This window comes from Dipodomys merriami, unplaced genomic scaffold (genome assembly GCF_024711535.1).
Source record: "Dipodomys merriami isolate MVZ:Mamm:240054 unplaced genomic scaffold, mDipMer1.0.p SCAF_338, whole genome shotgun sequence".
Taxonomy (NCBI): Eukaryota; Metazoa; Chordata; class Mammalia; order Rodentia; family Heteromyidae; genus Dipodomys; species Dipodomys merriami.
The window spans coordinates 456262-600440 of record NW_027204915.1 but is presented as its reverse complement, the minus strand read 5'-3'; the positions used below and the strand labels follow the sequence as shown (position 1 = coordinate 600440).

The following is a 144179-nucleotide window of genomic DNA, read 5'->3' as shown; positions in this document are numbered from 1 at the left end:
GGCGAGGCATCTATGGCTGCTGAGGCTGTGGCATCTGAGGAGAAGGAGCAGAGGCTGCATGCAGCCCCCCCAAGTGCCAGCAGAGCACCGCCTCCTCCCAGTAAGGCTGCTTTTCAAACATGGTGCTGCCAGCTCTGATCCGCAGAGCTTCTTGCAGTCACTTGGCGGAGATGGTGCACCCCTGGCTTGCTTGTGGCCCTTATTTGGTCCCGGCCCCAGATCCTCAGACTCTGGGTGAGCACCTGATCACAGCCTACAGCTTCTTCCAGCAGCACACGTAAGTGGACGCCCTGCAGGCCAGCACCCCGCGATCCACCCCCTGCTACCTCCCCACACCACCTCTGACACACATACAACTGGCCTGTACCCCCAACCCCAGCTGTCAACAGTTCTGACTGGGTGATCACATTTCCCAGGTCTCTCAGCTTCTGCTAGTGCTTCCAGTCCATCTGGTCTCCTTGTACTCCCCAAGAATCTGCCAAGTCGCCCAGAAGTATGTAGGCTGGAAGCAGGGAGTCCATCCATGTATATAGCATTTAGGACCCCATCAAAGTCCCCAACAACCCCCCTCCACCCCAGGTCAGACACCTCTCTGGAGGCACCATGACCCCCTGCTTTGTTTTCTGTCCAGGCTCTGAGGAGCCACATGTCTGGGGACTCCTTCACCCAGCGTCCTGGCCTAGGGTTTTGGTGAATGGGGAGTCAAGGCTAGTTGTTCCCAAGGGGAAGGGTCTGTCCCTGGAGAAAGGGGGAGGCAGGGTGGTTCTGCATTATTAGAGCATTGTTCCCCTTGGGTGGTTGCCCCTGGTTCTGACAAGAGAACCCCCGTGCTTGAGCTGGTACATTGCCCAGATGAGAAACCAACAAATTCAGGAGAGGCACTGCTCTGAGTCTGTGTGTTTAGGTGTGTATGAGAGAGAGAGAGAGAGAGAGAGAGAGAGAGAGAGAGAGAGAGAGAGAGAGAGAGAGAGAGAGAGAGAGAGAGACAGAGACAGAGACAGAGACAGAGACAGAGACAGAGACAGAGACAGAGACAGAGACAGAGACAGAGAAAGAGAAAGAGAAAGAGAAAGAGAAAGAGAAAGAGAAAGAGAAAGAGAAAGAGAAAGAGAGAGAGAGATCAATTTCTCATTGTACAGTCACCATGTCTAAAAAGAACAAACGCATTTTGGGGTGGGGTCGGGTTGTGGGGTCTGAACTCTGGCCTGTGCGCTGTCCCTTAGCTCTTCAGCTCACTCAGCTCTTCAGCTCAAGGCTAGCACTCTACCACTTGAGCCACAGCACCACTTCCTGCTTTTTTCTTTTATCTTATGTGGTGCTGAGGAATCGAACCCAGGGCCTCATGCATGCAAAGCAAACGCTCTACCACTGAACTACCTTCCCACCCCGAGCAAAAGTATTTTATTTGTGTGTATTTGTTGTCCTTTTTTCATTAATGCCCAGTATGAGCTCAGCCACAATTCTTGTTTTCTCTTTCGTTTCATGGCTCCTTTAGAGAAGGTTTCAGTAGATGTTCCTTTCCACCACTTTCTTCCCCTTTCCTCCAGCCCACAGTAACTGGTGGGCCTATATGGGTCTCTCCTAGGAGGCCTGTGTGAACTGCAGACCAGAGTGGACACCTGCCCTTCTGTCTTCAGCCAGAAGGCTGATGAGGCTAATGTGACCACAGCCTCACTCTTCCAGACAGTCTGCTCTCATGTGTGTAGTTGGAGCTAATTCAAAGTTGGGAATGTGTCTGCCAAACATAATTAGGGAATGAGATAGGGGGAGTAGGGCAGGGGCTGTGAATCTAGGTCGGTCTGGGAAGTGATGAACGCTGTGACATGGCAGATGGTTCACCATGAACGAGGATGAGAGAGGAATCTTACCCAGGGCATTGACAGTGTCCGTCGACATCTGAACAGGAGGCTCCAGACCCCCAATGGTGGCATGGATTCACTCCCAGGGCAGTGCACTGGTTGGCAGTCCTCCCTCGAGTCCTGCAGACTCCAATCTGTGTCCCTCCTGGGCTGTTTCTAGCTGGGCAATGGTAGGCAAATGTGTTCACCCTGCTAGAGCCTGCTTGGGATCAGGACATGGCAGTTAGCTAGGGCTCTCTGAATGCCATTTTCTGTAACCTACTGTAGGCTTTCTGGAAGGAAAAGGGGACTACTGATTTTGGAACCCATTAAGTTTGATTGGGACAAGTGAAATGCCAGATTTCCCAGGGTTTTTTTTTTCCTTGATGCTGGCTATTTCTACTAATGCCTGGAATTCTGGGTCAAATTAGATGGACCATTTTAGACATTAAATTAGACATTCAAAGTGGCACAGGCAGAGTTCCCAAGCCAGATGGTCTCTTGTTATGAACGTGTGCTTTGACTGCCTTTCTCCAGAAGCTGCTGATTCTCCTCCAGCTCTCTCTAGGGTGACCACCACAGTCAAGGATGTCTTGGGGATCAGAGATTGTGACCTTTCCATCCACAGCCTGCCAGCTCTGAGCAGAGACAAATCCCAGGACCTGTACTGGACTCTGGGAGATTCAGAGACCCGGGATCCCTCAGGGATTCTTTCTCTGAAACATGAAACTTGGGAGCCGGATATGGTGGACCATCCTGTCTGGCCCCAGGGAGTGGAAAGGAGGCCCCTTGAGCCTGGTGCTCACCTAACAGCAACCTTGTTCACACCTGAGTGGGGAATTGAATGCCACATAGCTGGTCAGTGGATGGACAGAGATCTTTGAGAAGATAGACATCCCAGAGGCCCTGGAATTCAGTGAGGACATCATGGCTCATGTCTTTGGAACCAAAACATTTAAGTGCAGTGGCACCAGGAGGGTGGGAAGAGGGAGGAGGGAGAACTGTTGGAGAGCTACATCAGGCTTTGCCCTCACCTAGGATGCTTACCTGAATTGGGTGGGACTTTTCTGTAATATTGTCATAGACAGATGCTCATTTATTTATCCAACAAACCGTTACAGTGGGTGCCAGGTCCGGGGGTGAGGGTCGGGGTTATACACAATTAAAGGTACCAGTGCTGGTTCCACAGCACATGAAGAAATCTTGGTTTGAGCTGGATATCATTGCTACACTACTGTCATCCTAGCTACTTAGGAGGCTGAGAGGGGAGGATTGAGGTCCATACAGGAAAGCCTGTAAGACTCTTATCTCCAACTAACTACCAAAAAGAAAATGCCATAAGTGGATGAGTGGCTCAAGCCATAGACTGTTGGCGTTGAGTAAAAAGGCTCAGAGACAGCACCCAGGATCTGAGTTCAAGGCCTAAGAGTGACACATAGAGAGGAAAGAGAAAGAGAGGAGGAAAGAATGGAGGGAGAAAAGGAGGAAAGGAAGGAAGAAGGGATCATGCAGGCCTTGGTTTGGAGTCCCTGGATCAAGAGAGCCAACCATGCACAATCTCTGTGGGACAGTTTCAGAGCCTAAAGCCAGTATGAAGGACCAAGCCACTGTCCCCTCAGCAACTTCATGACATCCAGGATCTGTGTGGTCGCCGACTGCAGAGGGAAAGAGCCTCGGGTAGACACTATTGCTCAAGGTGGGTCACAGAGTTTCAATCTCCCCTGGCTCACCAAGTTTATTTTTTGGTCAGATAAGAAGAAAGTATCCAAGGGCTAGGGAGGTATAGGGTAAGGGAGTGTCCAGAGTGGGGTAGCAAGGGATAAGCAGGAAGATGAAGAGGGAGGACGATCCCAGATCAAGTGTGTCAGGCCATTGAAACCATGACCTCACCTGAAAACCTAGACCATCAGTGATAGAGCCTTCAACCCAGCCACATGGCTATTAAAAGTCCTGCCATTCTGGGTTCACTGTTGATGACCTCACTGTTGTCCACTGCAGGATGCCTGTGCAGTACATCCTTGGGGACTGGGACTTTTGCTGGCTCAATCTGAAGATGACACCCTCAGTGTTCATTCCTCAACCAGAGACAGAGGTAACCAGGGCACTGGCACAGGAAAGCCAGGGAATGAGGGCAGGAGTCAGACCAGTGTTGCTCTGAGACTTCCTCTATGGGACTCTAGGGTCCCGTGACTACCATTGTCAGAGGTAGAGGTGGGTCTCCTTGCTTTCTAAGGCTTTAGTCTAGATGGCAGATATGCAATTTAGAGAGGGCGGACTGAAGGTCGAGGCTGGTGGAAAAACCAGAGGCACTGGGCCTGAGCAGGGTTGTTTCTTTGAGGATACTCACAACCCAGGAACATTCCTGAGATGGATCAGCCCTTTTCTCCTTCCCGAAATAGAGGGACCTAGAGCCCTCCAGTCTGCATCCCTTGGCTGAGAAATTCATTCATTCCCATATCCTTTGGTTGCATAACTAGATCTCACCTGACTGCTCGGTGTCAAGGCAGGACAGTGAGAGATCTTCAGTCCTTGATGAGGTCACGGGATCCTCAGTATGAGATTGTACTTGAATGTCCTGACTTGGTGCATGGTCAGTCCCATCTAAGACTGCCATGATCTAGGACATAGAATCCAGAGAATCAGAGCAGAATGGGTCTATTCTGTACGTTTTGAGTATTATGTGTGAGCTTTGAGCTCCGGTGTGCTCACCTGCTTCCCTTTCTTGGGTGGGTTTATGCTAGAAAAAGCTTAAAACTAGGGCCTTGGCCCATCTGTTGTTTTATGCTCAAAGCTAGCACTCTACCATTTGAGTCACAGCTCCACTTGCAAGGTTTTTGGGTGTTTAATTGGAGATAAGAGTTCTCAATGATTTTGCTGCCAAGGGTGGCAACCAACTGCAGTCTTTAGATCTGTCTCCTGAGGGGATAGGGTGACAGGCATAGAAAAGCATCTTTGGGGGGCTGGGAAGATGGCTCAGTGGTAAAGCGCTTGCCTTCCATGCATGAGGCCCTGGGTTCGATTCCCCAGCACCACATAAGAAAAAAAGCCAGAAGTGGCGCTATACCTCAAGTGGTAGAGCACTAGCCTTGAGCTGAAGAGCTGAGGGACAGTGTCGAGGCCCAAAGTTAAGGCCCCACTACCAGACCCCCCCCCAAAAAAGAAAAGCATCTTTGGCCGGGTGCCAGTGGCTCATGGCTGTCATCTCATCCTAAGTACTCAGGAGCTGAGATCTTAGGATCAAGTTTCAAAGCCAGCTTGGGCAGGAAAGACCCTCAGACTCTTCTCTCCAATAAAGCACCAGAAAACTGGACATGGTGCTGAGGCTCAAGTAGTAGAGTGTTGGACTTGAGCTGAAGAGCTCAGGGATAGCACCCAGGCCCTGAGTTCAAGCCCCACAACCAACAAAATGAAAGAAAGTAAAACATCATTGCCTGCAAAGGACGGTGGTGGTGTATTTGTGTGTATGTGTGTGTGAGCGGGGGTTGGTAGACATTTAGTGCCCCACTCAGTCATAGTTTTAGATGGATTGTTCCACACTTTTAGTTCATGGCAGCTGATTCTTGACCACAGGTGAAGCTCTGGGTTGGATGTCTACCACCGGACCTCAGTCTCCTCATGGGACAGTTGTGAGGAAATAAGGGACTAATACAGAGGGATCTCTGGAGCAGGGCCAGGCACAGAGGGAGCAGCTGTCAGATATGGTTCTCAACAATTCTGTGAGCATATAACAGGAAGTTACCAGAAAGGGCTCAGATGGGGTCTGTTATTAATCATGAAACAGGCGTGGGATTATGAAACTAAGCTTGGCTGTCTTTCATCATTGCCCTGTCCCATGAGGAAGGGATCCTTCACTCTATTCATTTTTCCAGCTGGGGAAAATGAGTGATGGAAAAGCCAGGTGACCTACTCATGACTCCCAACTGTCAGGAAGCTCGGCCTGATTTCTATGCCATGCTACCTAGAACTGTGGGTGTAATTCAGTGCACTTCTTGGGGTGGGAAGTCCACTTGTCATTTGTGGGGCTTGAATTCTGGTCCTGGATGCTGTCCCTGAGCTCCTCAAATCAAGGTTAGGGCTCTACCACATGAGCAACAGCATCACCTCCCGTTTTCTGTTGGTTCTTTGAGTATAAGTCTCACAGACATTCCTCCTGAGCCAGCTATGAACCACGATCTTCACATCTCAGCCTCCTGTGTAGTTAGGATTATAGGTCTGAGCCACCCGCACATGGTTTAAGTATAATTCTGGTCCTCTCTCTCTTTCTCTCTCTCTCTGTCCCTCTCTCCCTCTCTCTTTCTCACTCTCAGGAATTGGTTGAATGAGTGCTGGAGGAGGTGGCCCAGCATCCCCATGTGCCTGGAACCCAAGGTAGCCCTCTCATTCTGGAGGTGGGCTGTGGGTCAGGAGCTGTTTTCCTCAGCCTTTTGAACCAGCTTCCTGAGGTAAGCCCCTCTGTGCTCTGGCTAGACCGTGATGGTTATTCATTTTCCATCCCATGAGTCTTGCCCCACATCTCTCTGCTACACTCTTGAATGAAAGTGGATGAGAAGCTGTCCCCTTGTCCCCCTGCCCATCACAATCCCGGGCTTCTGACCTATACCCCCACCTATCTGACAAGACCCTGGATATAAGACAATAAAAACACTCCTGTATACTACCCTTTGCTGGGGAGTGTTATTTTGGTTAGGGGGGCAGGGTTCAGAGGAAAGACCCCAGACCTGAAACATCCCAGGGGACATTTGTTCTTATGAGAAAGCCAAGTCATTGCTGTGGACTAGGACGAAGCCTCCATCAGACTGACCCAGAACAATGCTCAAAGATAGGTAGGTTTGTGAAGTATCAAACCCACTCATGTCTGCTTCCTACTCCCAACAAGGAGATGTAGTGTGAGTGGCCCGGCCCAGGGCCTAAGGGATTATAAATGGATGGTGGCAGTCAGGAGCTCATGGCTCCCACCCATCATCCTGGCTCTTTGGGAGGCTGAGGTCTGATGGTCGTGAATCAGAGCAGCCCGGGAAGGAAAGTCCATGAGATTCTTATCTCCCATAAACCACCTCCCTCCTCAAAACCACACACAAAAAAGCCAGATGTGGTGCTGTGGCTCAACTGGTAGAGCTCAGCTTTGAACAAAAAAGCTCAGGGATAACACCCAGGCCCTGAATCCAAGCCCTAGGACCAACACAATCATGAAATAAATGAATAGTGTACATCTTTTATCTGACTACCAAGAAAGATGTATTCAGTTTTCTCACTGGTACATGTAGACAAAGGTAAGGAGCTCCCTTTGATGGTCCCCCAACCCTCTCCTTCTCTCCTTTATCTGTCCAGGCTTAGGTTGCAGGACAGAATTCAGATCATCTCCCTGGATGTGACCTTAGGTACCCTCCCTCATCCACCTCCCTTGGGGTCAGAATCCTGGATGCACTCCCTGCTGGGAGGATGAGGTACCACAGAGATGAGGGTAGGTATGCCCAACACTCACACACATACACACACACAAACACACAAACACCCCTAAGCCAACTCAGACTAGCCTTTTCCAAAGCCACTTTATCTCCTTGGATTAACTGACCTAGGAGAGGAAATTGATCCCCTGGAACTGATTATTTTAACTTGGGCTTGTTAGTTGACAGGAGATAAACAGGAGCAAACAAAACCCAAAAAGCCTTTGGTGTCTGTCACCTGGGATTCAGGCTCATGCCTGTCATCCTGGGTACTCCAGAGGCTGAAAACTGAGGATCACAGTTTGAAGCCAGCCATAACCTGGAAAGCCCGTGAGACTCTACACTCCATGGAACCACCAAAAAGCTAGAAATGGAGCTGTGGCTCAAGTGGTAGAGCACCAGCCTTGAGCAATAAAACTCAGAGAGACAGCTCCCAGATCCTCAGTTCAAGCCCACACAAACAAATGGCCCTGTCTTGTTGCCCACAGATTGTTCAGGCCTTGAGGCCCCTCTCACTGAGTGTGATACAACACCTGTCCCTGGGTGGTGTATCAGGGCCTTCAGAAATCTGGTGGTGGAATCCAGGGCTTCCCCTTCGTGCATTCTCAACCCACACTGGCTGGAAGGCAGAGCCTGACAAGGCTGGCAGCCTGCACAGCTGAGAGGCTCCAGCTTTTCCAAGGTGATCAGAAAGGGCTTCTTGGAGACAACACTTGAAAAGGGGGTCTTGCTTAATTAGGAGGATCTGAAGGAAGCACAGAGAACAAAGGTGCTACAGATGATGGGCAACATAGCAGAGTGTGTTCATTTCCAGCCAGGGCTGCTGGTGAGAGACTTGGTATAGATGTGTGAGACTGCCACAAGACAGGCCTGAGGGGTCACAGAAGAACAGCTATCCAGGGTTGGGATTTAGTTTTAGAGGTTGAGGGCTGGCCTAGCACACAGGAAAGCTTGGGTTCCATTCCGAGGTCCTGCATACACAGAAAAAGCTGGAAGTTGCACCGTGGCTCAGGTGAAAGAGCACTCCCCTGCAGACACAGAAAGTCAGGGACAGTCCCGGGCCATGAGGTCCGGCCCCACGTCTGTCACCATAAAATAGTTCTCCCAGAGACCTTTGTGACAAGTGGATGGCTAGGCCCTGAAGCTCTTAGTAGATCCATCCGTGCTTTGTGTCTCCTCTGACAGAGAGGAGCTGGACAGTCCTTCTGCCCTGGGCACCCCTGGGTCCGGTTATCAGCAACCTCCCAACGTCTTCCACTGGGACATGGAGCAGCTGACCCAGAAGTCCTCAGGTATCGGTTGGGTGGGGCAGGGGGACATAGGGCAGGCCCCAGAACTCCTTGTGGGTCTGATCTGTCCTGGAAGACCAGACAATCTGGAGGAGGCAGATGGGAACTTAGAGGGGTTAGTGAGGTTGAGGGAGCCCTTTAATTGCCATAGCCACACCCAGATTCTAGCCTCCCTTTGCTGTCCCTGAAGGAGGTAGAGGGGTGTCTAGGTGGTAGTGTCTAGAGGAGGACTAGGTGGAAATTCTGAAGGACTAGACACCATAAGCCATGAGCCGGTGACTCACGCCTGTCATGCCACACCTGTCAACCTGACCGGTTGGGAGGCTGAGATCCAGAGGATTTCATTTCCCAGCCCAGGCAGGAAAGTCCCTCCAGATCCTCATCTCCAATCTCCAACCGGAAGTGGCACTGTGGCTCAAGTGGTAGAGCACTGACCTTGAGGAAAATTAGACATCAGGGACAGTACCCGAGCTCTGAGTTCAAGACCCTCAACCAAACAAAAACAAAAACAAAAAACAAGAAAGAAAGAAAGACACGCTTTTTTTGCTTGCAAGAGATGGTGAAATAGTACAGTAGTTGTGGTTGTGAGACCAGATGCTGGCCTCACAGTACAGACATTTCTAATAACTCACCAGGTTTACCCCAGTGTGAAGCCACAGCAGGGTGGGTGGTGCCTTACCAAGAACTCCAGAGGTCGTCGTTTGTGGCAGGCAGGGAGTGGGTGAATGGGAGCAGGGGTGGGATGGTAGTGTCAATTATATGCTCTCCATCCATGGAAGAATGGTTTTGGATGCTGGTGACCAAGTCTGAAGTGTAGGGTTACATTTTGTTTGAGTTGGGTTTTCCCTTGGTATAAGAAGGTGGCTGCAGAAGAGGCTACAATGCTTGATAAGAAATGTACTCCTTATTTTGCCCATGTAATTGTAACCCCTCTGTACAGTATTTTCACAATAAAAAAAGAAAGAAAGAAAAGTGTGGAAGAAAAAAAAAAAGAAGTTGGGTGTACCCGGGCACTGCCAGTGGCTCACAACTCTCATCCTAGCTACTCAGGAGGCTAAGATCTGAGGATCATGGTTCAAAGTCAGCTTGGGCAGGAAAGTCTGTGAGACTTCATCACCAATGAAACACCAGAAAATTGGATGTGGTGCTGTGGCTCCAGAAGTAGAGCTCACACGTTCATCTGAAGAGCAGAGGCCCTGCTGGCAGGCCCAAAATTCAAACCCCATAACCTACAACCAAACAAAAGGTAGCTGAATTTTCTGCATAACAGTGTGTTGTGAACCATTCTAGACATGTGAGAGGCTCTGAGTTTTGTCTACAGTTGGTCTGATGATGGTAGTGCCATCATCTCTGGGGTGGAATACTCAGGGTGCTCAGGGACTGCTAAGGCTTTGGGCTACCAGTGTGTGTGTCTTTGTGTTCGTGTGTCTTTTGTCTGTGTGTGTCTGTGTCTGTGTGTTTGGATGTAGAAGACCTGGGCCTAGAACTCAGGGTCTAGGTGAAGTTCCTATGCTTCTGTGCTCAAGATACTGCTCTAACATTTGGGCTGCAGCTCCATTTCTGGCTATTTGGTGGTTCATTGGAGATAAGAGCCTCACAGACATTTCTGTGCCGACTGGCTCCTGAGTAACTAGGATGACAGGTGTGAGACACCAGTACCATATTTTTGTGTGTGAATATGTGTGTGTGTGTGTGTATGTGTGTGTGTGTGTGTGTGTGTGTGTGTGTGTATTTCCCTCATCTTTCTCTGTCCCCTACCTGGGTGCCTGTCTTTCTGGCCTTGGATGGTGCCCCTCCTGCACCCAGACTTTGCCTTTAGCCTCCTATCAGGGTCTACAATGAGTCCTAAATTGACAGAGACCTGAGTTCAAGCTTTTCTTTGGGGCCCAAGTCCAGCTGTCCAAATCTTTGGCCGTCTCCAGGGGATTCTGTGTCAGCCGGTCCAGCTGCAATAAAGTCTTGCCTGTCTCTGGGTGGGGAACTCAGACATGGGATGTCCTGCCCTTTTCCTCAGCTAGACCTCTGGCTGCATGTCCCTCTCAGCAGGCTGGCAGTGGAGTGGGGGAAGGGGGTTGCCAGTGGCTCTGGCCAACTCCAGCTTGATAGTGGACTGACGGCCACCCAAGCAAGGAGGATTCCGGGCTACATTGGAGGTGAGGCCAAGGTGGCTTGGAAGTATCTGTTAGTGTCTAGGAAATGTTCACGTACTTTACCGCAGGCAAGTCAATCTTCCAGCCCCAGCTGGGCCTCTCCAATCCTTTTAGAGAATTATGGATGCCCAGAATAAAAGGCACAGAAATTAGATTCCAGGGCCAGGGAATTGGCGGAGGAGAGACTGGTATGGCCAATACCTCAATGTTCTGGGGCATTAGCCTTGATCTGGGTATGCCCTCATTTTGCACATCACTTCTTAACCCAGAGCTGGCCAGAAACAGGCCACTTGTGGTGCCACTGTGGAAGTGGCAGGAGTGGAAGTGAGATCTAGTATGATCAAAATCTGGATTTACGGCCTGGGGGGGGGGGTTAAAAGATGTCTTGTAAAAAACAACTCTTAGAGCTGGAACTCAGGGCCTAGGCACCGAGCTTCCTTTGCGCAAATCTAACACTCTACCACTTGAACCACAGCTCACATTTCATCTTTTTCAGTAATTTAGTGGAGGTAAGAGTCTCACGAACTTTCCTGCCTGGGCTGGCTTCAAGCTGCCATCTTAAGAGCTCAGCCTCTTGAGTAGCTAGGATTGCTGGCATGAGCCACTGGCACCTGCTAAGGATGTTAGTGTGTGTGTGTGTGTGTGTGTGTGTGTGTGTGTGTGTGTGTGTGTCTGTGTGTCTGTGTGTGTGTCTGTGTGTCTGTGTGTATGTGTGTGTGTGTGTTTACCAGGGCTTGAACTCAGAGCCTAGGTGGTATCCTTTAGCTTGTTTGCACAAGCCTCATGCTCTACCAGTTGTACTATAGTAGCTCTGCTTCCCACCTTTTTGGTGATTCATTATAGATAAGAGTATGCCCAGGCTAGCTTTGAATTTGATTGATCCTCATGTGTCAGCCTTGAGTAGCTAGGATTATAGGCATGAGCCACTGGCATCCAGCTGCAAGGATGTCTCTTCATACTGTCTTCTGTTCTAACAGCTGTCTACTTGCCCTGGCCTAGATCTCTGATCTCCACATCAGCTCCCAGCAGCCCTTGACTGTGTGGAGAACATAAAGCTCAAACCTGTCAAGCATCCTATTTCTATGTCCTCAGGGGAGGGTAAGTTTCCCTTGAAGCCTGGAGAAGTAGGGGTAGAGGGAGGAAGGTTAGCTGTAGATGGGAGCTAGGCTGGGAGAGAGGTACACTGTCTTAGCCAAGAAGAAATGTGTGGCCAGATGTTAATAGCTTATGCTCTCCTATTCTGAGCTCCTGAGGAGGCTGAGATCTAAGGATTGGCATTCAGAGGCAGCCCAGCTCATTTTTCTTTCTTTCTTTCTTTTCATTTCTTTTTTTTTTTAGTATCTGTAGGATCTATTTTTTGTGTGTGTGTGAAAATACTGTACAGAGGAGTTACAATTACATAGGCAAGATAATGAGTACATTCTTATCACCAGCTCATTTTTCTAAAGTGTGTGAGACTCTCCTTTCCCAATAACCTCCTGAAAGCTAGAAGAAAAGGTGTGGATCAAGTGGTAGATTTGCTAGCCTTGAATGAAAAAAGTGAGGGACAGAACCCGGATCCTAAGTTCAAGCCCTAGTAACAAGATGTGCCCATGCACACACACATGCACACACACACACACACACACACACACACACACACACATATACACACACACACACTCACACACACACACACACACTCACACAGGAAGGTGGTAATGATGAGTTGAGCTAAAACTGAGGGCAGCCCAGAGGCACAGTCATAATAAACTCTTGACATGTCAGTTATTTCTCCCCAACTCTTTCTTGGCCTGAGGGGTCTGGGCCATAGCAGTAAGTTCCATGGAACTTGCACATCCATCCATACCTAGGGTACAGGACCAAGGGAAGAACACGATGGATGCTCGTTTATACTCAGTGCATGATTGCAGACCTTCATCTGCCACTGAACATTGGTGAGGAAAGCAATGCTCTGAGCCCTGGGACTCCTGGGATAGCCACTGCTACAAGCAGCAGCCAGCCAGCTGTGGATTCCTGAGCCTACAAGTCTTTCATGAGCCCAACTCAACACCCACCCAAGGTGTGACTGACAAATTTTCCCCCATGCCATCTTGCAGCTCTTGCCCTTCCTGGCCCAGAAACCTGCCATGAAATATTGATTCACTGCTCAGATCCACACTGCACCCATGACAGATGCCATTCTGATGACCTGGCCAATGACATCCGTGCCCTAAGGCTAGATCCTTCTCTGCTACTTTGGCTCGGTCTGTAGGCAAAAGGCTCCCAAAGAGGATGCTTTCTAGACTTGTAGGACACCTAGATATTGGGACACACTTAGGGGCCCACTGGAAATTACTCTGCCTAAAGCCACAGAGTGAGGTTCAAGCAGGCCAGGTGTTGGTCATGGAGCTTGAACTCTGGGCCTGGGAACTGTCCCTTCAGCTCTTCAGCTTACCAATTGAGCCACAGTAACACTTCCAGTTTTCCTGTGGTTCATTGGAGATTAGAATCGCCCGGATTTTCCTGCAGGGGCTGGCTTTGAACCATGTTCCTCAGATCTCAGCCTCCTGAGGAGCTAGGAGGATAGGCATGAACCACCAGTACCCACTTATTTGGACTTTCACCCCAGTGGACTAAGAACTCCTGAAAACTTTTCTTTTTTTTTTTTATTTGCAAGTACTGGGGCTTGAACTTAGATTCTGGGCTCCAGTCTCTTTAATTTTTGCCTCAAGGCTGGCACTCTATCACTTGAGCCACAGCTCCATTTCTGGCTTTTGGTAGTTCATCAGCAAGAAGAGTCTCACTAACTTTCCTCCCCTGAGCTGGCTTTGACCCACGACTTCTGAGCTCAGTTTTTGAGTAGCTAGGATTTGCAGGGGTTGAGCCACCACTGGCATTGGGCTAGAAGCTTTTCTTAAGCAAGTGTTCTTCCCTGCATTTGCCCTGACTCCTCCATGCAAAGGAGGCCTGTAGGTCAGGAGCTGTGAAAAATAGACTTCCAGCCACAGGAAATGGCTGGGGTCCATGGTGAAAAGCCAAGCTAATCTTCCCTCTAGGCCCCAATCTGGGACCTCCACCATCTGCCCTCCGAGTGACTCAAGTACAAACCTTGGGCCTGCCTTGAATGTCTTGCTGGACTTGTCTGAAGCCACAGAACCTTCTTTCCACCCACACCACCTATTCTACACTACACCTCTGGAAACTTTATGCATGTTGTACCTTCTGCCTGAGGCTCTCTATCTTGTTCCACATCTTAGAACTCCTGTGGAATTTTGGCACTGGTTATATCACTTCCAGGAGCAAGTCTTTCCTTCCCTTCTCCCTCTTTTTTGTTTTTTAATATTGAGTTGCTAGAGATGGAACTTATGCAGGCTGACTGGCAAATGCTCTAGCTTGGTGTGTGTGTGTGTGTGTGTGTGTGTGTGTGTGTGTGTGTGTGTGTGTGTGTGTGTGTGTGTGTGTGTGTGTGTTTGCCAGTCCTGAGGTTTGAATTCATGGCCTGGATGCTATCCCTGAGGATTTGTGCTCAAGGCTAGCACTCTATTCCTTGAACCACAGCTCTACTTCTGACTTTTTGGGTGTTTGATTGGAGAAAAATGTCTCAGATAGACTTTCCCGCTTGCAATTGTGATCCTCAGATCTCAGCCTCCTGAATAGCTAAGATTACAGGGGTGAGCCACCAGCAACTGTCCTCTACCCTACATCTTACCTCTAACCTTGGCCCTCCTATGAGTACCAGAAGAATATGTCTCACCAGGCTCACTTTTTTGCCAGTCTTGGGGCTTGAACTCAGAGTCTGTGCATGTTCCTGAGTTTCTTTTGGTCAAGGCTAGCACTCTTTATCACTTAAGCCACAGTGCCACTTTTGGCTTTTTCTGTTTCTGTGATACTGAGGAATCGAACCCACGGCTTCGTGTGTGCTAGGTAAGCACTCTACCCCTAAGCCACATTCACAGCCCACGACTCACTTCTGACAGGAACTATGAGGGTGGGCTTTATTGGCTTACCCCGTTTGGAGCAGAAATCGCTGGCTATTTCATATCGTTGCCAGGATTTGGGACCAGCCTGTTACTCGGCAATGAGGAATGGTAAATGAGGGATAGCCATCAGGCCCAGAGGAGTAGGCTCACATATCCTACAGAGGGATAGAGAATATGGAGCCAGAATCTTTGACAACTCCTACAGCCTAGGAACTGTGGTCTCCCTGGAGACAGTGGCTGGCTGCTAGGTGTCCCGATGGGACATCTCAACCAGAACAAAAGGCACGTGTTGCACAGCCCAGGCAAAGCCCACGGGGCTTCAGTTATTAAATGGCAGAGAAGGATGCTTTTTTCAAGCTGCTGGCTCAGATTTAAGACTCTCTGAGGACTTGCCAAGTTGGGGGGATGGACATGGGCAATCTGCTGAATGCCCATCATCCATACATCATCCATCCATTCACAGAGACATGGAGTTATCGCCTCCTTTTTTTGCGAGGGGTGAGGCAGGTCCAGGGTTGTACTATGAGCCTAGGCCCTGTCCCTGAGCTCCTTTTGTTCAAGGATAGCACTCTGCCCTTGAGCCACAGCCCCACTCATGGTTTTTTTTCTTCTGTGATCTCTTACAAAGAAGAATGTTGTGGACTTTTCTGCCCATGATGAATTCAAATTGGCATTCTCTACATCTCAGCCTCAAGAGGAGTTAGGATTATAGGCAGGAACCACTGACACCTGGCTTTCTTTTCTTCTTGTTCTTTTCTTCCATCGTGACAATCTGAAATCTTCACGGTGTCATTCCAATGGTTTGCATTCAAAGTAATCTACCCAGGCCTGGAATTCGAAAGCTATGACTGTCACCCACAAATGGAGGGAGATCTTGATGAACTTATTCCTGTTCATGTGAATACTAACGGAATGTTATAAAAGTAATAATTAAATTTGCACTTAATTCATGATTCTATTTTAGAATGCCACACAAAAATTATTGGATTTATATCTTCCATTCTAGCACAATGGTATGATTAAGGATATTGACTAATTTTTAATTAATGCTTTTATAAGTATTCAAACATGATACTTCATTAAATGCAGTTATAATTTAGTAACTAATAATTGGTAATAACATATATAATTTAATAATATCCTCACATTCCCTCTTTGTATGTGTGTGTGTATATATATACATATATAGAGAGGTATATATGTGTATATATATATAATATCAATCTACACATGTATCTATTAGGCACTACTGTGGCTTGATCACAGGTCTTCAGAATTTCCTGGATGCTCAGTTTGCCGGAGGATGGTGTGCTAAGACTGTACCCCATTTATGGATAGGGCATTTTAGGCTGAGTTGAAATCCCAGCATGGCCAAAAATTTATTTGTGGAGTAAGAAGCCAATTTGACACATTATTTTTCCTTCTCTGTGAAAGTTCTTGGTCTCAATACAATGTATAATTCCATATGCAAATATGACGTATGTGATATGATGTAATAAAGGAAGTGTTATATGCGTAATAATACTAAATAAATAAGGGTAATAAATTTCATATGCAGTAGAACCCATATATGTAAATAGATCCCTTTTATATGAATATTATTTTTCCAGTGATGGGGCTTCAATTCAGGCCCTGGGAACTGGTCTGAATTTCTTTTTTCTTTTTTCTTTCTTATTTTTATTTTGCCAGTCATGGTGCCTGAACTCTAGGAGTGGACACTGTCCCTCAGCTCTTCAGTTCAAGGAGAGCACTCTACCACTTGACCTACAGTGCGACTTCCAGCTTTTTCTGCTTATGTGGTGCTGAGGAATTGAACCCAGGGCCTCATGAATGCAAGGCAAGCACTCTACCACTGAGCCACCTTCCCATCCCCATGAAATTCTTGTGTTTAAGGGTGGTTAGCTTTCCCCTTCACACACAGTGTCACAAAGTTACCTAGACCCTCACTTCAAATCCCAGGCCTGCTAGAAAAATGGTGCTAGAAAAATGGTAGGGTCGTATTGTTATTATTACTTTTTTTTGGCCTAGCACAGGGCTTGAATTCAGGTCTTCCCATCTCTGCCACAGCTGATCATTGGATCCTACTACCCTACTTCAAATTTCGGGGCTGGCAAAAAAATAAAAAAATAAAAAGGAGAAGGATAAAATTGAGAAGTTCAAGAAGGTAGTTTTACTTTTTTTTCCTTTTGTATTGTGACCACCTGGTTCTAAATGACAAGCCCCAGAATGTGTACATGACATTGCATTGCTAATGTTAGGTGGGCTATTAGGGAAGCCATAGCTGAAACAAGCAACTTAGGCCTGGAGGTCGAATCTTGGAACTGCCACTAATGAATGATGGGAGGTTCTAAGAAATGCATTCTGCTATACATCCGTACAAATGGAATGTTATAAAAGTAACATTTAAATTAGTAGTTAGTGTATGATTATATTATAAAAGTATACATAACAATTATTCTACATTGATTAATTTTCAATTAATACTTTATTATGTATACAATCATGATACTTAAAAAAGGAAGGAATAATTTAATTGCCAATAATTGGTAGTAATATCATATATGCAGTTTCAATATATAGAGACATCTCTTTTGTTTTATACATACTCATCTATCTATCTATCTATCTATCTATCTATCTATCTATCTATCTATCTATCTATCTATCTATCTATCTATCTATCTATCTCTATCTACCAATCTACACATTTATCTATTTATACACTTGTCAATCCTGGGGCTCAGTGATAGAGTGCTCACTGAGTATGTGCAAAGTCCTGGGTTCCATTCCTCACTACAACTTGCACAGAAAAATCCAGAAATCATGCTGTTGCTCAAACAGTCGAGTACTAGCTTTGAGCAGAAAATTTAGGGACCGTGTCTAGACACTTACTCAAGATGCAAAACTGGCACCAAAACAAAATGATAGAATGTACTGACTGCAAAGATATAAGGATAGGACTGCAAATACATCATCGTAGAGCAAGCTAGGAGTCTGGTGCTGAGAGCTGCCATCTAACATGACTTAGCAAGAGGTAAACTGCTGCAACCCAGCTACACAGAACCAGATACTTGTGGCTCTCTCAGCCCTGTCATCCAAGATACTGGGAGGCTGAGATCAGACACTGGTGGTTTTAAAATCCAGCCCTGACAGGAAGTCTGAAAAACTCTGAGCTGTGGCTCAAAGTGGTAGAGCTCTAGCCTTGAGCAAAATATTTTAGGATAGTACCCCCAAACTTCAGTGGAATCCCAGTGGCTGACTGCCCACCTCCCCCCAAAAAACCCAACCCTCTAAATCATTAGATGTGAACTTTGTGTAGTTTGGTGACACTGATGAAAGCACCCTAATTCTAATGATAACATGTGGGATACAGCTATGTCATGAGTCTTATATGAGGAATGGTGTACTGAGTGCATTCTTGTATCTGGTCCTTGTAAAAGCTCCACAGATTATTGTGCAGATGAGAACCTTGAGTTTCAGATATGTCCCCATGTCAGTGCCAAAATGATGTATGTACTGAACTCTAGTGAGTTTTCTCCTGCAGACAATTGTTTTGGTTTATTTTTCTCCGTCATGAACCTTGAACTCAGGGCCTAGCCACTGTCCCTTCCCTGTTGGGCTCATGGCTAGCACCCTACCAAGGGGACCCAAGGACATCCATACAAATGTGTTACAGTCTAGGCATCTGTGGCTGATATCTGTCATCCTGAATACTTTGACACATTTTTTTCCTTCTCTGTAAAAATCCTGGGTCTCAGTATGAAGTATAATCCATATGCAAATATATCCATGTGATAAGATGCAATAAATTAATAAATGTTATATATGTAATAATACTAAATAGAAAATAAATAATGAATAAATAAGGGTAATAAATGTCATATGAAGTAAGCCCATGAATGTAAAAAATCACATATATGAATATTAATTTTTCTAGTGCTGGTGCTTAAATTCAGGCCTGGATACTGGTCTGAAATTCTTGTCTTCAACAACAGTGAGCTTCCCCTCCCCCACAGTGTCTCAGAGTTTTCCAGACCCTGAGTTCAAATGCCAGGCCTGCCAGAAAAATGGAGCAAATTACAAGTCACGGCCTTAATTTATTTTGTCCAGGCCCTAGGCTTGAACTCAGCTTGGGGCAATTCTGCCTCAGGTTCGATCACCCTAGGCTGGGGTGCAGCCAATGGACCCACAGACCATTCTGGGATCCTAGGACCCGAGTTCAAATCTCGGGACTGATAAAAAAAAAAAGGAGAAGGGTAGGGAAGGTGGCTCAGTAGTAGAGTGCTTGCCTTACATGCATAAGGCCCTGGGCTCGATTCCTCAGCACCACATAAGCAGAAAAAAAGCTGGAAGTGGTGCTATGACTCAAGTGGTAGAACCCTAGTCTTGAGCTGAATAGTTAAGGAAGTGTCCAGACCCAGATTTCTGGCCCCAAAACCAACAAAAAAGAAAAAAAAAAGGAGAGGTGGGGGAAAAAAGAATAAGGCTAAAACTGGGAAGTTCCAGAAGGCAGTTTTACTTTGTTTTTTCCTTTGCATTATGACCATCCTGGGTCTAAATGAAAGGGCCGGGAAAGAGTATGTGACCTTACACTGCTGAAGTTTGGTGGCTTTCAGGCAAGCCATAGCCAAAACCAGCAACTTAGGCCCAGGGTTCAAATCCCGGGACCGCCACCTACAAATGGTGGGAGATCCTAAGAAACGCATTCTGACATACATCCATATGAATGGAATGTTGTAAAAGTAACAATTATATTAGTAGTTAGCATATGATTATATTTTAAAATTAGAAACAATAATCATAGTACCTTGACTAATTTTCAATTAATACTTTATTATATTTTCATCAATGAGAAATGAAGGAATAATTTAATTATGGATAATTGGTAGTAATATAATATATGTAATTTAGTAATATACAGATATCTTTCTTATTTTATACATACATATATATATGTGTATATATATAAGCTATCTATATATCTATTTCTACACTTGTCACTCCTGGGGCTCAGTGGTAGAGTGCTTGCCTAGTATGTATGAAGCTCTGGGTTCTTTTCCACACTATCACATGCACAGAATAGCCGGAAGTGGTGCTGTCACTCCAGCACCAAAGAAAAGTTAGAATGTTCTAACTTTATCTATACAAGGCCAGGACTTTAAATACTTCATGACAGAGCAAGCTGGGAATCTGAAGATGACGGCTGCCATCTATCCTGACAGCCAGATGTTAACAGCTGCAAACCAACACCATTGAACTAGATGCTGCTGGCTCACCCGTAGCTGCTCAGGGGATGAGATCTGACACTGGTGGGTTGAAAACTCAGCCCTGGCAGGAAATCTTTGAGATTCTGAGCTGTGCCTGAAAGTGGTAGAGTTCTAGCCTTGAGGAAAAGATCTTAGGACAGTACCCACAACCTATGAGTGCAACCCCTGAGTCTGATGACCCTTCCTCCTCCCACCCCCCGACTAACCATCCATCCAAACAATTAGATGTGAACTTATGTGGTTCGTGACATGTTTCTGAAGGAATGGTGATACTGATGAAAGCATCCTATTTCTAATGACAGCTTGTGGGATACAGCTATATGAAGATTTCTTCCTGGGGTGCTGGGTGCTGAGTCCTTCCTGGGGTGCTAGGTCCTTCACGGGGTGCTGTGTGCTGAGTCCTTCACGGGGTGTATTCTTTCATCTGATCCTTGTCAGAGCTCCACAAGTAAGATGATTGTGCAGATGAGAAACTTGAGGCACAGATATTTCCCAAGACAGGGTCAAATTTATCTATGTACTGAACTCTATTGAGTTGTCTCCTGCAAACAATTGTTTTGGATTAGTTTTCTCCATCATGAACCTTGAACTCGGAGCCTAGACTCTGATTTTCCTCTTATGCTCATGGCTAGCACTCTACCACGCAGAGCCAAGGACCCCCTCACAGCAAAGTGTCACGGGTTAGGTGTCTTTAGCTAAGGTCTATCATCCTGCCTGCTCAGGAAGCTGAGGATCTGTGTTCAAAACTATCCCACACACAAAAGGTCCAATGACACTATCATCTCCTATTTACCACTTAGAAACTTGAAGTGGAAGCTGGGTGCCGGTGACTCATGCCTGTTATCCTAGCTACTTACTCAGTAGGCTGAGATCTCAGGATCACAGTCAAAAGCCAGCCTGAGAAGGAGAATCCTTGAGATGGTTATCTCCAATGAACCACCAGAAAACCTGAATGGGCTCTGTAGCTCAAGTGGTACAGCTCTCCACTTGAGCTGAAGAGCTGACTGACAGCACCCAGGCCCGGACTTCAACTCCTCCAACTTACAAGAAAAGAAAGAAAGAAACCTGAAATACAGTGCTGAGAATGGGTTTTAGGGGTAGAGTACTTTGCATGTATGAAACCCTGGCTTGGAATCCTCAGTGGCACATCACTAGAAAAAAGCCTGTAGTGGCTCTGTGGCTCAAGTGGTAGAGTGCTATCCTTGTACAGGAGAAACTCAGGTACAGTGCTCAGGTCCTGAGTTCAAGCTCCAGGACTGGTATATGCACACAAATTACCATCTCCCCTCCCCCCACACACACAGATACCGGAAGTGAAACTGTGACATCAAAAGGTTAAGCACTGGGAAGTAGGTCCTGAGAGGAGACTTGATCTGGTACAGCTTCTTTCAAGGCTTTGCCTTTGTTATAGGGATTTTAGAAAAACAACTTTAAACAAGGTTAACTAGAACTTGGCTCCAACCAACCCTGTTCCTGGAATGGAAAGAATGCCTCTAAGTCCCCCTCCCCTTAACAACCTAACCCACCTTGATTGTTGAGTTAAAGATTGACCTCTAAAACAGATAGGTTGTAATCTGGCTCCAACTGCCTGACAACACGTGCTTGTGGTGGTAAACCCTGCCTTTCACACAGTAAACTCTGCCTATTGGCCGCCTGTGTGTGGTCTGGTATGACCATGCAATCCTTTTGTGTGGTATGATCCCATTGGTCACTTGTGCATGACCAGGCTCAACCTTATCGATTTTGCCTTTAAAAACCAAAGAATGGGGGCTGCTCAGGGTAGCAGTATCAGCTCCTGAGCCTGTGCTTTGGCCCTGGGCGGTCAGTGTAGGAACCTTCTCAATAAAGTTACTTCTTTGTTAACAACTTTGTTGCAGTGGGCTCTGTCACTCCAGACGACTAGGTGGGTTTGCCTGCCTGAGTAGGGGTGTTCCTACTACACATTGAGCTTCTGTTCTGAGCTCATGGTCAGTACTCAGGCCCTGTGTTCAACCAGGAAACCTAGCCAACAAAGGCCCAACTAGGAGAGGTCAAAGGTTTCCAAACCTGATGAGCTTCACCAGCCCTACATAACAGGGAACATTGTGATTTTGTACATGTGCTTAGATGTAGCAAGCTTCTGAAAACCTATGTAGGCATCGTTGCCAATAATGAATTATTGCATTAGGTTCAGCTCCCTAGTTGTTGTCTGCCAGAAGGAATCTTGAATTAATTGTAGCACTTTGTTTCAACACTGGAACATAGTCTAACAAAGACAGGATAAGTGCAGGGAACTTGGCCTGCCACAGGAGGTGGCACAAATGAAGGCTTCCTGTCAAAACAGAGCACTGGGGAGAGAGATATCTTGGGGTACAAAGAGGCCTTTTTCTCCTGGTCTTCAGAGCCTGCCCACACTCATCATCACTAGTTTGCCTGAATAAAGTTGTTTGTTACAGAGCTGTATAGGAGTGACACCTTTTGTCTGCCTGTTCCAACAATGAGGCAGATTTCCTCCAGCAGACTGGGGTGTGGAGAAACCCTCAGGCTACACTGGGAACAGGGAGGGGAGCCCTGGAACATGCACTGTCTTGAAAGCACCCTCTGTGCTATGAAATCATTCTATTCAAAGCAAATTTCCTAGCTAGGTGCCTTTCTTTATAGCGACTCTGGATGTTCACCGATAGAAATACATTCACACATACACAGACACATGGAGTTACTGGCTCTATTTTTTGTTGTTGTTGCAGGTCCTGAGGCTTGAAATGTTAGCTTAGACATTGTCCCTGAGCTCCTTTTGCTCAAGGAAGCACTTTATTGTTCCTTAAACCATGATACGTCATTAAATGAAGGCATAATTTAATACCTAATAATTATTAGTAATATATTACATGTAATTTAATGATATATAGACATCTCATATTCTATAAATATATTTATATGTTTAAATATACACTGGAATATACATATACATCACTCTCTCTTTCTCACTCTCTATACCTATATATATTTGCAGCAATTTACGCATCTATTATATATTGGTAACTCCTGGACGTTAAACTGAAGTCCTGGGAACTCACTGGCAGTGAATTTGTTTGAGGCTGCTGTGCTTACATTGGTCCCTTGATGAATTGGCATTTTAGGCCCTGAGTTCAAATCCCAGCAGTGCCAAAGACAATAGGTGGAGTAAGAAGCCAATGTTGACCTGTTCTGCTGTCTGTGAGAATATTTGTTTCCTAGGTACAATATGTAATACCTATGCAAATACATATATATGATGTACATTATAAATGTATATAAATATTATTTTGCCAGTCCTGGGGCTAGAATTCATGCCCTGGGAAATGCTCTTGGCTTTCTTTTATTCAAGGAGAGTGAGTTTCCAGTTTACCCACAGCAAACTATATTTACCCAGGCCTTGATTTCAAATCCCAGTTATGGCAGATAAAATGTCCCATCAAGCCAGGACCTTAAATTTGGGGAAGGGTGGGCACGGGGCTTGAACTCAGGTCGTCACCACTCTGCCTCAGCCTTGATTACCCTAGGCTGGGGTGCAGCTTTTACACCCACAGATGATCCAGGGATCCTATGAGCCAATTTCAACTCCCAGCACTGGCCAACAAACAAACCAAAATGGAAGGGGAAAAACCAGAAAGTTTTACACAACAGCTTTACCTTTGTTTCTTTTGCACAGTGACCATCCTGGATCTCACTGACTTGGCTTGAAAATTGTACATGATTTTTCATGGCTGAGGCTGGAGGGCTGTCAGTGAAGCCTGAGGTTAACCCAGACACCTGGGCCCTGAGTTCAATCCTGGGACTGCCACATACACATGGCTGAAGGTCCTAGGAAAGTGGTTCCTATCTCTAGGAACACTAATAGAATGTTTGAAATGTACTAATTGAATTACTAATTAACTAGTCTTTCTAATGTAAGATTGTATGCATTAAATATAGGTCATTGATTAATTTAATTAATATTTTATTAAGTCTTCTACCATGATTAATTAATGGAGGAAAAATTTTAGACCAAATAGTTAGTAGTAATAGAATAAATAAAAGTAAGATATAAACATCAATCTTTATATAGAATTATACACTAGAATCTACATAAATGTCTGTCTCTCTCTGTATATGTTTATAGATGCATATACATATGTAAATACACACACACTGCATTTTAAAAATCTATGTGTTTATATATTGGCCACAGCTAGGGCCAAATTTGCCCAACAACTTCATTTGCATAAGACTGGTGTGCTAACATTGACCCACTCCCCATTCATGAAGTGGGCTTTCTAGGCCCTGAGTTCAAATCACATAACTGCCAAACACTTAAGTAATCCTGGTGGAAGAAGCCAAATGTCCCATTTGTTTTCCTTATCAATGAAAGTCCTGGGTCTCAGGAATGATGTATAGTACATTGGCAAATCTATGTCCTATGTAATAAGATGTAAAAAAGGTTATGCGTGTAGTCATACTCAATAAAACACATAAGAAATAAACAAAACACAAAATAAAATGAATAACCACACTAACTGCAATATGCAGCAAACATGTGTATGTAAATATGAATCCTGTATTTAAAATGCATATGAATATTATTTTTGCAAGAGCGAGGACTTGAATTCAGGCTCTGGAAACAGGCCTGATTTTTTTTGTCTACCAGCACGGTGAGCTTCCCCTTCTCCCACAGTGCTGTAGATGTACCTAGGCCCTGAGTTCAAATCCCAGGACTGGCAGAAAAGGTGGCATGAATTCCAAGCCAAGCAGCCTCATAATTTTTTAAATATTTTAATGTGTTTATTTATTTATTTATTTTTATTTTGTCAAGCACAGAGCTTGAACTCAAGCCTTGGCAACTCTGCCTCAGCTTCGATCATTCCAGGCTGGGGTGTAGCCACTAGACCCACAGCCAAACCTAGGTTCCTGGGGCCCAATTGCTGATATGAATAATAAATAAATAAAACCACACAGAAACAAAGAAGAAAAACCGGCAAATTGCAGATGGGTTTTACATTTGTTTTCTTTGCAAGGTGACCTTCCTGGGTATGAATGACACGGCTGAAAAATGTTGGAAACCTGGCATTGCTGAAGGCTGGAGGGCTACCAGGGAAGCCATAGGCCAACATGGCAACATTGGCCCTGGGTTCAAAGCCTGGTCCCGACCCTTACAAATGGTGGGAGATCCTAATATTCTCGCTCCTATTCATAGGAATATTGATGGAAGGTTACGAATGTCAAGGTTGAATTAGTTGTTCCTGAATGATACTACTATAAAATTAGAGTGATTTTATGAGGCCGATGGATTTTCATGAATATTTTTGACACATTAAAAGAATACTATTAATTACATGGATGCAGTAGTTTCGGGACGGTGGTTGATTTAATTAATAATTCATTAAGGATGAAAACAATAATATAAATTACATGGAGGCATTAAAAATACCCAAATATTGGTAGGAATGTAGCCTATTTAACTGAATAATGTATAGACATCTCTGGCACTCTAGAAAGATCTATATTTATTTGTGTACTACCATCTGCATGTCAATCTGTTCTTATTTTGTCAACCCCTGTGGCTCGATCTCAGGTGCTGGGGAACTACTTGTCAGCTCAATATGCCCCAGGCTAGCGTACTGACACTCACCCATTCATGAATTGGGCCTTGTAGGTTGTGAGTTCAGATGCCAGCACTCACAAAAATTGACTCATGGAGTAAGAAGCCCATGATGACACAGGTTTTCCTTTGCTGTGAAAGTCCTGGATGTCAGGTGTGAAGTTTCATACATAAGCAAATCTATCCTATGTAATAAATGTAATAAATAGTTCATGTGTAAGAACAGTCAATAAAATAAATGGTAAATAAATGAATAACACAAAAAAATGAATAGCTACACTAAGCACAATATGGAGTCAATATATGGGGCTCGATCTCAGAGCCTGGGAACAACCTGGCAGCTGTGCTGGCAGCCACCCATAAATGAATTAAGCCTTCTAGGCCCTGAGTTTAGATCGAAGCACTGCCAAAATGTAATCGTGGAGTGGGAAGCCGAGGATAACACATGATTTTCTTTTCTTTGAAAGTGCTCAGTGTAAGGTCCGCTCCTGGATGGCGAGCAGACTCCACCCTCCTCGCAGCAAAGTCTCCACCCAGTACCTGCGTTACCTAGGCAACTGGGACACCTGGAAGAGGTCACATCTGTATCCGCTGAGGTCACATCTGAATTTGATGTGGCCACACCTTTCCCCACCCATACCCTACATAAGGCCTAGCCCCAGGCCCAGACGCTCCCTTTTTTTCTCTCTCTGTTCGTTTCTAGCTCTTGCTGCTCTTTTCTTGCTCTCTTGCTGTCTCTCTTTCCCAGCCACGTGGAGTGCCACCCTTGCCTGGTCCCAGCAGGTCTACTGAATAAACCTACCCCTTATCTGAATACCACGTGCGTGCTGGTGCTGTTCTAACTCGGCTACCTCTTTTTAAAAACCTAACACTCAGTGTCAGGTAGGATGTATAATTCAGATGCAAATCAATATGCTATGTAAATAGGATGTAACAAAGGTAAAAAAAAAGTCATAGGTGGAAGAATTGTCACTACAATAAATGATAAACAGATTGAATTAGTAATGAATCATTCTAGGATAAAATTAGATGCAGTAATTATAGGAGGTGGATTAAGTTTAATTAATATTTTATTAAGTATTAACAGAATAAAAATTGCATGGAGACATAAATACCTAATAATTGGTAGTAGCACATGATACATAATTTAAAAATATATAGACATCTGTCTCATTCTATAAAATATTTAATTATATGTATGGATGTATATACATATATGGTAAACAATAACAGGATATTGAGTATTAATTAATGTGGAGAGCTGCGGGAGGCGCGACCTTAAGGCGCGGCCGCCAAAATGGCGTGGCTGCGACCAAAGATGGCGCTGGCTCCCGCCTTCCGTCTTCCCGGTGACGAGTGCTCTCTGTAAAAAACAACTCTTTATATGTATATGACTTGGAACCTTGTTTGCTTCCGTGTTTGCGACCCTATCGGTATATGCCACGTGGCACTTCGGGATTGACCATCCAGGAGGCTTATAACCAGAGCGCGGTTGCGGGGGAGGGGTGAAGAAGCAGGCAGAGAAGCAGGAGAGAAGCTTGTAGCAAGGTCCTGAATAAACCGCATTGAGAAGAATCCCGGGTCGAGTCTTCCTTGCTGGTCGAGGTGGTCACAACAAATTAATGCTTAACTAAATGTTTACTGGGACACATCATTAAATGGAGATATAATTTAATACCTAGTAATTGGTAATAATATTATCTATAATGTAATAATATAGACATCTCTCTTTTGTGTATATATTATTTATATACAATCTATCTATTTATACCTCCTTTACTCCTAGGGCTCAGTGATTGAGTGCTCCCCTAGTAAGCACGAAGCCCTGGGTTCGATTCCTCAGTGCAACAAAAGCAGAAAACCTGAAAGTACTGCTGTGTTTCAATAAATTGAGGGCTAGCCTTGAGCACAAATGCTTAGGGACAGTGTCTAAGTCCTTACTCAAGCCCCAGCACTGCCACCAACAAAAGGTAGAATGTTCTAACTGCAATTATAGTAGGACAGGACTTCAAATACCACATCACAGAACAAGCTAGGAGTCTGGCACTGACAGTTGAAACCTAACCTGACTTAGGAAGATGTAAACAGCTGCAACCCAGCTCCACATCTTCACATCTCTGCCACAGCTGATCATTGGATCCTACCACCTTACTTCAAATTTCGGAGCTGGCAAAAAATAAATAAATAAATAAAAAGGAGAAGGATAAAACTGAGAAGTTCAAGAAGGTGGTTTTACTTTTTTTTTTTCCTTTGTATTGTGACCATCCTGGGTCTAAATGACAAGCCCCAGAATGTGTACATGACATTGCATTGCTAATGTTTGGTGGGCTTTTAGGGAAGCCAAAGCTGAAACCAGCAACTTAGGCCTGAAGGTCGAATTTTAGAACTGCCACCAATGAATGGTGGGAGGTGCTAAGAAATGAATTCTGATATACATCCGTACAAATGGAATGTTATCAAAGTAACATTTAAATTAGTAAATGTATGATTATATTCTAAAATTATACATAACAATTATTCTACATTGACTAATTTTCAATTAATACTTTATTATGTATTCAATCATGATACTTAAAAAAGGAAGGAATAATTTAATTGCCAAAAATTGGTAGCAATATCATATATGCAGTTTCATAATATATAGATATCTCTTTTGTTTTATACATATACATCTATCTGTCTATCTATCTATCTATCTATCTATCTATCTATCTATCTATCTATCTATCTATCTATCTATCTATCTCTATCTACCAATCTACACATTTATCTATTTATACACTTGTCATTCCTGGGGCTCAGTGATAGAATGCTCACCGAGTATGTCCAAAGCCCTGGGTTCCATTCCTCACTACCAGTTGCACAGAAAAATCCAGAAGTCATGATATTGCTCAAGCAGTCGTGTACTAGCTTTTAACATAAAACTTTAGGGACCGTGTCTAGACACTTACTCAAGATGCAGAACCGGCACCAAAACAAAACAATAGAATGTTCTGACTGCAAAGATATAAGGATAGAACTGCAAATACATCATCATAGAGCAAGCTAGGAGTCTGGTGCTGAGAGCTGCCATCTAACATGACTTAGCCAGAGGTAAATTGCTTGCAACCCAGCTATACAGAACCAGATGCTTCTGGCTCGCTCAGCCCTGTAATCCAAGATACTGGGAGGCTGAGATCAGACACTGTAGGTTTTAAAATCCAAATTTGATTGAAGTATGCAAAACTCTGAGCTGTGGCTCAAAGTGGTAAAGCTCTAGACTTGAGAAAAAGATCTTAGGACAGTACCCCTAAACTTTCAGTGGAATCCCCGTGGCTGACTTCACGCCCCCCCAAAAAAAACCCACCCCTCTAAATCATTAGATGTGAACTTTGTGTAGATTGGTGACACTGATGAAAGCACCGTAATTCTAATGACAGCATGTGGAATACAGCTATGTCATGAGTCTTATATGAGGAATGGTATATTGACTGCATTCTTGCATCTCGTCTTTGTAAAAGCTCCACAGATTATTGTGCAGATAAGAACATTGAGGCTCAGATATGTCCCCATGTCAGGGCCAAAATGATGTATGTACTGAACTCTAGTGAGTTGTCTCCTGCAGACAATTGTTTTGGTTTATTTTTCTCGGTCATGAACCTTGAACTCAGGGTCTAGGCACTGACCCTTCCCTGTTGGGCTCATGGTTAGCATCCTACCAAGGGGACCCAAGGACACCCTTACAAAAGTGTTACAGTCTAGGCATCTGTGGCTGATATCTGTCATCCTGCCTACTTTGACACATTTTTTTCCTTCTCTGTAAAAATCCAGGTTCTCAGCAGGAAGTATAATCCATATGCAAATATATCCATGTGATAAGATGCAATAAATTAAATAAATGTAATATATGTAATAATACTAAATAAAATAAATAATGAATAAATAAGGGTAATAAATGTCATATGGAGTAAGCCCATGTATGTAAAAAGATCGCATAAATAAATATTATTTTTTCCAGTGCTAGTGTTTAAATTCAGGCCTGGAAACTGGTCTGAAATTCTTGTCTTCAACAATAGTGAGCTTCCCCTCCCCCACAGTGTCACAGAGTTACCCAGACCCTGAGTTCAAATCCCAGGCCTGCCAGAAAAATGGAGCAAATTCCAAGTCATGGCCTCAATTTATTTTGTTCAGGCCCCGGGCTTGAACTCAGATTGTGGCAATTCTGCCTCAGCTTCTATCACCCTAGGCTGGGGTGCAGCCAATGGATCCACAGCCCATCCTGGGATCCTAGGACCCGAGTTCAAATCTCGGGACTGATAAAAAAAAGGGCGAAGGGCAGGGAATGTGGCTCAGTAGTAGAGTGCTTGCCTTGCATGAATAAGGCCCTGGGCTCAATTCCTCAGCACCACATAAGCAGAAAAATCTGTAAGTGGTGCTATGGCTCAAGTGGTAGAACACTAGTCTTGAGGAACAGTTTCCAGACCCATATTTCTGGCCTCACAACCAACAAAAAAGAAAAAAAAAGAGAGGGGGGGGAAGAATAAGGCTAAAACTGGGAAGTTCCAGAAGGCGGTTTTACTTTGTTTTTTCCTTTGCATTGTGACCATACTGGGTCTAAATGAAAGGGCCCGGAAAAAGTATGTGACCTTACACTGCTGAAGTTTGGTGGGCTATCAGGCAAGCCATAGCCAAAACCAGCAACGTAGGCCCAGGGTTCAAATCCCGGGACCGCCACCTACGAATGGAGGGAGATCCTAAGAAACGACTTCTGACATACATCCATATGAATGGAATGTTGTAAAAGTAACAATTACATTAGTAATTAGTGTATGATTATATTTTAAAATTGTAAATAATAATCATAGTACATTGACTATTTTTCAATTAATGCTTTTTATATTTTCAAGAATGAAAAATAAAGTAAGGAATAATTTAATTATGGATAATTGGTAGTAACATAGTATATGTAATTTAATAATATAGAGATATCTTTCTTATTTTATACATATATATATATATACATATATATATATATATATATATATACATACATATATATATATATATATATATATATAAGCTATCTATATATCTATTTTTACACTTGTCACTCCTGGGGCTCAGTAATAGAGTGCTTGCCTAGTATGTATAATGCCCTGGGTTTGTTTCCACACTATCACATGCACAGAAAAGCCGGAAGTGGTGCTGTCACTCAAGCACCAAAGAAAAGTTAGAATGTTCTAACTGCAAATATACAAGGCTAGGACTTTAAATACTTCATGACAGAGCAAGCCGGGAATCTGAAGATGAAGGATGCCATCTATCCTAACAGCCAGAGGTTAACAGCTGCAAACCAACTCCATCGAACCAGACACTGCTGGCTCATCTCTAGCTGCTCAGGGGATGAGATCTGACACTGGTGGGTTGAAAACTCAGCCCTGGCAGGAAGTCTGTGAGACTCTGAGCTGTGGCTCAAAGTGGTAGAGCTCAAGCCTTGAGGAAAAGATCTTAGGACAGTACCCACAACCTATTAGTGCAACCCCTGAGTCTGATGACCCTTCCCCCTCTTCCCCCCCCCCCCCGACTAACCACCTGTCTAAACTATTAGATGTGAACTGTAGGGAGCCGAGGCGAGACTCCGCCCACTCCCTTGCAGCTTTGAGGTAACCACCCCAGACGGTGCTTGGCAGGACGCCTGGGCTGTGCGCGTGCACGAGCCAGGTAGAGTCCCCAGCCAATCCCATGACACCTGGTGACGGTGAAAGGCAGGCGACCAACAATAGAAAGACCCGCGTTCCGATTCTCCTATATAAGCGGCTGTGTTTCGGGTGCACGCTCTCTCGCACCCAAGCTCTCCTACAACTAAAAGGCTCTCCAATAAAGCGTGATCTGAGAAGACTCCTGGTGTGGCGGTCGTTTTTTCTCGCTGGTCAATAGACGGTCGCTACAACTGGTGCAGAAACCCGGGAACGAACCTGGGACGCGACCCACGCGAGAGGCTGAACCGGAGCCAGAACTCAACACGCAGAGAGGGGACTTCGGGAAATATCCCTCGGTATGCTGTTCACTGTAGATTTAGATATTTATTGGTTGCTTGCATTGCTTCTTCCTTTGTGGCTTGTCTTTTTGATGGTGCGCACTTGCCTCGAGGAGGGAGGGTTTGATTTAATCCAGGAAGGATGCAAAGTACTAACGCGGCATCAGGATAGTCTATCAGAGTCAGCATACAGTAAGGGGGAGGAAAATAGGCCTAAAAGAAAAAGGGAAAAAAGACAAAAGTATCCTAAAGAATTAAAGCAAGAGGGGCTGCAGCCCTCACAAAAGGAGAAGGGTTTTAGGGAGGAGGGGGTCTCAAGGAGACCCCCGTGCCCTTCTTTAAAACCAAACCGGTTCTCAGCCCTACATGTGGAAGGGCGGGACCAAGAATATAGTAATCTTGTGAGTGACTCAGAGGAAGAAATGTTAGAGGAGGAGGGAGAGCAGCTTGATCCAGCTGATAGTGAAGAGTTAGAAGAGGCTGCGGCGGAGCACGAGGCAGACAGATATGGGGGGTGGCGCCCCCTAGGGGTGGGAGTACCGCAGCAGCCAGGAAGAGGAAACGGAGCTGGCCCTCACCCGTCGGCCCCCCCCCCCCCCCCCCGCCGTGCCCGCCAGCAGGGAAGAGTCACTTTATAAAAGGCAGCACCTGGTCGCCATTAGCGGCCGCTTTTCCAGTCTTTGAAAATCCAATTACTAATGACAGAATTCTTGAGCCGGTTTCCTACTCCCAGTTAAAAGATTTAGTTGAGGCAGTCAGGACTTATGGGGTGACGGCCAATTATACCACTGCCTTGCTTCAAAGGCTAACTATTAATGCTATGATTCTGTGGGAGCAAAAACTGTTCAATATTTTCCTGAATTAGTGGCTAAACAGGCAATTTTGATCTGAGAAAAAAAAATAAAATTAAAAAAATAAAAATAAAAAAAATTTAAAAAAGAGGCAATTTTGGGTATAAAGTATTGTTTGATGCACTTTGCAAAAATTCCAGATAAATTAATTATTCCATACACCCGTGAACAAGTTGAAATTTTAGCAGCCACAATGGATATGTGGGCAATTCTTGTTTGCTCATTTCCAAATGTAATTGATAATCATTATCCTAAGCATCCTCTGCTTGCCATAGTTAACAAAAATTTAGTGTATTTTCCTGTTGTCACTTCAAAGGAGCCCTTGGCTGATGCTCTAACCATTTTTACGGATGGATCAAAATCTGGACAAGGTGCCTTTTTTGTTCAAGGACACAAACAGCCGGTAGTCTTTAATTTTCGGCCAAATGCCCCACAGGCTGTTGAATGTTTAATTGTGCTTGAAGTTTTTAAAAGATTTGATCAACCTTTTAACTTATTTTCTGATTCATTATATGTTGTAAATGCCGTTGCTTCTCTTGAAGTTGCTGCTTCAGTTAAGCAGGCCAGTACAATTTCTAATGTTTTGTTACAGATTCAATCCCTTATCTTAAACAGAAAACATCCTTTTTATATTGGACATATTCGCGCCCACTCTATGTTGCCGGGCCCAATGGCAAAGTGTAATGATTTGGTGGACCAGGCAACTCGGGCTGTGGCTCTGGTCGCTGCTGATCCTGTAGAATTGGCAAAAGACTTTCATAGATTGTATCATGTACCTGCTAATACCCTTAGGAAAAGATATAATTTGTCCAGGCATGTGGCAAGAGATATTGTTAAAGCCTGTAAATCTTGTGTTACCTTTCTTCATCCTCCCCATGTGGGGGTAAACCCCAGGGGGTTGAGACCAAACGCCCTATGGCAAATGGATGTTACTCATCTGACGGAATTTGGTAAGTTGAAATATTTACATGTGTCTGTGGACACCTTTTCCGGTGTCATTCATGCCACACCTCTGGCAGGAGAAAAGGTGTCTCACGTCAGAATACACTGCTTAGAAGCTTGGGCAGCTTGGGGAAAGCCCCTTAGACTCAAGACGGATAATGGCCCTGCTTATACTTCCCATGGTTTTCGCGCCTTTTGCACACAAATGCAGGTTGCCCACACCACCGGATTGCCCTACAATCCTCAAGGACAAGGTATAGTGGAAAGAGCTAATAGAAACATAAAAGAAATGCTTCAAAAACAAAAAGGGGGAGTTGCTGAGTCCACGTCCCCCAGGGAAAGACTTTCTCTTGCGCTCTTTACCCTTAATTTTTTAATTCTAAATGACAACAATCAGTCTGCCGCAGATCGGCATATGACAAGAGACTCCATGGATACTAAAGACATGGTTATGTGGAAGGATGTTATTAATAATAAATGGTATGGACCGGATCCGGTAATAACGAGATCCAGGGGAGCTGTTTGTGTTTTTCCACAGAGTCAAGAAGTACCTCACTGGGTGCCAACGAGACTGACCAGGCCGGTGGAGACGGCAGCAGAACCCCCTCTTGAAGATGCAGCTGATCTTCCTGCTGTTAGCAACAGTGCTAATAGCAATCCCTGTGATAGCTAAACCAATGATGCTGTGGGCTGTTACAATTTACTGACTGGATTGCCTCTGCGGTGTCCTTTTCCAAAGAGCGGGTGGGAGTCGGAATGTTTTTAGCCTGCTGCTTGGGAGGATGCGTGGTCTGCCTATGGTTGGTCTGTCGCCTTCGAGCCCAAACCAGAAGGGACAAGGTTGTTATCTTGCAAGCATTAGCCGCTTTGGAAAGTGGATCCTCACCCCAGATTTGGCTGTCGGCCCTAAGAGGCAGTTAAGCCTTACCATTCTGCATAGCCTTAGCACCCCGAGGGATCAGGGGATCCCATTGCACCGGGACAGGTATGCAATTTGCAATTTGGGACAGGGTTGCAAGGCAAGTGCACTGCACTTGAGGAGATGGTTCTCATCTCCTCAAGAAGAGCATGCTGGGTTGCAAGTGGGTTGATGCCCAAGATCCCACCTCTGCAAAAAAGGCATCGGACGGGCCTGGTCATCACTGGGGAAGGCGCGCCCCTCAGGCGAAGGCCAGTGCAAGGTCCTAATGTTTTAGACAGAGGCCCAACCTCTACTCTTACCTGTTGCCATAAAACAAAGAAGGGGGAACTGTAGGGAGCCGAGGCGAGACTCCGCCCACTCCCTTGCAGCTTTGAGGTAACCACCCCAGACGGTGCTTGGCAGGACGCCTGGGCTGTGCGCATGCACGAGCCAGGTAGAGTCCCCAGCCAATCCCATGACACCTGGTGACGGTGAAAGGCAGGCGACCAACAATAGAAAGACCCGCGTTCCAATTCTCCTATATAAGCGGCTGTGTTTCGGGTGCACGCTCTCTCGCGCCCAAGCTCTCCTACAACTAAAAGGCTCTCCAATAAAGCGTGATCTGAGAAGACTCCTGGTGTGGCGGTCGTTTTTTCTCGCTGGTCGAGTAGACGGTCGCTACAGTGAACTTGTGTGGTTCCTGACATGTTTCTAAAGGAATGGCAATACTGATGAAAGCATTCTAATTCTAATGACAGCTTGTGGGATACAGGTATATGAAGAGTACTTCCTGGGGTACTAGGTCCTTCATGGGGTGCTGTGTGCTGAGTCCTTCACAGGATGTATTTTTTCATCTGATCCTTGTTAGAGCTCCACAAGTAAGATGATTGTGCAGATGAGAAACTTGAGGCACAGATATTTCCCAAGGCAGGGCCAAATTGATGAATGTACTGAACTCTATTGACTTATCTCCTGCAGACAATTGTTTTGGTTTAGTTTTCTCCATCATGAACCTTGAACTCAGAGCCTAGACTCTGATTTTTCTCTTATGGTCATGGCTAGTATTCTAGCACATGGAGCCAAGGACCCCCTTGCAGCAAAGTGTCACGGGTTAGGTGTCTTTAGCTGAGTTCTATCATCCTGCCTGGTCAGGAAGCTGAGGATCTGGGTTCAAAACTATCCCACACACAAAAGGTCCCATGACACTATCATCTCCTATTCACCACTTAGAAACTTGAAGTGGAAGCTGGGTGCTGGTGACTCATGCCTGTCATCCTAGCTACTTACTCAGCAGGCTTAGGGCTCAGGATCATGGTCCAAAGCCAGTCTGAGCAGGAGATTCCTTGAGATGGTTATCTCCAATGAACCACCAGAAAACCTGAATGGGCTCTGTAGCTCAAGTGGTAGAACTCTCCACTTAAGCTGAAGGGCTGAGTGACAGCACCCAGGCCCAGACTTCAACTCCTCCAACTTACAAGAAAAGAACGAAAGAAACCTGAAGTACAGTGCTGGGAATGGGTCTTAGGGGTAGAGTGATTTGCATGTATGAAACCCTGGCTTTGAATCCTCAGTGGCACATCACTAGAAAAAAAGCCTGAAGTGGCTCTGTGGTGCAAGTGGTAGAGTGCATCCTTGTACAGGAGAAACTCAGGTACAGTGCTGAGGTCCTGAGTTCAAGATCCAGGACTGGTATATGCACACAAATTACCCCCTACACACAGATACCAGAAGTGAAACTGTGACATCAAAGGGTAAAGCACTGGGAAATAGGCCCGGAGAGGAGACTTGACCATGCAATCCTTTTGTATGGTATGATCCCATTGGTCACCTATGCATGACCAGGTTCAACCTCATGGATTTTTCCTTTACAAACCAAAGAATGGGGGCTGCTCACTTTAGCAGTATCAGCTCCTGAGCCTGTGCTGTGGCCCTGGCCGGTCAGTGTAGGAACCTTCTCAATAAAGTTGCTTCTTTTGTTAACAAATTTGTTGCAGTTGGCTCTGTCACTCCAGACGGCTAGGTTGGTTTGCGTGCCTAAGTAGGGGTCTTCCTACTAGACACTGAGCTTCTGTTCTGAGCTCATGGTCAGTAACCAGGCCCTGTGTTCAACCCGGAAACCTAGCCATCCAAGGCCCAACTAGGAGAGGTCAAAGGTTTCCAAACCTGATGAGCTTCACCAGCCCTACATAACAGGGAACATTGTGATTTTGCAAATGTGCTTAGATGTAGCAAGCTTCCGAAAACCTAGGGAGGCACCGTTGCCAATAATGAATCATTGCATTAGGTTCAGCTCCCTAATTGTTGTCTGCCAGAAGAAATCTTGAATTAATTGTAGCAGTTTGTTTCAACACTGGAACATAGTCTAACAAAGACAGGATAAGTGCAGGGAACTTGGCCTGCCATGGGAGGTGGCACAAATGAAAGCTTTCTGTCAAACCAGAGCACTGGGGAGAGAGATATCTTGGGGTACAAAGAGGCCCTTTTCTCCTGGTCTTCAGGGCCTGCCCACACTCATAATCACTAGTTTGCCTGGATAGAGTTGTTTGTTACAGAGCTGTACAGCAGTGAGTCCTTTTGTCTGCCTGTTCCAACAAAGAGGCAGACTTCCTCCAGCAACTTGGGGTGTGGAGAAACACTCAGGCTACACTGGGAACAGGGAGGGGAGCCCTGGAACCTGCACTGTCTTGAAATCATTCTATTCAAAGCAAATTTCCTAGCTGGGTGCCTTTCTTCATAGCGACTCTGGATGTTCACCAATAGAAATACATTCACACCTACACAGACACATGGAGTTACTCGCTATATTTTTTTGGGGGGGGGATCGGTCCTGAGGCTTGAACTGTGAGCTTAGACATTGTCCCTGAGCTCCTTTTGCACAAGGAAGCACTTTATTGTGCCTTAAACCATGATACATCATTAAATGAAGGCATAATTTAATACTTAATAATGATTAGTAATATATTACAAGTAATTTAATGATATATAGACATCTCACATTCTATAAATATATTTACACATTTACATATACACTGGAATATACATATGCATCTCTCTCTCTCTTACTCTCTATGCATATATATGTATTTGCAGCAATTTACGCATCTATCCATTTATATGTTGGCCACTCCTGGAGGTTAAACTTAGGTCCTGGGAACTCCCTGGCAGTGAATTTGTTTGAGGCTGCTGTGCTTACATTGTTCCCTTGATGAATTGGCATTCTAGGCCCTGAGTTCAATTCCCAGCAGTGCCAAAGACAATAGGTTGAGTAAGAAGCCAATGTTGACCTGTTCTGCTCTCTGTGAAAATATTGTTTCCTAGGTACAATATGTAATACCTTTGCAAATACATATATATGATGTACATTATAAATATGTATAAATATTTTCCCATGATTGGGTCTAGAATTCATGCCCTGGAAAATGCTTTTGACTTTCTTTTATTCAAGGAGGGTGAGCTTCCATTTCACCCACCGCAAAATAGATTTACCCAGGGCCTGATTTCAAATCCTAGGTATGGCAGATAAAATATTCCAAATTCCAAGCCAGGACCTTAACTTTGTTGGGGGGGGCAGGCACGGGGCTTGAACTCAGGTCATCACAACTCTGCCTCAGCCTTGATTACCCTAGGTTAGGGTGCAGCTTTTACACCCACAGATGATCCAGGGATCCTAGGACCCAATTTCAACTCCCAGCACTGGCCAATAAACAAACCAAAATGGAAGAGGAAAAACCAGAAAATTTTACACAACAGTTTTACCTTTGTTTCTTTTGCACAGTGACCATCCTGGGTCTCACTGACTTGGCTTGAAAATTGTACATGACTTTGCATGGCTGAGGCTGGTGGGCTGTCAGTGAAGCCTGAGGTTAACCCAGACACCTGGGCCCTGAGTTCAATCCTGGGACTGCCACATACACATGGCTGAAGGTCCTAAGAAACTGGTTCCTATCTCTAGGAACACTAATAGAATGTTTGAAATGTACTAATTGAATTACTAATTAATGTCTTTCTAATGTAAGATTGTATGCATTAAATATAGGTCATTGATTAATTTAATTAATACTTTATTAAGTCTTCTAACATGATTAATTAATGGAGGAATAATTTTAGACCAAATAATTAGTAGTAATAGAATATCCAAAAGTAAGATATAGACATCACTCTTTATATAGAGTTATACACTAGAATCTACATAAATGTGTAGTTATACACTAGAATCTACATAAATATCTAGTTATACACTGGAATCTATATAACTATAGAGTTATACACTAGAATCTACATCAATTTAGGTAAATATGTAAATACATACACACTGCATTTTACACATCTATGTGTTTATATATTGACCACTTCTAGGGCCAAATTTGCCAGACAACTTCATTTGCATCAGACTGGTGTGCTAACATTGACCCACTCCCCATTCATGAAGTGGGATTTTAGGCCCTGAGTTCAAGTCACAGAACTGCCAAAACTTAAGTAATCCTGGTGGAAGAAGCCAAATATCCCATTTGTTTTCCTTATCAGTGAAAGTCCTGGGTCTCAGGAATGAGGTATAGTACATTGGCAAATCTATGTCCTATTTAATAAGATGTAAAAAGGGTTATGTGTGTAATCATACTCACTAAAATACATAAGAAATAAATAAAACACAAAATAAAATGAATAACCAAACTAACTGCAATATGCTGTAAACCTGTGTATGTAAATACGAATCCTGTATTTAAAATGCATAAGAATATTAGTTTTGCAAGAGCTAAGACTTCAGGCCCTGGGAACAGGCCTGACTTTCTTGTCTTCCAGCACGGTGAGCTTCCCCTTATCCCACAGTGCTTTAGATGTACCTAGGCCCTGAGTTCAAATCCCAGGACTGGCAGAAAAAATGGCATGAATTCTAAGCCAAGCAGCCTCATAATTTTTAAAATATTTTGAATGTGTTTATTATAATTTTTATTCATTTTTATTTTGTCAAGCACACAACTTGAACTCACGGCATGGCAACTGCCTCAGCTTTGATCACTCCAGGCTTGGGTGCAGCCACTGGACCCACAGCCAAACCTGGGTACCTGGGGCGCAAATGCTGACAGGAATAATAAATAAATAAAACAACACAGAAACGAAGAAAAACCTGCAACTTGCAGATGGCTGCAGGTTTTACATTTGTTTTCTTTGCAAGGTGAACTTCCTGGGTCTGAATGACATGGCTGAAAAGTGTTGGAAACCTGGCATTGCTGAAGGCTGGAGGGCTACCAGGGAAGCCATAGGCCAACACGGCAACATAGGCCCTGGGTTCAAAGCCTGGTCCTGACCCCTACAAATGGTGGGAGGTCATAATAGTCTCATTCCTATTCATAGGAATACTGATAGAAGGTTAAGAATGTCAAGGTTGAATAAGTTGTTCCTGAATGGTACTACAATAAAATTAGAGTGATTTTAGCAGGCCAATGGATTTTATAGAATATTTTTGACACATCAAAACAATACTATTAATTACATGGACGCAATAGTTTCGGGACAGTGGTTGATTTAATTAACAATTCATTAAGGATGACAACAATAATATAAATTACATGGAGGCATTAAAAATACCCAAATATTGGTAGGAATGTAGCCTATTTAAATGAATAATGTATAGACATCTCTGGTACTCTATAAAGATCTATATTTATTTGTGTACTACCATCTTCATGTCCATCTGTTCTTATTTTCTCAACCTCTGGGTCTCGATCTCAGGTGCTGGAAATTGCTTGTTAGCTCAATATGCCCCAGGCTGGCATACTGACACTCACCAATTCATGAATTGGGCCTTGTAGGTTGTGAGTTCAGATGCCAGCACTCACAAAAATTGATTAATGTAGTAAGAAGCCCATGGTGACACAGGTTTTCCTTTGCTGTGAATGTCCTGGATGTCAGGTGTGAAGTTTAATACATAGGCAAATCTATCCTATGTAATAAACATAATAAATAGTCCATGTGTAAGAAGTCAATAAAATAAATGGTAAATAAATGAATAAAACAAAAAAAATGAATAGCTACACTAAGCACAATATGGAGTCAATATATGCGGCTCGATCTCAGGGCCTGGGAACAACCTGGCAGCTGAATTGGCTAGAGGCTGCTGTTTAGGCAGCCACCCATAAATGAATTGAGCCTTCTAGGTCCTGAGTTCAGATCCCAGCACTGCCAAAAATGTAATCATGGAATGGGAAGCCGAGCGTGACACATGATTTTCTTTTCTTTGAAAGTGCTCAATGTCAGGTAGGATGTATAATTCTGATGCAAATCAATATGCTATGTAAATAGAATGTCACAAAGGTAAAAAAATGTCATAGGTGGAAGAATTGTCACTACAATAAATGATAAACAGATTGAATTAGTAATGAATCATTCTAGGATAAAATTAGATGCAGTAATTATAGGATGTGGATTAAGTTTAATTAATATGTTATTAAGTATTAACAGAATAAAAGTTGCATGGAGACATAAATACCTAATAATTGGTATTTAATTTAATAATTTAATTTAATAAATTTAATAATATTTAATAATATATAGACATAATTTAATAATATATAGACATCTGTGTCATTCTATAAAGTATATGCATGGATGTATGTACCTATGTGATAAACAATAACAGGATACTGAGTATTCATTAATGCTTTATTAAATATTAGCTGGGACAAATCATTAAATGGAGATATACTTTAATACCTAATAATCAGTAATAATATTATCTATAATGTAATAATACAGAAATCTCTCTTTTGACTATATAATTTTTATATACAACAATCTATCTATTTATACCTCCTTTACTCCTGGGGCTCAGTGATGGAGTACTCCCCTAGTAAGCACAAAGCCCTGGTTCGATTCCTCAGTGCCACATAAGCAGAAAACCTGGAAGTTCTGCTGTCTTTCAATCAATTGTGTGCTAGCCTTGAGCACAAATGCTTAGGGACAGTGTCCATGCCCTTACTCAAGCCCCAGCACTGCCACCAAAAAATGGTAGAATGTTCTAACTGCAATTATAGAAGGACAGGACTTCAAATATCACATCACAGAACAAGCTAGGAGTTGGCAATGACAGTTGCCACCTAACCTGACTCAGGCAGATGTAAACAGCTGCAACCCAGCTCCACAGAACCAGATGCTGCTGGCTTACCCCCACCATGCTGGCTGCTTGGGAGCTTTAAAACCAAACCTTGGTAGGTAGTATGTGACACTCTTGGAGATGTAGCTCTAAGTAGTAGAGCCTTAGCTTTGAGCAAATGTTATTAGAACAGTATCCCCATGCATTGAGTTCAAGCCCTAAGGGTAGCCCCACCCAAAAAAAAATCCCCTCTAAACCATTAGAAGTGAATTTGTGTGATTTGTGAAATGTTCAATGTTCCTCAAAGAATGGTGATACTGATGAAAGCAACCTAATTCTAATGACAGCTTGTGGAATAGTGCTATGTGCTGAGTCATTTATAGGGTGCTCTGTGCTGAGTCTGGCACAGGGTGTTGTGTGCTGTGTGCTTCACAGGGTGCAGTGTGCTGAGTCCTGCATTGGATGCTGGGTGCTGAGTCTTCACAGGATGGTTTGTGCTGAGTCCTTCAAAGAGTGCCATCTGCTGTGTCATTCACAGAGTGCATTCTTTCATATGGTCCTTGTAAGAGCTACACAACTGAGATCCTTATACAGACAAGAACACTGAGATACAGATATGTCCCCATGGCAGGGACAAAATTATGTGTTACTGAAGAGTGGGTGAGTTGTCTACTGCAGACAATTGTTTTGTTTTGATTTTTCTCAATCATGAACCTTGTACTCGCGACATAGGCATTGACTTTACCTCTTGGGCACATGGCTATTACTCCACCATGTGGAGCCAAGGACCCCCTTGCAGTAGAGTGCCACAGCCTAGTGGTCTATAGCTGAGGTCTGTCAGCCTGCCTTCTCAGGAAGCTGAGATCTGAGGATCTGGCTTCCAAACTATGCCAGACACAAAAGGTCCCATTAGACTATTATCTCCAATTCACCACTAAGAAACCTGAAGTGGAAGCTCGATGCTTGTCACTCATGCTTGTCATCCTAGCACCTCAGGACGATGAGATCTGAGGAGCTTCCCTGGGCAGGAAAGTCTTTGAGAAACATAGCTCCAATAAACCATGAGAAAACCTGAAATGGTGCTTTGGCTCAAGTGGTAGAGCACAAGACTTGAGGGACAGCACCAGGCCCAGACTTCAACTCCTACAAGAAACAGCAACAAAAAAGAAACAAAATAACAAACCTGAAATAGAGGGCTGGGAATATGCCTTAGGGGTAGAGTGCTTTGCATCTATGAAACTCTGGACTTGATTTCTCAGGAACACATCATTAGAAAAAGGCCTAAACTGGCTCTGTGGCTCAAGTGGGAGAGGGCTATTCTTGTAAAAGAGAAATTAGGTACAGTGCTCAGGTCCCGAGTTCAAGCTCCAGGACTGGTGTATGTGTGCACATGCACATGTACGCACACACACACCCACACACTCACACACACACACAGAGAGACTAGAAGTAAAGCTGTGACACAAAGTGGTAAAGCACTGGGCTCCTGCGCTGAGCTCATGGTCAGCACCCAGGTCCTATGTTCATCCCCAAATCCTTGCCACCCAGAGCTCAACTAGGAGAGGTCAAAGGTTTCAAAACCTAATGTGCTTCAGCAGTCCTAGATGACAGGAAGCATGGTGAGATCAGACATGTGCTTGGATTTCCAAAGCTTCTGGAAACCTAGCAGAGGCATCATAAGCGCATCATCACCCTCAATGAAACATTTCTTGAGGTTAAGTGCCCTAATTGTCTGCCAGAAGGACTCCTGAATTATATTGAGCACTGTATCTGAACACCAGAATATAGTCTCACAAAGGCAGGATAAATGCAGGGAACTTGGCCTGCCACAGGAGGTGGCACAAATGAAGGCTTCCTGTCAAAACAGAGCACTGGGGAGAGAGATAGCTTGGGGTACAAAGAGTCCTTTTTATCCTGACCTTCAGAGCCCATCCACACTCATCCTCACTCATTGGCCCAGATGGAGTTGTTTGTTATACAGCTGTACAGGACTGAGGCCTTTTGTCTGCCTGTCCAGACAATGAGAGAGACTTCTTCCAGCAGGACTGGGAAGCAGAGAAACCCTGAGGCTGCACTGGGAACTATGAGAGGAGTCCAGGAACATGTACTGTCATGAAAGCAGTTTCTGTGTTATGAAATCATTGTATTGAAAACAAATTTTCTAGCTTGGTGCCTTTCATCATAGCTACTCTGGAGCTTCACCTATGGGAATACATCCAACCATACACAAAGACATGGAAGCAGGTCCTGGGGTTGAACTATGAGCACAGGCATTGTCCCTGTGTTACTTTTGCTCAAGAGTAGTGCATTAACCTGGAGCCACAGCCCCACTTTTGGGTTTTCTGTGATCTCTTAGAAATAACAGTGTCATGGACTTTCCTATGCTGGCTGGATTCAAACTCAGATTCTCTACATCTCAGCCTCCTGAGGAGCAGGATTACAGTCAGAAGCCACTGGCACGTGCCTTTCTTTTCTTCTTCATTTTATAATCTGGACAATCTGACTACTTAACAGCATCATTCCAATGTCTTGAGTTTATAAGTAAACTACCCAATGTTCTTTATAGGTGCTTTCTCTGAGAAGGATTTTCTCTCCTCATCTTCTCTGTATACAGGTTTGAAGCCAAAAGTGAGAAATGAGTGTCACATCGTTTTGACAGCAAATGTCCACAGGACATATCAGTTCAGTCACTTATCATTGAGCTGCAGTGAATTTACTGTCTCAGGATGAGAGGACCAATAGCTGGAGTGATCCTCATACTGTATGCCTATAAAATTATCTAATAATTTTGAGTGTTTTGTGTCTCCAACCTGAAGTATCTAGAACATATGTTTTTTGTTTTTTTTTTTTTTTTTTTTTTGCTTATGTGGTGCTGAGTAATCGAACCCAGGGCCTCATGCATTGCAAGGCAAGCGCTCTACCACTGAGCCACCTTCCCAGCCCCTCTAGAACACACTTGAAGCATCTTCATGTTTCCTTTTTTCTCTAGTACCTCTCGAGATTTAGACTAAGGGTTTGTGTGGAGCAGATCCTCGGCGAATCCCTGAGGAAAGCCACTTGAAGTCTCCTAAGGAGATCTCTGTTCAAAGCCAGGCTGAGCAGGAAAGTCTGCGAGACTCTTATTTCCAACAAATCACCAGAAAACCAGAAGTGAATCAGTGGCCCAGAGGGTAGAGCTCCAGCTTTGAGAAAGAAAGCCGAGCAGGAGATACAAGCCAGACCAGGCAGGAAAGCCTGGCAGGTGCTTATGTCCAATTAACCCAGATGTCTAGATGTGGATCTGTGGCAGTAGTAGAGTCTCAGCCTTGAGCAAAAAAGGTGAGGAACACATAAGGCCCTGAGTTTAAGTCCTGAGATGGCCATGAAAATATTTCAAAAAGAGAAGGCCAAGTTTATGTATGAGTGTCCTACCTACTTATGTGTGTATATTACCTCCCTGAGTACAAACAGATTGTATGCAATGCTTCTCTTTTTATGTACAGATTTATTTTCCATATAGGCTTGTTGCACATTCTGCATCATTCTCTTCTTTTCAGGCCCATGGCTTTTCTCTTCCAGAGTTCCAGGCCTGTGTCCTTATATGATGCACACTTAAGATCTCAGCGGCTTTTATTTACAATTTATTATGAGGCCAAGGCAGGAACAGTCACAAATCAGGCAGGGGAAGAGAAGATCATGGTTTTTGATATAACCGTATTTAGAAAATTAAACTTGGGGGATGTAAAATGGCAGCATACTTAGGTAGAAACTATAATTAAGAAAAAGATGATAGGGCTGAGAATGTGGATTAGTGAGAGAGTGCTTTTCCCTGCCATGGAAGAAGCCCTACAGAGGGTTTGATCCCTCTGTAGCACATGCACAGAAAAGCCAGAATTGGTGCTGTGTCTCAAGTTGTAGAGTGCTAGAGACAGTGCCCAGGCCTTGAGTTCAACTCAAGTACAAGTAACTTCTCATCACCAAGGGAAACCCAGGAAGTTCTTTTTTTTATTTATTTTTTATTTTTTAACAAGGGCTGAGAACCGAACCCAGGGCCTTGCGCCCGCGAGGCTGGCGCCTTTCCGCTGGGCTAAACCCCCAGGCCCCCAGGAAGTTCTTGAACAACTGCCCTTTCAGAAGTGGAAGTCAGAGTGTCATTGACTTTCCTGCCCTGGCTGGCTTCACCCTGTGATCCTAAGACTTCAGCCTCCTGAGCTATGGTGATGGGCCTTAGCTACTGTTGCTCTGCTAGGTCAGAACTGTAATGACAATGACAATACAAGTCAACTGCTTATCACAAAGGGCTTGGGGAGCATATTAAGCCTTTCAACAATGGACCTTTCAGAACCCTGTAGGACACAAGTTATAATGCTAGCGTCTGAGCGGCTGGGCATATGGATCTGCTAAACTTGAACCTTGAGTTCTGACTCTAATTCTGGTGTACATCAGCATCAGGGTTAATTTTCCAGAGAATGTTCTCCTAATTAGAAATAGGAAAAGTACTTTCATTAACCCTCAATTTTTCCCATGTGTGTCTCAAACTGAAGCTTGGGCACTGTTCCTGAGCCCTTCATCTCAAGGTGAACACTCTACCACTTGAGCCACAGCCCTACATGGGGTCTTTTGGTGGGTCATTGGTGATAAGAGTCTAACAGGCTTTCCTTGCCCAGACTGTCTTTGAACTGTGGTCTTCGGATTTCAGCCTCCTGAGAAGATAGGGTTCCAGGTGTGAGCCACTGGCATCTGGCCTATTGTTTTTGCCAGTGTTGGGACTTGAACTTATGGCCTGGTTACTGTCTGTGTGCTTCTTTTTCTCAAGGCTAGTGCTCTACAACTTGAGCACTCCACAGCTTCTGGCTTTTTCTGAGTATGTGACACTCAGGATTCAAACCCTAGCATTCATGCATGTTGAGAAAGCTCTCTACCACTAAGCCGCATTCCCAGTCTCAACTTTACAATATTATCCCTCAACTTGCCTATCCTCAAGGAAAGGCTTCTGAGTATAAATCATCTAAAGAAATTCCTATAGGAATGTGTTAAAGATACACAAGAAAAATCTCATATTTTCGAGAGACTCTAAAATTGTGAAGACTGTGACAAATGCCTCCATTTAATTATGTATCATGTTTCAACACTTAATAAAGTATTAATGACAAATGAGTCAATGTCCTAAATTATTGTGTATAATTCTATAATACATGTGCAAAATGTAATAAATATTATGTGTATAATAATATTAATACAATAAAAAATAAGTAAATGAATAAAATATAGAAATACAAAATCAATAATAAAAAATCATAGTTTGTATTAAACATACACATGTAATATGTAACATATATTACACATGTACATAAATATTATTTTTCATTATAGGGACTTCATTCAGGCCCTGGGAACTCTACCCTGAATTTCTTTTCCTCAAGGACAGTGAATTTCCCCTTCACCTACAATGCAAAAGAGTTACCCGGATGGTGAGATCAAATCCCAGCAGTGGCAGAAATACTAGCCCCAGTTCTAATACAGTGACTTAATTATTTTTAATGGAAGCAGTTATGTTTATTTAGTTCCATACTGAACATTTTAAAAACAGCAGTGTATAATTTTGTATATCTATTCAGACATGCTTCCCTTACCTGCAAAGTGCTTCTCTGAGCTCTAAATTATTTCCTTTTTTGTGCATTTTTTGTTGTAAAAATATTGTATAGAGAGGTTACATTTACATGAGCAAAGTAATGAGTACATTTACTATTGAGCATTGTTGCCTCCTCCTTTGTTTTCCCCTTGCCATCCCTTCCCTCCCACCTCCACAGCTAACCCCCAACCCCAGCTGAGGTCAGTGATTTAAGTTTTTGTTTTTGGCTTGCCACAGGAATTGAACTCAAGTAGTAGAAACTCTGCACCTTCACTCACATTGTTACAGATGTACCAAGATCCTGAGTTCAAATCCTAGGCTAGGAAAAAGACTGGCAGAAATTCCAAACCAGGGGGATTTTTTTTCAATTTTGTTAAATAATTAATTAATTTTTTTACTTATTCTTTTCTTTTTTTGCCAACAATGGAGCTTGAACTCAGGTTGTGGCAACTCTACCTCAGCTTTGATTGCCTTAGACTGGGGTGCAGCCTCTCACCCATAGTCAATGCTGGTATCCTAGGCCCAGAGGGCTTGCAGGAAGAAAATAAAAGTTGGACAGCACAAAAAGTGGCAAGCTGCAAAGATCTAGGGCTTTTACATTATTTTTTTCTTTACAGGGTGACCATCCTGAGTCTGAATGACACGGCTGCAAAGTGGAGCTGAACTGCTATTCTTGAAGGCTGGTGGGCCATCAGGGAAACCATAGCCCAACATGTCACCATAGGCCCTGGGTTAAAATCTAAGTCCTCACATCTACCAATGGCAGGATATCACAAGAGATTTGTTCCTATGCATAGGAATACTGATTGAAAGTGTAGTTTGTTCATCATTTGAGTCTAAAAGTGGATGTAATAATCCTAGGATGCTGATTGATTTTAATTGATAGGTTATTAAGCATGAAAAGAATAATATTACTTCAAAAGCAGTATAATAAATACCTTAGAGTTGGTAGGAATGTAGTAGGCGTCATTCAGTCAGATTGATGGCTCTGGCACTCTATCAATATGTATTAATTGTTTAGCACCATCTGCCAATCCATGTATCACTGTTTTGGCCAAACCTGGGGCTCCATCGCAGCACCTGGGAACCGCCTCACAGCTTTATTGGCTAGAGGCTGCCATGCTCACCCTTACTCATTCATGAATTGTGCCTGCTAGGCCCTGAGTTTGGATCCCAGCACTGCCAAAAATTTAATCTTGGAGTAAGAAGCCTAGTGTGACACAGGTTTTCCTTTTCTGGGAGAGTCCTGAGTGTCAGGTATGATAGTGAACACATCTACAAATCTAGATGCTATATGATAGGAAGTAAACAATGTAAGAAACGGTATAGGTGTCCTCAGAGTCAAAAAAATACATGGTAAATAAATGAATAGAACAAGAAATGAAATGAATAACCATACCAAACATGATATTGTCTGACTATATGGAAGTATAAATCCTGTCTTTAAAATGTAAATAAAATGTATATACCGAGATGTTTTGCAGGACTGAGGCTTGAATTCAGGCCTAGGGAACAGGACTGTCTTTTTTGGCTTCAAGTATGGTGTGATTCCCCTAGCCCGACAGTGCTGCCTATTTACCCAGACCTTGAGTTCAAATCGCAGGCCTGGCAAAAAAAATATGGCACAAATTGCAAAACAGGGAGATAAATAATTGTTTGTTAAAATTTTTTAAATTGTTTGATTTTTTAAATTGTTTTAATATTTTAATTTAATTTAATTTTTTTTGTTTTTGGCCATGCACGTGGCTTGAACTCAGATCATGACAACTCTGTCTCAGCTTCCATCACACTAGCCTGGGGAGCCGATCCTGAAATCCTAAGACCCGATGTCTGACAGGAAAACAAAATGAAAATGACACTAAAACAAGCCACGAGCCACCCATGGTAGGCGGTTTCTTGGCTTTGGTTCCTTGCATGGTGACCATCCTAGGTCTGAATGACATGGATGCCACACTCAGGTGACCTGTCATTGCTGAAGGCTGGTGGACTGTCAGGAAAGCCATAGGCCAACCCCGCAACACAGTCCCTGAGTTCAAATCCTGGTCCTGACAACTACCAATGGCAGGAGATCCCAAGAGACTCCTGCTTTTGCATAGAAATTCCGATGGAATGGTATCCAACTTATGATTGAATAGTTCGTGCAGCGGTCTAGACTCAAATTAAATAATCCTAGGATGCTGATTGAACTTAATTAATGGTTAATTAGGCATGAAAAGAATAATATTCCTTCAATGGAGGCATAATAGCTACCTAAGACTTGGTAGGAATGAAGCAGATGTCATTGAATACTGGATACACAGCTCTGGCACTCTGTACTAATATGTATTTATTGATGTACTACCACCTGCCTATCCATGTATAGCTATTTTGGCCACCCCTGGGGCTCTATCTCAGAGCCTGCCAAAAATTTCCTCCTGGAGTAAGAAGCCAAGTGTGACACCTGTTTTCCTTTTCTGTGAGAGTGCGGGATGTCAGGCATGATAGAGAACATGTCTACAAATCTAAATGCTATGTGATAGGGTGTAAACAATGTAATACATGGTTAGATGTCATCCCAGTCAATAAAATAAACAGTAAATAAATGAATACAACAAAATGTACAATGAATAACCAGACCAAACATGATATAGACTGAACACCTCTCTGGAAGTTCAATCCTATCTTTAAATACATGTAAGGACTATGCTTTCCAGGGTTGGGGCCTGAATTCAGGCCTAGGGAAGAGGCCTGACTTTCTGATCTTCAAGCATAAAGAGCTTCCCCTTGACCCAGAATGCAACAGAGTTACCAGAGCCTGAGTTCAAATCCCAGGCCTTGCAGAAAAAATTGCACATATTCCAAGCCAGGGAGGTTCATTAGCATTTTTCATATTTTTAAAAGTTCACTTAGCCTTTATTTGATACATTTTGATTTTATAACATGAGAGTTTTTCAAAAAGGGGTTTAAACGTTTACATTTCAGCACAGCACATTGGTGTTTCCATTTTGACCATCTGCCATGATGAGTGAGAATGAAAATGAGTACATCATTCCTCCCTAGAGGGACAGTTGATGTTATTTCTATTTAGAGTTATTTCTATAACTATAAACTCTCTGCAATTGCATCATGTGAGTTTTCCTCAGTGCCTACCACAAAATACACTAGGAGAGTTCTCATACCACAAAAGGTTGGGTTTCTGAATAAAAACTCACTTCTGTAAGGACAGGAGGTACTTGTAAGCATTTTGGGAATAAAGTGAATTGTAAAATGAAAAACTAAAACAATGGGCCTGGGATGTAGCTCAGTAGTGGAGTACTTTCCTAAAGAGCATAAGACCCTGGAAGAAAAGGAAGACAAGTTTCCTAAAGCTCAGAAGGTTAGAATTTTATGATCTGTATGAAGAAACTTCTTTCTTTCTTTCTTTCTTTTTTTGTCGGTGGTGGGGCTTAAACTCTAGGCTTGGCTGCCCGTTTTCAGCTCTTCAACTCATGGCAAGTGCTCTACAGCTTGAGCCACAGTGCTGTTTCTGGTTTATTGGAGATAAGCCACAGTGCCATTTCCGGTTTATTGGACATAAGAATCTCACTACTTTCCTGCCCAGGCTGGCTTAGAACCACCATCCTCAGAACTCAGCCTCCTGAGTAGCTAGGATTACAGGTGTGAGCCACCGATGCCCAGTGCATGAACAAACTTATTAAAGATTGATTTTGAGGAATGAAACTTGGAATACAATTTTAATATAAATAATTTATAATGCCATGGTTAAGGCACTAATTCAGAAGTATTTATTCATTGGCTGCTTTCTTAGTTTATTTAAAGATATATATATATAATATGTATATATATTTAAATATATATGTATTTATATTATTAAAACATAGCTTTGAAGTGTACCTAAAAGCATATGTGTTTATGTAATGTTATACAACTGCACAAGCTTGATTTTTTATTTTCAGTTTGCTGCTACCCTAAATTAGGTGGGATGTGTGTACTGTTGGTTTTTTCTCTGTTTTTGGAGGATTTCTCTCTGCTTTCTTCCCCTACTCCCCTCTCTCCACACTTGAATTCAGTTTGCTCTTTCTTGGCTTGATTGTTCATAGCTGATTTTCTACCACTTCAGCCATACTTGTAGCCTGGCTTTTTGTCAGTTAATTGGGGCTGACATGAAAACAGCACCGAAAAAAACCGCAATCTGTGGATGGTCAGCGGTTTCTTGCTTTTCCTTCCTTGCATGGTGACCATCCCGGGTCCAAATTACACGGCCGCAACCTGTAGGTCACCTGACAATGCTGAATGCTTTCAGGCTATCAGTGAAGCCATAGGCCAACCTGGACACCTAGGTCCTGAGTTTGAATCCTGGTCATGCCACTTACAAAGGGCTGGGGAGCCTAAGAAACTATTGCCCGTCCATAGGAGCACCAGAGGAATGTGAACAATGTCATGGTTGGATAAGTAGTTCATCAATCAGTCTAGCAGAAAATTAGACCCAATAATCACAGGACACCGACTGATTTTAATTCATAGTTTATTATACACTAAAAGAATACTATTGATTAAATGGAGTCCTCACTAAAGACCTGAGAATCCTTAGGAGCATAGTATATGTCATTGAATACTAAATAGACATTTCTGGCAGTATGTAAATATCTAAATTTATATTTATTAGTATACCATCATCTGCATAGAACATTTTTGCTATTTTGGCCAAACCTGGAACTCGATCCCAGGTCTTGGGATCCACTTGGCACCTACATGAGCTAGATTCTGCCGTGCTGACACTCATCCCTTCATGAATTGGGCCTCCTAGTCCCTCAGTCTCATTGCCAAAAGTTTCTTCCTGGTGTAACATTCCATGTGTGACACCTGTTTTCCTTTTCTGTGCAAGTGCTCGGTGTCAGGTATGATGTACATGTTATGTATGCAACGCTACATGCTATGGAATAGATTGGAACAAATGTAATAAATGTTATAGGTGTACTCACAGTCCATAAAATAAATGCTAAATCAATCAATCAATCAATAATAATAAAATATAATGAATCACTCCAACAAACACTATTGGAAATGAATATAGAGATATAACTCAAATATTTAAAATGTCTATAAATGTTATGTTTTTCAGTACTGGTGCTTGAATTCAGGCCTAGGGAAGAGTTGAGAAGTTCATGCATGATTCACATAGGAAATGATAGGCAAGATCTTAATTAAGAATGCATGAAGTGTGACAATAATAATTACATTCAGGAAATCGAGGCATTGGGAAAGATCCAAGAATCGGTAGTCACATGGAAGATAGGATTCCAACACAGCTCACCACATCTCCTACTCTATACAAACAGGCTTTTACTAGCATATTAATTTCAGCTTATGAATGCATGAATATGGTACTCCACCCCCACCCCGGGGCTAGATCTCAGGTCCTGGGTATGGCCTAGCTCCTTAGTGGCTCACAAGCTGGTGTGCTCATGTGGACCTATTTGGCAGTTGGTTCTGCTAAGCCCTGAGTTCAACTTCCGGCACTGCCAAAAGGTTCATCCATGTGAGATGCCAAACCTTGCAGATGTTTTCCTATATTGTGCAAGTCCTGAGTCACAGCTAGGATCTAGAGAGCATAGGCAACTCTATAGCCATGGGAATAGGTTGTCATCCATGTCAGCACAGATATACCTGTCACCATACTCTATAAAATACACAATACATCCATAAATAAGACTCAAAATTTAAAAAAGATAACCACATTGAATGCAAGATGCATACCACACCTGTATGTAAATAGATATCTTATGTGTAAAAGAGTTGGGCTTGCTATTTTATCCAGTGCTTGGGCTTCAAATCAAGCCCTGGACCAGGCCTGACATTCTAGTCTTCAAGAATGTTGAGCTTCCCCTTCTCCTACAGTGCAATGGTGTTACCCAGACCTGAGTTCAAATCCCAGCTCTAGCAGTATCACAGTGTGAGTTCTTAGCTAGGGTGCTTCATTCATAATTTTTTATTTTTGTTTTTTTCCCAGACCCGGGGCTTGAACTCAAGTCATGGCAACACTGCCTCAGCTCCGATCATCCTAGGCTGCAGCCTCTGGACCCACAGCCCATCCTCAGACCCTAGGATCTCGGGGCTTGCTGGGAAAAAAAAATGCTAGGGTGAATAAAAGCGGTAGGAACGTCCACCTAGTGCTTTTACATTTATTGTCCTTTGCATGCTGACAATGCTTGGTCCAAACACAGTGGCCTGCAGAGTGAAGGTGACCTGGGGTGGCAGATAGCCTGTTAGCTATCAGAAGAGCCAGAGGCTGACCCAGCAAAGGAAGCCCTGACGTCGAACCCTGGTCAGCCACCATACATTGAGGGAATGGCAGTGGATCCTGAGATACTCGTTTCTGAACCTAGGAAGAGTCATGGAATTCGATGGATCTCATCTTTGAATGAGTAGTTCCTGCTTGATATGAGTAGGAAATGACAGGCAAGACTCATGGGGTATTGATTATTTTTAATGAAGAGTTGATGAAACATGACCATAATCATTACAGTCATGAAATGAAGGCATTAGGGAAGATCCAAGAATCGTTAGTAACAAGGTAGATTGGATTCCATCACTGGTCGCCATCCTACTCTATACAAATATGTACTTATTTACATACTACCTTCAGATTATGAATGGATGACTATTGTGCTCTCCCATCTCCCCCCTCGCAGGGCTCCATCTCAGGTCCTGGTAACAGCCTAGCTCCTTAGTGGCTCACATGCTGGTGTGCTTACCTGGACCAATTCCCCTATTGGGCCTGCAGTCTCCGAGGTCAGATCCCAGCACTACCAAAAGATGAATCCTGATGTGAGAAGCCAATCATTGCACCTGTTTTTCTGTTCTGTGAAAGTCCTGGGTCTCAGCTAGGATGCAGTATGCTATATAGGCAACTCTATATTCATGGGATCAGTTGCCATCCATGTCAGCACAGTTATAGCTGCCATCATACGCAATGAAATACAAAATGCATCCATGACTAAGACACACAATAAAAAGAATAACAACACTGAATGCATGATACCTTCCACATCTCTATGTAAAGAGAGATCCTATGTGTAAAATAGGTTAGCATATGTTTTTTGCCAGTGCTGGGGCTTCAGTTCAGGCCCTGGGACTAGGCCTGACCTTGTAGTTTCAAGGATGGTGAGCTTCACCTTCCCCCACAGTGCAACAAAGTTACCCAGACCTGAGTTGGAATCTCAGAGGTGGCAGAAAAATGGTGAGAATTCTGAGCCAGGGTGTGTTATTATTATTATTATTATTATTATTATTATTATTATTATTATTATTATTATTATTATTATTGCCAAGCATAGGATTTGAACTCAGTTCATGACAATTCTGCCTCAGCTTTGATCACCTCAGTTGGCGGGCTCCCATGGGCACGTAGCCGATCCTAGAATGCTAGGCTCAAAAGCTTTGCAGGAAAAAATGACAGAAAAATGACAGGGAAATATGTCGCAGGATTGATTTTTTATATTTTCTTCTTTTTCACGGTGACCATCCTGGGTCTGAATTATACCGCTGCAAAGGGTATTTCACCTTGCATTGGCGAAGGCTAATGGGCTATCAGGGAAGCCATAGGCCCATGCGGCAATATAGGCCCTGAGCTTAAATCGTGGTCCTAACACCTACCAGTGGGTGAGATCCCAAGATACTTGTTCCTATGCATGGGAATAACAATGAAATTTTAGCAAACTCATGATTGAATGAGAAGTTTCTGCGTGTATTGGTCTAGTCCAAAATTAGACGCAGTGATCCTAGGACGATGATTCATCTTAATGAATGGTTTATTAAGCATGAAAAGTATACTATTCCTTCAATGGTGGCATAAAAAAGACCTAAGAGTTAGTAGGAACGTAGTTGATGCCATTGAATCCTAGGTACATTTCTCTGGCACTCTGTACAAATATATATTTATTGTTGTTCTTCCACCTGTCTATCCATGTATGGTTATTTTGTCCATCCCTGTGGCTCAATCTCAGGGTCTGGATATTCCTTGGCAGCTTCATTGGCTAGAGGTTGCCATGTTGACACACCCATTCAGGGTCTGAATTGGGTCTGCCAGGCCCTGAGTTCAAATCCCAGCACTTCCAACAATTGGATCATGGAGTAAGAAGCTGAGTGTGATACCTGTTTTCCTTTTCTCTGAGAGTCCTGGGTGTCACTCATGATGAAGAACACATCTACAAATCTAGACACTATGTGATGGGTTGTCATCAATATCATAAATGGAATGTGTGTCATCACAGTCAATAAAAAAATCTCATATCTAAAATATACTTGGAACTCAAAACATTAAATCCCCCAACATCAAATCCTCAAAGACACAACCATCAAATGAATAACTGGGCAAAAGACTTAAAGAGAAACTTCTCTGGAGAAGAAAGAAGGATGGCCAATACACAAATGAAGAAATGCTCAACCTCCCCAGCCATAAAGAAATGCAAATCTAAACAACATTGAGATACCACCTCACCCCAGTTAGAATGCCTATAATCAAGAACTCTAATAACAACAGATGCTGGAGGAAATGTGGACAGAATGGAAACTTATTGCATTGTTGGTGGGAGTGTGAACTTGTTCAACCACTTTGGAAAGTAGTCTGGAGAATTCTCAAAAGACTCCACATAGAGCTCTCCTATGACCCAGCAATCCCACTTTTGGGCATTTACCCAAATGTTTACAACAAGACACACTAAAGCTACCAGCATGACTATGTTTATTGCAGCAGTATTTACTATAGCTAAGATGTGGAACCAACCCAGATGCCCCTCGTTAGATGAATGGATCAAGAAAATGTGGTATATATACACAATGGAATTCTATACCTCCATCACAAAAAATGACATTGCCCCATTTGTTAGGAAATGGAAATACCTTGAAAAAATTATATTAAATGAAGTAAGGCAGGCCCAAAGAAACATAGGTTCCAGGGTTTCCCTTATTTGCAATTTCGAGTATATGTCTGAGTCAAGCAGAAAAGATCAGATAAGGTGATGTTAAGGAAATGAATCCTAAGATATGTATTGAAATGTTCTTTTTTTCCTTTCATGGGATTGTTTCTAACACATTTATAAGATGATTTTTTTGTTGCTTTGAATGTCTCTGCCCCACAGTATAACCCCTGCTTTCACTGTATTTGATGTCGGTATAATTTGTGGAGAGGAAGAGGAAAAAACAAATCGTTAAAATATGGATAGAGGTGGACCTATTGCAACAATGAGATGTACAAGTCGTTATGTTGAAAATGAACTTTACAACGTTGGTGTAGGGTGGCAGGTGAGAGCGTGGAGGATAGGGTGGGGGGTGGAGGGAAGGAAGGGAAGGGATGGGAAGGGGAAACAAAGGAGGAGGCTACAATGCTTGATAAGAAATGTACTCATTATCTTGCCTATGTAATTGTAACCCCTCTGTACTGTATTTTCACAATAAAAAATGGAAAATAAATGAATAAAACAAAAATACAATAAACAACCACAACAAACAGGACATGGACTGAACATCTATACGTAAGTACACATCCTACCTTTACAATGTATATAAATAGAATGTTTCCAGGGCTGGGACTTGAATTCAGGCCTAGGGACCAGGCCTTATTTTCTTGTCTTCAAGCATGGTGAGCTTCCCCTTCATCCACAGTGCTTCAGAGTTACCATGGCCTTAAGTTCAAATTCAAAGGTAGGAGGAATGGCGTAAATTGCAAGCCAGGGAACTATTTTTTTTTTTTTTTTTTTTTTTTTTTTGCCAAGCACGGTCTTGAACTCAGGTAATGGCAACCGTGCCTCAGCTTTCATCACCATAGGCAGGGGTGCAGCCGCTGAAAACACAGCCCATCCTGGGATCCTAGAACTCCAGGCCTTGTGCAGGGGGTTTGGGGAATGCACAGAAAAAAAGTGGCGGGATGGCATTTTTACATTTTCTTCTTTTGCACCGTGGCCATCTGGGTCTGAGTGATCTGGCTCCAAATGATACTTCACCTTGCATTGCTGAAAGCTTGCAGGAGACTGGGGAAGACATAATCCCAAACAATGATTAACCAGGCATCAGTGGCTTTCAGCAGTCCTCCTTGATATTTACAAGGCTGAGACAGGAGGATCAAGGTCAAAGTCCCCCTAGAAAGGAAAGTCCTTGAGACCCTTGTCCAACCTCAATGCCAACAAAGCCAGAAGTAGAGCTGTGTGGCTCCACTGGTAGAGGGCTCATTTTGAGCAAGAAAAGCTCATAGACTGTGCCCAGGTCCTGAGTTCAAGGTCCAGGACTGGCAACAAACAGACATACACAACAATCTGTGCAGCCATCAGGCTAAAGCAGGTCTCCCTCTTGTCCCCAACTGGATTGGACAGAGTTTCCTGGTGAAGGGGCTGCTGTCATCTTGACTCTGTCCATTCTGTCTGCATCACAGGATTCCAGGCACACCCCCATTCTTTCATGGTTCTTTTTGTCCAATGGGATACAAGAATAGTGGCCACGCCCACATTCCATGCTTCCCAGTTACACCTGGATTCCCTCTGTTGGTTGACACCACTACCAGCAGTTGAGGAAGGTAGAGGTGGCTGAGTGGTGAGCAAGAGACTCCAGGTGACTTTGAGGTAGATTAGGAAATGATGTCCTAGTTGGTGAGTGGGAGAAGAGAGGATTTCCTAGAGCCTGGGAACATAGCCAGCCCAACTTTCCTGTCCCAATGCTCAGATGTCTTAAACCATAAGACTCATTGAGAGAACTGTGGGCAAGAAACTGCCACAAGAACACCAGCAGTATCCTCCCGACAGACCTGAAACACTCAGGAAAACAAAGAACACGAAAAAGGGAGGGATCACGAAGACAAACACCACTGGGTAGCCGGATTGAATGGAGAGTCTGGCCAAAGGTGATGCCGACCATGGTCCTCCCCTGCCTTTGGACACAGTCACAGCCACCATGGTCCAGAGTGTCAAGGGTCCCAATCCCACCAAGGATCCACAGAGGTGCTACCTTCATGTGGTGTCAACCCTGGACCACAGAAAAGAAGAAACCAGGCACTCTATGCCACAATCCAATCACTGAAGCTGGGAAAGACAGACCTGCAGAATCAATGGGAGTAAGTGAGGGAGAAGATAGCCTAGATACATGCAGCACCAAAAATGGAGGTAGAGATCCACAAGGCACCATAAAGTGGTTGGTTTCAGCAGAAAGCAATTTACAATGTGCACTGGCCCAAGTGCAGCAGGCCACTGGTGACAGAGAAAGGGATCACGAAGCTCTCACCAGCTGCCTGTAAGCTACAGAGTGGCCCGTGGCAGAGCTGGAGATAGCGGGTTCTGCAGTCACTGCTCTGCAAAGGAGGAGACCAAAATGTTCTTCGCACAGCTGAATGATGTGACCCTTCAGCTCTAGCAAGAGACCAGAAGGTTCGATGACCTGGAACAAGTGAACACAGAGTTGCAGGAGAAGGTGGAAGTGCTGTGGATTCAGAGGAGCAACATGAAGAAGAGAATATGTAAGTTCCAACAAGCACTGGAAGGACGTGAGGTACTGAAGAGACTACTGGACAACCTGAGCAGGCTGGTGACCACAGCTTATCTGGAGAGAGACACCTTCATGGAGGCCGTGAGCATTGAGAGGTCTGCACGGAAGGAGGAGGCATGGCAGCTGAACCCAATGGGTGAACCAACTGACAGAGGAGAAGGAATGAGGGGCAAGGCATGTGTTGGACCTGGGGAATGAGCTGTGGGAACTGAGAAGGAAGCTGGTAAAGCCACGGCCCCCTCAGGACCATCAGGCCAAGCGGCAGCTGCAAGCCCAGGCCTACAGCAACCAGATGGAGTTGAAAAACCTTGAGGAACAACTTCACATCCAGGTCCAGGAAAACCAGTCTCCATCTTCAAAACGTGGAGCAGCAGGAGCAACTGCAGAGACTGGAGGAGAAATCCTAGGATCGGCAGGAGATCCCTGAGACCCCACGATGTGCATGTGTGTGGGATGGACAAACCGAGGAAAAGCTGGCCCTGCTTTGGAACGCTCTCCACAGGGTGAGCAGCGAGAAGGAGGAGCTCGCCAGCATCCTGGACTCAGAGCAGTAGATGAAGAAACATCTGTGGGAACAGTTGGACTGCTCAGAGGAGAAGATAGAGAAATGGATAGTGGTGGCTGAGAGAGTGAGCCAAGCAGCTGAGGAGCAGCAGGAGCAGTCCCTGGGACAGTGCAGGAGTTCAGAGCTTCCTGTGAGGCACATCGCCTCCAATGAGTGGCTGTGCTCTGAGAAGGAGGCCCTGCAGCAGGACTTAGAGAGGCAGACCCAGCTTCTGGAGCAGCTGAAGCAAGTGAAGGGCTCAACAAACTGGAGGGACCAGGTGGTTTGCCCAGTGGCAGGACACTCTCAAGTGCCTGGAAGCCAGCAGATCACAGGAGGAGTGCCTGCAGGTCCAGCTGAGCTCCTTGGTTTTCCCTGGGGAAGGGGAAGGCATGAGCCCTGGAGAAACAAAAGGTAAGGAGGTGACTCCCTCCCCCCCATGTGACCATCACAGAGGATGGAGATGTTCCCCATACCAAGAGAGACATGGCTCTGAGAGTGCTCTTGGAGGATGAGATCCACAGGGGGAAACTCCTGCCACAAGAATGGCGGGCCAGCTGCAGGCACCCTCTGGCCGACCCAGCAGCTCAGTGCCAGACTAAGCTGGAGCCAGAGACCCTCAACACCATGAGCTGCCACCACAGTAGGCATGGGGATGAGAAGCAGAAGACATGGGCATCTAAGAAGAAAATCTGCTTTGTCCATGACCTGCCTGATGAGGTGGACTTCCAGAGTCCAGCAGGTGAGCTCCACCATTGATGCAGCCAGCTGTCGGCACACATGCAAACCATTGAGGAGTCCCTCATGGTGTGTAAAGAGCAGATGTTGGTCCTGAATGAGCTGTGTTGGGAGAAAGCCCAGTGCATGCACTGGCTGTCCCAGGCCAAGATGGAGAAGAGGAGAGTGCTGCGGGAGCTGCTGTCACTCCTCCCAAGGGAAGGCACAGACAGCAGTCTACAGATGCCAGCACAGGCTGAACCCCTCCTCCCCACCACCAACTCTGCTTCAGTCGCCTCAGGACGTGTGGTGGTTGAAATGAGGGAGGAGCAGAAAGGTTTTGAAGAATTGCCACTTGAAGACAGCATGGAACCTGCCAGAGGAGAGTTCAGGGTTCCCAACCCCATAGTGGACTCCCCCAAGGAGAAGGTCCTACCCCAGATGCCCCACATCCAGATGCGCCCACAGCTCCCAGGCTCAGGGGAGGAGTGCTCTCTCACATTCTCCTGTAGACTGATGTGGATGATGAAGAACTCTGTGATATACCGAATCTCAAAAGCCTTGGCAGCCACCAGAAGTAGGTGGCCAAGTGGCTTTCTCTCACGCCTCCATATGCCAGATGACGGGATGGTTAAACTGGGGGTAAGGTAGGGCAGAGGCTGCAGGGAGTTGGCCCAAATTCAAGGGATATCTAATGGCCCATTGGTGGCCAAGAAAGAGGCCCATGTTATGCTTATCACAAAGAATAAAGTGTTTTCAAATCAAAATAAAAAAAAAGCCTCCAACAAAGATTTGTTCTTCCAGCCCTGAGGCTTGAACTCAGGACCTGGCTACTATTCCTGAGCTCTTTTTGATCAAGGCTGGCCCCACCTCCCCTTCCAGCTTTTTCTGTGTGGAATAGAACCCAGGGCTTCAGGCATGCTAGGCGAACACTCTACCACTAAGCCACATTCTCAGCTAGGATGATTCTTCCCCCTTCCAAACTCATATGGCCATTCCTCAGATCAATAGGAAGTAGGGGCTAGGATGAATATGAAACACAAGTCTGGTTCACACAAAAATATTCCCCCGCCCCCTTTTCCCACTCCCTTAGTTGAAGTTTCTCTTCTACCATTGAGGGATGAGAGAGGGAGAGGGGAGTCCCAAGAAAATACCAACAACAGTGGCCCCCTGAGTCCCACATCCTACCCCACTCAAGTGATCCTCCACATTCTGATCTTATCTGACTCAATGTAAAGTCTACACTTTCTTCTCACCACTGCAAGGCTCAGGATGAAATAAAAGTCAGCCCTGGCCTCAGCCCACACCCAAGGTGGAAGTTCCTAGTCGCAGACCTACTTCCACTTCTGACTGCCCTTAGTTAGGCCAGACCCACCACTCACCACTATGTTGGTAGTGATGACCTCATGGATGGATTTCAGGAAGAAGGTCTATGGCAAAGAGCAGAAGCAGCAGAGTGAGCAGGGCAGAAGGAGGTGGGGTGATTGCTCTGGGATCTTCCTTCGAGCCCTACTGTCGAGCCAGACCCGTGGTGACCCAAAGCACGGACAAGGCCAGGGGGTGAGACGAGAGAGAGGAGCACAAGACTAAATGAGGTACTTCTTTCTCTTAGAGGATTTGATTAATTCCAATCATAATTAATTCCAATTACATTTGGCCCATGCCAATCCCAAAGACAACATGCAATGCCTCTCCGTGCTGTTGTTGGCCGTGAGCACTGTCCCTGAGCTCTTTTGCTCAAGGCTGGCAGTCTACCACTTGAGCCACAATGCCATTTTTGTTTTCTGACGTTTCATGGAGGATAAGATTCTCACACACTGTCCTGCCCAGACTGGCTTGGCACCGTGATCCTCCAGATCTCAGCTTCCTGAGTAGCCAGGATGACAGGCATGAGCCACCAGTGCCCAGTATGTGATGCCTTTTGAAGGCCTCTGGGTGAGTCTGTAAAGGAGCCCAAAGGTCCTGGATAGACCATGACCCAATCAAGGAGCCGGGATGGGGGAAGGCTGACCTTCTAGCCATTCTGTCCCCCCAAAATTAAAGATGCCAGGTGCTGTTGTATGCATCAAACACCTAGGTCAGCAGCCAACAGGCTTAGTGGGGGAAAAGTAGAGAATACCCAAAGATTGCAGTGTAGAAATATCTGATTTTGCATGCATGTGGTGTGTGTGTGTGTGTGTGTGTGTGTGTGTGTGTGTGTGTGTGTGTGTGTGTGTGTGTGTGTGTGTGTGTGAACTCAGGGCCTAGGCTCTTTCCCTGAGTTTTCTTGCTCAAGGCTAGTGTTGTGCCACTTCCACAGCCCCACTTGTTTTTCGATTGTTAATTGTAAGAGTCTAAAGGACTTTCCTCTCCAGGGTGGCTTTGAATCATGATGGGGACCCTAAGGAAGCAAGAGTAAACACAACTTGCTGGTACAATCCCTATGGTGGGCCACTCTTGCCCCCTCGTAGCCAAAGGCGGAACATGCAGCCCTGTGCCATCATCCTCTAGAGTTCAATTTGGGGAAGTGACCAGAGCCAAGCTGACTTTTGCTCAGCCTGATTGCTGATGCCAGAGCAGGTCTGTTCCACCCTAGGCCAAGAGAGCTCCAGGAGGTCCGGCTTTTCAGGGTCACAAAAAAGGGAGAGGTCAGCTCTATGCTGAGTTAAGAGCCTTTGCCCATGAATACCCCAACTTGTCCTTACTTATCACCATAAGACCTGTGAAAGAACAAACCCCAAAAAACAAAAATGGAGCTGTGCTTCCAAGTGGTAGGCCTCTAGCATTGAACCAAAAGGCTCAGGGACAGGGCCCCCAATCTTTGAGTTCAAGACCCCCAGTCAAGTTCCCCCATAAAACACAGGTTGTCTAAATGTGAACTAGTATGGTTTGTGAAGTGTTTCTGAAGAATGGTGATACTGAAGAAAGCACCCTAATTCTAATGACAGCTGAACTTGTGACACTCAGCTATGTGCTGATTCCTTCACAGGGACCTATTTGCTGGGTCCTTCCCACATGGGGGTTTTGTGCTGAGTCCTCAAAAAGGTTCCCTTTGCTGAGTCATTGCAAAGGATACTATGTGCTGAGTCCCTGAAAAAGTGGACCATCCTGGGTTTTTCAAAGGATGCTGTGTGCTGAGTCCATTACATAATGTACTGTATGCTGAGTCCTTCAAAAGGTGTAGTGAGCTACTGCATCCCAAAGGGTCCTCTATGTGCTAAGCCCTTGTGAAGAGAGGGATGAGGTGTATTTTGAGTGCTGTGTGCTAAGTCCTTTACAAAGTTTGCTCTGTACTGTCCTTCAAATGGTGCTGTGTGCTGAGTGCTTCCAGTGTGGTATGTTCTGAGTCCTTCAAAATTGTTCTATGTGTTGAGTTTTTCAAAGGGTGCTGTGCACTGGGTGTTTTACACAGGGTGCTTCATACTCAGCCCTTCAAAGGGTGCTGTGTGGAGTCTTATAGGGTGCTATGTGATGAATCACTGGGAAAAAGTGCTATGTGCTGAGTTTTTCAAAGCATGCCATGCACTGAGTCCTTCACATTGCAGGCTATGGACTCCCTCCTTCAAAGGGTGGTGTGTGCTGAGTACTCTACCCAAAGTACTACATGCTGAGTCCTTCAAAGGGAGCTGTGTGCTGAGTCCTTTTCACAGAGTGCTTTGTGCTATTTTTGGAAGTGCGCTGTGTGCTGAGTCATCCCAAAGGGTGCTATATTCTGAGTCCTTTAGAGGTAGTTATCCCCAACAATCACACAGACACAAACACAAACACACATACACACACGAGTGTCACCATGCACCTGCTTTGTGTGTGAATGAAGGGGAATGGAAGAGAATCTCCTCCAGCTGTGGGGCTGAGGGGTGATTCGATCCCCAGGGCAGGCTCTGGGGTGGGAGGGAGAATGCTGAGCTGAGGTAAGGCTGCAATTGCCATGGTCTGGAAGCCTTAGGACCTAGTCAGGGCTGCAATTGTGGCTAGTGGTGGGGGGCGGGGCCCAGGGGAGTAGAGGTCGGGGCTCATGGGCACACTTTGGTGGCAGCAATGGCCAGGGGCCCAAGGGAGCAGGGGCATGTGTGCATCAGGGCAGCGTGGCCCAGGAGAGGAGTGTGGGGCTGAAAGAGAGCAGAGAGAAGAGTGAGCAGGAGCACAAGTGAAGTAGGCCCTGAGAGGAGACTCGAGCTGGGACAGCTTCTTTACAGGTTTTGTTTTTGTTTTAGGGATTTTAGAAAAAAAAACAAAAACAAAAAACCAAAAAAAACCTTGGCTCCAACCAGCCCAGTTCCTGGAATGAAAAGAATACCTCTAGGTCCCCCTCCCCTTAACAACTTAACCCACCTTCATTGTTCTGTTAAGGACAGACTGACTAAACAGTTAGCCAGTAATCCGGCTCCTGCTGGCATGCTGGCAACATCCGGAGTTTAGTATAAACTCCACCTTTTTCACATGCCTATATTAAGCTCCACTAAACTCCTTTGTGTATGTTTACCTTAAGCTCTGCTTTACCATTGAATTCTCCAGTCATTTAAACCAAAAGTGATAGGCTGGTTTAAACAGCCATTATGTGACAAAGTGTAACCTCATTGGCCACCTGGGTGTGTTCTGGTATGACTGTGCAATCTTTTGGGTGTGTGAAAATCTCATTGGTTGCCTACGTGACCAGGCTTCACCTTGTGATTTTTGCATTTAAAAACCTAAGTACTTGGGCCACTGGGGGTCACAGTATCAGCTCCCCGAGTCTGTGCTGTGCCCCTGGCCTGTCAGTGTAGGAATCTTCTCAATAAAGTTGCTTCTTTAATAACAACTTTGTTGCGGTGGGCTCTGTCACTCCGGTCGACTAGGAGGGCTTGCCTGCCTGAGTAGGGGTCTTCCTACTACACAACCACCAGTGGAAACGGCTTCAGTGGCTGGCGGCTGCTCCGATCATAGCGTGGGTCCTGGCCAGAAGTGCAGAGCATGTGACAATTAGGCACCTATGGCTGCTGAGGTGGAGGCAGCAGTGGCGGCAGACTCAGGGGAGGAGGCTGCTGAGTCAACTGCTGCTGAGAAGGAGCAGAGGCTGCGAACATCCCCGCCATGTGCCCGCAGATGCCCCGCCCCCTCTCAGCAGCGCTGCTTTTCAAACATGGCCCTGCCAGCTCTGAACCACAGTGCCTCTTGCAGTAACCTGGCTGAGATGGCGTGCCCCTGGCATGCTTGTGGCCCTTACTTGGTCCCGGCCCCAGGTCCTCAGATGCCAGGTGCACACCTGATCACAGCCTACAGCTTCTTCCAGCAACACATGTGAGTGGTCGCCCTGCGGGCCAGCACCCCACGACCCAACCCCCAGCAACCTCCCCACTCTACCCAACCCCCCACCCCTGCAGAGCCAGAACCCCGCCTCTTGCTTCCCCTTACCCATCACCCCTGCACCTCCCCCATGTGCCACAGTCTGCCCTAGCTCTGCCACAAATGCACCCAAGGGGGGGGGGTGGAAGTGGGTGTCCACCCGGGGATCCGACCCTCATCTCTAGCGGTTAGTGTCCCAGGAAAAGGGGAACTTCAGGGATGGGTGAAGAGGGGGCACCACAGAGCCCCTAGCCTGGAGCAGTGGGAGCCACACAGCCTTGCATGTGCATCCTTTCTCTCCCTGGTGGGAACCTGGTGGCTTTCATCAGAGATGGGGAGCAACACCCCACCACCTGCCTTCTAGGTCTTTTCCTTTTTGCTGGGGAGGGAGGTGTTGGATGCAAAAGATAGGCCCCCCTTGCTGTGTGAGCCCTTGTCTTCTGTGCTCAGTCACCCTTTCACCTGAGGACATTCCCAGAAGAGCCCACTAGAGAGGTGAGGGCACTGGGGTCATATAGAAGGTGGGTATTTGGGAGAAAAGCACACCCCCTCTGACACACATACAACCGGCCTGTACCCCCAACCGCAGCTGTCAACAGTTCTGACTGGGTGATCACATTTCCCAGTTCTGCCAGCTTCTGCTAGTGCTCCCAGTCCATCTGGTCTCCTCATCCTCCCCAAGAATCTTCCAAGTTGTTCAGAAGTATGTAGGAGGGAAGTAGGGAGTCCATCTATGTATATAGCCTTTAGGACCCAATCAAAGTCCCCAATGACACCCCCACCCCAGGTCAGACACCTCTCTGGAGGCACCATGACCCCCTGCTTTGTTTTCTGTCCAGGCTCTGAGAAGCCACGTGTCTCGGGATTCCTTCACCCAGAGTCCTAAACTAGGGTTTTGGTGAATGGGGAGTCAAGGCTGGTTGTTCCCAAGGAGAAGGGTCTGGCCCTGGAGAAAGGGGGAGGCAGGGTGGTTCTGCAATATTACAGCATTGTTCCCCTTGGGTGGTTGCCCCTGGTTCTGACAAGGGTACGTTGCCTAGATGAGAAATCAACAAATTCAGGAGAGGCACTGCTTTGAGTCTGTGTGTTTAGGTGTGTATGAGAGAGAGAGAGAGAGAGAGAGAGAGAGATCATCTTTCTCATTGTACAGTCAGCATGTCTAAAAAGAGTACAATAATTTTTTGGAGTGGGGGTCTGGTTGTGGGGTCTGAACTCTGGGCCTGTGCTCTGTCCCTCAGCTCTTCAGCTCAAGGCTAGCACTCTAGCACTTGAGCCACAGCGCCACTTCTGACTTTTTTCTTTTTGCTTACATGGTGCTGAGGAATCAAACCCAGGGCTTTGTGCATGCAAGGAAAGCACTCTACCACTGAGCCACCTTCCTAGCCCAAGCAAAAGCATTTTATTTGTGTGCATGTGTGTATTTGTTGTTCTTTTTTCATTAATACCCAGTATGAGCCCAGCCACAATTTTTGTTTTCTCTTTCACAGTGTCATGGCTCCTTTAGAGAAGATTTCATTAGATGTTCCTTCCCACCACTTTCGTCCCCTTTCCTGCAGCCCACAGTAACTGCTGGGCCTGCGTGGGTCTCTCCTAGGAGGCCTGTGTGAACCACAGACCAGAGTGGATACCTGCCCTTCTGTCTTTAGCCAGAAGGCTCATGAGGCTACTGTGACCACAGCTGCATTCTTCCAGCCAGACAGTCTGCTCTCATGCGTATAGTTGGAGCTAATTCAAAGTTGGGAATGTGTCTGCCAAACATAATTAGGGAACTAGATAGGGGGTGTAGGGCAGGGGCTGTGAAGCTAGGAGGGTCTGGGAATTAATGAACCGTGTGACATGGGAGATGGTTCACCACGACCGAGGATGAGGGGGGAATCTTACCCAGGGCGTTGATGGTGTCCAAGGGCATCTTAACAGGGGGCTCCGGCTCCCCAATGTTGCCATGGATTTCCTCCCAGGGCAGTGCACTGGTGGGCAGTCCTCCCTGGAGTCCTGCAGACTCCAAGCTATATCACTCCTGAGCTGTTTCCAGCTAGGCAATGGTAGGCAAGTGTGTTCCCCCTGTTGGAGCCTGCTTGGGATCAGGACATGCAGTTAGCTAAGGCTCTCTGAATGCCATTTTCTGTAATCTGCTGTAGGCTGTCTGGAAGGAAAAAGGGACTGCTTATTTTGGAACCCATTAAGTATGCTACCTTTTCCAGGGTTTTTTCTTGAAGCTGGCAATTTCTACTAATGTCTGGGATTCTGGGTCAAATTAGATGGACAATTTCAGCCACCAAACAATGACTTTCAAAGCGGCACAGGCAGAGTTCCCAAGCCAGAAGTTTTCCTGCTATGAACGTCGTGCCTTGACTGCCTTTCTCTGGCAGCTGCTGATTCTCCACCGGCTCTCTCTAGGCTGACCACCACAGTTGAGGATGTCTTGGGGAGCAGAGATTGTGACCTCACCATCCGCAGCCAGTCAGATGTGAGCAGAGACAATTCCCAGAACCTGCACTGGAATCTGGGAGATTCAGAGACCTGGAATGCCTCAAGGATCCTTTCTCTGCAACATGAAACTTGGGGGCCAGAGATAGTGGACCATCCTGTCTGCACCAGGGAGTGGAAAGGAGGCCCCTTGAGCCTGGCGTTCACCTCACAGCAACCTTGTTCACACCTGAGTGGGGAATGGAGTGCCACAGAGCTGGTCAGTGGCTGGACAGAGATCTTTGAGAAGATAGGCATCCCAGAGGCCCTGGAATCCAGTGAGGACAACATGGTTCACGTCCTTGGAACCAAAACAGTTAAGTGCAGTGGTACCAGGAGGGTGGGAAGAGGGAGGAGGGAGAACTGTTGGAGAGCTACATCAGGATTTGTCCCCACCCAGGATGCTTAACGAATTAGATGGGACTTTGCTGTAGTATTGTCATAGACAGATGCTACTTTATTTATCCAAAAATACGATTAGTGTGTGCCAAGCCCAGGGGGTGAGGGGCGGGTCATACACGATGAAAGGTTCCAGTGCTGGATCCACAGAACATGAAGAAATCTTGGTTTGAGTTGGATACCATTGCTTCACTCTTGTCATCCTAGCTACTTAGGAGGCTGAGATGGGAGGATTGAGGCTTAAGGCTCATGCAGGAAAGCCTTTAAGACTCTTGTCTCCAACTAACTACCAAAAAGAAAATGCCAGAAGTGGATGAGTGGCTCAAGCCATAGGCTGTTGACCTTGAGTAAAAAGGTTCAGGGACAGTACCCAGTCTCTGATTTTAAGGCCCAGGAGTGACACAAAGAGAGGACAGAGAAAGAGAGGAGTGAAGAATAGAGGGAGAAAAGGAGGAAAGGAAGGAAGAAGGGATCATGCAGGCCTTGGTTTGGAGTCAAGGGAGCCAACCACTCACAATCTCTGTGGGGACAGTTTCAGAGCCTAAAGCCAGTATGTAGGACGAAGCGACTGTCCCCTCAGCAACTTCATGATATCCAGGATCTGAGTGATTTGCTTACTGCTGAGGGAAACAGCCTGGGGTAGACCCTAGGGCTCAGGGTGTGTCACCGACTTTATTTTCTGGTCAGATGAGAAGAAAGTGTCCAAACGTTAGGGAGGATAGGGAGTGCGATATCCAGAGGGGGGGAGGCAGGGGATAAGGAGGAAGATGAAGAGGGAGGATGATCCCAGATCAGGTGTGTCAGGCCATTGAAGCCGTGACCTCACCTTACAACCTAGACCATCAGTGATAGAGCCTTCAACCCAGCCACATGGCTATTAAAAGTCCTGGCACTCTAGGTTCACCCTTGACAACCTCGCTGTCGTCCACTGCAGGATGCCTGTGCAGTACATCCTTGGGTACTGGGACTTTTGCTGGCTCAATCTGAAGATGACACCCCCAGTGTTCATTCCTCAACCACAGACAGAGGAAACCAGGCCACTGGCACAGGACAGCCAGGGAATGAGGGAAACAGTCAGACGCATGTTGCTCTGAGTCTTCCTCTAGGGGACTCTAGGGCCCCATGACTGCCATTCTCAGAGGTAGAGTTGGGTCTCCTTGCTGGCTCAGCCTTTACTCTAGATGGCAGATGTGTGATTTAGAGAGGGCAGACTGAAGGTCGAGGCTGGTGAGAAAACCAGAGGCACTGGGCTCTGAGCTGCATTGTTTCTTTGAGGATACTCACAACCCAGGATCATTCCTGAGGTGGATCAGCCCTTTTCTCCTTCCCCAGATAAAGGGACCTAGAGCCCTCCAGTCTGCATCCCTTGGCTGAGAAATTAATTCATTCCAATATCCTTTGGTTGGATAACTAGATCTCAACTGACTACCCAGTGTCAAGACAGGACAGTGAGAGATCTTGAGTCCTTGATGAGGTCACGGGATCTCAGTATGAGATTGTACTTGTATGTCCTGACTCGGTGCATGGTCAGTCCCATCTCAGCCTGCCATGATCTAGGTCATAGAATCTAGAGACTCAGAGCACGATGGGGTCTATTTTGTGAATCTTGAGTATTATGTGTGAGCTTTGAGCTCCGGTGTGCTCACCTGCTTCCCTTGGTTGGGTGGGTTTATGCTAGAAAAAGTTTAAAACTAGGGCCTGGGTCCCATCCCTTGTTTTATGCTCAAAGCTAGCACTCCACCATTTGAGCTCCAGCTCCACTTGCAAGGTTTTTGGGTTTTTAATTGGAGATAAGAGTTCTCAATGACTTTCCTTCCAAGGATGGCATTCAACTGCAGTCTTCAGATCTCAGTCTCCTGAGGGGATAGGATGACAAGCATAGAAATGCATCTTTGGCTGTGTGTCAGTGGCTCATGGCCGTCATCCTAAGTACTCAGGAGCTGAATCTTAGGATCAAGAGTAAAAGCCAGCTTGGGCAGGAAAGACCCTCAGACACTTCTCTCCAATAAAGCACCAGAAAACCGGAAGTGGTGCTGTGGCTCAAGTAGTAGAGTGCTGGACTTGAGCTGAAGAACTCAGGGATAGAACCCAGGCCCAGAGTTCAAGACCCACAACCAATCAAAAGAAAGAAAGTAAAACATCTTTGCAAAGGAGGATGGACATGTGTTGTGTGTATGTGTGTGGGGAGGAGGGGGCTGGTAGATATTTATCGCCCAGCTCATTCCTCGCATTAGACGGATTGTTCAAACTCTTAGTTCACAGCAGCCGATTCTTGACCACAGGTAAAGCTCTGGGTTGGATGTCAACCATCGGACCTCAGTCTCCTCATGGGACAGTTGTGAGGAAATAAGGGACTAATACAGAGGGATCTCTGGAGCAGAGCCAGGAACAGAGGGAGCAGGTGTCAGATACATTTCTCATCAATTCTGTGAGCATATGACAGGAAGTTGCTGGGAAAGGGCTCAGATGGGTTCTGTTATTAATCATGCAACAGGTGTGGGATTATGAAACAAAACATGGCTGTCTCTCATTACCCTATCCTCATGAGGTAGGGATCCTTCACTCTATTCATTTTTCCAGCTGGGGAAAATGAGTCATGGAGAAGCCAGGTGACCTATTCATGATTACCAGCTGAAAGGAATCTTGGCCTGATTTCTCTGCCATGCTTCCTAGGACAGTGGGTGTTATTCAGTCCATTTCTTGTGATGGGAAGTCCACTTCTTGTCATTTGTGGGGCTTGAATTCTGGATCTGGATGCTGTCCCTGAGCTCCTCAGATAAAGGCTAGCGCTCTACCACAGGAGTCACAGCATCACTTCCCGTTTTCTGTTAGTTCTTTGAGGATAAGATTCTCACAGGCATTCCTCCCAAGCCAGCTATGAACCAAGATCTTCACATCCCAGACTCCTGTGTAGTTAGGATTATAGGTTTGAGCCATCGGCATCTGGCTTAAGTGTAATTCTGGAACTCTGTCGCTGTCTCTGTCTCTGTCTCTTTCTCTGTCTGTCTGTCTCTGTCTCTGTCTCTGTCTCTGTCTCTGTCTCTGTCTCTGTCTCTGTCTCTGTCTCTGTCTCTGTCTCTGTCTCTCTCTCTCTCTCTCTCAGGAATTGGTAGAATGAGTGTTGGAGGAGTTGGCCCAGCATCCCCATGAGGCTGGAACGCAAGGTGGCCCTCTCATTCTGGAGGTGGGCTGTGGGTCAGGAGCTGTTTTGCTCAGCCTGTTGAAGCAGCTTCATGAGGTAAGCCCCTCTGTGCCCTGGCTAGACCATGATGATTATTCATTGTCCATCCCATGAGTCCTTCCCCACATCACTCTGCTACACCATTGGAGGAAAGTGGATGAGAAAGTGTCACCTTGTCCCCCTGCCCAGCACAATCCCAGGCCTCTGACCTATACCCCCACCTATCTGACAAGACCTTGGCTCTAAGACAATAAAAACACTCTGTGTGTACTACCCTTTGCTGGGGAGTGTCGTTTTGGTTAGGGTGGCGGGTTCAGAGGAGAGACCCCAGACCTGATTCCTCCCAGGGAACATTTGTTCTTGTGACAGAGCCAAATCATTGCTGTGGATAAGGACGAAGCCTCCATCAGACTGACCCAGAACAATGCTCAAAGATAGGTAGGCTGTTGAAGTATCAATCCCACTCATGTCTGCTTCCTACTCCCAAAAAGGAGGTGTAGTATGGGTGGCCTGGCCTTGGGTTTAAGGGATTATAAATGGATGGTGGCGGTCAGGAGCTCATGGCTCCCACCCACCATCCTAGCACTTTGGGAGGCTGAGCTCTGATCTTTGTGACTCAGAGTAACCCAGGCAGGAAAGTACGTGTGAATCTTATCTCCCATAAACCACCTCCCTCCCCAAAAACACACACAAAAAGCCAGATGTGCTGTGGCTCAAGTGGTAGAGCCTCAGCCTTGAAAAAAAGAAGCTCAGGGATAACACCCAAGCCCTGAATCCAAGCCCTAGGACTAAAACAATCATGAAATAAATGAACATTGTACACCTTTTATCTGACTTCCAAGAAAGATGTATTCAGGTTTCTTGCTGGTACATGTAGCCAAAGGTAAGGGGCTCCCTTTCATGTTTCCCTAACCCTCACCTTCTCTCCTTCATCTGTCCAGGCTTAGGTTGCAGGACAGAATTCAGATCATCCCCCTGGTTGTGACCTTAGGTACCCTGCCCCATCCACCTCCCTTGGGGTCAGGATCCTGGATGCTCTCCCTGCTGGGAGGATGAGGCACCACAGAGATGAGGGTAGGTATTCCCAACACTCACGCACACACACACACAGAAATACCCCTAATCCAACTGAGACTAGCCTTTTCCAAAGACACTTTATCTCCTTGGATTAACTGACCTAGGAGAGGAATTTGATCCCCTGTAATGATTATTTTAACTTGGGCTTGCTAGTTGACAGGAGATAAACAGGAACAAAAAAAAACAAAAAGCCTTTGGTGCCCATCACCTGGGGTTCGGGCTCATGCCTATCATCCTGGCTACTCGGGAGGCTGAGAACTGAGGATCACAGTTTGAAGCCAGCCATAAGCTGGAAAGCCCATGAAACTCTACTCTCCATAGAACCACCTAAAAGCTAGAAGTGGTGCTGTGGCTCAAGTGGTAGAGCACCAGCATTAAGCAACAAAACTCAGAAAGACAGCTCCCAGATCCTCAGTTCAAGCCCACACAAAGAAATGGTCCTGTCTTTTTCCCCACAGATTGCCCAAGCTTCGAGCCCCCTCTCACGGAGTGTGATACAACACCTGCCCCTGGGTGGTGTATCAGGGCCTTCACAAATCCGGTGGTGGAATCCAAGCCTTCCCATTCATGCATTCTCAACCCACACTGGCTGGAAGGCAGAGTCTGACAAGGCTGGCAGCCTGCACAGCGGAGAGCCTCCAGCTTTTCCAAGGTGATCAGAAAGGGCTTCTTGGAGACAGCACTTGAAAAGGGGGTCTTGCTTAACAAGGAGGATCTGAAAGACGCACAGAGAACAAAGGTGCTGCAGATGATGGGCAACATAGCAGAGCGTGTTCATTTCCAGCCAGGGCTGCTGGTGAGAGACTTGGTATAGATGTGCGAAACTGTCCCAAGACAGGCCTGAGGCTTCACAGAAGAACAGCTATCTAGGGCTGGGATTTTGTCTCAGAGGTGGAGGGCTCGCTTAGCGCACAGGAAAGCATGGGTTCGATTCCTAGGTCCTGCATACACAGAAAAATCTGGAAGTGGCATGGTGGCTCAGGTGTAAGAGCACTCCCCTGGAGACAAAGCAAGTTAGGGACAGTGCCAGGCCATGAGGTCAGGCCCCAGTGCTGTCACCATAAAACAGTTCTCCCAGTGACCTTTGTGACAAGTGGATGGCTATGCCCTGAAGCTCTTAGTAGATCCATCTGTGCTTTGTGTCTCCTCTGACAGAGGGGAGCTGGACAGTCCTTCTGCCCTGGGTACCCCTGGGCCCGCTTGTCAGCAACCCTCCTAATGTCTTCCACGAGGACATGGAGCAGCTGGCCCCAGAAGTCCTCAGGTATCATTTGGGTGGGGCAGGGGGACATAGGGCAGGCCCAAGAACTCTTTGGGCGTCTGATCTGCCCTGGAAGACCAGGCAATCTGCAGGAGGCAGATGGGAGGATAAAGGCGGTTAGTGATGTGGAGGGGGCCCTTTAATCCCCATGGCTTCACCCAGATTGTAGCATCCCTTTGCTGTCCCTGAGGGAGGTAGAGGTGTGTCTAGGTGGTAGTGTCTAGAGGAGGACTAGGTGGACATTCTGAAGGACTTGACACCTTAAGCTATGAGCCGGTGGCTCATGCCTGTCATCCCACACCTGTCATGCTGGCCACTCAGGAGGCTGAGTTCCAGAGGCTCTCATTTCATAGCCCAGGCAGGAAAGTCCCACCAGAACCTCATCTCCAATCTCCAACCGGAAGTGGCACTGTGGCTCAAGTGGTAGAGCACTGGCTTTGAGGAAAATTAGACATCAAGGAGAGTACCCAAGCCCTGAGTTCAAGCCCCTCAACCAAAAAGCAAAAGCAAAAACAAAAAAACAAACAAGAAAGAAAGACACCCCTTCTTTGCTTGCAAGAGATAGTGAAGTACTATGGTTGCTATGGCTGTGAGACTAGGTGCTGGCCTCACTGTACAGACATTTCTAATAACTCTCCAGGTTTACCACAGTGTGAAGCCATAGCAGGGTGGGTGGTGCCTTAACAAGAACTCCAGAGGTCATGGCCTGTGGTAGGCAGGGAGTGGGTGAATGGGAGCAGGTGTAGGATGGTAGTGTCAATTATATGCTCTCCATCCATGGAAGAATGGTTTGCATGCTGGTGACCAAGTCTGAAGTGTAGGGTTACATTTGGTTTGTGTCTTGATGAGTTGGGTTTTCCCTTGGTATAAGAAGGTGGCTACATGAGGAGGCTACAATGCTTGATAAGAAATGTATTCCTTATCTTGCCCATGTAATTGTCATCCCTCTGTACAGGATTTTCACAATAAAAAAAGAAAGAAAGAAAAGAGCTGAAGAAAAAAAAAGTTGGGTGTAGCCTGGCGCTGCCAGTGGCTCATAACTGTCAGCCTAGCTACTCAGGAGGCTGAGATCTGAGGATCACTGTTCAAAGCTAGCTTGGGAAGGAACGTCTGTGAGACTTTACCTCCAATGAACCACCAGAAAATTGGATGTGGTGTTGTGGCACCAGTAGTGGAGCGCACACCTTCATCTGAACAGCTGAGGGCTTGCTGGCAGGCCCAAAGCTCAAACCCCATAACCTACAACCAAATAAAAGGTAGCTGAATTTTCTGCATAACAGTGTGTACAGTAGAAATGCGATGATATGTTGTGAACCATTCCAGACATGTGAGAGGCTCTGAGTTTTGTCTGCAGTTGGTCTGATGATGGTATTACTGTCACCTGTTGAATTTCTTTATAAAGTGAATCTTAAATGACAAGAATGAAGAAATTTAAATATGTTAATAAAACGTTATCAAGTATTACTTTAATTTTTGATTAAAAGTTAAATCAAACTGACAGACTATTAGTCCATTAAGATTAATGTTTCCTGTCATATGTTATTTTCTTTTTGTTCCTCTTTTATGGGTGGTGATTTTTTTTTCAGAAAGTCAACCTAGTCTTAACCATTACCCACAAAATTTATGCTGTCATAGAATCAGAAATTTTTTTTTATTAAATTAAGACAATAGTAGGCTCATTTTATGCCAAACCAAACTATAAACACCAAAAACATTTTTCACTAAAAAAACACACAAAAAAATCGTGAGGTTTTGGGGGAAGATGGAGGAGGAGAAGCTGGAGGGTAAACAAGCTCTTACATAGAAAGTAGTTTAAATGTTCCAGTTACACCAAGTGTGCCATCACAGTACAGTGAGTTTGGCCAAAGATGGAAAATCCAGGCAAGATGACAGATCTGAGCACTTGCCAGTAGCCACAGCTGAGGTGGCAGTAGGTACAGTGCCAGTGGCTATAGCCACCATACCTACAGAGAGAGTCCATGACAAAGGCCCCAGATGTGGCTGGTGGAAAGTTCAGGGTGCTCAGGGACTGCTGAGGCTTTGGGCTACCACTGGGTGTGTCTGTGTGTTCGTGTGTCTTTTTGTCTGTGTGTGTGTGTCTGTGAGTTTGGATGTAGAAGACCTGGGCCTTGAACTCAGGGTCTACGTGAAGTTCCTATGCTTCTGTGCTCAAAGCTAGTGCTCTAACACTTGAGCTGCAGCTCCATTTCTTGCTATTTGGTGGTTCATTGGAGATAAGAGCCTCACAGGCATTTCTGTGCTGGCTGGCTTTGATCTCAGCCTCCTGAGTAGCTAGGATGACAGGTGTGAGACACCAGTGCCATATTTGTGTGTGTGTGTGTGTGTGTGTGTGTGTGTGTGTGTGTGTGTGTTTTCCTCATCTTTCTCTGTCCCGTTCCTGGGTGCCTGTCTGCCTCTTTCTCACCTCGGATGGTGCCCCTCCTCCACATCGACCTTGCCTTTAGCCTCCTAACAGGGTCTACCATGAGTCCTAAATGGCCAGAGACCTGAGTTCAACTTTTCTTTGGGGCCCAAGTCCAGCTGTCCAAATCTTTGGCCTCCTGCAGGGGATTCTGCATCTGCTGGGCTAGCTGCAATAGAGCCTTGCCTGTCTCTGGGTGGGGAACTCAGACATGGGATGTCCTGCCCTTTTCCTCAGCTAGACCTCTGGCTGCATGTCCCTCTCAGCAGGCTGGTAGTGGAGTGAGGGAAGGGGGTTGCCGGTGGCTCTGGCCAACTGCAGCTTGATAGCGGACTGAAGGCTGCCCAAGCAAGGAAGATTCCAGGCTACATTGGAGGTGAGGCCAAGGTGGCTTGGAAATATCTGTTGGTGCTTAGGAAATGTCCAAGTACTTTATCGCAGGCAAGTCTATCTTCCAGCCCCATCTGGGCCTCTCCAATCCTTCTAGAGAATTCTGGATGCCCAGATTACAGAGGCACAGACTTTAGATTCCAGGACCAGGGAATTGGGGGAGGAGAGACTGGTATGGCCAATACCTCAATGTTCTGGGGCATTAGCCTTGACCTAGGTATGCCCCCCTTGTGTACATTCACTTCTTAACCCAGAGCTCGCCAGAAACAGGCCACTTGTGGTGGTGCTGTAGAAATGGCAGGAGTGGAAGTGAGATCTAGGATGACCAAAATCTGGATTGATGGCCTAAGGGGGGGGGGGGGGGCAAAATGTGTCTTTAAAAAAAAACTCTAGAGCTGGAACTCAGGGCCTAGGCACTGAGCTTCCTTTGCTCAAATCTAACACTCTATCACTTGATCCACCGGTCACATTTCATCTTTTTAGTATTTTAGTGGATATAAGAATCTCACGAACTTTCATGCCTGGGCTAGTTTCAAACTGCCATCTTAAGAGCTCAGCCTCTTGAGTAGCTACGATTGCTGGTATGAGCCCCTGGCACCTGCTAAGGATGTTTGTGTGTGTGTGTGTGTGTGTGTGTGTGTGTGTGTGTGTGTGTGTGTGTGTGTGTGTGTGTTTACCAGGGCTCGAACTCAGAGCCTAGGTGGTATCCTTTAGCTTGTTTGCACAAGGTTGGTGCTCTACCTCTTGTACTCCAGTAGCTCTGCTTCCCACCGTTTTGGTGATTTATTGCAGATAACAGTCTGCCCAGGCTACCTTTGAATCTTGCTTGATCCTCAAGTGTCAGCCATGATTAGCTAGGATTATAGGCATGAGCCACTGGCATCCAGCTGCAAGGATGTCTCTTCATACTGTCTTCTGTTCGAACAGCTATCTACTTACCTTGGCCTAGATCTCTGATCTCCACATCATCTCCCAGCAGCCCTTAACTGTGTGGAGAACATAAAGCTCAAAACTCTCAAGCATCCAATTTCTATGTCCTCAGGGGAGGGTACGTTTCCTCTGAAGCCTGGAGGAGTAGGGGGAGGGGGAAGAAGGTTAGGTATAAATGGGTGCTAGGCTGGGAGAGAGGTACACTGTCTTAGCCAAGAAGGAAAATGTGGCCAGATGTTAATAGCTCATGCTCTCACATTCCTAGCTCCTCAGGAGGCTGAGATCTAAGGATTGGCATTCAGAGGCAGCCCACGTCACTCTGTTTTTTCTTTTTTTTTTTTTTTGTATCAATAGCATCTTTTATTGTGAAAATACTGTACAGAGGGGTTACAATTACATGGGCAAGATAATGAGTACATTTCTTATCACCAGCTCACTTTTCTAAAGTGTGTGAGACTCTCCTCTTCAAATAACCACCTGAAAGCTGGAAGAAAAGTTGTGACTCAAGTGGTAGAATTGCTAGCTTTGAATGAAAAAAGAGCCCGGGTTCTGAGTTCAAGCCCAAGTACTAAGATGTGCCCATGCACACACACACACACACACACACACACACACACACACACACACACACACACACACACACACACACACAGACATACACACAAGAAGGTGGTAATGATGAGCTGAGCTAGAACTGGGGGCAGTCCAGAGGCATAGTCATAGTAAACTCTCGACATGTAATTTATTTCTCCCCAACTCCTTCTTGGGCTGAGGGTTCTGGGCCATGGCAGTAAGTTCTATGGAACCTGCACTTCCATCCATGCATAGGGTACAGAACCAAGGGAAGAACACGATGGATGCTCGTTTATACTCAATGCATGATTGCAGACCTTCATCTGCCGCTGAACATTGGTGAGGAAAGCAGGCCTCTGAGCCCTGGGACTCCTGGGATACCCACTGCTACAATCAGCAGACGGCCAGCTGTGGATTCCTGAGCCAACAAGCCTTTCATGAGCCCAACTCAACACCCACCTAAGGTGTGCCTGACAAATTTGCCCCCGTGAGTAGGCATTACCTGCTGTGCCATCTTGCAGCTCTTGCCCCTCCTGGCCCAGAAACCTGGTCTGAAATGTTGATTTACTGCTCAGATCCACACTGCACCCATGACAGATGCCATTCTGATGACCTGGCTGATGACCTCAGTGCCCCAAGGCTAGACCGTTGTCTGATACTTTGGCCCGCTCTATAGAAAAAGGCTCCCAAAGAGGCTGCTTTCAAGACTTGTAGGACACCTAGATATTGGGAGACCCTTAGCAGTCCACTGGAAATTACTCTGCCTAGAGCCACAGAGTGAGGTTCATGCAGGCCAGGTGGGGCTTGAACTCTGGGCCTGGGCAGTGTCCCTTCAGCTCTTCAACTGACCAATTGAGCCACAGTACCACTTCCAGTTTTCCTGTAGTTCATTGGAGATCAGAGTCTCCTCTACTTTGCTGCTCAGGATGGCTTTGAACGACGATCCTCAGATCTAAGCCTCCTGATGAGCTAGGAGGATAGGCATGAGCCACCAGCACCCAACTGATTTAGACTTTCACCACAGTGGACTCGGAACTCCTGAAAGCTTTATTTTTTATGTGCCAGTACTGGGGCTTGAACTTAGGATCTAGGCTCCGGTCTCTTTAACTTTTGCCTCAAGGTTGGCACTCTAGCACTTGATCCACAGCTCCATTTCTGGTAGTACATCGGCAAGAAAAGTCTCACTAACTTTCCTCCCCTGAGCTGACTTTGACCCACAACTTCTGATCTCAGTCTTTTCAGTAGCTAGGATTTATATGGGTTGAGCCACTAGTAGCATTGGGCTAGAAACTTTTCTTTTTTTTTTTGGATCCAGTCGTGGGGCCTGAACTCTGGGCCTGGCCGATGTCCCTCAGCTCTTCAGCTCAAGGCTAGCGCTCTAACACTTGAGCCACAGCGCCACTTCCGGCTTTTTTCTTTTTTGCTTATGTGGTGCTGAGGAATCGAACCCAGGGCCTCATGCATGCAAGGCAAGCGCTCTACCACTGAGCCACCTTCCCAGCCCCCTAGAACCTTTTCTTTTTTTTTTTTTTAATTGTATTTTATTTTATTTGAGAACATACTGTACAGAGGGGCTACAATTACATGGGCAGGATAATGCATACATTTCTTACCAAGCATTGCAGCCTCCTCCTTTGTTTACCCTTCACTTCCCTTCCCTGCCTCCCCCCTCCCCCCACCCAATTTTACCCCCCTCCCCCCACCCAATTATACCCCCCTCCCCCCCCACACCGACATTGTAAAGCTGGTTTTGACATGACATTTTGTACTTCTCATTGTTGCAACAGGTCCACCTGAATCCTTAAACGACTTGTTTGTCCCCATCTCCTCCACATGTTATACTGACATCAAATATAGTGAAAGCGGGGGTTACACTGTGGGGGAGGGACATACAAAGCAACAAAGAAATAATCTTATAAATGCGTTAGAAACACATGCATGAAAGAAACGAAAACATTAAAATAGAACCTTTTCTTAAGCAAGTGTTCTTCCGTGCATTTGCCCTGACTCCTCCATGGAAAGGAGGCCTGAGGGTCAGGAGCTGTGAAAAAAAAGGCTACCAGCCACAGGAAATGGCTGGGGTCCATCTTGAAAAGCCAAGCTAATCTTCCCCCTGGGCCCCATTCTGGGACTTCCACCCTCTGCCCTCCCTGTGGATCAAATACAAGCCTTGACCCAGCCTTGAATGTATTACCGGACTTGTGTGAAGCCTCAGAACCTTCATTCCACCCACACCACCTATTCTACACCACAACTCAAGAAACTTTGTGCAGTTTGTACCTTCTGCCTGAGGCTCTCTATCTTGTTCCACATCTTAGAACTCCACTGGAATTTTGGCACTGGTTATACCACCTCCAGGAGCAAGTTTTTCATTCCCTTCTCCCTCTTTTTTTAAATATTGAGTTGCTAGAGATGGAACTTGTGCAGGCTGACTGGCAAATGCTCTAGCTTGGTTTGTGTGTGTGTGTGTGTGTGTGTGTGTGTGTGTGTTCATGCCAGTCCTAGGGTTTGAATTCATGACCTGGATGCTATCCCTGAGGTTTTGTGCTCAAGGCTAGCACTCTATTACTTGAACCACAGCTCTACTTCTGACTTTTGGGGTGTTTAATAGGAGAAAAGTGTCTCATATAGACTTTCCTGCTTGCTATTGTGATCCTCAGATCTCAGCCTCCTGAGTAGCTAAGATTACAGGTGTGAGCCACCAGCAACTGTCCTCTACCCTATCTCTTACCTCTAACCTTGGCCCTCCTATGAGTACCAGAAGAATATGTCTCACCAGGCTCACTTTTTTGCCAGTCTTGGGGCTTGAACTCAGACTCTGGGCATGTTCCTGAGTTTCTTTTGGTCAAGGCTAGCACTCTTATCACTTAAGCCACAGTGCCACTTTTGGCTTTTTCTGTTTCTGTGATCCTGCGGAATCAAACCCAAGCCTTTCTGTGTGCTAGGTAAGTACTCTACCACTAAGCCACATTCGCAGCTCAAGGCTCACTTCTGACAGGAACTATGAGGGTGGGCTTTATTGGCTTATCCCTTTTGGTGCAGAAATCGCTTGCTACTTCATATCTTTGCCAAGATTTGGGAACAACCTGTGACTCGGCAATGAGAATGGTGAATGAGGAATAGCCACCAGGCCCCAGAGGAGTAGGCTCACATTTAACAGAGGGATAGAGAATATGGAGCCAGAACCTTTGACAACTCCTACAGCCTAGGACCTGTGGTCTCCCTGGAGGCAGTGGCTGGCTGCTCGGTGTCCCGATGGGACATCTCAACCAGAACATAAGGCACTTGTTGCACAGCCCAGGCAAAGCTGGCGGGGCTTCAGTTATTAAATGGCAGAGAAGGATGCTTTGTTCAAGCTGCTGGCTCAGACTTAGGACTCTCTGAGGACTTGCCCAGGTTGAGGGAAGGACATGAGCATGGGCAACCTACTGAATGCCCATCATCCATACATCATCCATCCATACACAGAGACATGGAGTTATTGCCTCCTTTTTTGGGGGTGGGGGTTTAGGCAGGTCCAGGTTTGTACTTTGAGCCTAGGCCCTGTCCCTGAGCTCCTTTTGCTCAAGGATAGCACTCTGCCCTTGAACCACAGCCCCACTCATATTTTTTTCCCCTGTGATCTGTTTGAAAAAGAAGAGTGTTGTGGACTTTCCTGCCCCGGATGAATTCAAATTGGCATTCTCTACATCTCAGCCTCAGGATTAGTTAGGTTTATAGGCAGGAGCCACTGACACCTGGCTTTCTTTTCTTCTTGTTGTTCTCTTTTTTAATCATGACAATCTGAAATCTTCATGGTGTCATTCCAATGTTTTGCATTCAAAGTAACCTAGCCAGGCCTGGAATTCGAATGCTATGACTATCACCCACAAATGGAGGGAGATCCTGATGAATGCTAATTGAATGTTATAAAAGTAATAATTAAATTTGCAGTTAATTCATGATTCTATTTTAGAATGCCACACAAAAATTATTGGATTTAAATCTTCATTCTAGCACCAAGGTATGATTAAGTATATTGACTAATTTTTAATTCTGTTGTAAGTATTCAACCATGATACCTCATTAAATGGAGTCATAATTTAGTAACTAATAATTGGTTCTAACATATATATAATTTAATAACATCTTCACATTCCCTCTTTGTAAGTGTTTGTAAATATATATATATATATATATATATATATATATATATATATATATATATATATATATACACATATAGGTGCAGGTATATATATATATATATATATATATAATATCAATCTACACATTTTTGAGCACTACTGTGGCTTGATCACAGTTCATCAGAATTTCCTGGATGCTCAGTTTGCCGGAGGCTGTTGTGCTAAGACTGTACCCCATTTATGGATTGGGCAATGTAGGATGAGTTGAAATTCCAGCTGGCCAAAAATTTATTTGTGGAGTAAGAAGCCAATTTGACACATTTTTTTTCTTCTCTGTGAAAGTCCTGGGTCTCAATAGGATGTATAATCCATATGCAAATATATCCTATGGGATATGATATAATAAAGGAAATGTTATATGTGTAACAATACTAAATAAGGGTAATAAATGTCATGTGCAGTAGAACCTATGTATGTAAATAGATCTCATATATATGAATATTATCTTTTCCTGTGCTGGGGCTTCAATTCATGCCCTGGGAACTGGTCTGAATTTCTTTTTTCTTTCCTTTTCTTTTTTTTGCCAGTCATGGTGTCTGAAATCTGGGCGTGGGCACTGTCCCTCAGCTCTTCAGTTCAAGGTGAGCGAGCACTCTACCACTTGAGCTACAGTGCCACTTCTAGCTTTTTCTGCTTATGTGGTGCTAAGTTATTGAACCAGTGGCCTCATGCATGCAAGGCAAGCACTCTACCACTGAGCCACCTTCCCAGCCCCATGAATTTCTTGTCTTTAAGGACGGTGAGTTTTCCTCTTCACACATAGTGTCACAGAGTTACCCAGACCCTGAGTTCAAATCCCAGGCCTGCTAGAAAAATGATGCAATTTCCTAGCCAGGGTCTTATTGTTATTACTTTTTTTATGGCCTAGCACAGGGCTTGAACTCAGGTCTTTGCATCTCTGCCACAGCTGCTCACTGGATCCTACGACCCTACTTCAAATTTTGGAGCTGACAGAAAAAAAAAAAAAAAACAATAAAAAGGACAAGGATGAAACTGAGAAGTTCAAGAAGGTTGTTTTATTTTTTTTTCCTTTGTATTGTGACCATCTGGGTCTAAATGACAAGCCCCAGAATGTGTACGTGACATTGCATTGCTAATGTTTGGTGGGCTATTAGGGAAGCCAAAGCTGAAACAAGCAACTTAGACCTGGAGGTCCAGTCTTGGAACTGCCACTAATGAATGGTGGGAAGTTCTAAGAAATTCATTCTGATATACATCCGTACAAATAGAATGTTATAAAAGTAACATTTAAATTAGTAGTTGGTATATGATTATATTCTAAAACTATACACAACAATTACTCTACATTGACTAATTTTCTTTTTTTATGGGTCCGGTCATAGGGCCTGACCTCTGGGCCTGGGTACTGTCCCTCAGCTCTTCAGCTCAAGGCTAGCACTCTACCACTTGGGCCACAACACCACTTCTGGCTTTTTTCTTTTTACTTATGTGGTGCTGAGGAATCGAACCCAGGACCTCAGGCCTGCAAGGCAAGCGTTCTACCACTGAGCCATCTATCTCTATCTACCAATCTACAAATTTATCTGTTTATACAATTGTCACTCCTGGGGGTCAGTGTTAGAGTGCTCACTGAGTATGTACAAAGTCCTAGGTTCCATTCCTCACTACCACTTGCACAGAAAAATCCAGAAGTCATGCTGTTGCTCAAACAGTCGAGTACTAGCTTTGAGCTTAAAAGATTAGGGACTGTTTCTAGACACTTACTCAAGATGCAGGTCTGGCACCAAAACAAAACAATAGAATGTTCTGACTGCAAAGATATAAGAATAGGACTGCAAATACATCATTGTAGAGCAAGCTAGGAGTCTGGTGATGTGAGCTGCCATGTAACCTGACTTAGCCAAAGGTAAACTGCTGCAACCCAGGTACACAGAACCAGATGCTTCTTTTTTTTTTTTTTAATATCTTTCTTTTTTTTTAATATTATTTTATTTTATTTGAGAACATACTGTACAGAGGGGCTACAATTACATGGGCAGGATAATGCATACATTTCTTACCAAGCATTGCAGCCTCCTCCTTTGTTTACCCTTCACCTCCCTTCCCAGCCTCCCCCCTCCCCCCACCTAATTATACCCCCCTCCCCCCCCACCGACATTGTAAAGCTGGTTTTGACATGACATTTTGTACTTCTCATTGTTGCAACAGGTCCACCTGAATCCTTAAACGACTTGTTTGCCCCCATCTCCTCCACATTTTATACTGACATCAAATATAGTGAAAGCGGGGGTTACACTGTGGGGGAGGGACATACAAAGCAACAAAGAAATAATCTTATAAATGCGTTAGAAACATATGCATGAAAGAAACGAAAACATTAAAATACATATTTAAGGGTTCATTTTCCTAACATCACATTATCTGACCTTTTCCGCTTGACTCATACCTATACTAGATATTTCAAATAAGGGAAACCATGGGACCTATGCTTCTTTGGGCCTGGCTTACTTCACTTAATATAATTTTTTCCAAGCCTTTCCATTTCCTAACAAATGGGGAAATGTCATTCTTTCTGATGGAGGCATAGAATTCCATTGTGTATATATACCACATTTTCTTGATCCATTCATCTACTGAAGGGCATCTGGGTTGGTTCCATATCTTAGCTATGGTAAATAATGCTGCAATAAACATAGTTGTGCTGGTAGCTTTAGTGTGGTCTTGTTTGTAAACATTTGGGTAAATGCCCAAAAGTGGGATTGCTGGATCATAGGGGAGATCTATGTGAAGTATTTTGAGGAACCTCCATACTGCTTTCCAAAGTGGTTGAACAAGTTTACATTCCCACCAACAATGAAGTAAGGTTCCTTTCTGTCCACATCCCCTCCAGCATCTGTTGTTGTTAGAGTTCTTGATTTTTGCTGTTCTAACTGGAGTGAGGTGATATCTCAATGTTGTTTTGATTTGCATTTCTTTTATGGCTAGGGATGTTGAACATTTCTTCATGTGTCTATTGGCCATCCTTCTTTCTTCTTCAGAGAAGCTTCTCTTTAAGTCTTTCGCCCACTTATTTATTGGGCAGTTGTTTCTTTGAGGATTTGTTGTTGGGTGGTTTAATTTTTTGAGTTCCAAGTATATTTTAGATATGAGACCCTTGTCCGTTGTATGGCTAGTAAAGATCCTCTCCCAATCGGTGGGCTTTCTATGGATCTTGCTAGCTATGTCATTTGCCCTGCAGAAGCTCTGCAACCGTATGCAATCCCATTTGTCCAACCTTTCTTTGATTTGTTGTGCTTCCGTGTCTCTATTCAGAAAATTTCGGCCTGAGCCAAGGAGACCTAATATTTCTCCTATTCCATCCTGTAATGTTTTCAGAGTGTCTGCTTTGAGTTCAAGGTCTTTGATCCATTTGGAGTTGATTCTGGTGCAGGGTGATATATAAGGATCTAGCTTTAGTTTTCTACATGTAGTTAACCAATTTTGCCAGCACCATTTACTGAAGAGGCTGTCTTTCTTCTATTCTATTGTTTTAGCTTCCTTATCGAAGATTAGATGGCTATAGGTCTGTAGGTTCATTTCTGGGTTTTCAATTCTATTCCATTGGTCCTAAGGTCTGTTCTTATGCCAATACCAAGCTGTTTTGATTACTATGGCTTTATAGTAGAGTTTGAAATTTGGTATTGATATTCCTCCAGCAGTGTTCTTTCTGTTGAGGCGCGTTTTTGCTATTCGGGGTCTTTTATTAGAACCAGATGCTTCTGACTCGCTCAGCCCTGTCATCCAAGATACTGGAGGGCTGAGATCAGACACTGGTGGTTTTAAAATCCAGTCCTGACAGGAAGTCTGCAAAACTCTGAGCTGTGGCTCAAAGTGGTAGATCTCTAGCCTTGAGCAAATGATCTTAGGACTGTGCCCCCAAACTTTCAGTGTAATCCCCGTGGCTGACTCACCACTCCCCTACAAAAAACCCACCCCTCTAAATCATTTGATGTGAACTTTGTGTAGTTTGGTAACATTGATGAAAGCACCCTAATTCTAATGACAGTGTGTGGGATACAGCTCTGTCATGAGTCTTATATGAGGAATGGTGTACTGAGTACATTCTTTCATCTGGTCCTTGTAAGAGCTCCAAAGATTATTGTACTGATGAGAACCTTGAGGCTCAGATATGTCCCCATGTCAGGGCCAAAATGATGTATGTACTGAACTCTAGTGAGTTGTCTCCTGCAGACAATTGTTTTGGTTTATTTTTTCTTGCTCATGAACCTTAAACTCAGGGCCTAGCTACTGACCCTTCCCTGTTGGGCTCATGGTTAGCACCCTACCAAGGGGACCCAAGGAAACCCTTACAAAAGTGTTACAGTCTAGGCATCTGTGGCTGATATCTGTCATCCTGCCTACTTTGACACATTTTTTTTCCTTCTCTGTAAAAATCCTGGGTCTCAGTATGAAGTATAATCCATATTCAAATATATGCATGTGATAAGGTGTAATGAATGAAATAAATGTTATGTATGTAGTAATACTAAATAAAATAAATAATGAATAAATAAGGGTAATGAATGTCAAATGGAGTAAGCCCATGTATGTAAAAAGATCACATATATGAATATTAATTTTTCCAGTGTTGGTGCTTAAATTCAGGCCTGGAAACTGGTCTGAAATTCTTGTCTTCAACAACAGTGAACTTCCCTTCCCCCACAGTGTCACAGAGTTTCCCAGACCCTGAGTTCAAATCCAGGCCTGCCAGAAAAATGGAGCAAATTCTAAGCCATGGCCTTAATTTATTTTTTTCAGGGCCGGGGCTTGAACTCATCTTGTGGCAATTCTGCCTCAGGTTCGATCACCCTAGGCTGGGGTGCAGCCAATGAACCCACAGCCCATTCTGAGATCCTAGGACCCAAGTTCAAATCTCGGGACTGATAAAAAAAAAAAAAAGGAGTGGGGCAGGGAAGTTGGCTCAGTAGTAGATTCCTTGCTTTGCATGCATAAGGCCCTGGGCTTGATTCCTCAGCACCACATATGCAGAAAAAAGCTGGAATTGGTGCTATGGCTCAAGTGGTAGAACACTAATCTTGAGATGAATAGTTGAGGAACAGTGTCCAGACCCAGATTTCTGGCGCCACAAACAACAAAAAAGAAAAAAAGAAAAAGGGGGGGTGAGAATAAGCCTAAAATTGGGAAGTTCCAGAAGGCGGTTTTACTTTGTTTTTTTCCTTTGTATTGTGACCATACTGGGTCTAAATGAAAGGGCCCAGAAAGAGTATGTGACCTTATACTGCTGAAGTTTGGTGGGCTATCAGGCAAGCCATAGCCAAAACCAGCAACCTAGGCCCAGTGTTCAAAATCTGGAACCGCCACCTACGAATGGCGGGAGATCCTAAGAAACGCATTCTGACATACATCCATATGAATGGAATGTTGTAAAAGTAACAATTACATTAGTAATTAGTGTATGATTATATTTTAAACTTAAAAACAATAATCATAGTACATTGACTAATTTTCAATTAATATTTTATTATATTTTCAACAATGAGAAATGAAGGAATAATTTAATTGTGTATAATTGATAGTAATATAGGATATGTAATTTAATAATATACAGATATTTTTCTTATTTTATACATATATATATATATATATATATATATATATATATATTTCTACACTTGTCACTCCTGGTTCTCAGTGGTATAGTGCTTGCCTAGTAGGTATGAAACCCTGGGTTTGTCTCCACACTATCACATGCACAGAAAAGCCGGAAGTGGTGCTGTCACTCAAGCACCAAAGAAAAGTTAGAAGGTTCTAACTGCAAGTATACAAGGCAAGGGCATTAAATACTTCATGACAGAGCAAGCTGGGAATCTGAAGATAACAGCTGCCATCTATCCTGACAGCCAGAGGTTAACAGCTGCAAACCAATTCCATCGAACCAGATGCTGCTTACTCACCCTAGCTGCTCAGGTGGTGGGTTGAAAACTCAGTCCTGGCAAGAAGTCTGTGAGACTCTGAGCTGAGGCACAAAGTGGTAGAGCTCTACCCTTGAGGAAAAGATCTTAGGACAGTACCCACAACCCTATGAGTGCAAACCCTGAGTCTGATGACCCTTTCTCTCCCCCCAACCCCGACTAACCACCTGTCTAAACCGTTAGATGTGAACTTGTGTGGTTCGTGACATGTTTCTGAAGGAATGGAAATACTGATGAAAACATCCTAATTCTAATGACTGCCGCGGACCGGGTTCTGTCGGGACGACGGAGGATACCTAGGGGAGGAACCTGGAATAGGACGGGGAGATGGCAAACAGACAACTCACACACATTAGGAGTGGATGCTGAGTGCTGAGTGCGATTTAATGCAGAGGATAACAAACTTTTATAGCAAAAAGTCTCCATAAGAAAGGGCAAAAGGTTACATAATCTTGCTGCAGGGCTTCATTCTTGGGCGGTCACCAGCTGGTCGCCTGATAAGCACTTGTTTCCGGCTTCACCTCTATTTTTAAGAAATACAATTGGTTTCGATGATTGTCACCAATTAACCACTACTTTTTTCTATAGAGGCCTTAACTGTCCCATTAAGATCTTTCCTGTTCCTTCTTTAATAGTAAGGTCAGGGAGGCCTAGATCTATACTTTTTTCTATAGAGGCCTTAACTGTCCCATTAAGATCTTTCCTGTTCCTTCTTTAATAGTAAGGACCAAGGAGACTTAGATTTAGCAAGTCTCTTAGTAAATGAGGAAGTTCTTTCTCCTAAGTAGTTATCTCAGCAATTGCCATACATTCTTTCTGTTCTAGCCGTGCCTACAACTTTTTGTAAATTTCTTACAATTCCTTCTGCTGGAGTGACTTTGTGAAACCCCCAATACTTTTATATTTACTTATAACTTGTCTACTAGCCTCCATAAGAGGGGTTTCAGGGTAGCACTTAACTCTGGTGAGTTAGTCATATTTTTAAGACACTCATCAGATATTGGAGTGGTCAAACACTCTTAAGAGCTTTGAATAAGGGAACGTTGACAATGAGTAAGTACAATGAGCAGTAGAAACAGTAAAAGATTAATAGGCACTCTTATGAGGAAAAGATAGGCAGAAACACATCTTTTCCAGGGGTTTTTGCCAGCCTTTTCCCAGGAGTAGGCCTCTTAGAAGCCCTATTCTCCGAGGTAGACTTCAGTGAAGTCCCAAAACTTGGAGATAGGTTTCTGTAAAGCCCCATTCTCTGAGGTAGACTTCGGTGAAGTCCCAAAACTCAGAGATAGGTCTCGAGGCCCCTATCATGGTCTGATAGATGGTTTCCCATGCTAAGCAGACTCTACTGGGGTCGGCGTGGCATTTGCCCCTTTTTTTTTTTTTTTTTTTTTTTTTTTTTAATTTTCACCAGTCCTGACTCCGTGTATCAATTTTATACCAGCTGTCCTTGTAAGCTCCAATTTTAAGACATACTCATACCATTTGCGACATACTTAAACTTTCTGAGGTTTGTCTTAAAGACAATCCTTACTTTTCAAATTTCCCCAATTCTCTTTCCAAGGCTTTCTTTACTTCTTTCTTTACAATTCCTTTCCCAAGGCTTTCTTTACCACCCTCTTTCTTTACAATCTCTTGACCATCTTTGTGGCTGTAGTTTAAAACTGCCCAATTTTCCTTTGGCTTGCGGAACCTTTATCTTAGAACAGCCTTAAGGCACCACCATGATGCAGAAGCTTGCTAGATTTTAAGGCTAAGAGTATTACCTCTATTGATAACACACTCAGGTTATTACCATATCAGAGTCAAACTAGGCTGTGACCCTAGAGTGGATTTTTAGTCACTATGCACTGAAGTGCCTAAGACAAGCAAGCCAGTGATATCCTTGTCCCCAATATCCACTGTGGGAAGAGAGGATTTCTGGATATCACCCAAAAGAATGTCCCACAAGATCTTAGATTTAGCAGCTTTCAACCAGGAAGCAGATTCAGGTGATGGAATCAAGCAGGAGTTCCTCCAGGTGACTGTCAGGCCGTCGTTGAACTTTACCCATTACGGTGTACAGCAGCAGCAGCAGCAACCGGAACAGCAGGGTCTCTCAGTGGCTCCAAGGGACTGTCGTCACACCTCATGCTGGGCTGTAAATTCCTACACAGACTGGTTAAAGATACATTGTCTAGGCTTGGCAGGCTTTGATCCTGCTGGTTTTTAAGATCTTTTAAACAATAGCTCAGGACAATTTACCAAAATCACAACTTTTTACTAACCAGATATTTTTGTAAATAGACACAGAAGGCTTAGTCTTGTAACCATCTCTGACAAATGCAGTCTCCACACCTTGCACACCTACAACAGTTAACACTATTTTTTATGCCTTTAAAAAATTATTTTACCTATTTTGCCTCATTTTTCCAAAACTGACTCTGGACCCTTGATCTTAAAATGGGGGTAGAAGGGCGAAGGTCAATCTTCTGTAACTTCTTCAAGCTGACTTTAGGGGCGTTGATCTTACCTAGCCAAGAACCTATAACCTTAGCCTATTTTACAAAGAGGCTATCAGGGTTAGATGTCATTAAGAACAATATTTAACTTTTGACAACTGCACAGACATTTTCTCCAGCTATAGCAGTGTAGCTTGTTTAGCACTCTGGTTTGCAAAAAGCATCTTTTTAGATGACTTAGGAATGTGATCTCTAGTGACCCTAACACAATGCCTGAGTTACCTTTGCAGGCCTTTAGACAGATATCAATAGAAACACACTCTCAGGTTTATAAACTTTTTCCTGAGAAGATGAATTTCACGTAGCTGGTGTCAGCTCAATAGTTACTGCCAATTAGAGCTTTTGGTACATACAGGGGTTAAGATTTAAACTATCTCCCACATTTTATAACATTAGCTTTTTACTATCACAGAGGACTGGCAAGTTCTTGTCCCTTACAAGGTAGTCATGAACATTAGGCATGCTTATAAACTCTTCCCATGACCTCCCGGCTCTGACCGGTTTTGAAGGGCCATGCACAAATGACTCTAGGATCTGACATTTCTGCCATCCAAGCAGTGGCTTACTGCCTCTGGATGCTCCACCATTGTTTTTGTCCCAGGAGTGTCTTCTCTACATTGGGATAAATGCCTCATTGGCATTTTCCTTAGCTGGTTGTTGGACTTGAACTCGGGGCCTGAGCACTGTCCCTCAGCTCTACAGCTCAAGGCTAGCACTCTGCCACTTTGAGTCCCAGACTCGGGGCTTGAATGCTGTCCCCTAACTTTTTAGTCCAGGGCTAGTACTCTGCCACTGTGAGTCTCCAGCTTGGGGCTTGAGTACTGTCCCCTGACTCTTCAGTCCAGGGCTAGTACTCTGTTGGCTGAATAGAGGTGACAGCCTCTCAGGGACGTTTTTCTGCCCGGGCTGGCTTTGAACCAGTTTGCAGATCACTGAGTTTTATAAAAGGCCATTTTACTCCAATTAAAAGCAACAAGGTGGTCAACATAGAAGTAGCTTTTAAGCATGCACTTACCTGACACTTATTAAGAGTCAAAGTTACATCTGACAAACTGTAAGAATCCTCTGTGCTTTGCTTTGGGCTTGCTGGAAACTTAAAAAACCTATAAGAGCAAACTAGAATAGCAATCATTTTGATAATCCTATTTTTTTTTTTTTTTTTGCACATTGAGGCCAATGTCAAGAATGATTTTACATTTAAACTTTATATCCAAAAATCCATTCCCTATTTTTTAAACCTCTTATTAATCACCTTTAATATTTTATACTTTAGTTTTCATTTGCATTTTGAAAAGATCCCTTGAAATCTTGAGGCCAAGTGTCACTCATTGCCTCTTAGTTGCTTGTTTTAAAACAGACACACATTAAAAATTTTAAACTCAAATGACAATTTTCCTTAATGCAAGAATTACAGTCACCTTTACTATACCACAAAGCTAGATTTAACATCTTTATAACTTTTAAAAACATCCTAATTGTAGAACATAATTGAAAGTAAGCCACATTATACAAATAACTTTTTGCCCTCTTTTTAAGGCCTTCCTAATTTTAATGTTAACACATCCAAGGGAAAGTTTTTCCAGTACTAATCAGATCATCACACCACTCATTTTAACCATCATGTTTTCAGTGTCTATCTGCAGGGAAAAGAGACAGAACAACGATGGGCCACTTGGCCCCTCCTATGGAATGGCCACACACTCAATCTGACTCTTTAGGGTTAGATGAACTGCGTTTGTGCCAGCTTGCCTCACCATGGGTGGACTCCTCCCAGGGCCTGTCCCACTGCATGACCAGCTGAACTGCACTTCTGCTTGTTCACCCTTCACCTCTAAAGATAGGTCTTCTGTTGGTTTCTAAGTTTTTCCCTGTCTCTTCTCTTGGTTCTCAAATGAAATACAGTTTTAGATAGACAGAACAGGTAACATCTTTGACAGTGTTAAACTAACCTTTACATTTAAATTTCTAATATTTATCCCCAAATTTTAGCCAAGGGAATTAGACCCCAAACAGCCAATGCATTTTTGTTAAGCCAGATAACTTGATTACAGTATAAACAGTCTTATGCATTTTAAAATATTAGTTTTTAAAATACCAGATTTTCTAATTTGCAAGTTAAAGAACCCTTTAAAAAGCCATTTAAAACAATGTGAAGATTTTTAAAATTTTTTGGTAATGTCCAAACCTCATAACCTTTTGAATTTTAAATTTAAACTCACCCAATTGTTACAGCATGCTGACAATTTTTTATCTTTGAACACGTTCACAAACACACACAAAACACACAGATCTTAAAGCGCGCAAAAATCAAAATCAGTTGTACGTACACTTTCTAAAGGTTTTAAACAAAAATTTAAGACAGTATTTCTTTTAAACTAGGTATCTTTGTTGGGCTTAATTTTCCCAGAGCTTGCTTATCTAGCAAGGCAATTCACTAATTAGTCTTTTGAATCTCTGTGCTGTTCTCATTCAGCAAACTGAATCCAGAGTCTGCTGAGTGAGCCTGTCACACTCACCCAAATCTTCCCTACCTCAGAAAACATAAAACGAACACACACACTAAACAAGACAAACAAGTGGCCACAAAGACAAAATTAGGTCTCAGTGAATGGGGTGACATCTCACCACTTACCAGGGGACTAGAACCCCCTCTACTTATTCTAGAGAATTTTTCTTTTTAGATTCTTCTGAGATTTTCAATTATACTCAAATTATACCCCCTCTCTTTTACCTCTTTGAAATGACTGAGCAGGAAGTTGAGAGGAGTAAGGTTACTTTGTCCTTGCCCCATCTCTGGGACAAGGAGTGTCCAAATTAATAAAACCGAGATAAGAAAGAAAAAGAAGTTAAAATTACACACACACACACACCACACACACACTGCTGCATACGGGGGTTGGTAATGTACGCGCACTTGGTCACGCTTTCTCTGGGGAGGTGGGCGATCTGGTCCGGGCACTCCTGGAATTCTAAAAGGGTGGAAGGGGCAATTAAGTGGGAAATGCGCACTCTTCCTCTGGTCTACGGGATCAGTAAGCCCCTCATCCACCAGCCCCAGGGCTGTGTGCCTAAGATTCAAATTAGAGTTAACAGAAGACATATACGCACACTCAAGACAGACAGCAAGCGCGTCAGACTGCTGGTCAGACAGTCTGTCCAGAAGGGCTTCCAACCAGAGAGAATCGGCCAATCGGGGGGACTCGAACCCCCTCTACCCGATCTCGAGGACAGCCCCACCCAGGGGTCCAGGGGACGTCTCCCACTGGCCCCGCTGGCAGTCTTATAGCGCGTCCGCCAAGACTCTCCGCCAGCCCCAAGACCACACCTGCAGGCAGGCTTTCACCATTCCTGAAATATGAAAATTGTATCAAATGATCTAACTGTTTCTTATTCTCTTGGGGAGGGGCTGGTTGCCCCTCTGTCCGTTTTTTGTTTCCTCTCAAAGGAGGAGTTCCCTCTTTATGGAACTTAGATTTACATTCACTTTTTCAGTGGTTTCCTTTTTCCATTTTTTTTTTTGTTTCCTCTCAAAGGAGGAGTTCCGTCTTTATGGAACTTAGATTTACATTCACTTTTCCAATGGTTTCCTTTTTCCGTTTTTTGTTTCCTCTCGAAGGAGGAGTTCCGTCTTTATGGAACTTAGATTTACATTCACTTTTTCAATGGTTTCCTTTTTCCTGCGGGAACCAAGGATTAGTTTGTTCTCCCACTGCTGCTGTGGAGTATATGTTTTAAAATAGAGACAAACTATCCTTATTCTTAGAAGATGAACTCCCCATTACTTACTCGTTATCTTTCTCAGTCACAACTGAGGGGCCTGCAGCACCCCAACGAGCTTCTGACTACTATTCCAGGTGAAAAGAAAAGAGAGAGAGAGAGAGATAGATGCTTACCTCCCAAGGTTCCTTGACTGAAGAAACTGCTTCTTGCCCCGCTCTGAGCCCCACGTTGGGCGCCACCTGCCGCGGACCGGGTTCTGTCGGGACGACGGAGGATACCTAGGGGAGGAACCTGGAATAGGACGGGGAGATGGCAAACAGACAACTCACACACATTAGGAGTGGATGCTGAGTGCTGAGTGCGATTTAATGCAGAGGATAACAAACTTTTATAGCAAAAAGTCTCCATAAGAAAGGGCAAAAGGTTACATAATCTTGCTGCAGGGCTTCATTCTTGGGCGGTCACCAGCTGGTCGCCTGATAAGCACTTGTTTCCGGCTTCACCTCTATTTTTAAGAAATACAATTGGTTTCGATGATTGTCACCAATTAACCACTACTTTTTTCTATAGAGGCCTTAACTGTCCCATTAAGATCTTTCCTGTTCCTTCTTTAATAGTAAGGTCAGGGAGGCCTAGATCTATACTTTTTTCTATAGAGGCCTTAACTGTCCCATTAAGATCTTTCCTGTTCCTTCTTTAATAGTAAGGACCAAGGAGACTTAGATTTAGCAAGTCTCTTAGTAAATGAGGAAGTTCTTTCTCCTAAGTAGTTATCTCAGCAATTGCCATACATTCTTTCTGTTCTAGCCGTGCCTACAACTTTTTGTAAATTTCTTACAATTCCTTCTGCTGGAGTGACTTTGTGAAACCCCCAATACTTTTATATTTACTTATAACTTGTCTACTAGCCTCCATAAGAGGGGTTTCAGGGTAGCACTTAACTCTGGTGAGTTAGTCATATTTTTAAGACACTCATCAGATATTGGAGTGGTCAAACACTCTTAAGAGCTTTGAATAAGGGAACGTTGACAATGAGTAAGTACAATGAGCAGTAGAAACAGTAAAAGATTAATAGGCACTCTTATGAGGAAAAGATAGGCAGAAACACATCTTTTCCAGGGGTTTTTGCCAGCCTTTTCCCAGGAGTAGGCCTCTTAGAAGCCCTATTCTCCGAGGTAGACTTCAGTGAAGTCCCAAAACTTGGAGATAGGTTTCTGTAAAGCCCCATTCTCTGAGGTAGACTTCGGTGAAGTCCCAAAACTCAGAGATAGGTCTCGAGGCCCCTATCATGGTCTGATAGATGGTTTCCCATGCTAAGCAGACTCTACTGGGGTCGGCGTGGCAATGACAGCTTGAGGGATATGAAGAGTCCTTCATATATATGAAGAGTCCTTCCTGGGGTGCTGGGTGCTGAGTCCTTCACGGGGTGTATTCTTTCATCTGATCCTGGTTAGAGCTCCACAAGTAAGATGATTGTGCAGGTGAGAAACTTGAGGCACAGATATATCCCAAGGCAAGGCCAAATTTATGTATGTACTGAACTCTATTGAGGTGTCTCTGCAGACAATTGTTTTGGTTTATTTTTCTCCATCATGAACCTTGAACTCAGAGCCTAGACACAGATTTTCCTCTTATGCTCATGGCTAACACTCTACCGTGCCAAGCCAAGGAACCCCTTGCAGCAAAGTGTCACAGCTTAGGTGTCTTTAGCTGAGGTCTATCATCCTGCCTGCTCAGGAAGCTGAGGATCTGGGTTCAATACTATCCCACACACAAAAGGTCCCATGACATTATCATCTCCTATTCACCACTTAGAAACTTGAAGTAGAAGCTGGGTGTCCGTGACTCATGCTTATCATCCTAGCTACTTACTCAGCAGGCTGAGAGCACAGGATCATGGTCCAAAGCCAGCCTGAGCAGGAGATTCCTAGAGATGGTTATCTACAGTGAACCAACAGAAAACCTGAATGGGTTCTGTAGCTCAAGTGGTAGAGCTCTCCACTTAAGCTGAAGAGCTGAGTGACAGCACCCAGGCCCAGACTTCAACTCCTCCAACTTACAAGAAAAGAAAGAAAGAAACCTGAAGTGCAGTGCTGGGAATGGGTCTTAGCGGTAGAGTGCTTTGCATGTTTGAAAACCTGGCTTTGAATCCTCAGTGGCACATCACTAGAAAAAGCCTGTAGTGGCTCTGTGGCTTAAGTGGTAGAGTGCTATCCTTGTACAGGAGAAACTCAGGTACCGTGCGCAGTTCCTGAATTTAAGCTCCAGGACTGTTATATGCACACAAATTACCCCCCCCCCCACACACACACACAGATACCAGAAGTGAAACTGTGACATCAAAGGGTAAAGCACTGGGAAGTAGGCACTGAGAGGAGACTTGAGCTGGTACAGCTTCTTTCCAGGATTTGCCTTTGTTTTAGAGATTTTAGAAAAAAAAACTTTAAACAAGGATAACTAGACCTTGGCTCCAAGCAGCCCTGCTCCTGGAATGGAAAGAATGCCTCTAGAATGGAAAGAATGCCTCTAGTTTCCCCTCCCCTTAACAACCTAACTTACCTTGATTGTTGAGTTAAAGACTGACACATAAAACAGATAGAATGTAATCTGGCTCCAACTACCGGACACCATCTGCTTATGGTGGTAAACCCTACCTTTCACACATGCTTACAGTAAACTCTGCCTATTAGCCACCTGTGTGTGGTCTGGTATGACCATGCAATCCTTTTGTATGGTATGATTTCATTGGTCACCTGTGCATGTCCTGGCTCGATCTCATGGATTTTGCCTTTAAAAACCAAAGAATGGGGGATGCTCAGGGTGGCAGTATCAGCTCCTTAGCCTGTGCTGTGGCCCTGGCTGGTCAGTGTAGAAACCTTCTCAATAAAGTTGCTTCTTTGTTACCAACTTTGCTGAGGTGGGCTCTGTCACTCCAGACGACTAGGTGGGTTTGCCTGCCTGAGTAGGGGTCTTCCTATCACACATTGTGCTTCTGTTCTGAGCTCATGGTCAGTACTCAGGCACTGTGTTCAAACCTAGCCACCCAAGGCCCAACTAGGAGAGGTCAAATGTTTCAAAACCTGATGAGCTCCACCAGACCTACATAACAGGGAACATTGTGATTTTGCAAATGTGCTTAGATGTAGCAAGCTTCCAAAAACCTAGGGAGGCAATGTTGCCAATAATGAATCATTGCATTAGGTTCAGCTCCCTGGTTGTTGTCTGCCAGAAGGAATCTTGAACTAATTGTAGCAGTTTGTTTCAACACTAGAACATATTCTAACAAAGACAGGATAAGTGCAGGGAACTTGGCCTGCCCCGGGAGGTGGCACAAATGAAGGCTTCCTGTCAAAACAGAGCACTGGGGAGAGAGATATCTTGGGGTACAAAGAGGCCCTTTTCTCCTAGTCTTCAGGGCCTGCCCACAATCATCATCACTAGTTGGCCCAGATATAGTTGTTTGTTAGAGAGCTGTAGGGAGTGAGGCCTTTTGTCTGCCTGTTCCAACAAAGAGACAGACGTCCTCCAGCAACCTGGGCTGTGGAGAAACCCTCAGGCTATTCTGGGAACAGGGAGGGGGGCACTGGAACATGCACTGTCTTGAAAGCACCCTCTGTGCTATGAAATCATTCTATTCAAAGCAAATTTCCTAACTGGGTGCCTTTCTTCATAGTGACTCTGCATGTTCACTAATAGAAATACATTCACACATCCATAGACACATGGAGTTACTGGCTATATATATATTTTTTTTTTGGTGCAGGCCCTGAGGCTTGAACTGTGAGCTTAGGCATTGTCCCTGAGCTAATTTTTCAAAAGGAAGCAATTTATTGTGCCTTAAACCATGATACATCATTAAATGAAGGCATAATTTAATACTTAATAATGATTAGTAATATATTACCTGTAATTTAATGATATATAGACTTCTCACATTCTATAAATATATTTATATATTTAAATATACAATGGAATATACATATACATCTCTCTCACTCTCTATGCATATATATGTATTTGCAGTAATTTATGCATCTATCTATTTATATATTGGCCACTCCTGGAGGTTAAACTTAGGTCCTGGGAACTCCCTGGCAGTGAATTTGTTTGATGCTGCTGTGCTTACATTGATCCCTTGATGAATTGGCTTTCGAGGCCCTGAGTTCAAATCCTAGCAGCTCCAAAGACAATAGATGGAGTAAGAAGCCAATGTTGACTTGTTCTGCTGTCTGTGAAAATATTGTTTTCTAGGTACAATATGTAATACCTACACAAATACATATATGATGTACATTATAAATGTATATAAATATTATTTTGCCAGTCCTGGGGCTAGAATTCATGCCCTGGGAAATGCTCTTGACTTTCTTTTACTCAAGGAGGGTGAACTTCCACTTCACCCACAGCAAAATAGAGTTACCCAGGCCCTGATTTCAAATCCCAGGTATGGCAGATAAAATGTCCCAAATTCCAAGCCAGGACCTTAACTTTGGGGGGGGGGGCAGGCACGGGTCTTGAACTCAGTTCGTCACATCTCTGCCTCAGCCTTGATTACCCTAGGCTGGGGTGCAGCTTTTACACCCACAGATGATCCAAGGATCCTAGGACCCAATTTCAACTCCCAGCACTGGCCAGCAAACAAACAAATCAAAATGGAAGAAGAAAAACCAGAAAGTTTTACACAACAGTTTTTACTTTGTTTCTTTTGCACAGTGACCATCCTGGGTCTCACTGACTTGGCTTGAAAATTGTACATGACTTTGCATGGCTGAGGCTGGTGGGCGGTCAGTGTAGCGGGAGGTTAACCCAGACACCGGCGAACTGAGTTCAAGCCTGGGACTCCCACATACACATGGTTGAAGATCCTAGGAAACTGGTTCCTATCTCTAGGAACACTAATAGAATGTTTGAAATGTGCTAATTGAATTACTATTTAACTAGTCTTTCTAATATAAGATTGTATACATTAAATATAGGTCATTGATTAATTTAATTAATGCTTTATTAAGTCTTATACCGAGATTAATTAATGGAGGAATAATTTTAGACCAAATAATTAGTAGCAATAGAATATATAAAATTAAGATATAGACATCACTCTTCATATAGAGTTATACACTAGAATCTACATAAATGTCTATCTGTCTCTCTCTGTATATGTTTATAGATGCATATACATATGTAAATACACACATACTTCATTTTACACATCTATGTGTTCATATATTGGCCACTCCTAGGACCAAATTTGACCGAAAACTCCATTTGCATCAGACTGGTGTGCTAACATTGACCCACGTCCCATTCATGAAGTGGGCTTTCTATGCCCTGAGTTCAAATCACAGAACTGCCAAAAACTTAAGTAATCCTGGTGGAAGAAGCCAAATGTCCCATTTGTCTTCCTTATCGGTGAAAGTCCTGGGTCTCAGGAATGAGGTATAGTACATTGGCAAATCTATGGTCTATGTAATAAGATGTAAAAAAGGTTATGTGTGTAATCATACTCACTAAAATACATAAGAAATAAATAAAACACAAAATAAAATGAATAACCACACTAACTGCAATATGCAGTAAACATGTGTATGTAAATATGAATCCTGTATTTAAAATGCATATGAATATTATTTTTGCAAGAGCTAGGACTTGAATTCAGGCCCTGCGAAAAAGCCTGACTTTCTTGTCTACCAGCATAGTGAGCTTCCCCTTCTGCCACAGTGCTTTAGATGTACCTAGGCCCTGAGTTCAAATCCCAGGACTGGCAGAAAAAATGGCATGAATTCCAAGCCAAGCAGCCTCATAATTTTTAAAATATTTTAATGTGTTTACTTTTTTTTATTTTCATTTTCTCAAGCACAGAGCTTGAACTCAGGGCATGGCAACTGTGCCTCAGCTTTGATCATTCCAGGCTGGGGTGCAGCCAAAGGACCCACAGCCAAACCTGAGTTCCCGGGGCCCAAATGCTGACAGGAATAATAAATACATAAAACAACACAGAAACAAAGAAGAAAAACCTGCAACTTGCAGATGGCTGCCGGTTTTTCCATTTGTTTTCTTTGCAAGGTTACCTTCCTGGGTCTGAATGACATGGCTGAAAAGTGTTGGAAACCTGGCATTGCTGAAGGCTGGAGGGCTACCAGGGAAGCCATAGGCCAACACGGCAACATAGGCCCTGGGTTCAAACTTGGTCCTGACCTCTACAAACAGCGGGAGATCCTAATAGTCTCATTCCTATTCATAGGAATACCGATGGAAGGTTATGAATGTCAAGGTGTAATTAGTTGTTCCTGAATGATGCTACCATAAAATTAGAGTGATTTTATGAGGCCGATGGATTTTCATGAATATTTTTGAAACATTAAAAGAATACTATTAATTACATGGACTCAATAGTTTTGGGACAGTGGTTGATTTAATTAACAATTCATTAAGGATGAAAACAATAATATAAATTACATGGAGGCATTAAAATACCCAAATATTGGTAGGAATTTAGCCTAGTTAGCTGAATAATGTATAGACATCTCTGGAACTCTTTACGGATCTATATTTTTTTGTGTACTACCATCTGTATGTCAATCTGTTCTTATTTTGTCAACCCCTGGGGCTCGATCTCAGGTGTTGGAAACTGCTTGTCAACTCCATATGCCCCAGGCTGGCATACTGACACTCGCCAATTTATGAATTGGGCCTTGTAGGTTGTGAGTTCAGATGCCAGCACTTACAAAAATTGTTTCATAGAGTAAGAAACTCTTGGTGACACAGGTTTTCCTTCGCTGTGAATGTCCTGGATGTCAGGTGTGAAGTGTCATACATAGGCAAATCTATCCTATGTAATAAATGAAATAAATAGTCCATGTGTAAGAACAGTCAATAAAATAAATGGTAAATAAGTGAATTAAAAAATAAATAGCTACACTAAGCACAATATAGAGTCAATATTTGGGGCTCGATCTCAGGGCCTGGGAACAACCTGGCAGCTGAATTGGCTAGAGGCTGCTGTGCTGGGAGCCACAAATAAATGAATTGAGCTTTCTAGGCCCTGAGTTTAGATAACAACACTGACAATAATGTAATCATAGAGTGGGAAGCCGAAAGTAATACATGATTTTCTTTTCTTTGAAAATGCTCAGTGTCAGGTAGGATGTATAATTTGGATGCAAATCAATAAGCTATGTAAGTAGAATGTCACAAAGGTAAAAAAAGTCATAGGTGGTAAGATTTGTCACTACAACAAATGATAAACAGATTGAATTAGTAATGAATCATTCTAGGATAAAATTAGATGCGGTAATTATAGGATGTGGATTAAGTTTAATTAATATTTTATTAAGTATTAACAGAATAAAAATTGCATGGAGACATAAATACCTAATAATTGGTAGTAGTACATGATGCATAATTTAATAACATATAGACACCTGTCTCATTCTCTAAAATATTTAATTATATGTATGGATGTATGTACATATATGATAAACAATAACAGGATATTGAGTATTAATTAATGCTTTATTAAGTGTTAGCTGGGACACATCAATAAATGGAGATATAATTTAATACCTAATAATTGATAACAATATTATCTATAATGTAATAATATAGACATCTCTCTTTTGTCTATATAATATTTATATACAACAATCTATCTATTTATACCTCCTTTACTCCTGGGGCTCAGTGATTGAGTGCTCCCCTAGGAAGCATGAGCCCTGGGTTCGACTCCTCAGTGCCACTAAGCAGAAAACTTGGAAGTTCTGCTGTCTTTCAATCAATTGAGTGCTAGCCTTGAGCACAAATGCTTAGGGACAGTGTCTAAGCCCTTACTCAAGCCCCACCACTGCCACCAAAAAATGGTAGAATGTTCTAACTGCAATTATAGAAGGACAGGACTTCAAATACCACATCACGGACAAGCCAGGAGTCTGGCACTGACAGTTGGACCTAACCTGACTCAAGCAGATGTAAACAGCTGCAACTGAGCTCCACAGAAGCAGATGCTGCTGGCTTACCCCCATCATCCTGGCTGCTTGGGAGCTTTAAAACAAAGCTCTGGTAGGAAGTATATGAGATTCTTGGAGATGTGGCTCTAAGTAGCAGAGCCTTAGCCTTGAGCAAATGTTATTAGAACAGTATCCCCATGCGTTGAGTTCAAGCCCTATGGGTATCCTGCCCCCCCCAAAAAAAACACCCCACTAAACCATTAGATGTGAACTTGTGTGATTTGTGAAATATTCCTCAAAGAATGCTGATACTGATGACAGCATCCTTATTCTAATGACAGCTTGTGGAATAGAGCTAAGTGCTGAATCCTTCATAGGGTGCTCTGTGCTGAGTGTGGCACAGGGTTCTGTGTGCTGAGTTCTTCACAGGGTGCAGTGTGCTGAGTCCTGCATTGCGTGCTTGGTGCTAAGTCTTCACAGGATGTTGTGTGCTGAGTCCTTCAAAGAGTGCCATCTGCTGTGTCCTTCACAGAGTGCATTCTTTCATATGGTCCTTTTAAAGCTACACAACTGAGATGATTATGCAGACAAGAATATGGAGATACAGGTATGTCTCCATGGCAGAGACAAAATTATGTATTACTGAAGAGTGGGTGAGTTGTCTACTGCAGACAATTGTTTTGTTTTGTTTTTTCTCAGTGATGAACCTTGCACTCGTGGCATTGGTACTGACCCTTACCTCTTGGGCACATGGCTATTACTCCACCATGTGCAGCCAAGTACCCCCTTGCAGTACAGTGTCACAGCATAGGGATGTATAGCTGAGGTCTGTCAGCCTGCCTTCTCAGGAAGCTGAGATCTGAGGATCTGGCTTCCAAACTATTCCAGACACAAAAGGTCCCATGAGAATACTATCTCCAATTCACCACTAAGAAACCTGAAGTGGAAGCTGGATGCTTGTCACTCATGCTTGTCATTCTAGCGCCTCAGGAGGATGAGATCTGAGGATCATGGTTCAAAGCTAGCCTGGGCAGGAAAGTCCTCAAGACATTTAGCTCCAATAAACCATGAGAAAACCTGAAATGGTACTTTGGCTCAAGTGGTAGAGCACAAGACTTGAGGGACAGCACCCAGGCTCAGACTTCAACTCCTACAAGCAACAACAACAGAAAAGAAACAAAATAACAAACCTGAAGTAGAGGGCTGGGAATGTGCCTTAGTGGTACAGTGCTTTTCATCTATGAAACTCTGGACTTGATTTCTCAGGAACACATCACTAGAAAAAAAAAGCCTGATGTGGCTCTGTTGCTCAAGTGAGAGAGGGCTATTCTTGTACAAGAGAAATTAGGTACAGTGCTCAGTTTCTGACTTCAAGCTCCAGGACTGGTGTATGTGTGCACGCGCGCATGCACACACACACACACACACACACACACACACACACACACACACACACACAGACTAGAAGTAAAAGCTGTGACACAAAATGGTAAAGCACTGGGCTCCTGCACTGAGCTCGTTGTCAGCACCCAGGTCCTGTGTTCATCCCCAAAACCTTGCCACCCAGAGCTCACCTTGGAGAGGTCAAAGGTTTCAAAGCTTAATGTGCTTCAACAGTCCTAGATGACAAGAAGCATGGTGAGATCAGACATGTGCTTGGATTTCCAAAGCTTCCGGAAACATAGCAGAGGCATCATAGGCCCATCATCATCCTCAATGAAACATTTCTTGAGGTTAAGTGCCCTAGTTGTCTGCCAGAAGGACTCCTGAATTATATTGAGCACTGTATCTGAACAGCAGAATATAGTTTCACAAAGGCAGGATAAGTGCTGGGAACTTGGCCTGCCAAAGGAGGTGGCATCAATGAAGGCTGCCAGTCAACAGGGAGCACTGGGGAGAGAGATAGCTTGGGGTATAAAGAGGCATTTTTATACTGACCTTCAGAGCCCATCCACACTCAACCCTCACTAATTGGCCCAGATGCAGTTGTTTGTTACACAGCTGTACAGGACTGAGGCCTTTTGTCTGCCTGTCCAGACAATGAGAGAGACTTCTTCCAACAGGCCTGGGAGGCAGAGAAACCCTCAGGCTGCACTGGGAACTGTGAGGGGAGCCCAGGAACATGCACTGTCATGAAAGCAGTCTCTGTGTTATGAAATCATTGTATTCAAAACAAAATTTCTAGCTTGATGCCTTTTATCATAGCTACTCTGGAGCTTCACCTATAGAAATATATCCACACATACACAAAGACATGGAAGTAGTTCCTGGGGTTGAACTATGAGCATAGGCATTGTCCCTGAGTTACTTTTGCTCAAGAGTAGTGCATTAACCTTGAGCCACAGACCCACTTTTGGGTTTTCTGTGACTTCTTAGAAATAACAATGTCATGGACTTTCCTATGCTGGCTGGATTCAAACTCAGATTCTCTACATCTCAGCCTCCTGAGGATCGAGGATTCTAGTCAGCAGCCACTGTCACCTGCCTTTCTTTTCTTCTTCATTTCTTAATCTGGACAATCTGACTACTTAACAGCATCATTCCAATGCCTTGAATTTATAAGTAAACTACCCAATGTTCTTTATAGGTGCTTTCTCTGAGAAGGATTTTTTTTCCTCCTCTTCTCTGGTCACAGGTTTGAAGCCAAAAGTGAGAAATGAGTGTCACATGATTTTGGCAGTAAATGTCCACAGGACATGCCAGTTCAGTCACTTAGCATTGAGCTGCAGTGAATTTACTGTCTCAGCACCAGAGGACCAAAACCTGGAGCCCTCCTCATACTCTCTGCCTATTAAATCATCTAATAATTTTCAGTGTTTTGTGTCTCCAACCTGAAGTACCTAGAACATACTAGAAGCATCTTCATGTTTCCTTTTTTCTCTAGTACCTCTCAAGATTTAGACTAAGAGTTTGTGTGGAGCAGATCCTCGGCGAATCACTGAGAAAAGCCACTTGAAGTCTCCTCAGGAGATCTCTGTTCAAAGCCAGCCCCAGCAGGAAAGTCTGCTAGACTCTTATTTCCAATAAACCACCAGAAAACCAGAAGTGGATCAGTGGCCCAGAGGGTAGAGCTCCAGCCTTGAGAAAGAAAGCCGAGCAGGAGATACAAGCAAGACCAGGCAGGAAAACCTGGCAGGCACGTATGTCCAATTAACCCAGATGGGTAGAAGTGGAGCTGTGGCAGTGGTAGAGTCTCAGCCTTGAGCAAAACAGCTGAGGAACACATAGGGCCCTGAGTTTAAGCCCTGATATGGCCACCAAAAAAATTCAAAAAGAGAAGGCCAAGTTTATGTATCAGTGTCCTATCTACTTATGTGTGTATATTACCTCCCTGAGTGCAAACAGATTGTATGCAATGCTTCTCCTTTTATGTAAGATTTATTTTTCAGATAGACTTGATGCGCATACTGCATCATTCTCTTCTTTTCAGGCCCATGGCTTTTCTCTTCCATAGTTCCAGACCTGTGTCCTTATATGATGCACACTTAAGGTCTCAGCAGCCTTTATTTACATTTTATTATGAGGCCAAGGCAGGAACAGTCACAAATCAGGCAGGGGAACAGAAGATCAGGTTTTTTTTTTTTTAAATAACGAGTATTCAGAAAATTAAACTTGGGGAATGGAAAATGGTAGCATACTTATGTAGAAAATACCATTATGAAAAAGATGAGAGGGCTGGGAATGTGGATTTGTGTGAGAGTGCTTGCCTAATATGCAAGAAGCACGGCATTTGATCACTCTATAGCACATGCAGAGAAAAAGCCAGAATTGGTGCTGTGGCTCAAGTAGTAGAGTGCTAGAGACAGTGCCCAGACCTTGAGTTCAACTCAAGTACAAGTAACTTCTCATCACCAAGGGAAACCCAGGAAGCTCTTGAACATCTGCCCTTTCAGAAGTGGAATTCAGAGTGTCATAGACTTTCCTGACCTGGCTGGCTTCACCCTGTGATCCTCAGACCTCAGCCTCCTGAGCTAGGGTGATGGGCCTTACTACTGGTGCTCTGCTAGGTCAGAATTGTAATGACATTGACAATATAAGTCAACTGCTTATCACAAAGGGCTTGGGGAGCATATTAAGCCTTTCAACAATGGACCTTTCAGAACTCTGTAGGACACAAGGTTATAATGCTAGGGTCTGAGAGGCTGGGCATATGGATTTGCTAAACTTGAACCTTGAGCTCTGACTCCAGTTCTGGTGTACATCAGCGTTCATTTTCCAGAGAATGTTCTCCTAATTAGCAAATAGGAAAAGTACTTTGATTAACCCTCACTTTTTGCTCATTGTGTGTCTCGAACTCAAGCCTGGGCACTGTTCCTGAGCCCTTCATCTCAAGGTGAACACTCTACCACTTGAACGACAGCACCACATGGGGTCTTTTGGTGGTTCATTGGAGATAAATGTCTAGCAGGCTTTCCTTGCCTATGCTGCTTTGAACTGTAGTCTTCGGATCTCAGCCTCCTGAGAAGATAGGGTTCCAGGTGTGAGCCACTGGCATCTGGCCTATTGTTTTTGCCAGTGTTGGGACTTGAACTTATGGCCTGGTTACTGTCTGTGTGCTTCTTTTTCTCAAGGCTAGTGCTCTACCACTTGAGCACTCCACAGCTTGTGTTTTTTTTTCTGAGTATGTGGCACTGAGAATTCAATTCCTGGCATTCATGCATGCTGAGAGAGCTCTCTACCCCTAAGCCACATTCCCAGTCCCATCCTTATAAATTTATCCCTCAACTTGCCTATCCTCAAGGAAAGGCTCCTGAATATAAATCATCTAAAGAAATTCCTATAGGAAGGTGTTAAAGATAAACAAGACAAAGTTCATTTTTGGGAGAGACTCTAAACATGTGAAGACTGTGACAAATGCCTCCATTTAATTATGTATCATGTTTCAACACATAATAAATTATTAATGAAAAATGAGTCAATGTCCTAAATTATTATGTAAAATTTTATAAGAGATGTGTAAAATGTAATAAATTTTATGTGTATAACAATACTAATACAATAAATAATGAGTAAATGAATAAATTATATAAATACAGAAATACAAAATGAATAATAAAAAATCATAGTTTGTAATAAACATACACATGTAATACATCACATATATTACACATGTACATAAATATTATTTTCCATTATAGGGATTTCATTCAGGCCCTGGAAACTCTACCCTGAATTTCTTTTCCTCAAGGACAGTGAGCTTCCCCTTCACCTACGATGCAAAAGAGTTACCCGGATGGTGAGATCAAATCCCAGCAGTGGCAGAAATACTAGCTCCAGTTCCAAGACAGTGACTTTATTAGTTTTAATGCGAGCAGTTATGTTTATTCAGTTCCATACTGAACATTTTAAAAACAGCAGTGTATAATTTTGTATATCTATTCAGACATCCTTCCCTTACCTGCAAGGTGCTTCCCCGAGGTCTAAATAGTTTCATTTTTGTACATTTTTTGTTGTAAAAATGCTGTATAGAGGGGATGCAGTTACATGAGCAAAGTAATGAGTACATTTACTATTGAGCATTGTTGCCTCCTCCGTTGTTTTCCCCTTGCCATCCCTTCCCTCCCACATCCACAGCTATCCCCCCAACCCCCAGCTGAGGTCAGTGACTTAATTTTTTGTTTTTGGCTTGGCACAGGATTTGAACTCAAGTAGAAGAATCTCTGTACCTTCCCTCACATTTCTACAGATTTACCAAGATCTTGAGTTCAAATCGCAGGCTAGGAAAGAAAACTAGAAGAAATTCCAAACCATGGGGACTTTTTTCAATTTACTTAAATAATTAATTAATTTTTTTATTCATTCTTTTTTTTTTTTGCCAACCATGGAGCTTGAACTCAGGTCGTGGCAATTCTACCTCAGCTTTGATTGCCTTAGACTGGGCTGCAGCCTCTCACCCATAGTCGATGCTGGGATCCTAGGCCCAGAGGGCTTGCAGGAAGAAAAAAAATGTGCGACAGCACAAAAAGTAGCGAGCTGCAGAGGACTGGGGGTTTTACATTATTTTTTTCTTTGCAGGGTGACCATCCTGAGTCTGAATGACACAGCTGCAAAGTGGAGTTGAAATGCTATTCCTGAAGGCTTGTGGGCCATCAGGGAAGCCATAGGCCAACCTGTCAACATAGGCCCTGGGTTAAAAATCTAAGTCCTGACACCTACCAATGGCAGGACAGCACAAGAGACTCATTCCTATGCATAGGAATACTGATTGAAAGAGTAGTTCGTGCATCACTCAAGTATAAAAGGGGATGTAATAATCCTAGGATGCTGACTGATTTTAATTGATAGTTTATTAATCTTAAAAAGAATAATATTACTTCAAAGGCAGTATAATAAATACCTAAGAGATGGTAGGAATGTAGTAGGCGTCATTCAGTCAGATAGATGGCTCTGGCACTCTTTACCAATATGTATCAATTGTATATCAAATGTATACACCATCTGCCAATCCATGTATCACTGTTTTGGCCAAACCTGGGCTCCATCTCAGCACCTGGGAACCACCTCACAGCTTTATTGGCTAGAGGCTGCCATGCACACCCTTACCCATTCATGAATTGGGCCTGATAGGCCCCGAGTTCGGATCCCAGCACTGCCAAAATTTAATCTTGGAGTAAGAAGCTGAGTGTTACACAGGTTTTCCTTTTCTGGGAGAGTCCTGAGTGTCAGGTATGATAGTGAACACATCTACAAATCTAGATGCTATGTGATAGGAAGTAAACAATGTAAGAAACGGTATAGGTGTCATCAGAGTCAATAAAATAATTGGTAAATAAATGAATAAAATGAGAAATGGAATGAATAACCATACCAAACATGATATTGTCTGACTATATGGAAGTATAAATTCTGTCTTTAAAATGTAAATAAAATGTATATGAGGAGTATGTTTTGCAGGACTGAGGTTGAATTCAGGCCTAGGGAACAGGCCTGACTTTCTTGGCTTCATGTATGGTGTGATTCCCCTAGCCTGACAGTGCTGCCTATTTACACTGACCTTGAGTTCAAATCCAAGGCCTCGCAGAAAAAATGGCACGAATTGCAAAACAGGGAGGTAAATAAATATTTTTTAAATTTTTTAATTGTTTAATTTTTTAATTGTTTTTATTTTTTAATTTAATTTTTTTTGTTTGTTTTTGGCCATACACGTGGCTTGAACTCAGATCATGACAGCTCTGTCTCAGCTTCCATCACACTAGCCTGGGGTGCAGCTTCCAGAACCAAAGCTGATCCTGGAATCCTAAGACCTGATGTCTGACAGGAAAACAAAATGAAAATGACACTAAAACAAGCCGCCAGCTGCCCATGGTAGGCGGTTTATTGGCTTTGGTTCCTTGCACAGTGACCATCCTAGGTCTGAATGACATGGATGCCACGCACAGGTGACCTGTCATTGTTGAAGACTGGTGGACTGTCAGGAAAGCTATAGGCCAACACGGCAACACAGTCCCTGAGTTAAATCCTGGTCCTGACACCTACCAATGGCAGGAGATCCAAGAGACTCCTGCCTGTGCATAGAAATTCCGATGGAATGGTATCCAACTCATGATTGAATAGTTTGTGCAGCGGTCTAGACTCAAATTAGACGCAATAATCCTAGGATGCTGATTGTACTTAATGAATGGTTAATTAGGCATGAAAAGAATAATATTCCTTCAATGGAGGCATAATAACTACCTAAGACTTGGTAGGAATGTAGCAGATGTCATTGAATACTAGATACACGGCTCTGGAACTCTTTACAAATACATAGTTACTGGTGTACTACCACCTGCCTATCCATGTATGGCTATTTTGGCCACTCCTGGGGCTTGATCTCAGAGCAAGCCAAAAATTTCCTCCTGGAGTAAGAAGCCAAGTGTGACACCTGTTTTCCTTTTCTGTGAGAGTGTGGGGTGTCAGGCATGATGGAGAACAAGTGTACAAATCTAAATGCTATGTGATAGCGTGTAAACAATGTAATACATGGGTAGGTGTCATCACAGTCAATAAAATAAACGGTAAATAAATGAATAAAACAAAAATACAACGAATAACCACACCAAACATGATATAGACTGAACACCTGTCTGGAAGTTCAATCTTATCTTTCTTCCCTTACCCCCTCTCTCCGCACTTGAATTCAGCTTGCTCTTTCTAGGCTTAATTGTTCATAGCTGATTTTCTACCACTTCAGCCATACCTGTAGCCTGGATTTTTCCTTGTTAATTGGAGATGTCGTCAGTCAGGCTTTTCTGCCTGGATTGGCTTTGAAACTTCATCTTCCAGTTTTCACCTCTTGAGTAGCTGGGATTACAGATGTGAGCCACTGGGGTGCCTAGGTATGAATTCAACTTTGGTGGGTGTATTCTTTCTGTTTTTCTAAGCATGGGATCATCTACTATAGAATTTCTGTGAATATCCTGTGTCTGAAGTAAGATATATAATACATATGCTAATCTGTATAGTTCTCATAAGATGTAATCAATTTAATACATGTTATAAGTGTAATAATAGTCAATATAAATAATGAATGAATAGTGCAAAAAAATAAATACACAGTAAAATAATATGTGGTAAAAATAAGTATGTGGATATTAATCATTATTTCAAATGTGGATGAATATTAATTTAACAGGGCTGGGGATTGAATTCAGGCCTAGGGAACAGGCCTGAATTGCTTGTCTTCAAAGATGGTGAGTTTCCCCATCCCCCACAGTGCATTAGAGTTACCCAGACTCTGAGTTCAAATCCCAGGCCTGACAGGAAAAAAAATGCACGAATGCCAAGCTGGGGAGCTTCATTAGTATTTTTACAATTTTTTTTTTCATGGGGCTTGAGCTCTGGCCTTGGGCGCTGTCCCTAGTGAGTGCACTACCGCTTGAGCCACAGCACCACTTCTGGTTTTCTAGTGCTTTATTGGAGATAAGAGTCTCATGGGTTTTACAACTTGGGTTGGATTGAACCACAATCCTCAGCCTCTTGAGTAGCTAGGATTACAGGTGTGAGCCACGGGTGCCTGGCTATTTTTAATATTTTAATATTTTATTTATTGATTGATTGATTGATTGCCAATCACGGGACTTGAACTGAGGTTGTGGCAACACTGACTCAGCTTCCATCACCCTAGGCTGGGATGGTGCAGCCTCTGGACCCACAGCCGATCATGGGATGGTAGGCCTCGTGGACTGACAGGAACACAAAATGAAAACAGCACCTAAAAATACCGCGATCTTTGGATGGTTGGCGGTTTCTTGGTTTTCCTTCCTTGCATGGTGACCATCCCGGGTCCAAATGACACAGCTGCAGCCTGTAGGTCACCTGGCACTCCTGAAGGCTGACAAGCTGTCAGTGAAGCCATAGGCCAACCTGGAATCCTTGGTCCTGAGTTTGAATCGCGGTCATGCCACAAAGGGATGGGGAGCCTAAGAAACTATTGCTAGTCCATAGGAGCACCAGAGGAATGTGAACAATGTCATTGTTGGATGAGTAGTTCATCAATTAGTCTAGCAGAATATTACACCCAATAATCACAGGACACGGACTGATTTTAATTCATAGTTTATTATGCACTAAAATAATACTATTGATTAAATGGAGTCCTCACTAAAGACCTGAGAATCTGGAGGAGCAAATTATGTGTCATTGAATACTAAATAGACATTTCTGGCACTATGTAAATATCTAAATTTATATTTATTTGTATACCATCATCTGCATAGAAGATGTTTGCTATTTTGGCCCAACCTGGAACTCAATCCCAAGTCTTGGGATCCACTTGGCACCTGCATGGGCTAGATGCTGCCGTGCTGACACTCATCCCTTCATGAATTGGGCCTCCTAGTCCCTCAGTTAAGGTCCCATCTTTGCCAAAAGTTTCTTCCTGGTGTAACATTCCATGTGTGACACCTGATTTCCTTTTCTGTGCAATGCTCGGTGTCACGTATGATGTATATATTATGTCTGCAAAGCTACATGCTATGGAATAGATTGGAACAAATGTAATAAATGTTATAGTTGTACTCACAGTTGATAAAATTAATGCTAAATCAATCAATCAATCAATTAATAATAATAAAATATAATGAATCACTCCAACAAACATGATTTAAAATGAATATAAAGATATAACTTAAATTTTTAAAATGTCTATAAATGTTATGTTTTTCAGTACTGGTGCTTGAATTCAGGCCGAGAGAAGAGTTGAGAAGTTCATGCATGATTTGCATAGGAAATGATAGGCAAGATATTAATTAAGACTGCATGAAGTGTGACAATAATAATTACATTCAGGAAATCGAGTCATTGGGAAAGATCCAAGAATCGGTAGTCACATGGAAGATAGGATTCCAACACAGCTCACCACATCTCCTACTCTATACAAATAGGCCTTTATTAGCATACTAATTTCAGCTTATGAATGGATGAATATGGTGCTCCACCCCCACCCCAGGGCTAGATCTCAGATCCTGGGTATGGTCTAGCTCTTTATTGGCTCACAAGCTGGTGTGCTCATGTGGACATTTGGCAGTTGGTTCTGCTAGGCCCTGAGTTCAACTTCCAGCACTGCCAAAAGGTTCATCCTGATGTGAGATGCCAAACCTTGCAGATGTTTTCCTATCTTAGGCAAGAACTGGGTCACAGCTAGGATCTAGAAAGCATAGGCAACTCTATACCCATGGGAATATGTTGTCATCCATGTGAGCACATTTATATATGTCATCCTATACTCAGTAAAATACACAATACATAGATGAATAAGACACAAAATAAAAAGATTAACTACACTGAAAACAAGGTGCATACCACACCTGTATGTAAATAGAGATCCTATGTTTAAAAGGGGTGGGCTTGTCCAGTGCTGGGGCTTCAAATCAGGCCCAGTACCAGGCCTGACATTTTAATTTTCAAGGACTGTGAGCTACACCTTCCCCCACAGTGCAACAGTTACCCAAACTTGAGTTCAAATCCCAGCTCTAGCATTAAAATGGCACAAATTCTGAGCTAGGGTTCTTCATTCACAGTTTTTTCATTTTGTTTTACCAGCCCCGGGGCCTGAACTCAAGTCGTGGCAACTCTGCCTCAGCTCTGATCATCCTAGGCTGCAGCCTCTGGACCCACAGCCCATCCTCAAACCCTCGGACTCTGGGGCTTGCTGGAAAAAAAAACCCTTGAGGGGAAAATAAGCAGCGGTAAATTCCACCTGGCTCTTTTATGTTTATTTTCCTTTGCATGGTGACCATTCTGGAACCGAACATGGCTACCTGCAGAGTGAAGGTGACCTGGCATGGCTGAAGGCCTGCTGGTTTTTGGGGGAGCCACAGGCTAACCAGACAATGAAGGCCCTGAGGACGAATCCCAGTCAGCCCTGTTACGATGAGGGAATGGTGGGAGATATTGGGACACTCGTTTCTGGAACGAGGAAGAGTCGTGGAATGCAATCAATCTTATCCTTGAATGAGTACTTCCTGCTTGATGTGAGTAGGAAATGACAGGCAAGACTCATGGGGTATTGATTATTTTTAATGAAGAGTTGATGAAACATGACCATAATCATCACAGTCATGAAATGGAGGCATTGGGGAAGATCCAAGAATCGTTAGTAACAAGGTAGATTGGATTCCATCATTGGTCGCCATCCTACTCTATACAAATATGTACTTACTTACATACTACCTTCGGATTATGAATAGATGACTATTGTTCTTCCCCTTCTCTCCCTACCCCCCCCCCCCGCCCATGGGGCTCAATCTCAGGTCCTGGGAACGGCCAGAGCTCCTTAGTGGCTCACAGGCTGGTTTGCTTACCTGGACTCATTCGCCTATTTGGCCTGCTAGTTCCCGAGGTCAGATCCCAGCACTGCCAAAAGATGAATCCTGATGTGAGAAGCCAATCGTTGCACCTGTATTTCTGTCTTGTGAAAGTCCTGGGTCTCAGCTAGGATGCAGTATGCTATACAGGCAACTCTATATTCATGGGAATCAGTTGCCATCCATGTCAGCACAGTTATAGCTGCCATCATATGCAATAAAATACAAAATGCATCCATGACTAAGACACAATAAAAAGAATAACTACACTGAATGCATGATACCTTCCAAATCTCTATGTAAAGAGAGATCCTATGTGTAAAATAGGTGAGCATATGATTTTTGCCAGTGCTGGGGCTTCAGTTCAGGCCTTGGGACTAGGCCTGACTTTGTAGTCTTCAAGGATGGTGAGCTTCACCTTCCCCCACAGTGCAACAAAGTTACCCAGACCTGAGTTGGAATCTCAGAGGTGGCAGAAAAATGGTGAGAATTCTGAGTCAGGGTGTATTATTATTATTATTAGTAGTAGTAGTAGTATTGCCAAGCATGGGACTTGAACTCAGTTCATGACAACTCTACCTCAGCTTTGATCACCTTAGGCTGGCGGGCTCCCATGTCCCATAGGCAATCCTGGGATCCTAGGCTCTGAAGTTTACAGGAACAAATGACAGAAAAATGATGGAAAAAATGTCGCAGGATGGATTTTTTTATATTTTCTTCTTTTGCATGGTGACCATCCTGGGTCTGAATTACACGGCTGCAAATGGTACTTCACCTTGCATTGGAGAAGGCTAACGGACTATCAGGGAAGACATAGGCCCATGCAGCAACATAGGCCCTGAGCTTGAATCCTGGTCCTGACACCTACCAGTGGGTGAGATCCCAAGATACTTGTTCCTATGCATGGGAATAACAATGAAATGTTAGCAAACTCATGATTGAATGAGAAGTTTCTGCGTGCATTGGTCTAGTCCAAAATTAGATGCAATGATCCTAGGACGATGATTCATCTTAACGAATGGTTTATTAAGCATGAAAAGAATACTATTCCTTCAATGGTGGCATAATAAATACCTAAGAGGTAGTAGGAATGTAGTTGATGTCATTGAATCCTAGGTAGATGTCTCTGGCACTCTGTACAAATAAATATTTATTGGTGTTCTATCACCTGTCTATCCATGTATGGCTATTTTGTCCACCCCTGTAGCTCAACCTCAGGGTCTTGAAAATTCCCTGGCAGTTTCATTGGCTAGAGGTTGCCGTGTTGACACACCCATTCAGGGTCTGATTTGGGTCTGCCAGGCCCTGAGTTCAGATCCCAGCACTGCCAACAATTGTATCATGGAGTACGAAGCTGAGTGTGATACCTGTTTTCCTTTTCTCTGAGAGTCCCGGGTGTCAGACATGATGGAGAACATATCTACAAATCTAGACACTATGTGATGGGTTATCATCAATATCATAAATAGAATGTGTGTCATCATAGTCAATAAAAAATCTCATATGTAAAATCTACTTGGAACCCAACAAATTAAATCCCCCAACAACAAATCCTGAAAGAAACAACTGACCAATAAATAATTGGGCTAAAGACTTAAAGAGAAACTTCTCTGAAGAGGAAAGAAGGATAGCCAATAGACACATGAAGAAATGCTCAACCTCCCTAACCATAAAAGAAATGCAAATCAAAACAACATTGAGATACCACCTCACCCCAGTTAGAATGCCTATAATCAAGAACTCTAATAACAACAGATGCTGGAGGGGATGTAGACAGAAGGGAACCTTACCCAATTGTTGGTGGGAGTGTAAGCTTGTTCAACCACTTTGGAAAGTAGTCTGGAGAATTCTCAAAAGACTCCTCATAGAGCTCCCTTATGACTCAGCAATTGCACTTTTGGGCATTTACCCAAATGTTTACAAACAAGACCACACTAAAGCTACCAGCATGACTATGTTTATTGCAGCACTATTTACTATAGCTAAGATATGGAACTAACCCAGATGTCCCTCAGAAGATGAATGGATCAAGAAAATGTGGTATATATACACAATGGAATTCTATGCCTCCATCAGAAAGAATGACATTGCCCCACTTATTAGGAAATGGAAAGATTTGGAAAAAATTATATTAAGTGAAGTAAACCAGGCCCAAAGAAACATAGGTCCCATGGTTTCCGTTATTTGCAATATCTAGTATATGTCTGAGTCAAGCAGAAAAGGTCAGATAAGGTGATGTTATAGAAATGAACCCTAAGATATGTACTCAAATGTTTTTTTTTCTTTCTTGCAATTGTTTCTAACACATTTATAAGATTGTTTCTTTGTTGCTTTGTATGTCCATCCCCCTCAGGATAACCCCTGCTTTTACTGTATTTGATGTAGTATAATTTGTGGATAGGAAGGAGAAAAACAAATTGTTTAATAGGGATACATGTGGACTCATTGCAACAATGAGATGTACAAGTCGTTATGTCAAAAACTAACATTACAACTTTGGTGCCGGGGGGGGTGGGGTGGGGGGTGGGTGTCCATGAGGGGGAGGAGTGGGGAGGATGGGGGGGGCTGGGAGGAGATGGGAAGGGGAAACAAAGGAGGAGGCTACAATGCTTGATAAGAAATATACTTATTATCTTGCCCATGTGATTGTAACCCCTCTGTACAGTATTTTCACAATAAAAAATAGAAAATAAATGAAAAAAATAGAAATATAATAAATAACCACAACAAACAGGATATGGACTGATCATCTATACGTAAGTACAAATCCTACCTTTACAATGTATATAAATAGAATGTTTCCAAGGCTGGGACTTGAATTCAGGCCTAGGGACCAGGCCTTACTTTCTTGTCTTCAAGCATGGTGAGCTTCCCCTTCGTCTACAGTGCTTCAGAGTTACCATGGCCTTAAGTTCAAATTCAAAGGTCGGAGAAACGGCGTGAATTGCAAGCCAGGGAGCTATTGTTTTTTCTCCTTTTTGGTTTTTTTTTTTTTGCCAAGAATGGTCTTGAACTCAGGTCATGGCACCTGTGCCTCAGCTTTCATCACCATAGGCTGGGGTGCAGCTGCTGGAAACACAGCCTATCCTGAGATCCTATGAGCTGTGTTGGGAGAAAGCCAAGTGCATACACTGGCTGTCCCAGGAGAAGATGGAAAGGAGGAGAGTGCTGCAAGAGCTGCTGTTGCTCCTCACAGGGGAAGGCACATACAGCAGTCTTCAGATGCCACCCACCACCAGCACTGCTTCAGACGCCTCATGGCCTGTGGTGGGTGAAATGAGGGAGGAGCAGAAAGGTTTTGACGAATTGCAACTTGAAGAGAGCATGGAAACTGCCAGAGGAGAGGTCAGGGTTCCCATCCCCATAGAGGACTCCCCCAATGAGCAAGTCCTGCTCCAGATGCCCCACATTCAGATCCGTCCACAGCTCCCAGGCTCAGGGGAGGAGTGCTCGCCCACTTTCTCCTGTAAACTGATGTAGATGATGACTCTCTATGTGACATACTGACTCTCATAAGCCTTGGCAGCCACCAGAAGTAGGTGGCCAGGTGGCTTTCTCTCAGGCCTCCATCTGCTGGGTGATGGGAAAGTTAAACTGAGGGTCAGGGAGGACAAAGGCTTCAGGGAGTTGTCCCAAACTCAAGGGGCATATAATGGCCCATTGGTGGCCAGGAAAGAGGCACATGTTATGCTTATCACAAAGAATAAATTGTTTTCAAAGCAAAAAAAAAGCCTCCAACAAAGATTTTTTCTTCCAGTCTTGGGGGCTTGAAATCAGGGCCTGGCCACTGTCCCTGAGCTCTTTTTGATCAAGACTGGCACTCTACCAGTTGAGCCCCACCTCCTTTCCAGCTTTTTCTGTGTGCAATAGAACCAAGGGCTTCAGGCATTCTAGGTGACCACTCTATCACTGAGCCACATTCTCAGCTAGGATGATTGTCCCCCCTCCCAAACCCATATGACCATTCCTCAGATAAATAGGAAGTAGGGGCTAGTATGAATATGAAACACAAGTCTGGTTCACACCAAAATAATCCCCCGCCCCTTCTTCCCATACCCTTAGTTGAAGTTTCTCTTCTACCATTGAGGGATGAGAGGGAGAGGGGAGTCCCAAGAGAGTACCAACAACAGTGGCCCCCTGAGTCCCACATCCTCCCACACACAAGTTTTCCTCCAGATTCTGATCTTACCTGACTCAATGTGAAGACTAACTTTCTCCCCACCACTGCAAGGCTCAGGATGAAATAAAGGTCAACTCTGTCCTCAGCCCACACCCAAGGTGGAGGCTCCTAGTCCCAGACCTACTTCCACCTCTGACTGCCCCTAGTTAGGCCAGACCCACCACTCACCACTATGTTGGTGGTGATGACCTCATGGATGGATTCCAGGAAGAAGGTCTATGGCAAAGAGCAGAAGCAGCAGAGCAGAAGGAGTTGGGGTGATTGCTCTGGGATCTTCCTTGGAGCCCTCCTATCCAGCCAGACACATGCTGACCCAAAGCACGGACAAGGCCAGGGGGTGAGAAGAGATGGAGGAGCTCGGGACTAAAGGAGGTACTGCTTTGTCTTGGTGCACTTGATCAATTCCAATTACAATTAATTCCAATTATATTTGGCCCATGCCAATCCCAAAGACAACATGCAATGCCTCCCCTTGTTGTTGTTGGCCATGAGCTCTGTCCCTGAGCTCTTTTTCTCAAGGCTGGCACTCTACCACTTGAGCCACAATGGCACTTTTTTTTTCGGATGTTTCATGGAGGCTCAGAGTCTCACTGTCCTGTCCAGACTGGCTTGGCACCATGATCCTCCAGATCTCAGCTTCCTGAGTAGCTAGGATGACAGGCATGTGCCACCAGTGCAAAGTATGTGATGCCTTTTGAACGCATCTTGGCAAGTCTGTAAGGAGCCCAAAGGGCCTGGATAGACCATGACCCAATCAAGGAGCCGGGATGGGGGAAGGCTGACCTTCTAGCCATTCTGTTCCCCCAAAATCAAAGATGCCATGTGATGTTGTATGCATCAAAAACCTAGGCCAGCAGCCACCAGGCTTAGTGGGGGGAAAGTAGAGAATACCCAAAGATTGCAGTGTAGAAATCTTTGATTTTGCATGCATGTGGTGTATGTGTGTGTGTGTGTGTGTGTGTGTGTGTGTGTGTGTGTGTGTGTGTGTGTGTGTGTGTGTGAACTCAGGGCCTAGGCTCTTTCCCTGAGTTTTCTTGCTCAAGGCTAGTGCTGTGCCACTTGAGCCACAGCCCCACTTGCTTTTCGATTGTTAGTTGTAGGTAAGAGTCTCAAGGACTTTCCTCTCCAGTGTGGCTTTGAAGCATGATGGGGGCCCTAGGGAAGCAAGAGTAAACACAACTCTCAGGTACAATCCCTATGGTGGGCCACTCCTGCCCCCTGGTGGCCACACGCGGGACATGTGGCCCGGTGCCATCATCCTCTAGAGTTCAATTTGGGGAAGTGACCAGAGCCAAAATGACTTTTGCTCACTCTGATTGCTGATGCCAGAGCAGGTCTGTTCCACCCTAGGCCAAGAGAGCTCCAGGGGATACCCAACTTTCCAGAGACACAAGGAAGAGAGTGGTCAGCTCCAGGCTGAGCTAAGAGCCTTTGCCCACAGATACCCCAACTTGTCCTTACTTATCACCATAAGACCTGTGAAAGAACAACCCCCAAAAAACAAAATTGGAACTGTGCCTCCAAGTGTTAGAGCTCTAGCATTGAACCAAAGAGCTCAGGGACAGGGCCCCCAAGCTTTGAGTTCAAGACCCCCAGTCACCTTCCCCCATAAAACACAGGTTTTCTAAATGTGAAATAGTAGGGTTTGTGAAGTGTTTCTGAAGAATGGTGATACTGAAGAAAGCACCTTAATTTTAATGACAGGTGAACTTGTGACATACAGCTATGTGCTGAGTCCTTCACAGGGAGCTATTTGCTGGGTCCTTCCTATATGGGGGTTTTGTGCTAAGTCCTCAAAAAGGTGTTGTTTGCTGAGTCATCACAAAGGATGCTATGTGCTGAGTCCCTGAGAAAAGTAGACCGTCCTGGGTTTTTCAAAGGGTGCTGTGTGCTGAGTCCATTACACAACGTACTGTATTCTGAGTCCTTCAAAAGGTGTGGTGATCTAATGCATCCCAATGGGTCCTGCTATGTGCTGAGCTCTTGCGAAGAGAGGTATGAGGTGAGTTTTTTGAGTGCTGTGTGCTGAGTCCTTTACACAGGGTGCTCTGTACTGTCCTTCAAATGGTGCTGTGTGCTGAGTGCTTCCACAGTGTGGTATGTGCTGAGTCCTTCAAAATTGTTCTATGTGCTGAGTTTTTCAAAAGGTGTTGTGCACTGGGTGTTTTTTACAGGGTGCTTCATACTCAGCCCTTCAAAGGTGCTGTCTGGAGTCTTATAGGGTGCTATGTAATGAGTCCCTAGGAAAAATTGCTATCTGCTGAGTTTTTCAAAGCATGCCATGCACTGAGTCCTTTATACTGCAGGCTATGGACTCCCTCCTTCAAAGGGTGCTGTGTGCGGAGTATTCTACCCAGTATACTACATGCTGAGTCCTTCAAAGGGAGCTGTGTGCTGAGTCCTTTACACAGAGTGCTTTGTGCTGTTTTTGGAAGTGCACTGTGTGCTGAGTCATCCCAAAGGGTGCTATATTCTGAGTCCTTTAGAGGTAGTTATCCCCAACAATCACACAGACACAAACACAAACACAGATACACACATGTCACCATGCACCTGCTTGGTGTGTGGAGTGAAGGGGAATGGAGGAGAGTCTCTTCCAGTGGTGGGGCTGAGGGGAGATTCAATCCCCTGGGCAGGTACTGGGGGGGGGGGGTGGAGAATGCTGAGCTGAGGTAAGGCTGCAATTGCCATGGTCTGGAGGCCTTAGGATCTAGTCAGGGCTGCAATTGTGGCCAGCGGTGGGGAGCGGGGCCCAGGGGAGGAGGGGGCAGGGCTCAGGGGCACACTTTGGTGGCAGCAATGACTAGGGGCCCAAGGAAGCAGGGGCTTGTGCATCAGGGTGGCAAGGCCCAGGAGAGGGGCTGAGAGAGAGCAGAGAGAAGAGTGAGCAGGAGCACAAGTGAAGTAGGCCCTGAGAGGAGACTCGAGCTGGGACAGCTTCTTTACAGGTTTTGTTTTTGTTTTAGGGATTTTAGAAAAAAAAAAAAAAAAAAACCTTGGCTCCAACCAGCCCAGTTCTTGGAATGAAAATGCCTCTAGGTCCCCCTCCCCATAACAACTTAACCCACCTCCATTGTTCTGTTAAAGACTCAGGGACTAAACAGGTAGCCAGAAATCAGGCTCATGCTGGCATGCTGGGGACATCCCAAGTTTACTATAAACTCCACCTTTTTCACATGTTTATGTTAAACTCCACTAAACTCCTTTGTGTATGTTTACCTTAAGCTCTGCTTTACCTTGAATTCATGAGTCATTTAAACCAAAAGTGACAGGCTGGTTTAAACAGCCATTATGTGACAAAGTGTAACCTCACTGGCCACCTGCATGTGGTCTGGTATGACTGTGCAATCTTTTGGGTGTGTGAAAATCTCATTGGTTGCCTACTTGACCAGGCTTCACCTTGTGATTTTTGCGTTTAAAAACCTAAGCAAGTGGGCTGCTCGGGGTTGCAGTATCATCTCCAAGCCTGTGCTGCGGCCCTGGCCTCTCAGTGTAGGAACCTTCTCAATAAAGTTGCTTCTTTAATAATAACTTTGTTGCGGTAGGCTCTGTCACTCCGGACGGCTAGTTGGGCTTGCCTGCCTGAGTAGGGGGTCTTCTTACTACACAAGCACCAGTGTGTAAGGTCCATTCCTGGACTGTGAACAGACCTCACACAGTACCTGCGTTATCTAGGCAACTGGGACACCTGGAAGAGGTCACATCCACATCTGCTGAGGTCACATCTTAACCTGATGTGGCCACACCTTTCTCCCACCTGATCCCACTTCCCTTTACCTGGACACACCCTTCCCCGTATCCCTACCCTATATAAGGCCTAATCTGGGGCCAAACATCCCTCTTTTTCTTTTGCCAGCTGCGTGGAGTGCCAACCTTGCCTGGTCCCAGCAGGTCTACTGAATAAACCTACCCCTATCCTGAATACCACATGCATGGTGCAGTTCTTACTCGGCTACCTCTTTTTAAAAAACCTAACACAGTGGAAACGGCTTCAGTGGCTGTCGGCTGCTCTGTCCATAGTGTGAGTCCTGGCCAGAAGTGCAGAGCATGTGGCGATGAGGCAGCTATTGCTACTGAGGTGGAGGCAGCAGCAGCTGCCTACACAGGGGAGGAGGAGCTGAGAAGGAGCAGAGGCTGCGCACAGCCCCGAAATGCACCCGCAGACGCCCCTGCCCCCTCTCAGCAGCGCTGCTTTTCAAATATGGTGCTGCCGTCTCTGAACCACAGAGACTCTTGCAGTCACCTGGCGGAGATGGCGCGCCCCTGGCATGCTTGTGGCCTTGACTTGGTCCCAGCCCCGGGTCCTCAGATGCCGGTTGCGCAACTGTTCGCAGCCTACAGCTTCTTCCAGCAGCACACGTGAGTGGCTGCCCTGCGGGCTAGCAGCCCATGACCCCACCCCCTACCAACTCCCCACTCTACCCTCCCCCCATCCCAGCCGAACCAGAACACCACCTCTTGCTTCCCCTTACCCATCATGCATACACCTCCCCCATGCGCCACAGTCTGCCCTGGCTCTGCCACAAATGCACCCCAGGGGTGGGAGGTGGAGGTGGGTGTCCACCCGGGGATCCCACCCTCATCGCTAGTGGCCAGTGTTCCAGGAAAAGGGAGCTTCAGAGTTAGGTGAGGAGGGGGCACCACATAGCCCCTAGCCTGGAGCAGTGGGAGCCATACAGCCTTGCATCTGCATCCTTTCTCTCCCTGGTGGGAACCTGGTGGCTTTAGTCAGAGGTGGCGAGCAGCACCCACCACCTGCCTTCTTAGGTCTTTTCCTTTTTGCTGGGGAGGGAGGTGTTGGATAAAGAAGATAGCCCCCCCCTTGCTGTGTGAGCTCTTTTCTTCTGTGCTCAGTCACCCTTTCACCTGAGGACATTCCCAGAAGAGCCCACTAGAGAGGTGAGGGAATTGGGGTCAGATAGAAGGTGGGTATTTGGAAGAAAAATACACCCCCTCTGACACATATACAACCAGCCTGTACCCCCAACTCCAGCTGTCAACAGTTCTGACTGGGTGATCACATTTCCTAGTTCTGCCAGCTTCTACTAGTGCTCCCAGTCCATCTGGTCTCCTTGTCCTCCCCAAGAATCTGCCAAGTCGCCCAGAAGTATGTAGGCTGGAAGTAGGGAGTCCATCCATGTATATAGCCTTTAGGACCTCATCAAAGTCCCCAACAATGCCCCCACCCCAGGTCAGACACCTCTCTGGAGGCATCATGACCCCGTGCTTTGTTTTCTGTCCAGGCTCTGAGGAGCCACATGTCTTGGGACTCGTTCACCCAGAGTCCTAGGCTAGGTTTTGGTGAATGGGGAGTCAAGGCTGGTTGTTCCCAAGGGTCTGGCCCTGGAGAAAGGGGGAGGCAGGGTAGTTCTACATTATTAGAGCATTGTTCCCCTTGGGTGGTTGCCCCTGGTTCTGACAAGGGAACCCCCGTGCTTGAGCTGGTACATTGCCTAGATGAGAAACCAACAAATTCAGGAGAGGCACTGCACTGAGTCTGTGTGTTTAGGTGTGTATGAGAGTGAGAGAGAGAGAGAGAGAGAGAGAGAGAGAGAGAGAGAGAGAGAGAGAGAGAGAGAGAGAGAGAGAGAGAGAGAGAGAGAGAGAGAGAGAGAGAGAGACCATCTTTCTCATTGTACAGTCAGCATTTCTAAAAAGAGCACAAGCATTTTTGGGGGGGGGTCCAGTTGTGGGGTTTGAACTCTGGGCCTGTGTGCTGTCCCTCAGCTCTTCAGCTTAAGGCTAGCACTCTACCACTTGAGCCACAGCACCACTTCCGGCTTTTATCTTTTATCTTATGTGGTGCTGAGGAATGGAACCCAGGGCCTTGTGCATGAAAGGAATGCGCTTTAACACTGAGCCACCTTCCTAGCCTGAGCAAAAGCATTTTATTTTTGTGCATGTGTGTATTTGTTGTTCTTTTTTCATTAATGCCCAGTATGAGCACAGCCACAATTTTTGTTTTCTCTTTCACCATTTCATGTCTTCTTTAGAGAAGGTTTCATTAGATGTTCCTTCCCACCACATTCGTCCCCTTTCCTGCAGCCCACAGTAACTGCTGGGCCTGCGTGGGTCTATCCTAGGAGGCCTGTGTGAAACACAGACCAGAGTGGACACCTGCCCTTCTGTCTTTAGCCAGAAGGCTCATGAGGCTACTGTGACCACAGCTGCATTCTTCCAGCCAGACAGTCTGCTCTCACGTGTATAGTTGGAGCTAATTCAAAGTTGGGAATATGTCTGCTAAACATAATTAGGGAACGAGATAGGGGGTGTAGGGCAGGGGCTGTGAATCTAGGAGGGTCTGGGAAGTGATGAATGGTGTGAAATGGCAGATGGTTCACCACGACAGAGGATGAGAGGGGAATCTTACCCAGGGCATTGATGGTGTCCAAGGGCATCTTAGCAGAGGGCTCCAGGTCCCCAATGTTGCCATGGATTTCCTCCCAGGGCAGTGCACTGGTGGGCAGTCCTCCCTGGAGTCCTGCAGACTCCAATCTGTGTCCCTCCTGGGCTGTTTCCAGCTAGGCAATGGTAGGCAAGTGTGTTCCCCCTGCTGGAGCCTGCTTGGGATCAGGACATGGCAGTTAGCTAAGGCTCTCTGAATGCCATTTCTGTAACCTGCTGAAGGCTGTCTGGAAGGAAAAGGGGACTACTGATTTTGGAACCCATTAAGTTTAATAGGGAAAAGTGAAATGCCAGCTTTTCCAGGGTTATTTTTTTGAAGCTGGCATTTCTACTAACGCCTGGGATTCTGGGTCAAATTAGTGGACCATTTCAGCCACCAAAAGATGAGTTTTTTTTTTTTTTTTGTCGGTCATGGGGCTTGAACTCTGGGCCTGGACGCTGTCCCTTAGCTCTTCAGCTCAAGGCGAGCTCTCTACCACTTGAGCTACAGCGCCACTTCTGCTTTTCTGGTGGTTTATTGGAGATAGGAGTCTCACAGTCTCTCCTGCCCGGGCTGGCTTTGAACCGCGATCCTCAGATCTCAGCCTTCTGAGTAGCTAGGATTACAGGCGTGAGCCACCATTGCCTGGCGAAAATAATGACTTTCAAACCGGCACAGGCAGAGTTCCCAAACCAGAAGGTTTCCTGCTACGAATGTCGTGCCTTGACTGCCTTTCTCCAGCAGCTGCTGATTCTCCACCGGCTCTCTCTAGGCTGACCACCACAGTTGAGGATGTCTTGGGGAGCAGAGATTGTGACCTCGCCATCTGCAACCTGTCAGCTGTGAGCAGAGACAATTCCCAGCACTTGCACTGGAATCTGGGAGATTCAGAGACCTGGGATGCCTCAAGGATCCTGTCTCTGCAACATGAAACTTGGGGGCCAGATATAGTGGACCATCCTGTCTGCCCCAGGGAGTGGAGAGGAGGCCCCTTGAGCCTGGCATTCACCTCACAGCAACTATGTTCACACCTGAGTGGGGAATGGAGTGCCACAGAACTGGTAAGTGGCTGGACAGAGATCTTTGAGAAGATAGACATCCCAGAGGCCCTGGAGTCCAGTGAAGACCTCATGGCTCTCGTCCTTGAAACCAAAACAGTTAAGTCCAGTGGCACCAGGAGGGTGGGAAGAGGAGGAGGGAGAACTGTTGGAGAGGTACATCAGGCTTTGCCCCCACCCAGGATGCTTACCTGAATTAGATGGGACTTTTCTGTAGTATTGTCATAGACAGATGCTCATTTATTTATCCAACAAACCATTACAGTGTGTGTCAAGCCCAGGGGGACGGGGGCGGGTCATACACGATGAAAGGTTCCAGTGCTGGTTCCACAGCACATGAAGAAATCTTGGTTTGAGTTGGATACCATTGCTTCATACCTGTCATCCTAGCTAAAGAAAGTGTATAACACTCTTATCTCCAACTAACTACCAAAAAGAAAATGCCAGAAGTGGATGAGTGGCTCAAGCCATAGACTGTTGGCCTTGAGTAAAAAGGCTCAGGGACAGCACCCAGTCTCTGATTTTAAGGCCCAGGAGTGACACAAAGAGAGGACAGAGAAAGACAGGAGGGAAGGATGGAGGGAGAAAAGAAGGAAAGGAAGGAAGAAGGAATCATGCAGGCCTTGGTTTGGAGTTCCGGGATCAAGGGAGCCAACCATTCACAATCTCTGCGGGGACAGTTTCAGAGCCTGAAGCCAGTATGTAGGAGCAAGCCACAGTCCCCTTGGCAACTTCACGACATCCAAGATCTGAGTTGTTTGCTTACTGCAGAGGGAAACAGCCTGGTGTAGACCCTAGGGCTCAGGGTGTGTCACCCAGTTACAATCTCCCCTAGCTCACTGAGTTTTTTTTTGGTCAGATAAGAAGAAAGTGTCTAAAAGCTAGGGAGGATAGGGAGAGGGAGTGTCCAGAGGGGGGTGGCAAGAGATAACCAGGAAGATGAAGAGGGAGGATGATCCCAGATCAGGTGTGCCAGGCCATTGAAGCCATGACCTCACCTGACAACCTAGACCATCAGTGATAGAGCCTTCAACCCAGCCACATCCCTATTAAAAGTCCTAGCACTCTGGGTTCACCCTTGACGACCTCGCTGTCGCCCACTGCAGGATGCCTGTGCAGTACATCCTTGGGGACTGGGACTTTTGCTGGCTCAATCTGAAGATGACACCCCCAGTGTTCATTCCTCAACCACAGACAGAGGAAACCAGGCCACTGGCACAGGACAGCCAGGGAATGAGGGAAAGAATCAGACACATGTTGATCTAAGACTTCCTCTAGTGGACTCTAGGGCCCCGTGAATGCCATTCTCAGAGTTAGAGTTGGGTCTCCTTGCTGGCTCAGCCTTTAGTCTAGATGGAAGATGTGGGATTTAGAGAGGGCGGACTGAAGGTCGAGGCTGGTGAAAACACCAGAGGCACTGGGCTCTGAGCTGCATTGTTTCTTTGAGGATACTCACAACCCAGGATCATTCCTGAGGTGGATCAGCCCTTTTCTCCTCCTGAGATAGAGGCACCTAGAGCCCGCCAGTCTGCATCCCTTGGCTGAGAATTCATTCATTCCAATATCCTTTGGTTTGATAACTAGATCTCACCTGACTGCCCAGTGTCAAGGCAGGACAGTGAGAGATCTTGAGTCCTTGATGAGGTCACGGGTTTCTCAGTATTAGATTGTACTTGAATGTCCTGACTTGGTGCATGGTCAGTCCCATCTAAGACTGCCATGACCTAGGACATAGAATTTAGAGACTCAGAGCACAATGGGGTCTATTCTGTGAGTCTTGAGTATTATGTGTGAGCTTTGAGCTCCGATGTGCTCACCTGCTTCCCTTTCTTGGGTGGATTTATGCTAGAAAAAGTTTAAAACTAGGGCCTGGGTCCCATTCCTTGTTTTATGCTCAAAGCTAGCACTCTACCATTTGAGCCACAGCTCCACTTGCAACGTTTTTGGGTGTTTAATTGGAGATAAGAGGGTGGCATTCAACTGCAGTCCTCAGATCTCAGTCTCCTGAAGGGATAGGATGACAGGCATAGAAAAGCATCTTTGGCTGGGTGCCAGTAGCTCATGGCTGTCATCCTAAGTACTCAGGAGCTGAATCTTAGGATCACGGGTGAAATCCAGCTTGGGCAGGAAAGACCCTCAGACTCTTCTCTCCAATAAAGCACCAGAAAAGCAGAAGTGGTGCTGTGGCTCAAGTAGTAGAGCACTGGACTTGAGCTGAAGAGCTCAGGGATAGAACCCAGGCCCAGAGTTCAAGCCCCACAAACAACAAAAAAAAGAAACTAAAACATCTTTGTCTGCAAAGGACGGTGGAGATGTGTTTGTGTGTATGTGTGTGGGAGGTGTGGGGGTGGGTAGACATTTATCGCGCAGCTCAGTCATCATATTAGATGGATTGTCCCAAACTCTTAGTTCATGGCAGCCAATTCTTGACCACAGGTGGAGCTCTGGGTTGGATGTCAACCATCGGACCTCAGTCTCCTCATAGGACAGTTGTGAGTAAATAAGGGACTAATACAGAGGGATCTCTGGAGCAGGGCCAGGAACAGAGGGAGCAGGTTTCAGATACAGTTCTCAACAATTCTGTGAGCATATGACAGGAAGTTGCCGGGAAAGGGCTCAGATGGGGTCTGTTATAAATCCTGCAACAGGTATGGGATCATGAAACAAAATGTTGCTGTCTTTCATCATTACCCTATCACCATGAAGAAGGGATCCTTCACTCTATTCATTTTTCCAGCCAGGTAACCTATTCATGATCGCCAGCTGACAGGAATCTTGGCCTGATTTCTCTGCCATGCTTCCTATGACAGTGGTTGTTATTCAGTCCACTTCTTGTGGTGGGAAGTCCACTTCTTGTCTTTTGTGGGGCTTGAATTCTGGATCTGGATGCTGTCCCTGAGCTCATCAGATCAGGGCTAGCACTCTACCACATGAGCCACAGAATCACTTACCATTTTCTGTTAGTTCTTTGAGGATAAGAGTCTCACAGATATTCCTCCTGAGCCAGCGATGAACCAAGATCTTCACATCTCAGCCTCCTGTGTAGGTAGGATTATAGGTATGAGCCATCAGCATCTGCCTTAAGTGTAATTCTGGCCCTCTGTCTCTGTCTCTGTCTCTGTCTCTGTCTCTGTCTCTGTCTCTCTCTCTCTCTCTTTCTCTGTCTCTCTGTCTCTCTGTCTCTCTGTCTCTCTGTCTCTGTCTCTGTCTCTGTCTCTGTCTCTCTGTCTCTGTCTCTGTCTCTGTCTCTGTCTCTGTCTCTGTCTCTGTCTCTGTCTCTGTCTCTCTCTCTCTCTCTCTCTCTCTCTCTCTCTGTCTGTCTCTGTCTCTCAGGAATTGGTAGAATGAGTGTTGGAGGAGGTGGCCCAGCATCCCCATGTGGCTGGAACCCAAGGTGGCCCTCTCATTCTGGAGGTTGGCTGTGGGTCAGGAGCTGTTTTGCTCAGCCTGTTGAAGCAGCTTCATGAGGTAAGCCCCTCTGTACCCTGGCTAGACCATGACGGTTATTCATTGTCCATCTCATGAGTCCTTCCCCACATCCCTCAGCTACACCGTTGAAGGAAAGTGGATGAGAAGGTGTCACCTTGTCCCCCTGCCCAGCACAATCCAGGGCCTCTGACCTATACCCCCACCTATCTGACAAGACCCTGGCTATAAGACAATAAAAACACTCCAAGTGTACTACCCTTTGCTCGGGAGTGTTGTTTCGGTTAGCGGGCGGAGTACAGAGGAAAGACCCCAGACCTGATTCCTCCCGGGGGGACATTTGTTCTCGTGACAGAGCCAAGTCATTGCTGTTGATAAGGACGAAGCCTCCATCAGACTGACCCAGAACAATGCCCAAAGATAGGTAGGCTATTGAAGTATCAAACCCACTCATATCTGCTTCCTAATCCCAGCAAGGAGGTATAGTGTGGGTGGCCTGCCCCTGGGCCTAAGGGATTATAATTGGATGGTGGCAGTCAGGAGCTCATGGCTCCCACCCATCATCCTGGCTCTTTGGGAGGCTGAGGTCTGATGGTTGTGGCTCAGAGTAACCCGGGCAGGAAAGTGCGTGAGAATCTTATCTCCCATAAACCACCTAGCTCCCCAAAACCACACACAAAAAAGCCAGATGTAGTGCTGAGACTCAAGTGGTAGAGCCTCAGCCTTGAACAAAAGAAGCTAAGGGATAACACCCAGGCCCTGAATCCCAGCCCTAGGACTAACACAACAATGAAATAAATGAACAGTGTCCACCTTTTATCTGACTTCCAAGAAAGATGTATTCAGTTTTCTCGCTGGTACATGTAGCCAAAGTTAAGGGGCTCCCTTTGATGTTCCCCTAACCGTCTCCTTCTCTCCTTTATCTGTCCAGGCTTTATCTATTGCAGGACAGAATTCAGATCATCCCCCTGGATGTGACCTTAGGTACCCTCCCCCATCCACCTCCCTTGGGGTCAGGATCCTGGATGCATTCCCTGCTGGGAGGATGAGGCACCACAGAGATGAGGGTAGGTATCCTCAACACTCACCCACATACACACACACAAACACCCCTAATCCAAATCAGACTAGCCTTTTCCAAAGACACTTTATCTCCTTGGATTAACTGACCTAGGAGAGGAATTTGATCCCCTGTAATGATTATTTTAACTTGGGCTTGCTAGTTGACAGGAGATAAACAGAAGCAAAAAAATCCAAAAAGCCTTTGGTGCCCATCACCTGGGGCTCATGCCTGTCATCCTGGCTACTCAAGAGGCTGAGATCTGAGGATCATAGTTTGAAGCCAGCCATAAGCTGGAAAGCCCATGAAACTCTACTCTCCATAGAACAACCAAAATGCCAGAAGTGGAGCTGTGGCTCAAGTGGTAGAGCACCAGCCCTGAGCAATAAACCTCAGAAAGACGGCTCCCAGATCCTCAGTTCAAGCCCACACAAAGAAATGGCCCTGTCATGTTGCCCACAGATTGCATAGGCCTTGAGCCCCATCTCACGGAGTGTGATACAACACCTGCCCCTGGGTGGTGTATCAGGACCTTCACAAATCCGGTGGTGGAATCCATGCCTTCCCCTTCGTGCATTCTCAACCCACACTGGCTGGAAGTCAGAGCCTGATAAGACTGGCAGCCTGCACAGCGTAGAGGCTCCAGCTTTTCCAAGGTGATCAGAAAGGGCTTCTTGAAGACAGCACTTGAAAAGGGGGTCTTGCTTAACAAGGAGGATCTGAAAGAAGCGCAGAGAGCAAAGGTGCTACAGATGATGGGCAACATAGCAGAGCATGTTCATTTCCAGCCAGGGCTGCTGGTGAGAGACTTGGTATAGATGCGCGAGACTGTCCCAAACAGGCCTGAAGGGTCACAGAAGAACAGCTCTCTAGGGCTGGGATTTTGTCTTAGAGGTGGAGGGATCACCTGGCACATAGGAAAGCATGGGTTCGATTCCTAGGTCCTGCATACACAGAAAAATCTGGAAGTGGCACGGTGGCTCAGGTGAAAGAGCACTCCGCTGGAGACAAAACAAGTCAGGGACAGTGCCGGGCCATGAGGTCAGGCCCCAGGGCTGTAACCATAAAACAGTTCTCCCAGTGCTCACAGTGACCTTTGTGGCAGGTGGATGGCTATGCCCTGAAGCTCTTAGTAGATCCACCCATGCTTTGTGTCTCCTCTGACAGAGGGAAGCTGCACAGTCCTTCTTACCTGGGCACCCCTGGGCCCGCTTGTCAGCAACCCTCCCAATGTCTTCCACCAGGACATGAAGCAGCTGGCCCCAGAAGTCCTCAGGTATCGGTTGGGTGGGGCACGGAGACATAGGGCATGCCCCAGAACTCCTTGTGGGTCCGATCTGCCCAGGAAGACCAGCAAATCTGGAGGAGGCAGATGGGAGCATAGAGGGGGTTAGTGATGTGGAGGGGGCCCTTTAATCCCCATGGCTCCACCCAGATTCTAGCATCCCTTTTCTGTCCCTGAGGGAGGTAGAGGCGTGTCTAGGTGGTAGTGTCTAGAGAAGGACTAGGTGGAAATTCTGCAGGACTAAATACCTTAAGCCATGAGCCAGTGGCTCACACTTGTCATACCACACCTGTCATCCTGGCCACTCGGGAGGTTGAGATTCACAGGATCTCATTTCCAGCCTAGGCAGGAAATTTCTTCCAGAGCCTCATGTCCAATCTCCAAGCGGAAGTGGCACTGTGGCTCAAGTGGTAGAGCACTGGCCTTGAGGAAAATTAGACATCAGGGACAGTACCCAAGCCCTGCATTCAAGCCCCTCAACCAAAAAACCAAAACAAAAACAAAAACAAAAAAACCTAACAAGAAAGAAACACACTCCTTCCTTGCTTGCAAGAGATGGTGAAGTAGTAGGGTTGCTGTGGTTGTGAGACCAGATGCTGACCTCACAGTACAGACATTTCTAATAAGTCCCCAGATTTACCCCAGTGTGAAGCCATAGGGTGGGTGGTGCCTTACCAAGAACTCCAGAGGTCATGGCCTGTGGTAGGCAGGGAGTGGGTGAATGGGAGCAGGGGTGGAATGGTAGTGTCAATTATATGCTCTCAATCTGTGGAAGAATGGTTTTGGATGCTGGTGACCAAGTCTGAAGTGCAGGGTTAAATGTGTTTTCTGTTTTGATGAGTTGGGTTTTCCCTTGGTATAAGAAGGTGGCTGCAAGGAGGCTGCAATGCTTGGTAAGAAATGTATGCATTATCCTGCCCATGTAATTGTAGCCCCCCTGTACAGTATGTTCTCAAATAAAATAAAATACAATTAAAAAAAAAAAAAGAAGGTGGCTGCAGAGGAGGCGACAATGCTTGATAAGAAATGTACTCCTTATCTTGCCCATGTAAGTGTAACCCTTCAGTACAGTATTTTCACAATAAAAAAAGAAAGAAAGAAAAGAGCTGAAGAAAAAAAAAAGACGGGTGTATCCGGGCGCTGCCAGTGGTTCATAACTGTCATCCTAGCTACTCAGGAGTCTGAGATCTGAGGATCACCGTTCAAAGCCAGGTTGGGCAGGAAAGTCTGTGAGACTTTATCTCCAATGAACCACCAGAAAATTGGATGTGGTGCTGTGGCTCCAGTAGTAGTGTGCACACTTTCATCTGAAGAGCTGAGGGTCTGCTTGCTGACCCAAAGTTCAAACCCCATAACCTACAACCAAACAAAAGATAGCTGAATTTTCTGCATAACAGTGTGTACAGTAGAAATGCCATGATGTGTTGTGAACCATTGCAGACATGTGAGAGGCTCTGAGTTTTGTCTACATTGGCTCTGATGATGGTAGTGCCATCATATCTGGAGTGGAATATTCAGGGTTCTCAGGGACTGCTGAGGCTTTGGGCTACCACTGTATATGTCTGTTTGTTTGTGTATCTTTTGTCTGTGTGTATCTGTGTCTCTGTGTTTGGATGTAGAAGACCCGGGCCTTGAACTCAGGGCCTAGGTGAAGTTCCTATGCTTCTGTGCTCAAAGCTAGAGCTCTAACACTTGAGCTGCAGCTCCATTACTAGCTATTTGGTGGTTCATTGGAGATAAGAGCCTCACAGACATTTCTGTGCTGGCTGGCTTTGACCTCAGCCTCCTGAGTAGCTAGGATGACAGGTGTGAGACACCAGTGCCATATTTGTGTGTGTGTGTTTTCCTCATCTCTCTGTCCCCTTCCTGGGTGCCTGTCTGCCTCTTTCTGACCTCAGATGGTGCCCCTCCTCCACACCGACCTTGCCTTTAGCCTCCTATCAGGGTCTACAATGAGTCCTAAATTACCAGAGCCCTGAGTTCAAGCTTTTCTTTGGGGCGGGGCCCAAGTCCAGCTGTCCAAATCTTTGGCCGCCTGCAGGGGATTCTGGGTCAGCCGGGGCAGCTGCAATAAAGTCTTGCCTGTCTCTGGGTGGGGAACTCAGACATGGGATGTCCTTCCCGTTTCCTCAGCTAGACCTCTGGCTGCATGTCCCTCTCAGAAGGCTGGCAGTGAGTGGGGGAAGGAGGTTGCCGATGACTCTCACCAACTCCAGCTTGATAATGGACTGAAGGCCGCCCAAGCAAGGAGGATTCCGGGCTACTTTGGAGGTGACGCCAAGGTGGCTTGGAAGTGTCTGTTGGTGTCTAGGAAATGTCAACATAGTTTATCTCAGGCAAGTCTATTTTCCAGCCCCAGCTGGCCCTCTAAAATCCTTCTAGAGAATTCTAGATGCCCAGAATACAGAGGCACAGACTTTAGATTCCAGAGCCAGGGAATTGGGGGAGGAGAGACTGGTATGGCCAATACTTCAATGTTCTGGGGCATTAGCCTTGACCTGGGTATGCTCCCCTTGTGTACGTTCACGTCTTAACCCAGAGCTGGCCAGAAACAGGCCACTTGTGGTGGTGCTGTGGAAGTGGCAGGAGTGGAAGTGAGATCTAGGATCATCAACATCTGGATTTATGGCGTGAGGAGGGATGGGAGGGCAAAAGGTCTCTTTAAAAACAACTCTTAGAGCTGGAACTCAGGCCCTAGGCACCGAGCTTCCTTTGCTCAAATCTAACACTCTACCACTTGAACCACAGCTCACCTTTCATCTTTTTTAGTAGTTTCATGGAGATAAAAGTCTCACGAACTTTCCTGTCTGAGCTGGCTTCAAGCTGCCATCTTAATAGCTCAGCCTCTTGAGTAGCTAGGATTGCTGGTATGAGCCACTGGCACCTGTTAATGATGTTAGTGTGTGTGTGTGTGTGTGTGTGTGTGTGTGTATGTGTGTGTGTGTGTGTGTGTGTTTGTGTGTGTGTACCATGGCTTGTACTCACAGCCTAGGTGGTATCCTTTAGCTTGTTTGCACAAGGCTCATGCTCTACCACTTGAACTACAGTAGCTCTGCTTCCCAGCTTTTTGGTGATTCATTGGAGATAAGAGTCTGCCCACCCAGGCTAGCTTTGAATCTTGCTTGATCCTCATGTGTCAGCCTTGAGTAGCTAGGATTATAGGCATGAGCCACTGGCATCCAGCTGCAAGGATGTCTCTTCATACTGTCTTCTGTTCTAACAGCTGTCTCCTTGCTCTGGCCTAGATCTCTGATCTCCACATCAGCTCCCAGTAGCCCTTGACTGTGTGGAGAACATAAAGCTCAAACCTGTCAAGCATCCAATTTCTATGTCCTCAGGGGAGGGTAGGATTCCTCTGAAGCCTGGAGGAGTAGGGGGAGGGGAAGAAAGGTTAGCTGTAGCTGGGTGCTAGGCTGGGAGAGCGGTACACTGTCTTAGCCAAGAAGGAAAGTGTGGCTAGATGTTAATATCTCATGCTCTCATATTCCTAGCTCCTCAGGAGGCTGAGATCTAAGGATTGGCATTCAGAGGCAGCCTAGCTCACATTTTCTTTTCTTTTTTTCTTTTTTTTTTAGTATCAGTGGGATCTTTTTTTCTGTGTGAAAATTCTGTACAGAGGGCTTACAATTACATGGGCAAGATAATGAGTAAATTTCTTATCACCAGCTAAATTTTCTAAAGTGTGTGAGACTCTCCTTTCCCAATAACCACCTGAAAGCTGGAAGAAAAGCTGTGGCTCAAGTGGTAGAGTTGCTAGCCTTGAATGAAAAAAGTGAGGGACAGAGCTCAGGTCCTGAGTTCAAGCCCTAGTACCAAGATGTGCCCATGGACACACACACACACACACTCACACACACACACACACACACAGAGGAAGGTAGCAATGATGAGCTGAGCTAGAACTGGGGGCAGTCCAGAGGCATAGTCATAGTAAACTCTTGACACATAAGTTATTTCTCCCCAACTCCTTCTTGGGCTGAGGTGTCTGGGCCATGACTGTAAGTCCCATGGAACCTGCACCTCCATCCATGCATAGGGTACAGGACCAAGGGAAGAACACGATAGATGCTGGTTTATACTCAGTACATGATTGCAGACCTTCATCTGCCACTTAACACTGGTGACCAAAGCAGGGATCTGAGCCCTGGGACTCGGGATAGCCACTACTACAAGCAGCAGGTAGTCAGCTGTGGATTCCTGAGCCTACAAGTCTTTCATGAGCCCAACTCAACACTCACCCAAGGTGTGCCTGACAAATTTGCCCCCATGAGTAGGCATTACCTGCTGTGCCATCTTGCAGCTCTTGCCCCTCCTGACTCAGAAACTTGGTCTAAAATATTGAATTACTGCTCAGATCCACACTGCACCCATGACAGATGGCATTCTGATGACCTGGCTGATGACTTCCAGGCCCCAAGGCTAGAACCTTCTCTGATACTTTGGCCCACTCTGTAGGCAAAGGCTCCCAAAGAGGCTGCTTTCAAGACTTGTAGGACACCTAGATATTGGGAGACCCTTAGTGGTCCACTGGAAATTACTCTACCTAGAGCCACAGAGTGAGGTTCAAGCAGGTCTGGTGGGCCTTGAACTCTGGGACTGGGAACTGTCCCTTCAGCTCTTCAGCTTACCACTTGAGCCACAGTACCACTTCCAGTTTTCCTGTGGTTCATTGGATATCAGAGTCTCTTGGACTTTCCTGCCCAGGCTGGCTTTGAACCATGATCCTCAGATCTCAGTCTCCTGAGGAGCTAGGAGGATAAGCATGAGCCAGCAGCACCCAACTAATTTGGACTTTCACCACAGTGGACTAGGAACTCCTGAAAGCTTTTCTTTATTTTTTATGTGCCAGTACTGGGGCTGGAAATTAGGGTCTGGGCTCTGTTCTCTAATTTTTGCCTCAAGGCTGACACTCTACCACTTGAGCCACAGTTCCATTTCTGGCTTTTGGTAGTCCATCGGCAAGAAGAGTCTCACTAACTTTCCTGACCTGAGCTGGCTTTGACCCAAGACTTCTGATCTCAGTCATTCATTTGAGTAGCTAGGATTTGCAGGTGTCGAGCCACCACTGGCATTGGGCTAGAAGCTTTACTTAAGCAAGTGTTCTTCCCTGCATTTGCCCTGACTCCTCCATGTAAAGGAGGCCTGAGGGTCAGGAGCTGTGAAAAATAGTCTTCCAGCCACAGGAAATGGCTGGGGTCCATGATGAAAAGCCAAGCTCATATTCCCCTGGGCACCATTCTGGGACCTCTAGCCTCTGCCTTCCCTGTGACTCAAGTACAAACCTTGACCCAGCCTTGTATGTCCTGCCAGATATGTCAGAAGCCACAGAACTTTCATTCCACCCACACCACCGATTCTACACCACACATCAGGGAACTTTGTGCATTGTTGTACCTTCTGCCTGTGGCTCTCTATCTTGTTCCACATCTTAGAACTCCACTGGAATTTTGGCACTGGTTATATCACCTCCAGGAGCAAATCTTTCCTTCCCTTCTCTCTCTTTTTTTTTAATATTGATTTGCTAGAGATGGAACTTGTGCAGGGGGCTGGCAAATGCTCTGGCTTGGTGTGTGTGTGTGTGTGTGTGTGTGTGTGTGTGTGTGTGTGTGTGTGTGTGTGTGTGTGTGTGTGTGTGTTTGTGTGTTTGTGTGTTTGTGCCAGCACATCATCTTAAATATACTTGGAACTCAAGAAGTTAAATCCCCCAACAACAAATCCTGAAAGAAACAATTCCCCAACAAATAAGTGGGCAAAAGACTTAAAGAGAATCTTCTCTGAAGAGTAAAGAAGGATGGCCAATAGACACATGAAGAGATGCTCAACCTCCCTACCCATAAAAGAAATGCAAATCAAAACAACATTGAGATACCACCTCACCCAGTTAGAATGGCTATAATCAAGAACTGTAATAACAACAGATGCTGGAGGGGATGTGGACAGAAGGGAACCTTACTGCATTGTTGGTGGGAGTGTAAATTTGTTCAACCACTTTGGAAAGTAATATGGAGGTTCCTCAAAAGACTCCACATAGAGCCCCCCTATAACTCAGCAATCCCATTTTTGGGCATTTACCCAAATGTTTACAAACAAGACCACACTAAAGCTACCAGCACGACTATGTTTATTGTAGCACTATTTACTATAGCTAAGATATGGAACCAACCCAGATGCCCCTCAGTAGATGAATGGTTCAAGAAAATGTGGTATATATACACAATGGAATTCTATGCCTCCATCAGAATGAATGACATTGCCACATTTATTCGAAGTGGAAAGTCTTGGAAAAACTTATATTATGTGAAGTAAGCCAGGTCCAAAGAAACATAGGTCCCATGGTTTCCCTTATTTGCAATATCTAGTATATGTCTGAGTCAAGCAGAAAAGGTCAGTTAAGGTGAAGTTAGCGAAATGAACCCTAAGATATGTGCTCAAATGTTTTTTTCTTTCTTGTGATTGTTTCTAACACATTTATAAGACTATTTCTTTGTTGCTTTGAATGACCCTCCCCCACAGTATAACCCATGCTTTCACTGTATTTGATGTCAGTATAATTTGTGGAGGGGAAGGGGAAAAACAATTCATTTAAATAGGGATACATGTGGACCCATTGCAACAATGAGGTGTACAAGTCATTTTGTCAATAACGAACTTCACAACTTTGGTGCAGGGTGGCAGGGGTGAGTGGGGAGGATTGGGTGGGGGCGGAGGGGAGGATGGGAAGGGATGGGAAGGGGAAACAAAGGAGGAGGCTACAATGCTTGATAAGAAATGTACTCATTATCTTGCCCATGTAATTGTAACCCCTCTGTACAATATATTCACAATAAAAAAAGGAAAACAAGCCGTGCACTGGTGGCTCATGCGTGTAATCCTAGCTACTCAGGAGACTGAGATCTGAGGATCTCGGTTCAAAGCCAACCCGGGCAGGAGAGACCGTGACACTCCTATCTCCAATAAACCACCAGAAAACCGGAAGTGGCGCTGTAGCTCAAGTGGTAGAGCGCTCTCGTTGAGCTGAAGAGCTGAGGGAAAGCTCCCAGGCCCAAAGTTCAAGCCCCACGACCGACCAAAAAAAAAAAAAAGGGAAAATATATGAATAAAACAAAAATGCAATAAATAACTACAACAAAGAGGACATGGACTCAACATTTATACGTAAGTACAAATCATACCTTTACAATGTATATAAATAGAAGGTTTCCAGGGCTGGGACTTGAATTCAGGCCTAGGGACCAGCCTTATTTTCTTGACTTCAAGCATGGTGAGCTTCCCCTTCATCCACCGTGCTTCAGTTACCCAGGCCTTAAGTTCAAATTCAAAGGTAGGAGAAAAGGCGTGAATTGCAAGCCAGGGACCCTATTTTTTTTTTTTTTTTTTTTTGCCAAGCACGGTCTTGAACTCAGGTCATGGCAACAGTGCCTCAGCTTTCATCACCATAGGCTGGGGTGCAGCCGCTGAAAACACAGCCTATCCTGGGATCCTAGTACTTCAGGCCTTGTGCAGGGGGGGGGGGGGAAATGCACAGAAAAAAAGTGGTGTGATGGCGTTTTTACATTTTCTTCCTTTGCACTATGGCCATCTGGGTCTGAGTGATCTGACTCCAAAGGATACTTCACCTTGCATTGATGAAGGCTTGCAGGCTACTGAAGAAGCCATAATCCCGACCAATGATTAGCCAGGCACCAGTGGCTCTCAGCAGTCCTCCTTGATACTTAAAAGGCTGTGATAGGAGGATCAGGGTCAAAGTCACGCTAGGAAGTAAAATCCTTAAGACCCCTGTCCAACCTCAATGCCAACAATGCAAAAGTAGAGCTGTGTGGCTCCAGTGGTAGAGGGCTAATCTTGAGCAAGAACAGCTCATGGACTGTGCTCAGATCCTGAGTTCAAGGTCCAGGTTTGGCAACAAACAGACATACACAACAATCTGTGCAGCCATCTGGCTAAAGCAGGTCTCCCTCTTGTCCCCAACTGGATTGTACAGAGTTTCCTGGTGAAGGGGCTGCTGTCATCTTGACTCTGTCCATTCTGTCTGCATCACAGGATTCCAGGCACACCCCCATTCTTTCATGGTTCTTTTTGCCCAATGGGATACAAGAATAGTGGCCACGCCCACATTCCATGCTTCCCAGTTACACCTGGATTCCCTCTGTTGGTTGACACCAGCAGTTGAGGAAGGTAGAGGTGGCTGAGTGGTGAGCAAGAGACTCCAGGTGACTTTGAGGTAGAGTAGGAAATGATGTCCTAGTCGGTGAGTGGGAGAATAGAGGATTTCCTAGAGCCTGGGAATGTGGCCAGCCCAACTTTCCCGTCCCATTGCTCAGATGTCTGAAACAATAAGAATCAATGAGAGAACTGTGGGCAAGAAACTGCCACAAGAACACCAGCAGTATCCTCCCGACAGACCTGAAACATTCAAGAAAACAAAGAACACGAAAAAGGGAGGGATCCCCAAGATAAACACCACTGGGGACCCAGATTGAATGGAGAGTCCGGCCAAAGGTGATGTCGACCATGGGCCTACCCTGCCTTTGGACACAGTCACAGCCACCAGGGTCCAGAGTGTCAAGGGTCCCAATACCACCAAGGATCCACAGAGGTGCTACCTGCATGTGGTGCCCACCCTGGACAACAGAAAAGAAGAAACCAGGCACTCTTTGCCAAGATCCTACCACTGAAGCTGGGAAAGACAGACCCGCAGGGTCAATGGGAGTAAGAGAGGGAGAAGATAGCCCAGATACATGCAGCAACAAAAATGGAGGTATAGATCCAAAAGGTACCCATACAGCGGTTGGTTTCAGCAGAAAGCGATTTACAATGTGTACTGGCCCAAGTGCAGCAGACCACTGATGACAGAGAAAGGGAGCATGAAGCTCTCACCAGCTGCCTACAAGCTACAGAGTGGCGTTTGGCAGAGCTGGAGATAGTGGCTTCTCTGGTCACTGCTGCAAAGGAGAAGACCAAAATGTTCCTCACACAGCTGAATGATGTGATCCTTCAGCTCGAGGAAAATACCAGAAACTCTGATGACCTGGAGCAAGTGAACACAGAGTTGCAGGAGAAGGTGGACGTGCTGTAGATACAGAGGAGCAACATGAAGAAGAGAATATGCAAGTTCCAACAAGCGCTGGAGGGCATTAGGTACTGAAGATGGAGTTGAATAACCTGGAGGAACAACTTCACATCCAGGTCCAGGAAAACCAGTCTCCGTCTTCAGAACGTGGAGCAGCAGGAGCAACTGCAGAGACTGGAGGAGAAAGCCTAGGATCAGCAGGAGACCCCTGAGACCCCACGATGTGCATGTGTGTGGGATAGACAACCGGAGGAAAAGCTGGCCCTGCTGTGGAACGCTCTCCACAGGGTGAGCACTGAGAAGGAGGAGCTCGCCAGCATCCTGGACTCAGAGCAGCAGATGAAGAAACATCTGTGGGAGCAGTAGGACTGTTCAGAGAAGAAGATAGAGAAATGGATAGTGGTGGCTGAGCGAGAGAGAGCCAAGCAGCTCAGGAGCAGCAGGAGCAGTCCCTGGGCCAGTGCAGGAGTTCAGAACCTCCTGTGAATGGCACATTGTCTCCAATGAGCGACTGTGGTCTGAGAAGGAGGCCCTGCAGCAGCACTTAGAGAGGCAGATCCAGCTGCTGGAGCAGCTGAAGCAAGTGAAGGGCTCAACAAACTGGAAGGACCAGGTGGTGTCCCCGAAGTGGCAGGACACTCTCAAGTGCCTGGAAGCCACCAGATCACAGGAGGAATGCCTGCAAGCCCAGCTGAGCTTCCTGGCTTTCCCTGGGGAAGGGGAAGGCATGAGCCCTGGAGAAGCAAAAGTTAAGGAGGTGAATCCCCCCCCACCCCATGTGACCATCACACAGGATGGAGATGTTCCCCAGACCAAGAGTGATATGGCTCTGAGAGTGCTCTTGGAGGATGAGATCCACAGGGGGAAACTCCTGACCCAAGAATGGTGAGCTAGCTTCAGGCACCCCATGGCCAACCCAGCAGCTCAGGGCCAGACTGAGCTGGAGCCACAGACCCTCATCCATGACCTGCCTGATGAGGTGGACTTCCAGAGTCCAGCAGGTGAGCTCCACCATTGATGCAGCCAGCTGTTGGCACACATCCAAACTATCAAGGAGTCCCTCATGGTGTGTAAAGAGCAGATGTTGGTCCTGAATGAGCTATGTTGTGAAAAAGCCCAGTGCATGCACTGGCTGTCTCAGGAGAAGATCGAGAAGAGGAGAGTGTTGTGGAGCTGCTGTCACTCCTAGAAAGGGAAAGCACAGACAGCAGTTTCCAGATGCCAGCACAGGCTGAGCCTCCCATCCCCCTCCCCACACTGCTTCAGAAGCAACTTGAAGACAGCATGGAAACTGCCAGAGGAGAGGTCAGGGTTCCCGACCCCATAGTGGACTCCCCCAAGGAGCAGGTCCTGCCCCAGATGCCCCACATCCAGATCTGCCCACAGCTTCCAGGCTCAGGGGAGGAGTGCTTTCTCACTTTCTCCGGTAGACTGATGCCGATGATGACTCTCTATGTGACATACTGACTCTCAAAAGCGTTGGCAGCCACCAGAAGTAGGTGACTAAATGGCTTTCTCTCAGGCCTCCATCTGCCGGGCAACGGGAAGGTTAAACTGGGGGTAGGGTAGGGCAGAGGCTGAAGGGAGTGGGCCCAAACTGAAGGGACATCTAATTGCCTATTGGTGGCCCATTGGTGACTTCTGGCATGCTAGGCAAACACTCTACCACTGAGCCACATTCTCAGCTAGGATGATTTTTCCCCCTCCCAAACCCATATGGCCATTCCTCAGATAAATAGGAAGTAGGGGCTAGGATGAATATGAAGCACAAGTCTGGTTCACCCCAAAATATTCCCATGCCCCCTCTTCCCACACCCTGAGTTGAAGCTTCTCTTCTAACATTGAGGGATGAGAGAGGGAGAGGGGAGTCCCAAGAAAATACCAACAACAGTGGCCCCCTGAGTCCCACATCCTTCCCCACACAAGTGGTCCTCCAGATTCTGATCTTACCTGACTCAATGTAAAGTCTAAACTGTCTCCCTACCACTGCAAGGCTCAGGATGAAATAAAAGTCAGCCCAGGCCTCAGCCCACACGCAAAGTGGAAGCTCTTAGTCCCAGACCTACTTCCACCTCTGACTGCCCCTAGTTAGGCCACACCCACCACTCACCACTATGATGGTGGTGATAACCTCATGGATAGATTCCAGGAAGAAGGTCTATGGCAAAGAGCAGAAGCATCAGGGTGAGCAGGGCAGAAGGAGGTGGGGTGATTGCTCTGGGATCTTCCTTGGAGCCCTCCCATCCAACCAGACCCATGCTGACCCAAAGCACGGACAAGGCCAGGGGGTGAGACGAGATGGAGGAGCACAGGACTAAAGGAGGTACTGCTTTGTCTTGGAGGACTTGATTAATTCCAATTATAATTAATTCCAATTATATTTGGCCCATGCCAATCCCAAAGACATCATGCAATGCCTCTCCGTGTTGTTGGTCGTGAAGGCTGTCCCTGAGCTCTTTTTCTCAAGGCTGGCACTCTACCACTTGAGCCACAATGCCATTTTTGTTTTCTGATGGTTCATCGATAAGAGTCTCATACACTGTCCTGCCCAGACTGGCTTGGCACCATGATCCTCCAGATCTCAGCTTCCTGCGTAGCTAGAATGACAGGCATGAGCCACCAGTGCCCAGTATGTGATGCCTTTTGAAGGCATCTTGGCGAGTCTGTAAAGGAGCCCCAAAGGGCCTGGATAGACGATGACCCAACCAAGGAGCCGGGATGGGGGAAGGTTGACCTTCTAGCCATTCTGTTCCTCCAAAATTGAAGATGCCAGGTGATGTTGTATGCACCAAACACCTGGCCCAGCAGCCACCAGGCTTAGTGGGGGAAAAAGTAGAGAATACCCAAAGACTGCAGTGTAGAAATCTCTGATTTTGCATTCATGTGGTGTGTGTGTGTGTGTGTGTGTGTGTGTGTGTGTGTGTGTGTGTGTGTGTGTGTGTGTGTGTGTGTGTGTGTATGCAGCCCCACTTCCTTTTCGATGGTTAATTGTAGGTAAGAGTCTCAAGGACTTTTCTGTCCAGGGTGGCTTTGAATCATGATTGGGGGCCCCAGGGAAGCAAGAGTAAACACAAGTCGCAAGTACAATCCCTATTGTGGGCCACTCCTGCCCCCTAGTGGCCACACATGGAACATGCGGTCTCATGCCATTATCCTCTAGAGTTCAATTTGGGCAAGTTACTAGGGCCAAGCTGACTTTTGCTTACCCAGATTGCTGATGCCAGAGCAGGTCTGTTCCACCCTAGGCCAAGAGAGCTACAGGAGGCCCAGCTTTCCAGGGACACAGGGAAGGGAGAGGTCAGCTCCAGGCTGAGCTAAGAGCCTTTGCCCACAGATACCCTAACTTGGCCTTACTTATCACCATAAGACCTGTCAAAGAACAACCCCAAAAAACAAAATTGGATCTGTGCCTCAAAGTGGTAGAGCTCTAGCATTGAATCAAAGAGCTCAGGGACAGGGCCCCCAAGCTTTGAGTTCAAGACCCCCAGTTGACTTCCCTCATAAAACACAGCTTGTCTAAATGTGAACTGGTAGGATTTGTGAAGTGTTTCTGAAGAATGGTGATACTGAAGAAAGCACCCTAATTCTAATGACAGCTGAACTTGTGACATACAGCTATGTGCTGAGTCCTTCACAGGGCGTTATTTACTGGGTCCTTCCCTCATGAGAATTATATGCTGAGTCCTTAAAAAGATGCTGTTTGCTGAGTCATACCAAAGGGTGCTATGTGCTGAATCCCTGAGAAGAGTGGGCCATCCTGGTTTTTTTTAAGGGGGCTTTTTGCTGAGTCCATTACAAAAAGTATTGTACTCTGAGTCCTTCAAAAGTTGTGGTGTGCTAATGCATCCTAAAGGGTCCTGCTATGTGTGAGCCTTTGAGAAGAGAGGGATGAAGTTTATTTTGAGTGCTGTGTGCCAAGTCC

At 45.1% G+C, this 144179-nt stretch overlaps 1 pseudogene; it reads left to right on the top strand.

Moving 5' to 3' along the window:
- Positions 1 to 72125: 72125 nt before the first annotated feature.
- LOC138803207 (MTRF1L release factor glutamine methyltransferase-like) lies at positions 72126 to 140623 on the top strand (annotated as a pseudogene).
- Positions 140624 to 144179: the final 3556 nt, after the last annotated feature.